At 34.8% G+C, this 143,300-nt stretch overlaps 1 protein-coding gene across 2 annotated transcripts; it reads left to right on the plus strand.

The window, feature by feature from the left end:
• The first annotated feature begins 20,573 nt into the window (after window positions 1–20,573).
• LOC120634594 lies at window positions 20,574–113,933 on the plus strand. Of its 2 annotated transcripts, XM_039905321.1 has the most exons (6): window positions 20,574–20,736; window positions 90,688–90,892; window positions 91,501–91,648; window positions 96,074–96,123; window positions 97,018–97,067; window positions 113,715–113,933. In XM_039905321.1, the coding sequence occupies exons 2-4, from the start codon at window positions 90,752–90,754 to the stop codon at window positions 96,082–96,084; spliced, it is 300 nt and encodes a 99-aa protein (XP_039761255.1). In that variant the 5' UTR covers window positions 20,574–20,736; window positions 90,688–90,751; the 3' UTR covers window positions 96,085–96,123; window positions 97,018–97,067; window positions 113,715–113,933. The 2 variants fall into 2 exon arrangements, with proteins under 2 accessions (XP_039761255.1, XP_039761254.1); XM_039905320.1 differs by lacking the exons at window positions 96,074–96,123; window positions 97,018–97,067; window positions 113,715–113,933 and having other exon boundaries at window positions 91,501–92,300.
• The last annotated feature ends 29,367 nt before the right edge of the window (window positions 113,934–143,300 follow it).

Raw genomic sequence — 143,300 nt, forward strand, 5'->3', positions numbered from 1 at the left:
TTATTAACTCAAACCTGCATCAAGAACTCGGGGCGGTCTGCCTATCGGGCCCTATGGTGTGTCCAATCTAAGGATTGAACTTGGACTCTTTCGCTCTTACTTACGTACAAGATGGTCTCAGTAGCTACGGTCGTACTTATAAAACTTATCTCAATAACATACTAACATAGCTTACAGTTAAGAATTTTAAAAACTATTGTCTGCCATTCCATTAAATCTAAATACGATGGTAATGATCTAGGGCTTTTTAATTATTGTTAAACATAACCTGTTCAGGAACAGTTTAAATATACTTTATTGAAAGATGAGTTAACGAGCCAATGCGAGCTGAGCCAACCGCATGCACATTAGGCGCGAACAATGCATACGGTGAGCGAACGACCGCCTTTTTGGTTCCGCGATTCATGAACGAACTACCTTCAACGTTGATCCAAAATGTAAATATTAAAAACATTAAGCGTAAACTCAAAGAATACTTTTTAGCGAAGTTAGTTGGCTGACTCTTTTGTATCTCGTATAGTTTATATTCATTTATTTTGGTACTTACTACTAAAAACAATTAAAATTTACAGCCTTACTTAGTGCCTATCGTTCTAAAATGTAGCAGTATGTTTTTCCCACAGCTGGTTTTATTCTTCTAATTAACACCTTAGGATTACCTAAGGTGCAGATAGGCACCAAGGACAAACCTCTGCGGTTTTTTCGGTGCTTAGCTTAGTATAACTAACCATTTTATTGTAATTGTTTTATTTGATAAAAAACACTTCTCGTTTATAAAGAGTAATGTTTTGTAATTGCAAATCAATTATGCAAAAAATTGCACCAAGTTAAACGGTCAAGCCATGTGGAGGTGCCAAATGCAAAGTCAAATATTTCTTTATTTAAATAGGCACATATATGGCAATTTTTATGCGTTGATTACATACAATACGTGTACATAGTATTGAGTAGAAGCACCTTTTTTAAATCCTACAAAAATCCCCCTTCTACTACTATAGTTTTTCGGGATAAATATCATTCGAGGATGCCAAAATTTCATCAAGAGTCGAAATTTGGGAACGAACAAACAGACGAACTATCGTTATCTAAAACTAATTTAAATTATTAGTATGCAATCATCATATAAACCAAAATACATTATGTCGAACTCTCAGGCATGCAGGTTTCCTCACGATGTTTACCTTAACCGGTAAACCTTCAACGGCCGGCTGGCGCAGTGGGCAGCGACCCTGCTTTCTGAGTCCGAGGCTGGTGGTCGAGGAGGTGTTCGATCCCTACAACTGGAAAATGTTTGTGTGATGAACGTGAATGTTTTTCAGTGTCTGGGTGTTTATCTCTATATTATAAGTATTTATGTGTATTATATTCATAAAAATATTCATCAGCTATCTTAGTACCCATAACACAAGCTACGCTTACTTTGGGGCTACATGGCGATGTGTGTATTGTCGTAGTATATTAACCGTTGACACAAGTGCCTCTTACTGTATAACTATAACTATGTTCCTCATAAGAAGGCTCAGAGTTACTCAGCGTGCGATGAAGAGAGCTATGCTCGGAGTTTTTCTGCGTGATCAGATCAGAAATGTGGAGATCCGTAGAGGAGCCAGAGTTACCGACGTAGCTCACCGAGTCGAGAAGCTGAAGGGCAATGGGCACATAGCTCAGAGAACGTAAGAACGTTTGGGTCCCAAGGGGCTGGAATGGCAGCCCCGCACTGGCAAGCGCAGCGTTAGTCGACCCCAACGAGGTGGACAGATGACATTGAGTGCGCCGCAGGGCACCGTTGGACCCTACAAAAGACCTATGTCTAGCAGTAGATTTCCATCAGTTGACCTTCCTGATGATGATATTACTGCCCTATTCCCTAACAGGTTGGCTCGGTGAGCTACCATCATCCATCATATCTTCACTTACCACCAGGTGAGATTGCAGTCAAGAGCTAACTTGTAGTGGTATTAAAAAAAATGGAATTGAATTAATAAAGTGCAATTTTTTTTTTGGTTTAATCACCGCCATAAGATAAAAGTTATGCATTAAAAAGATTTGAATCAAGTTAAAAGTTGACGCATACGCCAATTAAAAACACGCAATTTTAATTTAATAACGTATCTGAGGGTTTGCGTGTAAAAACCGATGTTCACACCTTCGAATAAGTGGCATCTAATTACGCATTGCATGCACAGATTGCATGTTGCGGTAATTATATAAAAATACTTGGTGTTTGATAATGGAATACATAAACATTCATGTTTGTTTTGAGAGGGTGGCTAGAAATAATTGTTTGCTAATATTTTATCTACGACTAGCTGTAGCCCGCGACTTCATCTGCGTTTGATTTAGTTTTTTCATGTGTCATTAAATTTAGTTGCAGTTCTAAGAAAAATTAAGTATTCAGTATCGCTAAGCCTTAAATGAGGGGTTTGCTGCTTTCCGCTGAAGAGTTCTGTTATATAACTCCAACCGTACTGTTCAAGTTTGGGCAAAATTAAACACATATTCTAACCTCTATAGTACGAAAATAATTATTTAAATCTGTTATAATTTGTCGGAGTTATGTCATATCTCAAAGCACTTTCTTCCCCTTTCCCAAAGGAATCGAGCTTAATGTCGGGATAAAAAGTATCCTATATTACTTCTAACACTTCCAAAAATATGTGTACAAAGTTTCATGAGGATCGGTTTTGTAGTTTTTGCGTGAAAGCGTAACAAACAAACTTACATTGACATTTATAATATTAGTAGGGATAGGGATAGGGATGTATGGCTTTTAGGGTGGCTTTGTACTAGAGCTGTGAAGTTTAAAGTCTATTTTCGACCGACTTAAAAATAAGGAGGTTCTTAATTCGATTGTATGATTTTAATTCCGCTACAAGTTAGCCCTTGACTGCAATCTCACCGGGCTGTAAGTGTTGATGCAGTCTAAGATGGTAGCGGGCTAACCTGTTAGGGAGAACGATAGTCATAGCCCTAGTCGGTTTCTACGCGACATCGCACCGGAACACTAAATCGCTTAGCGACACGTCTTTGTCGGTAGGGTGGTAACTAGCCACAGCCGCCCACCAGACCAGTACAGAGAAAATTCAGAAAAGCAGAGAACCCAGGACCCACTTAAAACCACCGCTTGCAGGTTTTTGTCTCCACCGAAGCGAGTGATATTTAATTACTTAAAACACTCATAACCCCGTGCTTGCTGGATCGAACTCGGTCCCGCCGAAAGGAAAGCTGAAGCCTTAAACGTTGGACTATCCCCGCTTATGCTGCTCAGATTATAAACAAACAAACATAATATATAAAGGTGTGGTCTGCGGATTTAAGTTAGAGATACAGAGATCGTAATTTGAAAATTTATAATTTAAATAAATAAATAAATATACTACGACAATACACACATCGCTATCTAGCCCCAAAGTAAGCGTAGCTTGTGTTATGGGTGATAGCTGATGAATATCTATATCTATATATTTTTTATGAATATAATACACATAAATACTTATAATATACAGATAAACACCCAGACACCGAAAAACATTCATGTTCATCACACAAACACTCTCCAGTTGTGGGAATCGAACTCACGGCTTTGGACTCAGAAAGCAGGGTCGCTGCCCACTGCCCCACTCGGCAGTCAATTTCTGAATTTTCTCTGGTCTGGTCTGATGGGAGTCTTCTGGCTCGGCTAGTTACTCCCCTACCGACAAAGACGTGCCGCTAGGCAATTTCCCGAACCAGTACAGAAACCAATTAGGGTTTTAATATAAAACTGCTCTACCCCAAACGTGTTAGCCCGTTACCATCTTAGACTGCATCATCACTTACCAGCAAGTGAGATTGCAGTTAAGGGCTAACTTGTAGTGGAATAAAGAAAAAAACGAAAAATACAAAGAATGTTAAAAACATTACCCTTCCAGTGGGGTGATAAAGTACAAGGAATATCTGTAAATGTCATAATAACTGTGCAAAAAAAAAAAAAAAACTTCACTACATGTAGTTTATTGTAGTAATAATGTCGCCATGCTTCATCCGGTTAGAGTATCGGGGTTAATTAACTGAGCGTCATGTATGAGCGATGCATCATAGTGCAAGAGACGGCGGCGAGTTTTCCGGGGTGCGTGTACACTTGAGTTCAGTGCAGTGCCAAAAACTGAGAAGACGCCCCAAGCTCGTCTCTTCTTTTCTTCTTTCTTTCATTTCTCACTCGCGGAATGTTGGTAGCACACAAACTTTTTCCATTTTCCTCATTTTATGGTAAATGTTTAGAACATTAGAGGTAAATTAATTACTGTCAAGTACTAAATGAACGAGATAACGAACCGCTTGTTGGAGAAACACCTGTAAAGTGGAGTGGTTTTTGATTTTTCCTCGACGACCTCCCAGGCGCAACGGTGAGCGTTCTGAAGTAGGAGGTCCCGGGTTCGATTCCCGACAGTGGCAATTAGGGAATTTATAATTTCTGAATTTTCTCTGGACTGGTCTGGTGGGACGCTTTAGGTGGCTAGTTACCACCATACCGACAAAAATGTGCCGCTAAGCGATTTAGTGTTCCGATGCGATGTCGCGTAGAAACCGATTAGCGGTATGACTACCATACTTCCTAATAGGTTAGCCCGCTACCATCTTAGACTGCATTATCACTTATCACCAGGTGAGATTGCAGTCAAGGATAGAGGAATAAAAAAAAAGGATACGGTTTCTGTATGTTCTTAATTCTGTGGTTACAAATAAATATTTTCCACCAACATTTCGCACCATTTCAAATGTATTATGTTTACGCTCTTTCGTTAATTTCACAACTGTCTCCTGTACTATAAAGTAAGCAGCAATGTAAACAGTCAACATTATTATATTCAATTCATGTCAAAGAGTAATAAAGAGTAAAGCGGTGATAGCCCAGTGGGTAGGAGATCGACTTCACTTTCGAGGAGTTCGAAACCCGGCACGCACCTCTAACTTTTTTAGATTATGTGCGTTTTTACCAATTAAAATATCACTTGCTTCAACGGTGAAGGAAAACATCGTGATGAAACTTACATACCTGAGAGTTCTCCATAATGTTCTCAAAGGTGTGTGAAGTCCACCAATCCGCACTGGGCCAGCGTGGTGGGTTACGGCCTTTTCTCATTGTGGGAGGAGCCCGTGCCCTGTTGTGAGCCAGTAATGGGTTGATATGATGATGTTGATGACAAAGAGTAGTCTTGCTAAATCTTATCTTTACTATTTTACTACTGGATGACATCGTGTAAATATCTCTAAATAAGTACACGAACATAAAACCTTAGTTTACATTAAATCTCTATAACATAATTAAGGATTACATAAGTAATAAAAAAGCTTTGGTGTGTTGTTCTAGACAGTTAATAAATACTAAGCACATATAAAAATATATTACGACAATACAGACATCGCGATCTGTTCGCTGATAATATACATATAAACACCCAGCACTGAAAAATGTTTATCTCACTAACATTTTCCAGTTGTGGTAATCAAACACTGAGCCTTGGTCTCCAAAAGCAGGGGCACTGCCCACTGTGCCAATCAGCCATCAACTAAGTGACATTTTGAGTTGGTGATATCAAGAAAATATACGCCCGTCTATGTTTCTTTTGCCCTTTTTAGAGCAGGGCGCGATTAGAACCCTCGCAATGGGCAGCTACTCTCTGAGTCTAACAAAGGCTGTGGGTTCGATTCCCACAACTGAAGAATGTTTGTTTGATGAATGCAAATGTCTTCCAGTGGTTCGGTGTTTATGTTTATATTGTAAACATTAATGTGTATTATATTCATAAAAAAATATTCATCAGCTGTCTTAGTACCCATAACACATGCTACGCTTACTTTGGGGCTTGATGGCGATGTGTGTATTGTCGTAGTATATTTATTCATATTTATTTATTTATCTATATATTTAAATAAATATATTATGTGTGTATTGTCATAATAAATTTATTTATTAACAACAATACAAGTATATATTTATTAGATTGTTAAACTTGTTATTGTAACATTGATATGTGTTAGGACTTCTGCGCCTCTTTCACCGATTTCAATCCTGAACCACAAACTTTACAGAGTTTGTTTCCGTTTTCAATTTCAGCAATAAAGCTACCTAATATAATAAAGTCTGAAGTCCACCAATCCGCAATTAGCCAGCGTGGTGGACTACGGCCTTCATTATTTTCATTCTGCGAATAGACCCGTGCCGTTTTGCACTTAATCATCATCAATTTAAGAAAAGATCCTGAAAATATAATAAAACTTGCATATAACTACGGACATACCTTTGACCCACTTCGCTACTTGAGGGGAGGGCAGACCTTTTTTAAGTTAAACATTGAATTAAATAAATTATTAATAGAAGATGTTTAAAAGTCGTTGAACACTGTTCCGGTCATCGACCTAACAGAACCATGGCCGTTGGCAGCCCTAATTATACCTACTCCACGAAATATATCTCCGCGTCACACATATTTCATTTAAAATGGTCATTTCATTTTACAAACCTATAAAATTCCCGTTTAACCACTCAATGTGGAATGGCCCTAAAAAGTTAAGTGTGTTGCGCCCTAAGTCCGGTTTTTCTTTTAAATAATCGTCAGCGACATCTAGCGGAATCCGCTGCACTAACTCCCCCCTCCTCCCCTCTATCAATCAGTAGTGGAGCGCAAATGTGAAAAATAAAAAAAAGGTTCATGAAAAAATCTAGAGTTGAACTTATGAGTGCGTGTTCCGTAGAGTATTCAAAAACAAACAAAGTGAACAAGTGGTTGTGAGTGTAAAACAGTATTTTTTTTAATAAAATTTTATTTATTTATTTTTCTTCAAAAAGCGCATTATTTTATTTTGCATATTAAATATAATGGTGTGTATTGCTAACTCAAAATCTTTCTCTTCTTTCTCGTCAGCGTTAGCAAAGAATGTCGAAAACAGCATAATAAAGAAAACTGCAAATCACTTCGGGTGAATGCTCCAGATAATGTAATGTACCAACCACTAAGTGGCACAAGGTCTTCCACAGGAGAGCTTAGACACTACATGCTACTCGAATTCGTAATGGCAACCTTTAATTATTATCAAGACAGTCTTTTGTTAACAAACGGTCTTGAGTGTCTTCGGAGAATTTCCTTACTCCACTTTGGAACTTAGAATTCCTTGACGAAAGCTACTACTAACTCTCCCAGAATAAATCTTGTACCAGTTTTACCATTTTATCTATACATATAAAAGAAAGTTGTGTTAGTTACACCATTTATAACTCAAGAACGGCTGGACCAATTTTAATGATATTTGATTTTTTGGATTCCTCTAAAACCGGAATAGGATAATAAGTATTAAAATATAACATTCATTAAAAAAAAATGATCCGCGGTACGAAGTTCGCCAGGACAGCTGGTTAAAAATAAAAAAAGATGAAAAAAACTGAAGATTTTTAATATTTACGGAATTCTTTGATCGAGTAAACCAACGCTTATGAAACTATCATAATATCTTTACTCGACGTTTTCATTATAATCCCACGGAACGCTAAGAAGCTCGCGATAGCGGCACAGACTGGTCAGAGCGGGACGCAACATTAAAGAACCAAAAGAGTAAGTGAGTAATAAGATGATCGTCTAAATTATTGTATTATACATTATAATATTTGGGAAGGATTTTCGTACATGCAAAATATTTAGATACCCAATTTTTTCATAAAGTAAAATATTTTTAAACGAGTTCAACATCCTATTTGTATTCATACTGTATGTATAAAAAAAATACAGACACTTCAGTAATCTACTTGACAAATCTTAAAAAAAAAATTGTACGATACCTAATTTCTGTATATATAAAAGGCAAAGGTGACAGATTGACTGACTGACTGACTGATCTATAAACGCACAGCTCTAACCACTTGACGGATTGGGCTGAAATTTTGCACAAAGATAGTTATTACATATTTGTAGGCATCCGCTAATAAAGAATTTTTGAAAATTCCAGAAGGTGAAATGGGGGATGAAATTTAACTTAACGTGAGCGGAGCTCCGGGCAAAAGCTAGTAATATAATATTACTGTCACTTTGATATTGATTTGTCTTAGATAAGGTTGTCATAAGTAAACACTTAGAATGTTTCTAATTCGTTTGTATGGAAAAATAATTATGCTTCTTTTGATTTAATATTTTTACAGGGTGCTTCCTTTTGTAATATACCTCTGCATTCTTCAACAGTATTTCGTAATTCAGTAACAAGTTGCATAAATACATGCTGTGTAATCACTAATGATTAAGGAAACAAATTCTGATCTAATAGAACAACATCTAATCTTTTCCCACATACTACCCTACTATAATCGTATTGTCTCCATTTTCTTAGAGGACGTTCCGACCGAGCCCGCCACACACCCCTCAGACTACCATCCCTATACACAAAAACCAACCCTAACTTCAAGTGTATAAAATCTAAAATCCGGTAATAATATCCGGTACATATGACGTGTTACAATAGAGTGTCCCGAGACCCGACGGCGCGGGTAGTTGAACGAATCTCACTTAATTTGAGGCTGAGATATTATTCACCCGGTTTCTTGGTTGATTCAAGGTCAAATCGCGGCCAGATGACGTTTTGACAGACCCCGTTAAGGGCATACACGAGTGATACCAATTTTAGAATTACCCCTTTTTTTGATTACGTCCTCCATAAAAACCTTTTACACCACAAAAGCCCACAATAGTCCACTGCTGGAATAATATCCTCTCCCAAGGGGGAGAGTATTATTCCAGCAGGTCTCAAGCTATCCCCGGGACTATAACATAAAATTTTCAACTCATATCCTTGAAAAAACTTTATCCTATGGCTGTATCTAGGATGCAAACCGTCTCTAAGAGGTAAACTTCTCCTATGCCTTTTTCCTGTGCTTTACCAGGTGATCACGTTAATTATATCCCTTGTCAGAGGATGTAATAGGGGGATACAATTATAAGACGGACATAGGGATCCGAGATAAATACTCTTTGTGAGTCTATGTCTAGATAATACTACATGTGTCTCAAATTTCATCAAGAGCGGCTCAACGGTTGAGCAGAATATAGTTAAAAATAAAACAAACAGTCACACTTTCGCATATAAATGAGTAGTATCTATTAAAAAATAATCATTAGAAAAGGTGCAAAAATAGGGGCACTAATTGTGTTAACTAGGTCAGGTGAAATATTGTTTTAAAGAGCTACATTTGTTTATCTAAAAGAGGTTTATGCTTAGTTATTAGTTCATCTGGGGTTTGAAACTCCGACAGTTAGACAGTTTATGGGTTATTAATGGGCTCAGGTTTCATTTGTAAGTGATAGTTCTACTTTTCAAATTAACAAATAACATACCGGAGCTATGTTAATCTGGAAAAATTCATATAGAATCGTATTAATCTAAGCCTACAAAGATACCATGGCTGGGCACAGCCCTTCATATCTCATCGCAGTGGTGGAATTCGAGCATAGAACCTCCACGCTGGTCCTTTCGGGTTTGGTAGGTTTTAACGCTCATTGTAACATGCTTGTAATAATTACCAGAAACTACAGTTTCATACGTTTTCCGAGATAGACTGGTACGTACTGATTATTTAATATGTTATCTGTAGATCCGAAAATCAAACCCAGGGCTTCTTGAACCGTAGTCAAAGACGCTTACAACTGATCTCAACAAAGTTCATCCTTTTAAGGCATTTTGCAAACGTGGACACTTTTCGTTGCAATATGGGAAACTACAAACAAATTTAACTGACGCTTGTGTGAAGATATTTTTTATCTCACCCTATTACAGTAAATTACGGATAGATACAGCAATGACAGTCTAGTGAATCAGATGCGGAACCGAGGACGACACCTGGTACCGAACTGAACCGCTAACATTTCGGAGCTACGTGCGTCACTGAGGTGTGCACTGGCGGTCTTATCGCTAATCTCTTCCAGACTTTTCAAGACCTTTTTATGTAAACAGTTTGTTTCCTAGGATAAAATGTAGCCTATTTTACTTTCCGTCTTTTTAACTCTATGCTTTAGTAAGTGTGTGAAGGAGAGGAGAAAAAAGTGACAAATTAACACACTTTCAAATATGTAATATTAGTAAGGATTAGTAAAAATGCTAATCAATTTAATAAAATATATGGCCCATATCGAGTTTTATATAAGTTTAACTTCGTGCTTAAAAAAAATACTTTATTATATATAAATTAGTATTAAGGTTACTACACGATTGATGAATTCCTTAACGACAAGGCTGCTTGGAAGCAGGCAACTCCGTTCTCATCTCTCACAAAACTAGATAGTTAAACTATAAAATGATGTTGGAAAAGAGCAAACTGCTGAGTTTCTTGTCGGATCTTCTCAGTGGAATCTGCCTTCCGAACGGGTGGTAGAGTCACTACAAACAGACTGACTTGACGTTTCAAAAGTGCTTATAAACTAGGCCTAATTGTAATAAATGAATTTTGATTTTTTTCAAGTACCGTCTACGTTTGCGAATTGCCTAAACAGTTCACTCAGGTCATTATATCCTTCTTATTATAGTTCTTATAACGTAATTTGACTGCGATCCAAAAAGTAAATGCATTTTTTTAAATTGCACTTCAATAAACATTGCTAGTTAACTCTAATCCGCCATTTTTATTGCCCTGACACAGTTAACTATACAGTGAAGTATTACCGAGTTACAGAGCGGCTTATTACGTAATATATTATTACGAAGTTGATTTAGAAGGTAGTTTTTTTAGTCTTTCACATGTTTTGTAGTTTTGCCCTATGTCTCTGCTATGATATTAATACACAATACTGTGATAAATTAAATTTTTATATTCATTCATTTATTTATTCATCCGCAGCCTATTAACGCTCCACAGCTGGGAACAGGCCTCGTCTCACATAGTTTTAGAGCATGGACCCACCAAGCTACTCCAATATGGGTTGATGGGCTTATAATACTTTTACTAAAGCAGGCTCGTTTTCGCAGGGTGGTTGCCACCGCAAATTTTCTTACTCTGGGCTGGTACTGCAAAGTCCTTAACAACCGAAAATTCGGACCCAGAACCTCCCAGAAATACGTGAGCCGTAATTGGATATGCCAACCACTCAGTGGCGTGCATAAATGTATGTACAGGGTATGCAGACTATATAAAATGAAGAAAATCCCCAGAGAGACTCATGAACACTTCAGGGTAGGCTTTTTATAACTCTTACAATGAATATTCATAAGTTTTATATCATCTGCATACCCTGTGCATACAATCTATGCACGCCACTGCAACCATAAGACCAATAAGGCAGTTAGGAGGTTCATTATATTCGGGATAGAAAGCTTATATAAAAATTTCACTTCGATCTATTTACGCCCAAAATTAATACCAATGTAATCTCCAAAATCTTCAGAAAACAGATAAAATTAAATAGCTGCATTCCTTTACTACACAATTCCGTGCATTACGATTCGATTGATTGATCAGTAGAAGTGTGCTCTTTGTCACTGTGTCAGAGCTCATTCAGGGAAATTCGACTCTGTTGCCAGCAGTGGCGTATATAGAGGGTATGCAGATGATATAAAATGAAGAAAATCTCCAGTACGAGGCTTTGTAAAAGTTATAAACAGTATTATAACTCGCTCTGAAGATTTTCTTCGTTTTAAATGATCTGCATACCCTTTATGCACGCCACTGGCTGCCGCCAAGTAGCATTTCTGCGTTCTGGTCCGGGCGTGGTCGCAGTGTCATTACAGACACGAAAGGCTAACACCTAAGCCTAGTTGACCTCAATTATTACAAAAAAAAAATGGATTTCTAGATAGCGCCTTCCATATAGGGTTATCCTACTTCCTACTAATATTATAAATGTCGATGTAAGTTTGTTTGTTACGCTTTCACGCAAAAACTACTTAACCGATCCTCATGAAACTTTGTACACTTATTCTTGGAAGTATTAGAAGTAATATTGGATACTTTTTATCCCGATGTTAAGCTTGGTTCCTTTGGGAGAGGGGATGAGTGTTTGACGATTTTACACCATAACTCCGACAAATTGTAACCGATTTAAATAATTATTTTTGTACTGTAGAGGTTATAATATGTGTTTAATTTTGCCAAAACTGTGGTTGGAGATAGGAGACAGAACTCCTCAGTGGGCAGCAGCAAACTCATTTAAGACTTAGCGATACTGAATACTTTATTTTTTTTTAGATCTACTGCTACATTTAATGCCACATCAAAAAACAAAATCAAACGCAGACGAAGTCGCGGGCAGCAGCTAGTAATATTATAAAAGTTTGTTACTCAATGACGCAAAAACGGCTGTATGTAGCCTTTGACATGGAAAAGAACATGGGCTACCTTTTATGCCGATTCCTTACGTAGTTCCCGAGGGAAAATTGAAAATTGTTTACGAGCTAAGCCACGGGCAGACATTGATATTTGGTATCCATGTCACCTATGCTATGGAAATGGACATGCACTTTCTATACCAATCTCTCAAATAGTTCCCGTGGTAAAAATTGTTAACGAGCGCAGCTTTAGACCCAATTCAACAAAGTCTCGGGCAAAAGCTTGTATTTTAAGTAAATATAATAATAAATAAAAATACTACGACAATACACACATCGCGATCTAACTCCAAAGTAAGCGTAGCTTGTGTTATGGGTACTAAGATAACTGATGAATAATATACATAAATACTTATAATATATAGATAAACACCCAGACACAGAAAAACATTCACGTTCAACACAAAAATAAGTTCCAGTTGTGGGTATCGAACCTTGAGCTCGGAAAGCAGGGTCGCTCGCTAGTTTTTTTTTATTTATCGCGTGTCAATGTGTCAATTATTGATATCAACTATTCATTGTAAAGTCAACATCACCTGAGGATGCACCGGTATCGGAGCGAAACGTGCGTAGAGAGTACATTGCCCAACATCTGTTTGGTGTGGATAGAGATATTATGAAAATAAGCTTAATTCGCTGTATTCCGCGAAAAGCAGGAGAATCTGTGTGGTGTAATTTTAAATTACTTCAATCTTTGTGATTGAAGTAATTCACAAAGATTGAAGTAATTTTAAATTACTCCACACAGATTCTCCTGCTTTTTGCGGAATAGAACGAATTCAGGTTAATTTTCATAATATCTCTTTTTTGTATTACAATACTGTTTTACATCTTAATAATCTTTTGACATCTTAATGGAAATTTAACTGAATAAGTGTATTCATAAAATTAGTATTTTTTTTTACTTCGTCAATAAAATTACATTTTAAATGTTTAACAATACATGTGAAATAGTTCTTATTGATTCGTAAACTATTATTTTTTTTAACGTAAACTATAATTTTTTTTTTATTGTTTATGTTATGCAATAGCGTAACAATACTTTTCAAACATTAAATTTGAAATTTAATTCAAATGTAGCCATAATTTTTAAAAATAAATATGATAAGTAGTTCTTATTTATTATCTTACTGCGCGAGGTGTAAGTTCAGGGCAAAACAGTGGGATAACAAGTGGGGCAAGCATACAGACTGACACACTGGCGTTATGTAAAACAAGGTATTAACCGCCCGAGGAGCGCATTTCTCCGGAACTCTGCTTGGATTTTCCTACAACTACAATATGTACAATTTTAAACAGAAGTGTTTCGTTAGATTTATTTTTTAATCCACTACTACTTAGCCCTTGACTGCAATCTCACCTGGTGGTAAGTGATGATGCACTCTAAGATGATAGCGGGCTAACCTGTTAGGGAGTACGGTAGTCATACGCGGCATCTCACCGGAACACTTAATCGCTTAGCGGCACGTCTTTGTTGGTAGGGTGGTAACTAGCCACGGCCAAAACCTCCCATCAGACCAGACCAGAGAAAATACAGAAATTATAAATTCCTAAATTGCCCTTGCCCGGAATCGAACCCGTGACTTCCTACTTCAATTCATAGCGCTCACCGTTGCGCCAGGGAGGTTGCCAAAATTACAACGATTCTTAAGAACTTTCACTTCAATAAAGTCTTATTTAATAATAATAATAAAGTTTTTTATTAAAGGCATATAAATCCGAATATCAGCTTTTATACAGAGACAATTCAAAGAAATCTACAATTAAATGTACACATTAAATATTGACGGTCGATTGGCGCAGTGGGCAGTGACCCTTCTTTCTGAGTCCAAGGCCGTGGGTTCGATTCCCACAACTGGAAAATGTTTGTGTGAAGAACATGAATTTTGTTCAGTGTCTGGGTGTTTATATGTATATTATAAGTATTTATGTATATTATTCATAAAAATATTCATCAGTTATCTTAGTACCCATAACACAAGCTACGCTTACTTTGGGACTAGATGGCGGTGTGTTATTGTCGTAGTATATTTATTTATTTATTAAAACTTACATAAACTTTTTTCAGATGTCATCTTGTCAGGATCTTAGTTTATTATGGTTAATCTTAGATTAATAAAATAAAGCACTTATGTACATGACAGTACGTGTCGGGGCACCAACAGAGTGGATGCACAAAATATAATGTAACGACTCCCTTCAAATGAATTATGATTTTATGCCAATCTCACCACATGTTCTCGACTCTATCGCGACCTTATAAAGTTCAATTTCGGATTATACCCAGTTTTTAGTAACACGCAGATTATGGAGAAAAGTAGACGGAAAAAGGGCTAGCAATAAATGAAATAATCTCCAAAACGAGAGAACACACTAAGTCCTATTTATTAATTTATTTTTATTGTTATTAGGTACACAAAACAGGTAATAACTAAAGGTAGATCTAAATATAAATTAAAACAAGTTTTGTTCTAAGCTAAAACCCAAGGAATGTGTACACAACTTGGAATTAAATTAAACAAAAAGTAAAAATAAAATTAAAGTCGAAACAAAAACTAAGCTCTTAAAAAAAATATATATATATATTATAATATATACGTATATATATTCTCTAATTAATAATTTTTCATCCCTACAGTTACATGGAATAGTGGTTAAATAATTTGATTTTTCAAAATATTTATCTTTTTGTTAAAAATGTCAATATTACGATTACTTGATAGTAACAATCATTATAAAGGCGTCACATGCGAACGATAGGATTGTTAACTTCCAGTATGTAATATTTTCGTAGTTCTGCCTCCCATAAAAACCTAGAAACAAGATACAAACATGGTTTGTAAACGTATTTTAAATCCGAGTGACTGTATTCGATGACCGAAGTTTTTGTATATGTTAAGATTTCTATTGTCCTATTAAAGAAGATATAAAAATAACTTAAAGTTATCATGATTTTAAAAGATTATTCTAGAGCAATACTACACTACCTTTTGATATTAAATCACTGATCTATCAATATTTATCCCTGGTGGAACCACAGTATATATCTTGTATGTCACTATTATCATGTTCTGCCTATAAATATCCCACCTGAGTAGCGACTTAGATTCTAAAATAGCAAACGCTGGCTTCCCTATGGATGGATATCGTCTATTATTTTGCTTTGGTCTACGGGTGTAGGATTTAATCTGATAAAATATTTGTACCAGAAATGCAGAAGAAATTATTTACATGCGTATAACTGCAATAATTTTTTATTGGTAACTAGAACAATTGTAGTTTTCGGACATTTCTGGTTATTTCAAGACGGGCTGGTTTTAGCCATTATGCGACATTTTACTTATATATCTATATGGTGGGAACAGCAAGACCAAATTCAAATATATTCATTTATTGATACTGTGAGATGGTGATAACAAAACGTTATATATAAACTTTAAACATATTAAGAATCGAATAAAATCGAGAAATTATATTCGATAGGTGCAGACGTGGAACCGAGAATTACAAATAAATTAACAAACAGACATACTTTCGCATTTGTAATATTTTTTTTTAAATTTGGTCTCAATGCCTATAACGCTCTATTCGTTAAGGAGCTACGATGACACATTTATAGACAGACAAGTAAAGTGGTTAAAAATCGCATCCACGCGCGTTTTGCGATTGGGTTAAATAGAAATACACTGTTTTAAAACGTAGCATATGCTACGTCGTAGATTCAGCTACGAGACGTAGTAAGGTAAAGAATCCTACAGTGGACAATTCGTAGCTCATGCAAGAATTTATTTTTTAAACCAATACATCCATATTCTGCAACTGAATATTTTTAATGTGACCGTTGAGGTCTAGTGCTTAGGATGTTCAACATCGGATTACGAGGTCTTTGGTTTCGATTCTCGGGTCGATTTGACGCATTCATGTTTATAACTGGTATACCTATCATATGTTTTTAGGGTTATACCAGAAGAGCTGCAACGAGACTCCATTAATTACCCTACTGTCCATCCGTCCGTCCGACTGTTTGCCTTTTAACGGGTAGATTCTCATATACGGTGTCGAGAATGAACTTCTCAGAACATAGCATAAAAATTCTACTTGCAACAAAAATAAGTGATATTCTACTACTGACTTCTACTAATAAAAAACAATTGTTATTTAATATTGTAAGTAAAATGATTATATTCCAAATTTACGAGTGTTTCCTATGATATTGTGTATTATCTTATTTTGCAGTAGTGAAACGTGAATAAGTCGGGAGTGTAGAGGCTATGTCTGGTGAAACGCGAGCCAAGACGGTCGCCGCCACAAAATGTCTCTCAGAAATGATATTCATGAAATGAAGATAGTATAGGCAAAGGTGCTCAAGCTTAGGCTATGTTATTACCACCATCGCCTTTGGTCATATATCAAAAACAACGCGTCAAAGTTATGGCAAACTACTTCTAAAATTTAATTTCACTTTATCATCATCATCATATCAACCAATTGACGTCCACTGCTGGACATAGGTGTTTTTAGGTAGTTCCAAATATCACGGACTATAATATATTCACACTTGACTCCAGCGGCTCCCTGCGACTTGTTTGATGTCATCTGTCCACCTTGTCGGGAATATTTCTACTTCGTTAACCGGTGCCAGGTCGCCCTTCCAGCACCTCGGGACCCCAACGTCCATCGGTTATCCGAGCTATGTGAACTTTAGCTGTCTGTAACTCAGGTTCATAAATCTACTCATTTCTGATTTGACCAAGTAGAGATACTCCCGCCCGCTGAGTGACTCTGAGCCTTCTTATGATACCCATACGTTTCGGAGCCATAAGTCAAACCAATTTCACTTACCACAGTTTAATTATTTAAAAAAGGGTTTATTGTTTATGTTACATCCCTGATTCCCGACTTATTATCGAACGCCATTCTTAGGCTTAGGAATCCCAAAGCACTGCCTTGCCTAGGTTTAAATAACGCTACTGGTAAAAGTATAGAAGCCAAACTCCAGTTAAATCCGCGATATAGTATTCTTCACAAGTCAGTGCAATCATACCATGGCATCACCATGCCATCTAAAATGGTAGCCGGCTAGCCTGTTAGAGAGTCATCAACATATTAACCCATTATCGGCCCACTACGACACACGGGTCTCCTCCCACAAAAAGGAGGGGTTTAAATCTGTAATCCACCACGCCACCACCAAGGTCGGATTCGTGGACTCCACGCACCTTTGAGAACAATATGAAGATCTCTCAGGCATGCAGGTTTCCTCACGATTTTTTCCTTCACAGTTGAAGCAAGTGATATTTTTATTGCCTAAAACGCACATAACTTAGAAAAATTAGAGGCCCACTAAACTGAAGTCGCAGTCCTACCAACTGGGCTCTCGCCGCTTCCTATATACTGGAAGGAGTAAAGGATGGCAGTTATGTTAACCTGGTGGTATTTGATGATGCAGTATAAGATGGTAACTGTCTTACCAGTTACTCCCTAAGGTATACTTCTAAACGGTTTTTATGCGACTTGGCACCAGAACACTAAATCGCTTAGCGGCACCTCTTTGCCGGTAGCGGGGTGACTAACACGGAAAATTTAGAAATTATAAATTCTCAAATTGGCCCTGGCGGACATCGAACCCGGAACCTCCTACTTAAATTCACAGTGCTCACCGTTGCGTCAGGGAGTTCGTCATACCCCTAATCGGTTTCTACGCGACAGTAATAGAAACTATAGCATTAGTATTATTTACAGTGGAAACGTATTCCACATCAGACGAGACGGCTGACATAACGGGCAACGTCTCGTCGACAAACCAACATAATTTACATCTTAACGAACCATCTGTATTCATGGTCATGCAGCGCCGCTTCTAAAAAATACAACGTCTTTTTTACGTAAAAAATTACTTCGCAAGTTATTGATTAGAACAAGAATAAAAAAATATCTAAGAGTTATTCGGATAATTAAAAAAATAATTTAATTATTCAAATATTCCAAGGCATTTATTTCAATGTGTACTCTATAAGCACTTTTTAAAAGTCATGTCTGTCTGTTTTAGTGACTCCACCACCGATTCGGACGGCAAATTCTACCACGAAGAAGCCGGCAAGAAACTCAGCAGTTCTTCCTATCCAACATCAACTATTTACAATTTAACATTCATTATTTTGTCTTGTGAGAGATATTGGATAGAGCGATACGTGCGTAGAGGGTAAATTTCCGAGGATCTGTTACCATTACCAGCCTACTACAGAAAGGTTTAGGCCGTTGCCCACCACGGTGGCGAGTTATGTAGAATTACAGGTTTCTACATAACTCGCCACCGCCATTTATTTGTTAGCTTTTCAAGGGAAACAGCCGAAACGGTGACGGCCGGCTGAGTCCAAGGCCGTGGGTTCGATTCCCACAACTGGAAAATGTTTTTGTGATGAGCATGAATGTTTTTCAATATCTGGGTGTTTATATGTATATTCTAAGTATTTATGTATAAAGTTCATAAAAATATTTATCAGTCATCTTGGTACCCATAACAAAAGCTACGCCTAGTTAGCGATGATGACGGCTAGATGGCGATGTGTGCGTTGTCGTAATATATTTATTTTATTTTTATAATGAGTTTCCACAACTTAGTAATACATAAACGATAACATTAAGCACAAATTGCTTGGGGATTAAAGCGAAAATTACACTAAAATTTAAAAGAAATCAAAAACTTTAAAACGCCATAATTATTTACATAAAAAACCATAATTATTTACCTAAAAGTGATTTTTATGTGAAAAATGTCCGTTATGCTATTGAAAGTATTGCACGCACGAGATAAAAAGTTATTTGCCACTATTAAATAAAGTGATATTTTGATTGACTTTAACAGCATCGGATCACTATAATTTGAAAAATTGTGACGTATGAAAAGAAGAAATAAAGTTTAGATTTGATTTGAGATTTACGTGAGAGGTAAGACAGGTAAGAAGGTTTTTTTCCTTGAAAATTTTAACTAAGGGTTAAACCAATAGTGGCTGCTGCCCGCGACTTAGTACTTAGTAATGAACTTCAACTTATTCGTGTAGTACGAATATTTTTAACATCTATAATTTCACATGTTTTTTTGCAAATAAATGAATATGAATATGAATGAATATTATTATTTGTACTTCAATCGTGTAGTACGAAACTTTTATGTATAATCAATAGGTTTCTAATTAATTTCTAATAATGAATTTTATAGGCAAAATCTAGCTACACTATCGCAATATTCTTAAGGATTTCAGATTTTTTCGTAAAAAGTTATAGCCTAAGTTATTACGTGATAATCTAGCTTTCTATTGGAAAAAAGTGGTTAAAATAAATAAATAAATATACCACGACAATACACACATCGCAATCTAGCCCCAAAGTAAGCGTAGCTTGTGTTATGGATACTAAGATAGTTGATGAATATTTTTTTAGCATATAATACACATAAATCCTTATAATATACAGATAAATAAATAAGTACTATAGCTTTAAAGTTTTTGTTTTTTATTTTTGTTTTAATTACATTATTATTATTTTTTCTTTTTTTTGTATAATAATTGCTTGCTAGGCACTTACTCCCAAGCAATTGTGGTTAATGTTATCGTGTTATATGTATAACCAAGTTGTGGAAACTTCATTGGTCTGTGTGATACAAAAATACGGCATTACTTTTATGTATAATTATACTGTTTGTTTCCCTTAAAAAGATAATAAATAAATAAATAAATAAACACCCAGACACTGAAAAACATTCATGTTTATCACGCAAACATTTTTTTCCAGTTGTGGGAATTGAATCCACGGCCTTAAAAGCAGAAAGCGCTGACCTCTACGCCAACCGGCTGTCTAAAATAAATCTTTAAATAAATCTTTCTAATAGTTTTGGATCCTATTGGGTACTTACAAAAAAATACATAATTTATCTTTTTAATATTAGTATAGACTATATGGTGATCGATAAACAGGCAACCGATTAAAGTGTACGCCTTTACAGAACTTATAGGGTAAAGTTTGGGGACATTGCATCTCAGGCGGGTTCAAGGAACCGGGCAATGAGGACTCACGCAATTATCGCCTGAATCATGGCCAAAAAAGACTATGCGGCGTTCCGATTGCAGCCCTGTGTTGTATTTTCTCCCGATTATCAGGGAGCGTTTGAAGGATGCAGCTAGGGGGGGAGTTTAGGGGGCTGTGGCCGCGCGGGGCCTCAGTCTGCTCGCAACCGCCGCGCTGAGCGCAGTCATGCCGTGACAGTATTCAAATGACTCCACACAATTCGCGATTGAAATCCAGTAGAGTTCCATTACCCCCGAGTTTACGTTGATTGTTCAGTGTTAAACACCAGCAACTATATACAAGAACTATAGGACTGTTCCCGGATTTGTGTTATATGTGAGTTGAGATCTTGCAGCGTCTGAATATCACGTGCCCTACATTTTCGGGTGTCGTCGGTGGACCACGAAAACTACATTTTTTACACACTCTATTCAGTATTACACTTATTTTACACAGTCTTCTGTAGATCATAGAACTGTTCGCCCCATTTAAGATCCATACGTTTCTTGTAAGAGCAATAATCTTTACGTTTGTCTAGATTATATGACTGCATGCGATTTTGCAAACGAATTTTTTGTATTTCATTATTTCTTCCATGTGTGTAGTTATTTATATCAACCATAATATGTAATCTTTGTATCTATAAATCATGCCATGTACGAGTAATAACCTAAAAATCTATAGCGGTTTTAACGTAACCGCATAGAGTCCACATTCGCGCGGAATGTACATTTATTTTTACTGTGCATGCATTTTTGGACTTTATTTTCGCGTTGTGAGGGTTTCTTTCGAAAAGGCCGTACGCGAGTAACATTAAACCCGAATGTCTGTAAATTTACTATCTTATTTCTCCATTTTAGTTAGCTCCTCTGCAATGCTTCGAACGTGGCTACTATATTTTATATAGATGTAGGAAAGTACTTTTGGGTCTAGACTTTTCTCAGCTACATCGTATATCTAAAGTCCATTTCACGAGCTGACAGTGGAATATCTGTACCACAGAACGTTTTGTGTTGTCCTGATTTTTTTCTTCGGCAAAGTATCGATAAATATAATTTTTTTTTACATCTAGTTAATAATTTCTTATATAGTTTCGCTTTCATCTCTCACAAGATATATCACTATTGGTAAATTTTAAAATTGTTACAATAGAGCAACTGCTGAGTTTCTTTCAGGCTTCTTCTCGGTTGAATCCGCCTTCGAAACCGGTGGTAGAGTCACTATAAACAGACAGATCTGACGTTTTAAAGGTTATAAAGTAGGCCTAGATGAAAGTAATGAATTTTATGTAGTGACATCCTTACTTTTATTGCCCGCGACTTCGTCCGTTTTTAATATATTTTACAAATCCCGCGGGAACCATTAGTTTTACCGGGATAAAAAGTAGCCTAAGTGATATTCCAAAATTGCAGAAACCAGATCTATCCAGGTAGAAGTGATTTAGTAACAAACATCCAAACATCCAAACATCCATACATCCAAACATCCATACATCCAAACATCCAAACATCCATACATCCATACATCCATACATCCATACATCCATACATCCGCACACACTTTCACGTTTAATATTAGCATAATTAGCGTGAGACCTAATTTTTGTCACCTTTTTATATTTATATTTATATGATAACTGTGAGAGTTTGTATGTTTGGATGCATGTTACTCCATAACGCCGCAAGACTAAACCGATTTGTATGAAATTTGAAGACAAGAAAGCCGATTCTCTGAATCAACAGTATTTCTCAGTAGTCAGATTGGAAGTTACATTTGACTGACTAAAGTATATTATGTATTGTGACATATTTATTTATAATTGCAATATATATGCGTCCGGGTCTCCACGGAAGACCAGCGTTATGGCTTTGGTCCTCACAAAGTCGTAGTATATGCTGAGTGGAGACCAATTTGGGTCCACAAACATTTATGCGGGAAATTCTAGAACACCCGCAGGAATTCCATATATTTCTTATTCCATAGTAGCGAGCATAATATATTGATATAGCAACAGTGACCAATATACATACATTTTAATATAGTATGACGTGAGACCTTATAGCGATTGTTCGTAGTAACGACATAGTAATTTTTTACATTAACTAAAGTCACGTCCACGTCAGCATCGATCAGTAATTTTGTATGTTAAGTCAACATTTTCTGAAACCATACATTTTGGCAGATTTCCTTCACTTTAAATTGACAGATTTACTTTCTTGCCTTGATATAATTAGATCAGGGGCATAGAGCATATCTCCTATGACGTCAAAACGTCAGACGTCTCTATGAGCTATCGTGGAATAGTATTTAATTCTTAACAAATATCTGACATTGATAAGTAATTAGTGTCAGCCACGACATTAATCTAAAACCGTAAATTAAAATAATTGGATATAAATTGAAACATAAAACCGACTTCATATCAGCAATGCAATCTATTCGTCTACGGGTACAAATCAAAATAAGCAATTTCGTTTTCTTGGATGATTGCTTTCCAGTTATTTTCATTTTAAATTTCAATGTGGCAATTCAAATGAAATTTAAATATATAATATCATGCTTTCAAATAGAAAAATCATTCTGAATTGTTTTTTAAACTCCAGAAAGGCTAAGCATATATTCAGTAGTCTTTCCCATACAAAAAGGGGATATAAGAAGTATCGCAACGTATTTTTTATGTGGAAAAGTCTTACGGACCTTTTGAGATAGGACTTTGGCAGGAGTTTTCTACTACTTTATGAAATAAAGTAATATTTTTAACATCAACATTATCAACCCATTACAGTTCAAGTATAGGGTTCGGGTCTCCTCCCCGAATATAATATATATATAAATATGTAATATATATGTAAATATAAATATATCTTTATATATACATTTCTTGTGTGCGTGTGTATGTCACTGAACTCCTTTTAGACGGCTGGACCGATTTGAATGAATTTTTTGGTATACATTTGGGTGGCATCCTGAATGGTTTAGATTTACAAATTAGCCCGACAGATGGCGCTGGGGTCCGCTAGTATGATATATTATTGAAAACTCTCAGGAATGCAGGTTCCACGATGTTACCGTTAAAGCAAATTATATTAATTGATTAAAAACTCACATAACTTAGAAAAATTAAACGTGCGTGCCGGGGCTCGAGCTCGACACTACCTTTTATGAGAGGAGGTGTTCCCAGCTGTGAGACGTTAATAGGCTGTTAATGTAAATGAAATTTAGTATACCATATATCGCGTTAAAAAACAACCACAAATGGACCATATATTGGTCGGTTAGAGTATATTTCGTTGTTTTTTAAACAGGTGTTGGGCTAAACGGCGTTGACGCTAAAGTTTTTAACCGACTGAAAGAAAGGAGGAATTTTTATTTCGTTTTATTTATAGGACTAGGTAAGATTAGAGTCAAGGGCTAACAGATGGTAGAATAAAAAAAACTCTCTAGTTGGTTAGCGATTGATTAGTTGATTAATTAATAGTAGTAATAGTTGAATAATAACAATATTATTAGATCATTATGATACTAGTGGGCTTACGAATGAACATGAGCAAGACGATTTTATCTAACGCTCGTGTTCCGTTCCAGCCAGTCATCGTTGAGGGCACTGCACTCGTGAGTGTCGAAGAATACGTAAACCAATCAAGTTAGCAAATCTAACTCGAATGAGCAGCATCTGGAAACTCCGGGCCATCAGTGGCGTGCATAGTGGGTATGCAGATGATATAAAATGAAGAAAATCCCCAGTATGAGTTATAAATACTTTTTATAACTCTTACAATGCCTATCCTTAAGTATTTTATGGCTCTTACTGGATATTTTCTTCATTTTATATCATTTGCATACCCTGTGCATACCTTCTATGCACGCCACTGATGGCACGGAGTTTCCAGATGCTGCTCATTCGAGTTAGATTTGCTAACTTGATTGGTTTACGTATTCTTCGACACTTACGAGTGCAGTGCCCTCAACGATGACAGGCTGGCTGGCTGCCATATGTTCTTTTAAAATACCTCAGTGCCTGAAGAACCAAATCTTAGAACAGTGCGTGGTTCCAGTGCCTATGGCTCTGAAACGTGGTCGCTAACAATGTGCCTCATAAGAAGGCTCAGTGTCACTCAGCGGGCGATAGAGAGAGCTGTGTTCGGAGTATCGCTACGTGATCAAATCAGGAATGAGGAGATCCGTAAAAGAACCAGAGCTACCGACATATCTCAAAGTTCCGAATCTAAAGTGACAATGGGTGGGTTACATAGCTCGGAGAACTGAAAGACATTGGGATCCCAAGGTGGCCTCGCACCGGTAGACGAAGGTTGGTATATCCCCCAAACCTATTTGTACGACGTTGTATGCGCTACGTTGCAGCTAAAAACTGGATCTTTCTTACTCTAAATAAATATAAAACTCACAAGTGATTTATGCGGAGTGCGTTTATGCGGTAAAGCTTGTGCTAAAAGTAAGTAACAATGAAAACCAGAGATCGCAATTTTACTCTTTTTGTCTGCCGTAAACCTTTTATATGATGCTTTATAACCTATTATGATCTACTAGCTTCTGCCCGAGACTGCGTGGACTTCAGATTTGAGAAATCGGTATAGAAAGTACATGCTCTTTTCCTTAGCATAGGTGACATGCATATAAAATTTCAAAGCTGTCTGCCTTTGGCTCGTAAACAATTTGTAATTTTCCCTCAGGAACTACTTGAGGAATCGGTATAAAATGTTCTTTTGCATGCCAAATTTCATCAAAATCCGTTCAGTCCTTTTTGCGTGATTGAGTAACATACCACATCCACATTTTCACATTTATAATACTAGTAGGATAGCCTATGAACATGGCTAATGCGTTTTTTAATTTAAATTTCCAGTTGTATTGAGTTACAACTCATATAATTCAAATGACTTTAATCAGTCACTAAAACTATAATTACGTGATCTTACAACATAGTAAAATCACGTAATTATAGTTCAAACACTATTTTTGCTCACTTCACTTCACTAGCTCAAAAAGTTTAGTCTTTTCAGCATTCTAATTAGATATTTGCTATCAAGAAGCTTTAACGGCTGACTGGCGCAGTGTGCAGCGACCCTGCTTTCTGAGTCCATAGCCGTGGGTTCGATTCCCACAACTGGAAAGTGTTTATGTGATGAACATGAATGTTTTTCAGTGTCTGCGTGTTTATCTGTATATTATAAGTATATTTGTATATTATTTATAGAAATATTCATCTGTCATCTTAGTACCCATACCACAAGCTACGCTTACTTTGGGGCTAGATGGCGATGTGTGTATTGTCGTAGTATATTTATTGTTATTATTATTAATAATGTTTAATATGTTTATGAAGTCTGTGCTGATGAGCGTTATTTTATTTGAAACCAACATCTCAAATTCAATTCCATTCCTTCAACTATTACGCTTATATGACTATAACTACTCATAACGATGTAAGTTAATTTGATTAACGATCACCGTTTAAGAAACCGGGGTAAATAACCTACATGTAACAAATGAATTGATGGTTATTAAGGGGTTTATTATGATGTACGGAAGGGCGGGATCCACGTGGTCTACCTTAAGGTAAATAATTGCTGCCACGTGGCTGCGGATACAAATTAACCACCCCTATTGGGGAGCGCGCTTCCGACCGTAAACCCCTTACAGCTGTTATGAGCTCTACCGTCATTTCAAGTTGAACAGCGTATTGATTTACGAGTTACAGTTTAACTAACATTAGTTAATAGTTTCAACTTAAAAAAACCAAACAAATTTATCCTCACTTTAATTAATAATATACTTAAGTTTAATTACATTTACTATAGAAATTAGGTTATCATATGTTATCATCATCATCATCATATCAACCGATTTTAACATCACTTCTGTACATAGTCTAGTCTTTCGTATACCAGCGGCTACCTGCGATTTAATTGATGTCATCTGTCCACCTTATTCACCTTAGTCTACACACGCTGCGGTTACCGTACGAGGTCACCATTCCAGCATCTTAGGACCCCAACCCCGGTTGTCCGAGTTATGTAGGGCCCATTTCACCTTCAGCTTCGTAACTAGTTGGGCTATATCCGTAACTCTGGTTCTTCGACGGATCTCCTAATTCCACGTAGAGATACTCCGAGCGTAGCACTCTTTCTAACCCCGCTGTGTGACTCTTAGCCTACTTATGAGACCCGAAAAATGGTCTCTGACTATGGTCAGTGACCATGTTTCGGAGCCATAGTTCATCATCAAAAGTACTTATTTCGCTAAGTTCATTTTCTAAAGTGCATTATAGTACAATAATATCATTATCAAAAATTGCTATTTTTCTACCTAAAATCATGGACTTTGTTTGAAAGAGTAATCCAATTAGAATTATGTACTTCAAAAACATTAATCATAACCTTCTTAGTGATCAGTATCAGAAATTGTTATTACATTCACTTAAATCGTAGCTCTTTCTCGGCACAGTGCACAAATTATGATTGTCAATTTTAAATGAGATAAATTTTATTGAAAAAAAATCTAATCTCGCGATTAAGTACCGTGCAGTATCCAAGATCTAAGCTAGCAATCTTTTTAGTATGAGAACAGAGCTCTTTGCCAATTAGATAACAGGATGGGACGTTAAGTCAATGAACCATTCTTCATCACGTTATCATTATCAGAAATTGCTACTTCTTTCGCTTAACTCATCCAAAGCCACTTTTAGTCCCAGCACTTAGTCATCAAAACACTGAGAACAGCAGGTACAGCTGAGGGTGATGAAATAGTTATAGATTATCATTATCAGAAATCGCTAATACTTATACTAAACTAATTCTATAAAAGAGAAGGTCAGTTCCCAGTAGGTATTTGTACATTAATAGTCTTAAGAAGATGAATCAATAATAGGTTATCAGTGTCTGAAATCGCTAGTTCCTTCGCTGGTATCATAGCCGCCGGGCAAAGCATTCAGATATGCCGATGACTGTCAATTTTGAACTCGACAGACTTAATATTCCGGCTAGATCATTTGGCAGTACACATTAGATGAGAGGGCCGATGTGTGCGTGAGGGGGGGGCGTGCGCGGGGCAGGGGGCGATCGATCCCGCGCGTCGGCCGCCTTATCATTTGCGTGCCGTCGCGCGGGGGTGCCCCCCCCTTCCCGGCGGCGAATGTAGGCAACATAGGCACTGACACTTCGGGAAGACTGGCTTGTTTGGGAGGCGTGCGATACACATGGCGTAGGGTTATGTAACGCATTTGTTGGATTTTGGTTATATATTTAATAGGTTCTATTACAATTATGACCTGTGATATTGATGACCTATGGTTCCGAAACTGTGCGCCTCATAAGAGTCACTCAGCGGGCGATGGAAATCAAATCAGAAATGAGGAGATCCGTAGTTACCGACATAGCTCAACGAGTCACAAAGCTGAAGTGGCACACACAGCCCTGAGAAAGGATGGACGTTGGTGACCCAAGGTGCTGGGATAGCGGTCCCGCACTAGCGTTGGTCAACCACCAACGAAGTTGACAAACGACATCTGACGGGCAAAATTTGACTACCTACTGCAGTTCGTGAAATACCGACAAAAATAACACGAAAGCGGGTAGTCAGATTCTGCCTGTGACATCCAATTTGACATCTTGTACCTACGCAGTCCCGTCGTGACCTCGATCCATGCAACTGGGTCGAAATATTGACAAATCCAAAAATATTATCGTGGTATGTACCCGTTGAACTGTATTTAAGAAACAAAGGCCTCTTCTTGCGGGAGGGTTTGTCTATAATCACATGGGCAGACGGGTTCGTGAACGCAGTAGATGGTTGTAGTAGCACAAAGGACGCTGCTGCCCGCTCTCCGTTATATTGCCTTAATCGGTAAAGACGGACCAGGCGTACAACCATTCAGTCAGAAATATGGTTCACAGTAACGTATGCTTTTGAAGTAAAACTTCTGTAGGCGCGACTGGGGAGTAACTCAGATTTTTTCTGACGGAAGTAACGCTTACGTCAGACGTCTGTGTAGTTTCCGCTCAACTAGGGTTATTTATTTCCAACATTTTCAAACGCATCAATTGTGACAAGCAAAGTGAATAAAAATTCAACAGATTTAAAAAAAATATTACAAATTGCAAAGTTTTTTTAAAATCTCTAAATATACTTGTTTATTTATTACTTTTGTAATATATAAATTTTTTGACAATTGCGACATTCTATAATATTCAATGACAATATTGACATTTTCTGATCTAACCTTCAATTAGCCACTCTCGATTATTCTATTTAACAAATGAAAATATTTATAAAATGTGAAAGTGATATTAATGAATTTTAAATGAAATGGCGGAGTCCCAGTAACATTTTACTCTTTCATAAATAAATAATAATAAAAGTTTTGCTTCGATCGCGCGTAAAGGTTACACGCACACACTTTTTCGTTTGGTATTTTTACATGACCGGAAGTTACTGCCATTGAAAACACAAACTCATAAACTCACTTTCGCAGTAGGTTTCTGGGGATTAAAAATAACCTGTGTGTTATTTCGAGATGCTTAAAACCATTAATCATTAGAAACCTTTCAGTTATAGCTTTTTTTAGATTGTAAAAGCATTATGTTTTAGATTTATCGTTCAGAGAACTGTGAATATATCCGAAATAGAATGAAAGGAAGGCACACTAACTTTCGCGTTTATCTTATTACAGCGCGACCCGCGGTGTTACCCACTGTGAATAAGTCTGTGAAGGGATTCATTTCCAGGATCGGCTAGTGGTATTATATTAAACCCATATACCCTTTATTTGTTTCCACACGATATCGGACCGGAACGCTAAATCACTAAGCGGCACATCTTAGTTAGAATGCCACGGCCAAAGTTTCCCACCATACCAGACAAGAGAAAAATCTGCAATTATGAATTACCATATTTTCACAGTCAGCAATCAAACCCTTGGACCTCCCACTTAAACCACAGCACTCACCACTTCGCTAGGCAGGTCTTCAAAAACCTTAAGCCTTAGTGGATCTAAATAACCTTACTCGAAATGGATATAAAGGAGTCACATCTGCATATCGTTTGCGAAATGTACAGAAGTCATTTGTGGGATTCAGTATAAGCTAAACTAATATGATTCCCAAGGTAATTTTAGACCAACCAATTAGTCTAAACAATGTGTTAAAATACATTCAATAAATCGTGCTGATTTAACGAATTTCTTAACGACAAGGTTTTTCGGAAGCCGGCTCAACTCTCATTTATCGCAAAATAGAAAATTGTAAAACGATGGTGAAAAAGAGCAATCTGCGGAGTTTCTTGTCGGCTCTTCCCGATGAAATCTGCCTTCCAAACCGGTGGTAGAGCCACTACAAACCGACTGACTTGACGTTTCAAAAGTGCTTCTAAACTGGTTCTACTTGAAATAAATGAATTTTGTTTTTTTTTAATTTTATGTCAAACTTAGCACAAGGCATTTAAAGCTGTCTTTGTGCAAAATTTCGTCAAAATTAGTGCAGTGGTTAAGCTAAACATGTGTAACTAGTTAATGGATACACAAACATTCGAATTTATAGTATCAGTAATGACTGACACGTCAAAGATAAAAAAGCGCGAATAATTTCCTACTCTATCACCCCTTTTAGCACCTCTACCTTATTACCTTTAATGACATCGTATTTCCGGACGGAGGCTCTGTAATTTGGGGGGAAAACCGGAAGTTATTACTATCTCCGTTACTTTGGGAAGAAAGAAACAAACATTTATTTAGTACTCGGAATTCGTGCTTTGGGGTGCTAGTGAATGAGGACAACGTTATAGGCAAAGTATTAAACAGGCTATTATGCTCTGTTCATTTGGGTTTTTGAATACCTCCCTGGCGAAATGTTGAGTGTTGTGGTCTTAAAAGTTGAGGTTCCGGGTTCGATTCCCAACGGTGGAAATAATATCAGTTTTTTCTCTGGTGTTGTCTTGTGTTGGCTAAGGCTATTTAACACTATACTGACGAAGATGTGCCAACAAGCTATTTGGCATTTGGGTTTAAGGTAGCCGCCATACCTCTGACAGGTTTTCCCGCCATTAGTCTTATGCCAGTTTTCACTCAGCCGAGGACGCGCTTAAATGATTAGGGTGATGCAGTACAGAAAAAAAACAACGTGTGTGTAGTTTTTTACACTCGTTAGAAATTTTACTTCTTTGGCGTTACAAAATTTTATATATTTATATAAAATCGACACTAACAATAGAAATAAGGTATTTAAAACATTGAAAGTTTTATTATAACGCATTATCTAGTTATCCCATAATCGGACAACCAAGTTTCACTCAAAAGTAAAATTTGAGATTTTTGTACACTTGAATTAATTAAAACATCAGACTTTGACATTTAAAATTGTACACTATCAAACCTTTTTATGTAAAATATAAATTTTGACTATAGCTAACTTCAGGGTGTTGGTTTTTTATGACGGTGTGCGCGCGCATCGTAACAATTTGCTCTCATAATAATTCCCTAACACGCCAAAAAAAGTATAACTTCAAAAAACGTTCCACCAACACAAACGAATAATGACGCGCCATCTAAAGTTATGAGACCGATTCGGCATAATGTTATGGAAACTCTCAAACTGGCACTTGATAGATGAAAACAATATAAATCCGGGTTTTTAATAACCTTGAATCCATACAAAAACGACAAAAATTTTATAAAACAAATATAAAATACCTCATCTTGTGACAAAGATCGGGGACAATTTAGGTTTTATAAACAGAGTTTACGTGATTATAAAAGTAGGAAAACAATTAAGTAAGTAGGTCTATTAATTGTTCAACTTCTGGTTATTTTAAGTAAATCCCGATTCAACTATGAGCCAGCAACATGACGTACGAGCATACAGCTCGCCCCACTTTACCCAAACGTAAAGATTTATCCGCCATCATAAACATAAATTATACCGCATTGCAAAAATGGGCGAAATGCATGCAATCGCGAACGTCTCTGCATATTTTCATCCGATGCATATAATTTAGGGGCCCGCGTGGCGTGCGGTGACTAACTACCGATGCTCCAAATTGGGCTTTTAGGTGAATTGCGCTTGGGGTTTCAAGGGGGAATAACCAGGGATATTAAAAACTAATAAGTAGTCGTTGTCCCATGGGAAATGGGGAAATCCATTTTCTCTGGTCTGGTCCCGTGGCAGACTTCCACCGTGGCTAGTTACCACCCTATTGACTAGAGATTTAGCGTCCGGGTACGATGTCGCGTAGAAACCGACTACTCCCTAAAAGGTTAGCCCGCTACTATCTTAGATTTACTACCATGTGAGATTGCAATCATTTTGACGGCCGGATTTATTATTTTGACGGCCGTTTGGCGCAGTTTGCAGCGTCCCTGCTTTCTAAGTCCAAGGCCGTGGGTTCGATTCCCACTACTGGAAAATTTTCTGTGATGATCATGAATGTTTTTCAGTGGCTGGGTGTGCATATGTATATTCTACGTATTTATGTATATTATTCATAAAAATATACAACAGTCCTCTAAGTACCCATAACACAAGCTACGCTTACTCTGGGGCTAGATGGCGATGTGTATATGGTCGTAGTATAATTATAAAAAAAAAAATGTAACTGCAATACCCCTAGCACGTTAGCCCGTTACCATCTTAGACTGCGTCATCACTCAGGTACTAGGTGAGGGCAATGTATATAATGTAGCGGAGTAAAAAAAATCCTCTGTCGTTCTCTTCTTTGCATTCATCTATGCTCAATTGCTGAGTGAAATTAGGACAAACTAACATACACACCTCCACGTTTTATTACGTAGTAGATAGTCATTAAAAGCATTAATTATGTAGTCATTTGATTTGTACATGATACATGTACGTTACCAGTTTTTCAAATAAAAGGTGAGATAGCAGTCATGGGCTAATTTCTAGTGGAATCAAATAAATAATAGTTTAAAAAAAAAAACTAAAAACACGCTTTTTACAGAGAACCGCACTAAAAATAGAAAATAAATTTTAATAAATTTAAATTTAGAATAGTGGTTAAAATTTCAATAAATATAAATTAATAATAGTGTGAATAAAAAAAAAAATATTTTATTGTAAAAAAAGGGGTGCATATAGTTATAAATATTTTATTGACAGCCATTTGTAGAGTGATTATCATTTTGATAATATCTTAAAAAGCACTTATCTTAAAAGTCGGTTACAAACATACAAACATACATACAAACATACAGGTGAAGCTAATAAAAGCGTGTTAAAAAAAACAGAAAGGTCATTGTTTTTTATACTGGCAATCGACAGACCATTGTTTTTTTACTGGCAATAGATCGCCTGATGGTTAGCGAAAAACAATCGCCTATAAACAGTAACACTTCTCCGGGCGAGCATGCGTAGATGCTAAACCTTATGTACCTGTAATCACACCGTCAAGCTTTTCAAACCGGAACACAGCAGTAATGGTTGGAGGCAGAAATAAGCATGGCAGTAGTGATTCCCCGGACGAGCTACTACTTCCACGTACGAAGCTATTTGCTACTACGTTGCTAGAACCGAAAGGACCTAGAATGCTGGCTTCCGTTCGGTAGAATATGACTCACCTCAACCAAATTTAAGTTTACGAATGTGGTTATCGCCATCATCTCACTACCGTGTAATTCTTATGTACGCATCAAAAGTGCCACCTATGGGCCTACTTGAATAAAGATATTTTTGACTTTGACTTTATTGACGTCCACTGCTGGACATAGCTCTTTTGTAGAAAGTTCCACAATACACGGTCCTGGGCCGCTCGCCTCCAGCGGCTCCGAGCTACTCGCCAGATGTCATCTATCCACCTCGTTTGGTCGCCATTCCAGCACCTTAAGACCCCAACGTCCATCGGTTCTCCGAGCTATGTGCCCCGCCATTTGCCACTTCAGCTTCACTGAGCTATTTCAATAACTCTAGTTCTTCTACGGATCTTCCCATTTCTGATTTGATCACCTAGACATACTCCTAGCATAGCGCTCTCCATCGCCCGCTGAGTGACTCTGAGCCTTCTTATGAGGCCCATGGAATACAGTTGTCACCACACCTCCTCATTCCGCTGATGTCGTGATGATGACTGAAGGAATATAACTACTACCATCTAATGCGTTCACCAACCCGTCTTCTCATGGTTGTGATTATGAGCAAACCCTCCCGTTGGGAGAGGCCTTAGAGGGGTTTAGTCCAGCAGTGGACTATTATATATATATGGTATATATATGTAATCATCACCTATTCAATGGTAGGTCCACTGCTGGAATATGCTGCATGCCCTTGGGAAAGTTCTAGACTGCAAACTCACCTGGTGTAAGTAATGATGCTGTCTAAGATTTTAGCGGGCCAACCTGTTCTCCTTAATTTCGTTCCCACAAAACATCAAAAACAGTACAGTTGTTTAGGTGGATGACAAAAACGCGTAGATAAGAATAAAATATATTTTTCGTTTTTAGTATTTTTCTCACCGTTGAAACCTTCCCCGGGCCTCCACGAATATTTCATGACCTAAATTAGTTAACTCGGTTCAGCTATTCCCGAGTTTTAGTGAGACTAACGAACAGAAATTCATTTTTATATATATAGATAATGTATGGAGATTGTGCGCCGCGACATTCAAGTCGTGAAACTAACGCGTGGAAGTAACGACTGTTGCGTGACTGTTGAGCGACACTTTTACGACACTTACGACGAGTTGACGGTTAGCGGACGATGGGAAAAGCTATTTGTTTAGTGCAGCACACTGCACATATCAACCGTATTACGAATCACTCTGTCAAAGTCAAAAACATCTTTATACAAGACTAGGCTCCGTAACTATATTCGTAAAATTAAAACTAAAGCTACCGTACCAAATGCGCCGGCTTAGGGCATCTGAGTGTTTATCTGTATGTTATAAGTATTAATGTATATTATTCATAATAAACATAAATACTTATAATAAACATCTTAGTACCCATTACACAAGCTACACTTACTTTGGGGCTAGATGGCGATGTGTGTATTGTCGTAGTATATTTATTTATTTATTTTATTAAAGGGCACGGGTTTTCTGTCAGAATGAGAAGGGTTTAGTGTCAGATGCGGTTTGGTACACCCATAACACCTTCGAGAACATTATAGAAAACCCTCAGGCATGCAGGTTTTCTTACGATGTATCAAAAGTGTTTTCTAAAAGCCTATAGAAAGAAATGTTTAAATGAATTATGAAAATTAAGCTTAATTTTCATAATATACTAGCTGTTGCCCGCGACTTCGTCTGCGTTTGATTTTGTTTTTTAAGTATTCAGTATCGCTAAGCCTTAAATGAGTATAGTAGTATATATATATATATATATATATTTATAACATGTGACTGTCAATTAATTATTGACAAATAATTGCAACTATAAAGATCTAAGCTATCCTATCTCTTAAGTTGGACCAGACTGCTCACGGTGTGCCAATTTAATTTAAAATCGGTTAAGTAGTTTAGGCGTCCATCGCGGACAAACATCGTGACAGGAGATTTATATATATTAAGATTATGGATTTCCGCAAAGTAGCGCCTGTTTCAATCCAATGTTTAAATGTGATTAAAATTCAAGCAGGGATTTATTTTGTCTGGTGGGAGGCTTTGGCCGTGGCTAGTTATCACCCTACGGAAATGACGTGCCGCTAAGCGATTAAGCGATTAATGGTAGCGGGTACCCGCTACCATCTTAGACTGCAACGTAACTTCCTACCATGTGAGATTGCAATCAAGGGCTAACTTGTAGCTTAAAAAAGGGATGTTTTAGACAGAAAAACTCAAAGATTATTTTTGGTCGGAACCGGAAATAAAGCCCGGGTTCATGCTATCAAGTAGATGGACGACGGTAGAGTATAGTAAGGTATATCAAAAGGTAATCGCGGCCGCCTTAGTAAGCCACACACGCCATTATTTCACCGCCAAGATAAGTAAGGGCCCGTATCGTGATTTATTCATATAGTTGAATTGATAAGTTATGACGAAGGGCGCGACCTTGTCTAAGCGGCAGTATTCACACTCAGATACGGGTAGGAAGGCTTTAACTCTTATTATTAAGGGACCGATGTCTTAACGTGCTACAAAATAAATATACTACGAAAATACACACATCGCCATCTAGCCCCAAAGTAAGCGTAGCTTCTGTTATGTGTACTAAGATGACTGATGAATATTTTTTAATAATAATGTACATTATTATTTATAATATACAAATAAATACACAGACACTGAAAAACTTTCATGTGCATCACGCAAACATTTTCCAGTTGTGGGAATCGTACCGGCCTTGCACAGTCGGCCGTCATCTATATACGTGTGCAGGAATTTTATCCATGATCCGTAGTCGCACATGCTCGGGACAAACACGCCAGATAGTCAGATAGCCTCGTTTCTAATTTGCACCGCAAAGATCAGGAAAGCTCTTCCAGCTTCCATTTTACTCAGCACCTATAATATGAGTACCGACCAATCAAAAGTGAATAAGCATCTTCTAGGCAAGCGCGGTCCACTTTAAGCTGCATCTGCATTTTATTTACATAATATGAGAGATAAATTTAAAGATTTTAAAATAATGACAGTGTGTAGTCAGTACATATTTGAAAATTTAATGTACGTTCATAAAAACATTTCTAAATTTAAGAAAAAATGTGACTGCAATAATTTAAACATTAGAAGTAAGAATAAACTTACAGTGCAATATACTAGGTTACATAAAATTCATAATTCGTTTAAAGGAAATTGCATACAATTCTACAATTAACTACCAATTGACATCTTGGAGATGTCTCTTAAAAAGTTCAAAGTTTGTATTAAACGTAAGCTTATATCCTATTACAGTACAAAGGACTACGTAAAAAAGCTTGGCTGTAAATTATTGCTCTAACCAGGTTGCTCTTCTAATAATTTAAAATGACATTGTGAGATGGTGATAACAAAAAAAAAACACCCGGCTAAGTTTGTTGAGGGCTTCTTCTTAGACCAGGACGCGTTTGGAACCCTCGTAGCTTTAGTTTTAAGTTTACGAATGTGGTTATCGCCATCATCTCACTACCGTGTAATTCTTATGTACGCATCAAAAGTGCCTATATGGCCTACTTGAATAAAGATATTTTTGACTTTGACTTTGACTTTGACTTAAAAAAGATATTATAATTGAAAATAAAAAATCTTTAACTAAGTATAGGAAGCGGTGATAGCCTATCGGTTATGACTTCAGCTTTACTTTCGGTAGAGCAAAACATAATGAAAAAACCAGCATGTTTGAGTACTCACCATTATACTTGCAAGGGCAATCGTCTAACAATTCGCACTTTGCCAAAGTGGTGGACTCCGGCCTAAACTCCTCTCCTAACCCGTGCTCTTTTGTGGGCCCGTAATGGGTTCACAATGATGTAGTATAGTAGTATTCTAAATTAAAAACTTAAAACGCCTCAGAATTTCAATATAGTGTAAATCAATGACTAGGTAGATTGGAAGCAGCCAGCCTCGCTCTCATCTCCCGCAAGATAGTAAAATGATTGTAAATGTTGATGTTGGAAAAGAGCAACTACTGAGTTTCTTGCCGGCTCTTCTCGGTAGAATCTGCTTTCCGAACCGTTGGTAGAGTCACTACAAACATACTTGACGTTTCAAAAGTGCTTATATTAGGCCTACATGAAATTAATGAATTTTGAATTTGAATAACCTTACCTTTTCTTTGATAAGGGCAACGATGGGCATCTCCTTGATTTGTTCAAACATATTGGATATGAATTGACCTGATTGGACGCGCCATTCCTTCAGTTGTGCAACTACTATGCGAGTAACGTCTGTAAAGAGAGACAAACATACATACTTGACGTTTCAAAAGTGCTTATAAAGTAGGCCTACTTGAAATAAATGAATTTGAATTTGAATTTTTGAATTCATACTCATATAGAGGGATTTTTGAAAAAAAAACCATCTTGGATGGTGGCGGCCATCTTGGATGAAATTGTCAAAGTATAGGGCTTGTCTAGTATTCTACTTTTCCCTTTTAAGCCCTTTCATTTAATACACAAATTGTGGGAGTTGTCAACAAAAATCAAAATAGGTTCCCATTGGGGAAATACGATGCTACAGACACAGACACACAGCAATAAAACCTTAGCTAGAGTAACGAGAGTTCCAAGTACGCCATTGTTTAAGAATAAGCCCACAAATTTTGTCAGCTAATCTTTTTGTTACCACCATCTCACACTATCTAAAATTTATTTTCAAATTAACATGGTCAGAGCAATAACTCATACTGAAGCTAGGTTTTCATCCTTTATACAGTAATAGGAATTTTCTATAAGCTAAAGTTTAATACCGTCACTTACATCAAACGGTTATTGTTGCCCGCGTTTATTTCGGATTTTTCGAAATACCTTGGGAACCATTTGTTTGCCTGGGGTTGTAAGTAGCTAATGTCACTCTCCCTCCTTTCGACAAACTCTGTGGCTTAAATCAAGTTAATTGGTTGCGTAGTTATTGCGCTAAGAAGCACCAACAAACACATATCACATTTATTACTAGGAAGGATTGTATAAAATTTATTTTAAAAGAATTCTTACTCACAGACTTACTGTAGCGGCATTAAAAACTTTATAAAGCCTTATCTCATTTAGCTCAGGCCAAGGCCCCTCCGGCGATTGGTGCGCGTGCCAAAGACGTACTATTGACGTGTGACCTTCAGCGGCATCGATGCGCATAGCCCACATGTGGTTTAACCGACATTACTGATAAATTTGGCTGAACCAATGCTTCACGTCGACTGTGGTATGCTACTTGAATAATAAGAGCGAAACTTATTAGAAGCAGTAGAACTTTTTGTCACAGAGCTCATCTGGAGGATAAACCACAATGATTATTTCTGATTATTTCTGTGTTCCGGTCTGAAAGCCGGTGAAATTACAGGCACAAAGTTACAAAAGGTACAAAGTTTCATTATGATCGGTTAAGTAGATTTTGCGTGAAAGCGTAACAAATAAAATTACATTGTCATTTATAATATTAGTATTCATAGTACAGAATTCCACAAAGTAACGCCTGCTTCTATCAAATATTCTATTTATAGCTTTTTCAGCGCTTTGAATTCTTGATTTTTATACGATTTTTTTTTTTAATTTTCATTCCACTACTGACTGCAATCTCACCTGGTGATAAGTGACTATGCAGTCTAAAATGGTAGCGGGCTACCCATGGAACCTGTCTGTTAGGAAGTATGGTAGCCAGACCCCTAATCGGTTTGTACGCGACTTCGCACCGGAAAACTAAATCGCTTAGCGGCACGTCTTTGTCGGTAGAGTAGTAACTAGCCACGGCCAAGGGCCCCTGACCAGACCAGAGAAAATTCAGAAATTATAAATTCCCCAATGGCGGCCGGGAATCAAACCCGGGACTTCAATTCACAGCGCTCACCGGGAAGGAAACCACAAACATCAAAGATTAAAATGCCGTGACATGTTATTCACTATTTTATTTGTAAACCTAAACAAAAAACTTGTCTTGTCTTGTTTCTTGTGCCATATGTCGTCCGGAAAAATACTACAACCATGCTTGTTTCTGCCACCAAGCAAGATTGCTGTGCGACTTTACTATAAAATTTCATCTCCTATTTATCTCGGTATAAACGGTCTACACAAGAATTGAGCTATCGAATGCAAAAAATATTTCATTCGGACAAATAGTCCCGGAGATAAGAGCATTCCAACAAACAAACCAAAAAACATACTCTTCAGCTTTATTATTAGTACCTATAGATTTGATTACCAACCTCGAGTGCGATCTAAGTTAGATAAACTCAGTTTTCTCCGTGACCCCGTTTGAGCTCATCTGTATGGAATCTTAAGCAAGTAGCTGTCATAACCTCGTGTGCTTCCGTCTCTTACTTCATTTTACTTTAAGTTATTGTGGCTTTTGGATAGCTTATTCCACTTCTTATTTACTTAAAACTATTCTTTAAGTGGTGACTTTTAAATTCGTTTATTTAAAAACTGGCTATTGCCCTCGTTCTTTGTCCGCTTTACGTTTAGTTACAAATCCCGCGGGAACCGTTTGTATTCGTGGGATAAAAAGCCTATGTCACTCGCCATTCTTTCAACTAACTCTATGCTAAATACCAAGTCGATTAATTGGTTAGTTAGGGCGTAAAGTATGGAAAATCAAACACATGTACGTTACACACAAATAAACACTTTCGCATTATTAATATTGGTATACATCATGTAAATGAAAACCGAAAAAAAACTTCAGAGGCTTTAGAGGTACATTATTTTACCGTCTGTAAAACTTAATTCAAAAAATTCAAAATTCATTTATTTCAAGTAGGCCTAATATAAGCACTTTTGAAACGTCAAGTCTGTCTGTTTGTAGTGATTCTACCACCGGTTCGGAAGGCAGATTCTACCGAGAAGAAGCCGGCAAGAAACTCAGCAGTTGCTCTTTTCCAACATCAACAATTTACATTTTGCATTTTAACATTCATTTTTCTATCTTGTGAGAGCTGAAAGCGGAGCCGGATGCTTCCAAGCAACCTTATCATTAAAAAATTCATCAATTGTATAGTAACCTCGCTGTAATAAATGTGTTTTAACAAATTCTTTTAACTTGAGCATTGGCAGGTCCAAAATCACCTTAGGAATCATATTATAAAAACTTATGACCATTTCTTGTAAGTCGACTGTTTATGTCCACTTTTTGTTTATTAAGACTAATATGTTGTCTTACAAATACTATATTGTTATAAATATATTGTGAAGCTACAGCTACTAAGCTTATCTATGAAACCTAGACGTTTATAGTTTTTGAGTAAACCATTGCTTTAGTTTTTATTGAAAGAAATCAAATATAGCCCTAACGTCTCCTAAGACTCCTTCCACTTAATTAGTTACGCGTCGCGTAGCGTTGGTGCTATGCACGTGTAGGTCTTTTATATTCAATAGGGTTGTCCTAAGTTTGAATTAGTTTGTATGGAAGAAAAATATGCTTCTTTTGATGAAGTATACTTACACGTTACACGTTGTTTAAGCGGTGATAACAGAGTGGGTAGGACTTCACTTTCGAGGGGGCGAGTTTGAATCCCAGCACGCTACCGGAGTCATAACAAAATAAAACAATTAATAAACATATATTAGTTTTGGTTTAGGTGCCTTACCTTCTAAGCTTAGTACAGAGATATTGATTGAAATAAAAAGCTCAGTTTGCTGGCCCAGGATCGAATTGAATGCGTCGTGATCCGTCGTCAAAAAGTCCCCCGAGGAAGGCTAAACGAAATGAGCTAGGCAAAGTTGTGACCGCGGGGTCACCTCTTTGACATTGGTTTTTTGCTCGCCTCCAATCCAGATACCCGTTTTACGAGAGTCTTAGCAAAAAGCAATCTTCTATTTCACTAAATACACAAATGGTTTACAGAAAAACAGTTTTTATTGCCTCACATGCAATACCGATGTGTTGTTTATGACTTTTCTTAATTAGCCTTTATATTAAGTTTTTACAAGCGACTCGCCCGCCGCCGCAACTTGCAACGTGTGTAAGGTGGGGAATTTGGAGTGATTAATAATACAAATCCGTAGTACATTAAGTTAATCTATCTCGTGACATTTAGCCAGCGCACTAAAATATGTTTGTTACGACATCATATTAAAAATATTTAACTTTATTTTCTCCTATAATATACATGTTTCTTATATATATAAAAATTCATCCTAAATACTCTATCTATTGCTAAAAACTGCATTATAATCTGTTCATATAAACCCATTACCGACCCACTACAGGGCACGGGTTTCCTCCCACAATGAGAAGGGGTAAAGGCCGTAGTATGGAATGCTGGACTCCACACAACATACGAACATTACGGAGAACTCTTTAGGCATGCAGGTTTCCTCACGATGTTTTCCTTCACCGTTGGAGCAAGTGACTTATTAATTAGTTAAAATGCACATAACTTAGAAAAGTTAGAGGTGCGTGATCTATTCGAACTCGGCTGCCTGAAAGTGAAGTTGAGCTCCTATTACCGCTTAAAGTATAACCGTGGTGTAAAAGATATAAATATAATATAAATATGTGTATTATATTCATAAAACAACACCCAGACACTTAAAAACATCCATGTTCACATAAACATTTCCCAGTTGTGGGAATCGAACCCACGGCCTCGAGCTCAGAAAGCAGGGTATCGCACTGCGCCAACCGGCTGTCAAATATTGAACTTATCTATGGAAACTGTTGGTTTTCCAATTAAAGTAAATTAAAATAATTAGATCAAAATGCTTTTAAAATCTGTAAATACGGCTTACTTTATTAAAGTAGAGCACTAAGGCACAACCAATATTAACCCAAGTAAGCAATGAAGTAAACCTAGTATCCAGTTGCAATAACATATGGGAGGTGCAATAAAACTGGTTTTAAATCAAATTAATGTGACCGCGCGGCATTAGAAACTAGGTAGGTATGACTTATTTAATTAAAACCCTGCGTGGCCTAGTTACGACGGTGCAAATAGTCATTTGGTTCTGATAAGGCTTATGTAGCGACTGGTGCTTCTACTTTAGATATCAACCGATTGACCGCTTGTGCTGGACATAGGTCCTTTGTAGTTAGCTCCACAATCCGCGGTCCGGGACTGTGGAATGTGGAGCTAGCTCTCAAGTTCTCGTTTGTACTGTTGACTAAAGCGGTGATAACTGGTGCCAATACAGCACCCTGGGACCCCGACTTCCCTCGGTTCTCCGTGCTATGTGCCCTGCTCATTGCCACTTCAGCTTCGCGACTCTTTGAGATATAAATAATAATAATACATAATAAATGCTTTTAATTCAAGCCAAATACCCATATGACAAAAATTAAAACAAAAATACAAAAAATACTGTGAAAATAATAAAAAAAAATTAAAAACAATAGTAAAATTTAAAATTTAAATAAACATCCAACTACTACTACTATAACTTTAATTTCTTTCAAACGCTTTTAGCAGCACTTAATGAAAAGAACGCAATATTTTTCTGACTTACCAATTAACTGTTTGCAATCCTCCTTCCAAAGAGATAAAGAAAGAAATAGGTAAATATGTATTTCCCAAAAATTATCATCACACCATTACAATGAGAAGGGGTAAGGCCGTAGTCCACCACGCTGGCGGACCACACACCTTTGAGAACATTATGTAGAACTCTCAGTCATGCAGGTTTCCTCACGATGTTTTCCTTCACCGTCTAAGCAAGTGATATTTTAATTACTTAAAACGCACATAACTTAGAAAAGTTAGAGCTGGGATTCGAACTCGCCCCCTCGAAAGGGAAGTTGAGCTCGAACTTAAAGCGCTATCACCGCTTCGATAAACTCGATAGGTATTCCCAATTACCATCCTTCGATATATAAATAAACCAAACCAATTATTATGATTCAGCTATATGACGTCACGAGAAATCCAAGATGGCGGGCATGATAAAACACTTGACCATAACTTACGCTGACAATATGGCTAGCTGGATGGCTAGTAAAGGTTAAAGCAGTCTAGCCGACTACAATAGTCGTATTGGATGTAGCACGGACATAGCCGGTTTGTTCGGAGGCCATTAAATTCACAATGATAATGCACAACTGCATGGCGAAGGCTTAACGGCTTATCATGGCCCCCGCTGTAGGGTTGGCACGCACAAAAAAATATAAATTGAAATTATATATTATACAGTTTCACACTGATTGGAAACAAAATATTTGCTATTTTCCTTTATTGTGAACAAGCTGTTGGTGTTCCTTTAATAAATAAATATATATGTGTCGTGAACACCCTTTTGTTTTAATTAAATAATACATATCAATGCTATAAAAAGCGGTGATAGTGTAGTGGTTAACACTTCGGCCTTTCTTTTGAGTGAACAGAGTTCAATTTCCGGCACACAAACTTTAAACTTTTCGTAGTTATATTTAACTTGTTTCAATAGTAAAGGAAAACTTCGTGATACCTGCATGCCTGAGAGTTCTCCATAATGTTCTTATAGGCGTTCGGGGTAGATCAACTCGCACTTGGCCAGCGTGGTGGACTACGACTTAAATTCTACTATTTCTGAGCACTAGTGATGTGTTGTGAACCGATAATGAGTCGATAACGATGATGATGAATATTAGAAATGCTCGGTGAACCGATGGACGTTGGGATCTTAAGCCTAGGTCAGCCCCCAACGAGGTGGACCCTGTGTCCATCGACCGTTGGCGTAGTGTCAGGCTTCATTCACACCAACAACCACGCTCCTCAGACCAAAACATGACGGCAGAAATAAGAATGGCGGCAGTGTTGCTCCAGGCGAGCTGTTTTAGAAAAAGCTGTACTACTAACAGAAACTTCTCTACCATCGGTTCGGAATGATATTCAGATTTTACCTAATAGAAGCCGACAAAAAACTTTATATAACGATAAAAAATAAAAATAAACATAGCCTTTATTTCTAGAAACATGCGATAGAACAATGCAAATTAAAATTATTTAAGTTCATAAAAACATTTACAATACATACATTACATTATCATTATTAGAATAATAAAAAAATATAATTAAGTAACTATATAATATCAAAATAGATTAAATTATGTTGCATGTTTCAGAAAGGCCTCCTCTAGCTCCCGCCACTGTATTCTATCGTGCGCAACTCTACGCCAGTTTGGTCCCACGGTTCTATTTTATTTCGTCTTCCCATCTTGTTTATGGTCTTCCTCTGTTTCTGTTTCCGTCGCGCGGATACCAATTTGTGACTATTTTACTCCACATTTCTTGACGATCTCTTTGCGAATGACCTGCCCATCTCCATTTTTGTGCGTCTATCCTGCTCAAACATCGATTTCTTTTGTTTGTTTACGAATATCCTGACTGTTGCATCGGTCCGTAAGCTTAGCTCCTATCATACTTCTTTCCATTGCTCTCTGACATTTTCGAAGTTTCGATCTGTGATTTATATTTATATATAACGATAATACCGAACGATAATACGAGAACTTCGGGGGGCCGAGTTTGAATCCCAGCACGCACCTCTAAGTTATGTGCGTTTTAAGCAATTAAATTACCACTAGCTTCAACGGTGAAAAACATCTTGAGGAAACCTGCATGTCTAAAAGTTCTCCATAATGTTTTCAAAAGTTATGTGGAGTCCACAAATCCGCACTGGGCCAGCGTGGTGGACTAACCTTAACCTTCTCATTGTGGGAGGAGACCCGTGGCCTGCAGTGAGCCGGTAATAGGTTGATATGATGATGGTGATGATGATAAAAAAAACCTACATTCAGTAGTGCTTGATGTTCGAAAAGACCTTGACTTGACTCTCTTACTTTACCGTACTTTTATTGTTCACGCGTTATTATGAGAGGGTAAAACGTTTTGACGGTTTGTGAGTAGACAAAAGTTATGAATAGGAAATGTAGGCACTAATTTAATCATTCATTTGTATTTTACCAGATGTCCACACTTATTACGGTTTATTTTCCTGGGATACAATGTAGCCTATGTTACTTTCCCTACTCTCTCCGTGAATCAAGTTAATTGGTTGCTTGGTTAGTGCGCGAAGGAATGCCTAACAAACAAACAAATACACTTTCACGCACTAAACACTAGCTGACCCGCGCAACTTCGTCTGCACCAAATCAGTTGTTACAGGTTTTAATATCTTAAAAAAACCTAGAATATAATTCACCGTCACCTACCAGTTTAGTCACCGTCCAGTTTTATTTCCAAACTATATTAAACGCGGCCGGGCGGCCCGCGGCATTTTTCTTGCTTTTAGCATTTCTATGACCGTCGCACCTTCTATGTGACAGGGCACATTGCCCGACTCATATGTGCCGATTGCATCTGAGTTTATCAGTTTTCTCAAAACCATAGATAAAACAACAGTTGTGTTTTTTTGGCTACCTAGGTACGTTGGATCTCTGCGACCATGCTTTGACCTTGAATATTTCCATTCGGTGTCCATCAGCTGAGGCCAAGATGTTAAGCTTCATGTGTCTGTTAGTACTCCGGCAACCAAGCCCTTCAGACCGAAACACAGCATTGCAACAATGCTACTTAGCGGCAGAAATAAACGTATTTCTAGTAGGTACATCCTCCTACGAGCTCTGTCAATCTCTCTACTACTCTAGTAATGGTGAATGATATTCACGCATTATTATCAGGCCAACTGCGATATTTGCGGTACGATGGATTATGTCCAGCATTTACTGGTGGAATGTAGCAGATACAATTTGGTGCTCTAACGAGCCTTCTCTCTCAACCGACCACAGAAGGTTTCAGGTCTGTTGTTGAGATATTTGTGCATAGGCAGCAATAACAGATTGTATCTGTTACATTACCCTTATATTAATATAATTAATAGGTTTTTTGTTTCCTAGTTACTTAAGGGATGATGGGGCTGGCATATCCGTGTTGGATAAAAGTCCCAAATAAATAAAGATTAAAAATAAAAATTATTATCAGAAGGTAAAACGTTTTTGACGTTTTGTGAGTAGACAGGCAATTTTTTTTTTTGTTAATTTTTATTTAAAGAGCTTTGTCATCAATGCTACCATGCCGATGTTAAAGCCTCTAAATTATACTTAAATTACCGCTACTTTATATAAAGCAATAAAATTTTTTTAATGACTTGGATGATATTTTTCCTTAAACTATATTTATACCGCCAGTAAATTTGTTTATACAATTTGTATAATTTAATTAAATAAATTATTATTAAATTTCTATTCTATTGGAGATAGCGCATTGGGTAGGCGCTCGACTTCACTTTTGGGGGGCCGAGATCAAATCCCAGCACGCACCTCTTTTCTAAGTTATGCGCGTTTTTAGTAATTAAAATATCGTCCATCGGTTCTCGGAGCTATTTGCCCCGCCCACTTTAGCTTTGCGACTCGCTGAGCTATGTCGGCAACTTTGGTTCTCATGCGGATCTCCTCATTTCTGTCATTCTTTAACAGGGCATATCACTTGCTTTAAAGGTGAAAGAATACATAGTCAGAGAACCTGCATGCCTGAGAGTTCTAGATAATGTTCTCAAAGGTGTGTGGAGTCCGAACTGTGCCAACGTGGTGGACTACGACCTTAACTCGTCCTCATTATGGGAGACCCGTGCTTTGAAGCGGGCCAGTAAAAGATTTATCAGTACCCCTTTAAAATTTCTGAAATAACTTCGGTAGAGCAGCATCTTTAAAAGTTGACTTATACGTTGACGAAATCGCAAGGACCTGCTAGTCAAAGACAAAGTCAAAGTCAAAAATATCTTTATTCACGGTGGTGAGATGATGGCGATAACCATATTCGTAAACTTAAAACTAAAGCTACGAAGTTTCCAAACGAGTCCTGGTCTAAGAAGAAGACCACAACCAACTTAGCCAGGTGTTTTTTTTTTGTTATCACCATCTCACATTGTAATTTAAAATAATTCGAAGATTAACGAAAAGAAAAGTAATAATATACACCCAAGCAATATGGTAGTCTATAATAAGACTATTATTTTAATGCAAACTTTGAACTATTATTATATACAAGTATAAAGTATCTAGAGCCGCAATAAAATTTTAACAGTAATTACAATACTATTTGGAAATAAACTTTAAGAATAAACTTGACACGTTAATGCCGCCTTTGATATAGTAAGTCAATTTGCATTTTTATACCGTTACGTACCATTCCAAATAAACTGTACTTACGCTAGTTATTTATGGTTGCAGTATCTAAAATCTGATGCCAAAATGGCTTAGTGGCGATAAATAAGTTAAATGGAACCATGGGGTACATGTTAATTTAAGAAAAATCTAAATTGCACTGGAACTATTGCAATTTGAAACCGTTTAAAAAGGCAAAACGGGGTAAGGAAAATCGAGATTTTACTGAAACAAACGAAGGTCGGTGAACTAACGCTTTACATGCTTGCCACTGATCTCGCATTAGATCGAAATTTCTTTTAGATATTGGTGTTTTTATGGTAATAATTGACAGAAGTGGTGATGGCACATTGGGAAGGAGCTCGACTTCCTTTTCAAGGGGCCGAGTTCGAATCCCAGCACGCAGTTCTAACTTTTCTAACCTATGTGCGTTTAAAGTAATTAAAATGATTATTATTGTTTAACTTTTTATTTGCACATCACTATGAAGTTAGGAAAATAAAAGAAAAATAGAAATACGAAGACGGAATTAGAAAACAAAAGGCGGCCTCATCGCTTAGTAGCGATCTCTGCCAGGCAGCCTTAAGATATCACTTGCTTCAACGGTGAAGGATAACATCGTGACGAAACCTGCATGCCGGAGAGTTCTAGATAATTTTTCTCAAAGGTGTGTGGAGTCCACCAATCGGCACTAGGCCAGCGTGGTGGACCACGGCCTTAACCCTTTCTCATTGTAGGAGGAGACCCGTGCTCTGTAGTGGGCGGACTATAGAGCACGGGTCTCCGATTGGAGTGTGGGGTTAAGGACGTAGGTATACTTGCATGGAGAGCATTATGGTGAACTCTCAGCCATGTAGGTTCTCTGACTATGCATTCTTTCACCGTTAAAGCAATTGATATGCCCTGTTAAAGAATGACAGAAATGAGATCTGCAGAAGAACCAAAGTTACCGACATAGCTCGGCTAGTCGCAAAGCTGTAGTGGAAATGGGCGGGGCACATAAATTGGAGAACAGATGGACATTGGGGTTCCAAGTTGCTGGAATCGTGACCCCGGACAGGTAAACGCAGCGTTGGTCGGCCCCCAACGAGGTGCACAGACGACATCAAACGAGTCGCTAGGAGCCGCTGGAAACAAGCGGCCCGTGACCGTGGATTTTGGAACTCCCTACAAAAAACCTATGTCCAGCAGTGGGTTGAAGTCCACTTGCTCAAATCAGGAATGAGAAGATCCGTAAAAGAACCAGAGTTACCGACATAGCTCGGCTAGTCGCAAAGCTGAAGTGGAAATGGGCGGTTCACATAGCTCGGAGAACTGATGGACGTTGGGGTTCAAAAGTGCTATAATGGAAGTGATGATGATGACATTTTAACATAAAAAGAATTTCAAGTAGAAATAAAATTACTATTTAACAAGATTTTCAAGTTAAATAAGAATCTTACATAAAAGGAGATACGGAAAAATATTCCACCATGGCACTTTTTGTGCATTTTACAATTATATTAGTCTTGTAAGACGGTTATTACATTTGGTCATTATCCAAATAGCATTTTTATGAACTCCAATCCCTTAAAGTGTAGTTGTTACAGGCTGAATTAGCTTTGCGTATTACATTTCATGATATTACATGAACTTGTGCTATTATTAATTGCTGTAGAAAATTGTCTTGCGGGAAAAATCATGCGATCAATCAATCAATAATGTCTTTTTGTGATTTTGAAACTGCTGCCTCTCATTAAACTGTTTGAATTGGCAAATAATTGAAAAGTCTTTAACCGCGACTTTACTTTGAATTTTGTAAATCTGGGATGCAGGTAGGAAAATTGTATTTTATGAATGGTATATAAGTCCTTTGTTTTTGAAGTCGCAGCATAAAAATCTGCAGTTAGATAACATAGAATTAAATATAAACACTTAAGCCGGACTTAGATTTTTATATAAGTGTCTTTATGCATAGTTGTTTTTTTTTTTACTAAAACATAAACCAAATGTTCAAATACAGTTGTAGCGATGTGTGTGACAAGTTGATGTAATCACCCTAAAGCTATTTCCCGCTTTGGGGTGATTACGCATACGAACATGTTTTGGGCTTCTAAATTGGCAAGGAGTCGGAAGCAACATCAATAGCAAGTACATCACTGAACTTCGGTTTGCCGAATATGTAGAAGTGATAGGAGAGAATCTGGGAGACCTAAGTAAAGTGCTCAGTAAAATTTCTCAAAAGGTTGGCCGACGAATGAACATGAGCAAGACGATGATACCGGTAAGTTGAATGTCGAGGAAAAGGTTAAACGCCAAATCCATTTCGGGTGGGCAGCATTAGGAAAACAAGGTGACATATTTTCATTTAAAATTCCTAAGTGACTTGTAACACACTTACCATTAAATAAGGTTATTCAGCGGATTAAAGATCTGTAGAAGAAACGAAGTAACCGTCATGCGAGTAGCTCAACGGATTGTAAAGCTAAAGTGGCAATGGGTGGCACATAGCTCGTAGAACCGTTCCGTCATAGATTTCCGTATTGATAGCACAAGACTAAATAACCTTAATTTGGTTTAGGGTATCGTTCAAGTTTATCAAAAATGAGCAGATCAGTAAAAAAACGTCATAGCTCAGAGTTATCGTCATAGCTCAACGAATCGCAAAACTAAAGTAAAAGTAAATGGCGACCTCGCGCTGGTACCTAAACGTATGCAGTTGGTAAAACCCCGACGAGGTGGACGAATGACATCAAGCGAGTCGCAAGGAGCTGCTAGACCCAAGCGACACCAGACAGTGGTACGTATTTGGCACCCCCTTTAAATGACCTATGAATTTTATCAGTATAGTGTTTTTAACTAGCTCGAGTAAAATATTTTCCGGGTCTAAAAGGTGTGCCAAATTGCATTCACATCCGTTCAACCGTCACGTTTGTACGTGATTGAATAATTAACTTCCACGTCACGTCTTCAAAGATTCCACTTTTATGATACTATGAAATAATATTGTGATAGTTAAAAGGATATTGTAGAAGCTATAATAGTTTAAGTCTTCTGGCTTTGAGCACCTCTCTACAGCCGGAAGGGAGATCAAGAGACTCAACAAATTCGTTCAGGTGCCATTCAACAGGAACTCCTCTTACTAGACCCATTCGAGTTATATTAAACGTAGGGATGTATGCCTTAAATTCTGCATTTTCTAAAATAGGGTTAGTAAGAAAGCTATTAGCTGCTTCCCCACACTTAAATTCCACAGAGATCTTATTTCTACCTACGCTCTTAGCACCGTCATTAATAGCTATAATATCATCACCATCTCAGGAAAGTAGAAAAAATTACCTTTCAATCAAAACCGAATAGGCATCTTCTAGATATGATTGTTTAGAAGGTATTCATTCTCTCCATCGTTATTTATTACATACCAGTTGTCATTGCAGGCAAGCACTTCTTTATAATAATATACAAACATATAAATAAATATACTACGACTATACAAACATCGCCATCTAGTCCCAAAGCAAGCGTAGCTTCTGTTATGGGTACTAAGATAACTAATAAATTATTTTTATGAATAATATGCATAATATACCGATAAACATCCACACACTGAAAAACGTTTATGTTCATTACACAAACATTTTCCAGCATGTTAATCGACACTGCGCCAGTCGGCTGTCAAATAGCTGCAGCGGCTACAGGGGGCCTATCTTAAAACATGTTTTAGAATCAGCTGCACTTAAGTAATAAACAAAACTGATCAAAAATTGTTAGGATCTTTTTAAGCAAAACCGTTAAATATTTAAAAAAAAAAATTCAAGCTTCCAGGCCTTTTGCCGTAAACATAGTCGTATCTAAGAGCCTAACCAGAATAGATGAATACGTAATGCAGTAAACCCCTTCAAATCGGTCACAGACAGACGAGTGTATGTCAGTGTACTTATCTGTTGAAACACTAAACGGTCAAACTTAAAATACTCATGTATTTGCGTCGAGGTCTAATCCGAGGTCTATTTTTGCGAAAGTGTGTTTTGTTTGTTTTGCTTACACGCAGCAACGGAGAAACAGATTCTTGTCTTTTCTTTCATAGAAATAGTTTATCAGGCCGTGTGACATTGCCTACTTTTGAATACAACGAAATTTGAATAATAAAAGTACATGTGTGTAAGTGAGCTTTTTTGTTCCAGCATAAAAAAAAACGAAATTAAAAAAAAAGGTTTGGATGTTTGTGGTTGGAATCCTTAAATCTGAAAGGTTGTAAATCTAAGAATTTAGACGACCGCCCAAGCTTAGTGGTGATTGTATACGCAGTTGTATGAGAGAAGGATCCGGGTTTGACAATTTCGAAATTGAAAATTATGAATTATCTCTGGTCTGGTCTGGTATCGCCGTGGCTACCAGCGTACCGATAATTAGATAGCATCAAATAATTTAGCGTTCCGTCACGATGCATTGTAGAAACCGATTACAGTTATGGGTACAATATACTCGTAACTGCTACACCCCTAACAAGTTAGCCCGCTACCATCTTAGACTGCATCGGTCACCTCCAGAAAGGCAGTCGAAGCCTAACTTGTAGGAGTCTAATAAAAAAATTTATCCCTATACATTTTATGATCGGGAAAGCACGAAATTTCGCCATAAGGAGCGTCCCAAGACTCAATGATATCTGGGGAAGGGAGAACGGCGAACCGTCCCAAAAAGCCAAGTCCGTAACGGTTGGACTTGGTTGGGCTTTTGGATTAATGGCTTAATACGAATGCCCGCCTGACCGTGGTTAGGACCCACGTCCGGGTGATGTCAGAAATCGGGGCCCTCATCTATGTCGCAGCCGTAAAGCACCGTGTTGAGCAAGAGCATATCGAGGTTATCGGTGATGCGAAGTTTCCAAAAAAACATCATGACTAAAAGTCATTTGGAACAGCTAAAGAAGTTTTCAATTCAAAAATTAAAAATGCATGTTTTGTGACAACCCTATCGCGAAGTGCGTCTGTGTGGGTACATTCAATGGTAGTACTTGTAGTATCGCCCCCCCACCCCCTTGGCAAGGACTCAGATGTATATACCATGGGGCTGTGTTCGTTTATTTTTACCAAAAACTTTAAGCGAGTTGACCGATTTGGCATAATGTTGGGTGCTGAGTGGCGTTTGATTTATTATTGTACGCATTTTTTATTGCGGCTACGTCGTTATGGGGTAACTATGGCCTTGCTTATGGTACAGGGCTTAGCCTTTAACTGCTTCGTTGGTCTGGTATCAAGGACTACGTCAACAATAAAAAAGCTTGGGTGTAAATTATTCCTCCACCCAGTTTATTATAATTATGGAGGCCGACTAGCGCAATGGGCAGCGACCATGTTTTCCGAGTCCAAGCCCGTGGGTTCGATTCCCACAACTGCAAATGTTTTACAGTAACTTGGTTTTAAATGTATACTCAGAAGAGTATTTATGTAGATTATGCATAAAAATATTCATCAGTTATCTTAGTACCCATAACACATGCTACGCTTACTTTGGGGCTAGATGGTGATGTGTGTATTGTCGAAGTATATTTATTTATTTTATTTTTATTTTTTCAAATAATACTTTTTAGAGGATTGTTCCTATACCACAACAAGTTAAGAACGGAATCAAAAATAACCAACAAAATAAGTTAAACAGATGAAGTGGTCGAAGTTTGGGATACCGGAAGGTTCGGGGATCGACCTCACGGGAGACCTAATCTCTAACCACTAGTTATATCACCGCTAATTTTCTTTTTTTTTACCTACAATAAAAGTAAACATTGGACTTCTTCTTCTTGACTCATTTAACCGAGTCAATGTTGTACGATATGAAAGTCCCCTTGCAAACGCTAAAAAGCCATCAAAACATTTACGCATGCAGGCACATGTCAGACTAAGCCGATTGGCTTTTCTTCTAACGCTTGAATGACTAGGTTGATTGGGGGTCTGATCCAAGAGTTTAGGGCTTCTGGGTTGTATTACAGGACATATTATCACTTGTTTATGTGCCTAACATTATCTTGCCACTGTCACTTATCAATCAATAGGCTATAACCATCCACTGAGAGTCCACTAAAGGCCTCTCACAACGAGAGGGTTGGTCCATAATCACCACGATGAACTGACGGGTAAAGTAGATGATTGCATCAGCACAGTGGACGCTGCTACACGTTCTCAATTATTCTCTTAGTCGCCTCATACGAAACCCGCAGGTAGAAGGTCAACGACCATCTTTCAATATAATTCAAAGTTTCTTGGCTCAGTTAAGTCATAGAATCATACCTTAGTCACAACTATTTGTATGTAGAAATTGAAGTCAAAATTACTCATTATCCATTTAAATTTTAGGTAATAGTTGAAAGCATCTGTATGATGCTTTCAACATGATCATAATAATCTCAACCACTGGAAGTATGTGAAGTACACACTGGAAGTAGAATACAAAAGGCGGCCTTATCGCTTAGTAGCGATCTATGCCAGATAACCTTAGGATTATGTGCGTTATGTGCGTTCTAAGCGATTAAATATTACTTGCTTCAATAACAAGCTGAACATTCACATACCCAGCAGGTTTTCACAACGTTTGCAAATAATTTCAAAATAAATTACATTTTAAATACAACTGCATTACATAATAAATGTCTAAAAATATTTTACTAATTAATAATATAATGTTAAAAAATAAAATAGATTCAAAATAAGATTACAAAGAAATATAAATTAAATAAAAAAAATTTAAACATCAAAGTCCAAAGTTTAAACTTATTAATATAATATAATACTACTTATAATCTTACCATATAACTACATCCGTTAACATAAAACTACAGCTACACAAGTGTCCCAAACATGACTGTGTCGAAGAATAAGACCCAAACATATCTAGCCGGATTTTCTACTGTCTCACATACAGAATACATTCAAAATTAATTAGCTTTGAAATAAGAGCTAGCTTGGAAATAATAGGATTTCTTTAAAATTATATTAGGATTTTTGAGTAAGCTTAAGTTTATTCGCAATCCAAGATGTCATTCGGAATCCTGATAAGTAATTCCACGTAAAAGGAGTCACAGCAAGTAAGCAAGTTGTAAATATTTTGTTTAAGTTTATTTTAATGTTCTTGCTGAATGCAAATAATTATAATGGACTATTTACACAAATCAGTGTCAGGTGTTCGTCAGATGTTCGATCCGGAATAAAAATCAACGTCAGGGCTATACAGTCAGTAAAGTGTTTTCACACATATCAGAGACTAGATCATCAGATTTCCCATTTATATCGCCTGTAACTAAAAATGGCTACGTCAGGAACACTAAAACTTCGAGGATCAAGTTAATAAATGATGATGCAGTCTTGGATGATAGCGAGCTAAACTGTTACGGGTATGGATATTATCTCTCATATTTCTAAAATATGAGCTCACTAACCAATCGTTTTCTACGCGACATCGTAACGGAACGCTTAATCGCTTTACGGCACGTCTTTGTCGATGGTAATTAGCTATGGCTGAAACCTGCACCAAACTTTAGACCATTATAAATCTTTAATTTGGCCCTGCCAGGATTCTTGCAAGGGCCTTCGCATATAGATCAACAAAATCTATACCTATATAAGTTCTATATTCCAGGCGAAACACTGACAGGGTCCTGAACCTGTTATATCTCGATAGACCTTTAAGTTGTTGTCTTCCTTGCGAATAATGAAATTCATTGTTCTGACCTACATTTTTGTTTGTGTTGTATAAAAACGATAAAATTTTGAATATACAAATGAAATGCAGATTCTTGTTAATAAACTTTCGAAATTTTATTTTTAAATGATATTTCTTTACGCGGATAAATTGTGCTGAATATGATGAAATACTAATTGAATATAGTTGAATATTTTATTACTGCTGCTTACTTCCTGCCTGACGCACTAGTGCGCAATGTGGTAATATAAGAGGCTTTCCGGTTTTCCAGGATCGATTTATGGCAGGGTAAATAGTTTCAAGAATTTTCTTAGCTCTGGTCAGATTTCAATCTCACCAGCAAAGTTGTGACAAGCGATTTAGCGTTTCGGTACGATGTCGTGCTTTTCATCGATTTAGTAGAGAGTTTTCTGGTTCGGGATACATCAGTTTTATATAACTCATACCCTTAATTGGTTATCTCGCTAGTCGCTACCATCTTATACTGCATTATCGCATAATACCAAGTAAAAATGCAGTTGTAGAGTTGGTGATTGCAGTAGATTCTAGTAGCACAGAAGATAATGCTAATGCCTGCATATAGTATGACTGCCGTTTTACCTGGTACGAGGATAACAATTTGAAGAGCTCTTTACATCAAGAGGCAGTAAGTAATTATAAATATAAAATCTACGACAGTACCCACAAAAACACCCCAAATCTTTTTTTTTTTTTTTAAATATATAGACAAGTGCTTGACTGCAATCACACCTGATGGTAAGTGATGATGCAGCCTAAGATGAAGCGTGCTTGCCTAGAAGATGCCTATCCAGATTATAGGTATCGGGGAAGACGGAAGATGGGAGGGCATTCCAGGCCTTTGCGGTGCGGATCAGAAAGGAAGAAGCAAAACGCGTCGTACGTGTTGATGGTATTTCAACCACGTAACGGTGCAGATTCTAGCCCCAAAATAAGCGTAGCTTGTGTTTTGGGTACTAAGATGACTGATTAATATTTTTGGGAATAATATACATTTACATAAACACTTATAATATACAGATATACACCCAGACACCGAAAAGCACACATGTTTATCACACAAACATTTTCCAGCTGTGGGAGTCGAACCCACGGCCTTGGACTCAGAAAGTTCAAAGTTTTCTATAAAACGTAAGCTTACAGAAAAATCCTAATATAACTTTAAGGATTACTTAAACGACACAAAAGCTTGGGTGTGAATTGCTTTTACTTCATAGCTTAATATAAATGTACTGTGAGATGGTGATAACAAAAAAAAATTACCTGGCTGAGTTTGTTGTGGGCTCTTCTTAGACCAGGGCGCGTTTGGAACCCTCGTAGCTTTAGGTTTAAGTTGGCGAATGAAGTTATCACCATCCCCGTACAATTATGTAAACATATTATATGTATGAACGCTTCATAAGTGCCTGTGATAGGCCTACATGAATAAAGAAATTTTTAATTTGAATTTGAATTTCAAAGCAGGGTCGCTGCCCACTGCGCCAGTCGGCCGTCATTGTCAAATAAACAACGCAACAATGTTTTAGCCGCCATGTTATTTGTTAACACTGTTTGGATCTTTCTAAACGGTTAGAGTACGCGGAAGCACGTGCCAACGTACACAATGACGCAATGGACACGGGTAATTACGCGGGGCGGGCAACAATGCAGGTTTTTGGGGCGTCTTCAGACCAAGCACTTAGAGGATACTACTGAATGTGACGTAACATTTCTGAAAGTATTTTACACTCTGTATGCCGCGTGATGTCTAGATGACCTACTTTATGTTTACCCTATGATCAGTGGCGTGCATAGAAGGTATGCACAGGGTATGCAGATGATATAAAATGAAGAAAACTTCCAATTAGAATTAATAAATTGACGGCCGATTGGCGCAGTGGACAGCGACCCTGCTTTCTGTGGCCAAGGCCGTGGGTTCGATTTCCACAACTGGCAAATGTTTGTGTGATAAACAGGAATATTTCTTAGTGTCTGTGTGTTTATTTGTATATTATAAGTATTTATGAATATTATTCATAATACAATTCATCAGTTATCTTAGTACATATAACACAAGCTACGCTTACTTTGGAGCTACATGGCGATGTCGCAGTATATTTATTATTAATAATATTAAGGATTACAAGAATGATAAAAAAGCTTGGGTATGAATTGCTCGAATTTAATAACTAAATGTGAATTCAACTGTGAGATGGTGATAACATAAAAAACCCGGCTAAGTTTGTTGTGGAATCTTCTTAGGGAGCGTTTATTTCAGTTCACGAATGTAGTTATCACCATCATCAGTTATATGTATGAACGCTTTGTAAGTGTCTCTGATAAGGTGTACATGAATAAAACATATTTGAATTTACTTCAGAAAAACATCATCATCATATAAACCCATTGCCAGCCCACTACAGGGCACGGGTCTCCTCCCACAATGAGAAGGGGTTAAAGCCGTAGTCCACCACACTAGCCCAGTGCAGATTGGTGGACTCCACACACCTTTGAGAACATTATGTAGAACTCTCAGGAATGCAGGTTTCCTCACGATGTTTTTCTTCACCGTTGAAGCAAGTGATATTTTAATTACTTAAAACGCACATAAATTAGAAAAGCTAGGTATTATGAAAAATTATGAAAATTAAGCTTACTTTGCTACACTCCGCGAGAAGCAGGAGAATCTTTATGTTGTAATTTATAATTTATTAAATCCATATACTCCACACCAAACAGATGTACCCTCTACGCAATTTCGCTCCAAAACATCCCCTAGTGATGTTGACTTTACAATAAATAATTGTTAAAACAAAGTAACGCCTGCTTCTATCCAATATTTAAAGGTAGAGATGCGTGCTGGGATTCGAACTCGGCCCCACGACAGTGAAGTCGAGCTCCTACCCACTGGGCTATCACAGCGTGTTTAATAAAAACCCGAATCGCGCTTAAAGTCGCGACTGAGATAGTAATACATATCGCCAATATTGTCGCGATGATGCTTTTTTGATCCCTCATCATTACGTTCGCAGTAACTGTACCGATAAATAAAAATATCGTAAAACGGGCCGTAAATACGCTCGCGACCGTAAACTTAGTTACGGGGATGAAACTGGAGTTATTTTCTGGGGCGTGTTTATTATTTATCGATACCGACTCCCGCGAGTTAGGGGGTTGCTTTAGCTTTTAGGGGTACGGTTAAATGCCTAGTGTTTTGGTAAATTTTATAGTTTTCGTACAGCGACATGCCGGGTGTAATGCTGAGCGCTGTGGTTTTATAAATGGGATGTTCCCGGTTCGATTCCTGAGGGGAATTTATAATTTATGATTGTTGCCGGCTTGGCCGTGGCTAGTTAAGGCCGCAGTCCACCACGCTGGCCCAGTGCGGATTGTTAGACTTCACGCATTGAGAACATTATGGAGAACTCTCGGAGTTATGATGTTAGCAAGCATGTCAGCTTAGAACATACATTACTTAGAAAGTTAGAGGTGCGTGCTGGGATTCGAACTCAGCTCCGTGAAAGTGAAGTTGAAGTCCTACCCACTGGAATATCACTGGTATAAAATAAAGAAAATTTATTAAATATTTTTTCATTGTAAACTGTAAAATGATGTTGAAAAACAGCAATCTGCTGAGTTTCTTGCCGGCTCTTCTCGGTGGAATCTGCCTTCCGAACCCTTGGTCGATTCACTACCACCGGTTGACTACAGACTAACTTGACGTTATAAAAGTGCTTATAAACTGGGCCTACTTGAAATAAATGAATTTTGAATTTGTAAATGTGTGTGGTTCACTTTACATTTTAATTTTGAACAAATTGATGTATTGAGTTTGTATTAAATTCAAAATGAAATTCGAAGTTGACATAAAATCCAGATAAAATCGCAAATGAGATCCAGTCACCTTAGTGACAAAGTTTAACCTACCCTTTATAGCACACCACAGCACCCGAGCTTTTATAGTGTGACCAAGTAAATGTTATTCGAGCACCACCTCATTGTACAGCATTAGCTCGACAGTAATAGGTTCATCAAATGATTCATTACCACCAGCAGACAGCGGCCTTAGTACGAGTTTTCTCGCAATCGAGGAGTCGCTTATGAGTATAGAAATACTAGATTACGAAAATTAAGCTTAATATGCTACACTCCGCGAACAGCATTAGAATCTGTATGGTGTAATTTACAATCTCTTCAATTCTTATACTCCACACCAAACAGATCTTCGGCAATGTATCCTCTCCGTAACCGAAGCATCCTCAGGAGATGTTGACTTTACAATGAATAATTATTAGAATTAATTAACTTAAAATAATTGTTATATATGTTGTTGTTGTAGGAATAATTGTTAACTAGAACACCGTTGCAACCATGCTTATTTTTGCCGCTAAGCAGCATTGTTGAAATTCTGTTTCCGGTCTGAAGGGTGTGGTTGCCGCTGTAATTACAGCCCCACCTATTCCTCAAGTTGATGGACACAGCGCAGCACGTTGCAGAATGTGTCCCTTGTCCTACAAACTGTTGCTGTTTATAGGCGATTTTCTCTTCTCTTGCTTTGGGCCGTCAGCTTGGACCGTCAATTATAACTAAAAATTAAAAAAAAAACGTCAGAGTAAAATGAATCTTATGAGCATTATGTTAAAGCTCAATCTTGTTCGGGCTTTTTACACAACCATTGTAAAACAAAAATGTAGTACAGGATTTGGGACTACTTTACTTTTTACTTTGACGATACAGAGTTTAATACTCGAAAACGACTCCACGATTGCGAGCGAGCGAATCTCGTACTAAAGCTACTGTACATTAACTGGGCCAACAGTCTCGCCGCGGGCACTACAAAAGTTGCCTAATCCAGCCAGTATAACCTATTTCAGGATCACTCAACCTTTGGCACTAATTTAGTCAAATATTTAAACAGCATTAAACAAGGTCATTTGGAAAGGTGGTGCACACACAACTTTAAAAGTGTCGCTATTACTCGGTTTCTAGAAGGACCGAATACGATCCAATCACATACACCCTCTCTTGTAGGGTTTTAAAGCATACACCCAGCAAAGGTACTGGATTTGACACCGCTAGTTCCTTAATACAGGGCTGGTACTGAAAATAATCTTACAGAATAAACAATAACGAATAACTTTTGTCCCAACCTGGGAATCCCGGGGACCGCTATTCGAAGTTAAACAGGCTATACCAACGTGGCATTGATTTCAGTTTAGCTAATTTAAAGGCTATCCCACTATTTACCGGTTAAACAATAACGAACAACTTTTGTCCCAACCTGGGATTCCAATCCCGGAGCTCGATATTCGAAGTTGAACAACCACAACAATGGTCCAATTCAGGTCAGTTGGCTTCAAGGATGGCTTAAAGTGCGCTCCGAGGTACTGGATTTGACACCGCCAGTTCCTTAACTCCGGGCTGTTACTGAAAATAATCTTACAGAATAAACAATAACGAATAACTTTTGTCCCAACCTGGGAATCCCGGGGACCGCTATTCGAAGTTAAACAGGCTATACTAACGTGGCATTTATTTCAGTTTAGCTAATTTAAAGGCTATCCCACTATTTACCGGTTACCAGAGATTCGTTTGTCAACGGCTAGATGAGTTTAGCTCTTAGAGCGATGAGAAGCACTCCCTGACGCTCCATTACTTTATAATATTAGTATGTCTGATATATAACTAAAAGATTTTTATTAATCACGAGCCAACAGTTCGCGATCCCTGACCCAGATCTGGGTTAGCCATATTGTTCTGCGAAGCGCGCTCCTTTAAAAAATATTTTGTGCGTCGAAAACGTTTACTTAACAAATCCTTTGTAATATGCAGACAGTCAAGTAAGCAATTTATTCTATGGAAAAAACATTCATTTACTTGAATGTTATAACTCTTTAAATGCTTGCCAATTTCGCAAAAAAGGAACGATGATCTAGAGCTTTCTTTTAGTTTTTGATATTATATACCTACATCTTTGTATAATACTTTTATTAGTGTTTTTACCTACACTTGAAGGAATTATCAATTTTTAGATTTAAAATGCATAAAAAAAATTTCGGAACCGACAGGATTTGAACTTGCGACTCTCTGGCAATCGCGGTCTGAGCGCTTTCTCCAATTAAGCTACGGCTCTCCTACCGTCGATGCTGAAATTGGAATATGCCTTTCACAGTCTTATAGCGACTGTAGCTGATCCTGACGGTTCCGAAATTTTTTATATGCATTTTAAATTTATGAAATTTTACCCTATAAATATTTAAAGAAGTTCTATGAATAATCCTACTAATATTGTAAATGTCAAAGTGTGGATGTTTGTTACTTAATCACGCAAAAAAGGCTGAACGGATTTGGATAAAATTTGGCCAGCATGTAGCCTTTGGTATGAAATAGAACATAAGCTACCTTTTATCCCGATCCATTTTGTAGTTCCCAGTAGTTACCGAGGGCAAATTGAAAATTGTTTATGAGCTAAGCGGGCAGACAGCTTTGAAATTTGGTATGCATGTCACCTATGCTATGGAAAAGGACATGTACTTTACCGTTACCGTTCTCAAATAGTTACAGTGGTAAGATTAAAAGTTGTTACGCTGTTACGCAGTGTTTGTCACTCTTGTCACTGATAGCACGACGACCAACGACGTGAATTTACGTTGGAAGTCCCGGGTTTGATTCCCGGAAATGAAAAACTCTTAAATTGCCCCAATTTGAGAGTTTTTCATTTCTGAATTTTCTCTGGTAGATCTGGTGGGTCTTGGCCGTGGCTAGTTACCACCCTACCGAAAACATCTACCATCAAGTGCGATTGCAATCAAGTGCTAGTATATGTATTAAAAAAAAACAATTCACAATATAAGCCAGCACGGCTAACATGGGCAGGAGACAATTTTCTCCCACAGCTTTATCAACTCTCAGAGCACTTGCGCACAAGTGGAAATAATACAACAAACATTTCTCAAACATTGACATCTTCATTCTGTATGAAGGTAGCTACAAATGAAGTTTTAAAAAAATTTCTTAAAGCTAATTGAAATATTCGTATTTTTGCCGAGTACTAAAATCAATATTAATTAATATTTTTTAATAATATTTTCTCCGATTTGTCATTTAGTCTTCTAAGTTAAATGTGTGTTCTCTTTCTTTCTTTTCTTTTATATCAATCAATCAATGAGTTTTTCTATTCCTTTGTTGTTTTATTTTTGTTTTTGTTTTGTATCTTTTTTAGTAGCACTAGAGATTTTGTGCATTAAGTTAATGCTTAAAGCTATGGCAGCTAATTTTGAGTTTTGATTAGTTACTTTAGGTATTTACAATAAATATTATCTGTTACTTGTGTTACTTGTATCTACATCGTATCGCCCTACTGCTCCTTACCATATTATGTGGATGGTATTGTGGATTACATATTAACACCAATTTTTTCTTTTTATTAAATTTAAGCGCTATTGTTGTAATATGTAATTGTTTTCTGTCCCAAATAAATAAAAAATAAAATATCCAAATAATACATGTGTAAATTCCTATACCTACTAATATTATAAATGTGAATGGTAGTTTGTTTGGTACGCTTTCACGCAGAAACTACTAAACCGATCATCATGAAAATTTGTACAAATATTCCTGAAGGTATTAGAAGTAATATAGGATGTTTTTTATCCCGAAATTAAGCTCAGTTCTTTCGGGAGGGGACGAAAATGTTTGACGATTTTACACCATAGCGCCGTCAAATGATAACCGATTTAAATAATTACTTACTTACTTTTTTAACTAACTAAAGTTAAAAAATTCAATAGAATTACACATAAATTGCTACATGTCTTTCGAAAAACAAATGCAGACGAAGTTGCAGGCAACAGCTAGTGTGTAATAAATAAACGAGGGTAAACTTCTCCTATTTCCAGTTTCCGTGCTTTAGCAGGTGAAGACGTTAATTATATCCCCTGTCCGGGGATTTTTGTCTCCTGCCTGTTGCCCTACTGGCAGTAGATGTCTAGAGGTAGAGACAACGAAGATAGGTTTAGAGTATAACCTTGATAATTTCTTAAATATAGTTCAACGGGTACATACCACGATAATATTTTGGATTTGTCGATATTTCGACCCACTTGCATGCATCGTGGTCACGACGGGACTCGTGTGTTACACCCGTTGAACTATATTTAAGAAATGTTGATAAACCACGAAAATATTAGTTTAAAATCTTTAACCTTGATACAGATCCCACATAATATGATTACCACAGGTAGAATATATTATTCTTTATGTTGGTGTGAGTAAGTCTCATCGAGACAAAGTGCTGAAACTTTTACACTCAAACAAAAAGTCTGCAAGAACTTCAGCCCTAGATTTTATCTTAACGAGACTTCTAGACAATTACCACTGGCTACTTATTGTACTTACGACAGTGTGCTATTCTACTTATGAAATTATTAAAAATCTGACTTAATAACTGAACAAATTACATAGAACGCTATAAGACTGATGTGAAAGGCATATACTAATTTCGGCATCGACGGTACGGAGAGCCGTAGCTTAATTGGGGACAGCGCTCAGGTCGCGATTGCCAGAGAGTCGCATGTTCAAATCCTGTCGGTGCCGAAATTTTTTATATGCATTTTAAATTTATAAACTTATATAGGTTTTTTCGGTATTCTCCCCCGGAGTTAGGAAATTGGTGTCACCATGTACCTCAGAGATCAACTAACTTTGTTATTATATCACTACAAGTTAGCCAATGATTGCAGTGTACTTGGTGGTAACGAGACAGTGAAAAGTAGAAGCGAGCTAATCTATTAGAGTTATGGCAATTATTTTGCATGAAAGTTACCAGACCAGAAAATTCATAAATTCAAATTGACTTTATTCAATTACAAGTTTTAGCCTTTGACTGCCATCTGGAGGTAAGTGATGATGCAATCTAAGTTGGTAGCGGGCTAAACTGTTAGGGAGCATGGTAGTCATACCCCTAATTGGTTTCTACCTTATATAGCACCGGAACACTAAATCGCTTAGCGGTACGTCTTTGTCGGTAGGGTGGTCACTAGCCAAACTAGAAAATTCAAAATTATAAATTCCCATATTGCCCCTGCCAGAGGTCGAACCTAGAACCTCCTACTTAGTTTCTGTGTTTGAGGTCGTCAAAACACGTATATTTTTTGGATATTATATCCACACGTGCGCCAATGCTTGGAGAATTGATGAACTAAAAAAAAAAGAAAATTCATATCACTTGGTAAGCACAACTGTGGGTTTGAACCCGGGACCTCCCATTCATAATAATGGCTAGAGAGTTGATGAAGCAAAAAAGAAAACTGGGTGAAAATCATTTTTCCCTTCCCCCGGGGAGAAAAATGTCTCCTGCCCGTTCTAGCCGTGCTATAAATCGCTTGGTTAGCACAACTGTGGTTTTGAACCCGGGACCTTCTTCTTGTGCTCACCACTGCACCAAGAAGGTCGCCAAACTGATAATCCTTAAAGCCATGATATAAATAACAAATAATAGAAATATACTACGACAATACACACATCACTATCTAGCTATTTATAATACACATAAATACTTATAATACATAAACACCCAGATACTGAAAAACTTTCATGTTCATCACACAAACATTTTTCAGTTCTGGGAATCGAACCCACGCCACTCAGAGAGCAAGGTCGCTGCCAACTGCGCCAATCGGCCGTCGGTATGAGGACGTGATGAGTGATAAAATTCACTTACACGAGCGAAAGGCTTGAGATAAAACGCGTCCAGTCCTTAACCTCAGGCGCTAGACAGCCTTGACTGGCGCCGCCCGGGCTGGGGATGGGGGCGCGTGTTTGGGTTAGTCGGATGTGCGCTGTATGGCTGGACCAAGATCTTGCTGTGGGTACTGACCAAAGTTAAATTTTTTATTTGGTCAATTTTAACTACAAAGTTTTAAAAAAAGGTCTTGCTGCTAATAGAAAAATATGACGTATAAAACGCATTTATAGACAACTAGCTGTTGCCCGCGACTTCGTCTGCGTTTGTTTTTGTTTTTTCAGAAACATGGACATTCAATTTAGGTGCAGTTGTACTGAAATTTTTAAGTTGTGTATTCTTATAAAGAAAAATAAAATCTATTCTCATAAAAAATATATGAAAAGAACCGTCTGACCAGTCTCAGCTCCTATCACTTACAAAAAATAGTAATCGTTATAGGACGAATCGAAATCGCATTGTTAGTTGATTTATATGCTAAAGGTTAACTTTCTATCATTTTTTATATATTCCTTGTGTAAAATCGTCAAAATTTTGCATCACCTCTCCCAAAAGAACTGACCATAATTTTCCGAATAAAAAGTATTCTATATTACTTCTATTGCCTCCAAGAATATGTTTCCAAAGTTTCATGATGATCGGTTCAGTAGTTTTTGCGTGAAAGCGTAACAAACAACCTTACATTCACATTTATAATATTAGTGGGGATAGGTATAGGGATATTATGCAAGCAACTGGGTGAGCTTACGCGTGAGCAAGCTTCGTAGCAATGCCTATGCGAGATGCAGTTTTCTTTCTTGAGACTTGTTTACAGTCAGTGCAAAACATACTTTAAGGGGGCACTGCAATCGTTTGAATTAAAACGGAAGATCGTTCGGAAAAATAAATTGATAAATGAAGGATTTTATACAAACTTTCATGCCCCATTTAACCCTCTTAGGGTTGGAATTTTCAAAAATCCTTTCCTAGCGGATGCCTACGTTGTAAAAACTATCTGTGTGCAAAATTTTAGCCCGATCCGTCAAGTGGTTAGTGCTGTGCGTTGATAGATCAGTCAGTCAGTCAGCTTTGCCTTTTATATATATAGATTACCAAATATTCAGCTTCAAATATTTAGGTCTTAGCTTGTCCCCATCCTATAACCATGTTATAAACTAGACCCGGCTACGCAGCTACATATCCATTTGAAAAATAAGTTTTTTTATATCAAGAACTACTTTTTTGTCTTAAATATAAAAGTTAGACATTTTTTTTTATTCCACTAAAAGTTAACCCTTGACTGCAATCTCTCTTGGTGGTAAGTGATGATGCAGTCTAAGATGGTAGCGGGGTAACCTGTTAGGGAGTATGGTAGGCTTCTACGCGATATCGCACCGGAACACTAAATCGCTTCGCTAAGCGATTTACAGACGCCCCACCGACAAAGACGTGTCGCTACATGTCTTTGTCGGTAGGGTGGTAACTAGCCACGGCCAAAGCCGCCCACGAGACAAGTCCAGAGAAAATTTAGAAATTATAAATTCCCAAATGGCCCCTGCTGGGAATCGAACGCCGGACCTCCTACTTAAATTCACAGCGCTCACCATTGCGCCAGGGAGGTCGTCAAAAAATGCTGTCGCTAACTGTTTTGTAGGCGTTATAAAGCTCCACAACTTTTTTCTAGAACTCAATAATATATCTCTCATCGTAAGACAGGTTCGCCAATTTTCTTTCGACTTAGTTTGCAAACCTGACTACCACTAAAGTCTTTTCATTTTTCGGGGTTATATACAACCTATTATGTGATATAACACAAAAAATTGTAGTTTTTCTATTAATGTATGACGACCTCCCTAGCACAATTTGAGAACTTATAACTTCTGGTGGCTTCGGCAGTGGCTAGTTGCCGCTTTACCGACAAATTCCTGCCACAATGCGTTCTGGTATGATGTCGCGTAGAAACCAATAAAACGTTTAGGTTAAATTTATATATTCCTTAGTCCGAAATAATCATACTACGGTATAGAAAGGTTTCGACAAATTGAAATGTTACAATGGTTAAATAATAGGTTTTCAGTATGCAATCATTTCTGCACCCTTATACCGAAATAAGAACTTTATGTTATAATAATATTTATTGACATGTCTTTACCTTTAATGGGTAGTGATAGCCTAGTGGTTTGGATATCTGCTTCACTTTTAAAAGAGGGCGAGTTCGAAACCCAGCACGCACCTCCATCTTTTTTAAGTTATACATACCTTTGCATTTTAAGCAATTAAATATTCCTTGTTTAACAGTGAAGGAAAACATCGTAGGAAAGCCTGCTTGCCCGACATAAATTTCGACGGCCAATAGGCGCAGTGGCCAGCGACCCTGTTTGCTGAGCTCAAAGCCGTGGGTTCGATTCCCACGACTGGAAAATGTTTATATGTATATTATAAGTTTTTATGTATATTATTCATAATAATATTCGTCAGTTATCTTAGTACCCATAACACAAGCTACGCTTACTTTGGGACTAGATGGCGGTGTTTGTATTGTAAAAAATAAAGGTGCGTGAAGTCCACCAATCCGCACTTGGCCTGCTAGGTAGCCTCACAATATATTTATAACAATATAGTATTTGTAACACAACACATTAGTCTTTATAAACAAAAAGTTGATATAAACAGTCGACTTACAAGAAATGGTCATAAACTAGTGACATATCGTCTGCGAAAGGTGCAGAAGTCATTGGTGGGATTGAGTATACGCTTTTATAATATGACTCCTAAGGTAATAATATTCGACCTACCAATGCATTAGTTTAAAGAATGTTTTAAAACATATTTATTATAGCGAGGTTATTACACAATTGATGAATTTCTTAATGACAAGGTTGCTTGGAAGCATCCGGCTCCGCTTTCAACTGTCACAAGATAGAAAAATGATTTTTAAAATGTAAATTGTTGATGTTGGAAAAGAGCAACTGCTGAGTTGCCGGCTTGTTATCGGTAGAATCTGCCTTCCGAACCGGTGGTAGAGTCACTATACACAGACAGACTTGACGTTTCAAAAGTGCTTATATTAGGCCTACTTGAAATAAATGAATTTTGAATATTGATTTTTTTTAATTGTATTAAAAAAAAAGTTGATAACTTCATATTAAATTTTCTTTTAGTTATAATTTATTTGATGCCGTTTAAAAATCAATTACCTATCGTTGGACATTATAAAAGTGTTTTCGTTACATAAAAGGGAGTTTATGTGTAAGAAGTTTACTTTCTTTACAAAGTCCCTACACGCTCCGATACCCTTATAAATAATGTGCGACAATCGTAAACCGATGCAATACGTCATTTAGACCTTGAACTGTCTGAAAGAAAACTTTTTCTCCCACAGCCTGGTCGTAGGGACAAATCTGATGGAATGAAAGCATGGGGAGTTCATAATAAAATACAAGATCTGTTAAAAGCGTTCCTCGACGAACAAATGGATCTATTCAGTTGTTCACTGCGCGTGTTTATAAAGGCCACAATGTATTTATTAAGTTATGGTAATATAATTAAGGTAGAAGTTCCTAGTTATTAGTTCCAATTCACGATAGCCAGAGTGCGGATTGTTAGACTCACACGCCTTTGAGAACAATTATAGTGAACTCTCAGGCACGTTTCCCTTCACCGTTCAAGCATGTGATATTTTCAATGTTTGAATAAAACAATAACTTTAATATGTTAGATGTGCTTGCCGGGGATCGAACTAGGTTCATCCAAAAAGGAGGCTGAAGCTTAGGCTATAAGCGTTTTTACTAGTGCTGTAAAATTTGGCCGTTTAAACCGGCCATAAAATTTAACCAGGTTAATTAGTTCAGCAGCCAACTAATTAACTTAAACTAACCGGTTAAATTAATTCAAATTCAAATTCAAATTCAAAATTCATTTATTTCAAGTAGGCCTAATATAAGCACTTTTGAAACGTCAAGTCGGAAGGCAGATTCTACCGAGAAGAAGCCGGCAAGAAACTCAGCAGTTGCTCTTTTCCAACATCAACAATTTACATTTTGCATTTTAACATTCATTTTTCTATCTTGTGATAGCTGAAAGCGGAGCCGGATGCTTCCAAGCAACCTTGTCATTAAAAAATTCATCAATTGTATAGTAACCTCGCTGTAATAAATGTGTTTTAACAAATTCTTTAAACTTGTAATGCACAAGTTTAAAGAATTTGTTGGCAGGTCCAAAATCACCTTAGGAATCATATTATAAAAGCGTATACTCAATCCCACAAATGATCCCTGTACCTTACGCAGACGATATGCAGATGACACTAATTTATGACCATTTCTTGTAAGTCGACTGTTTATGTCCACTTTTTGTTTATAAAGACTAATATGTTGTCTTACAAATACTATATTGTTATAAATATATTGTGAAGCTACAGTAAGTATGCCTATTTCTTTAAACTTCTCACGGAGGGATTCGCGTGATTTAAGTTTATATATTGACCGTACAGCTCTTTTCTGCAATATAAATATAGTTTCGATATCAGCTGCTTTACCCCATAACAAGATTCCATAGGACATAACACTATGAAAGTACGCAAAATAAACTAGCCTAGCTATTTCAACGTCAGTAATCTGTCTAATTTTTCTGACTGCGTAGGCAGCCGAGCTTAGTTTACCCGCTAGTGAATCTATATGGGCACCCCACTGTAGCTTATTATCCAAGGTCGGGCCCAGAAAAACTGTGGAAGTCTCTATTTTTAGTGATTCACCATTTATCATTATATTTTTATCAATTTTCTTTACATTTGGTAATTAACTAGTTAACCGGTTAAATTAGTTAACTAGTTAACCGGATAACTGATTAACCGGTTAAACGGTTAATCGGTTAAAAAGAAGTTGCTAATCTTCGCAATAAGCAGACTTCTTGATATTTCTGTATCAAAATCGCGAAATTTCTTGTAAATATAATTAAAACATTTTCTAATTTTATAATTATATGATTTGTTAACAAATAACGACAGAGGATTTGTTTATAATTATCATTAAATGATTTGTTAATATTTAATAAATAAACACCAGATTTATTTAATAATAACGAATCATTTTGAATATTAACAAATCATTTGTTTTTGATGTTTAAAAATGGTCTCGAATAAATTATTTATTTACTATTAACAAATGTTTTGCAAATTAATCATTCTGGGTAACAATTTTCAATATATTAGTGAGAAAATTTGTTTTTTTTTAACCGATTAACCGTTTAACCGGTTAATCAGTTAACCGGTTAACTAGTTAACTGATTGAACCGGTTAACTAGTTAATTAATTGAAAGTTTAAGTTATTTACTTGGCTGCTGAACTAATTAACCTGGTTAAATTTTATGGCCGGTTTAAACGGCCAAATTGTACAGCACTAGTTTTTACTTTAACAGTTTAACATATAAATAAATATTAGGTAAGGGAGTGCACTTTCATCTAGACATTCCAAATGCCAGGAAATTTCACTGGGCCAGCGTGGTGGACTACGGCCCAAACCTTTCTCATTTTGGGAGGAGAACCTCTAGTGGGCCGGTAGTGGGTTGGTATGCAAGCTCTACTCCTACCAAAATACTAGTAGGCACAACTGATTCTACTCGTATATCGTTTCTTGGATTAAAAATTAAAAGGCAAATGCGCGAACCACGCCTGCTTGTTAACTGCCTCATAACGAATGGACAATCAAATCGATACGAGTTTTATATTTAGAAAACAGAACTCACTGGCATACTTAATGATATACAAACTCGCATGGAAAGCAAAGGTTGCTTTGTTGGCAAAGGGGATTGTTGCTTGTTTTTATAGTAATAATTGATGGGTCAAGCCTCCTAATCGTAAGAGAACACCCATTGCTTAAAACAGAGTAATAATTAACAGGGCATGCACAGACCGGAACAGAGCATTGCAAAAATGCTGAAATAAGCATGGCGTTAGTAGTTTCCGGACGAGTTATGTCACAATAATTTCTACTATTATTAAGGGATTTTCGAAAACCCATGCTAGGCAATGTACATTACTTCCTTAATCTTGTCGAACTAAAAAGGCTTTAAATAAATAAATATACTACGACAATAACATATTTTCGTCTAAAATCCCTCTGTGCCTGAAGACCAACTCTCCCCCTCTGTGTCTTCGAACAGTGCGTGTTGCCAGTGATCATTTACGGATCTGAGACGTGGTCGTTAACTATGGGCCTCATAGGAAGGCTCAGAGTCACTCAGCCAGCGATGGAAAGAGCCGTAGAAGAACTCGAGTTACCGACATAGCTCAACGAGTCGCGAAGCTGAAGTGGCAATGGGCGGGGCACATTGTTCGGAGAACCGACGGACGTTGGGATTCCAAGGTGTTAGAGTAGCAACCCCGCACTGGGAAACGCAGCGTGGTTCCCCCCAAAACAGGTGGACAGACGACATCAAACGAGTCGCGGGGAGCCGCTGGATACAAGCGGCCCAGAATCGTGGAGTTTGGAACGCCCTACAAAAGACCTATGTCCAGCAGTGGACGTCAGTCGTTTGATTACGACATTTGACTACGACAATGCACACATCGCTATCTAGTCCCAAAGTAAGCGTAGCTTGTGTCATGGGCACTAAGATGCCTGTTGGATATTTTTATTAATAATATAAATAAATACTTATAATATACAGATAAACGCCCTGCCACTGAAAACATTCATGTTCATCACACAAACATTTTCCAGTTGTGGGAATCGAACCAACGACGTTTGACTCAGAAAGCAGGGTTGCTGCCCACTGCGCCAATCGGCCGTTTTGACTTGACTGGCTGACTGACAACCTACATTCCAAACTAGTGGAAATACTTGGAGAAAATTTCTCTAAGCATCCTAGAGTTGCACTAAGAAAGGAATTTGTTTTTTTAATTCTGAAAGGAACGGGGGATAAATTTTGTAAGAAAGTTTGACTATATGCATGTAACGTGTGTACGCCTTTTGTATTGTACTTTCTCAGTTTCCTCTTGTTGTGTCCATTGTTTTTTTTTCTTATGGTGTACAATTAAAGTGTTTAAATAAAAAATAAATAAAGTATTTGGTATTTTGGTGAGAAAAAGAGAAACACGTGTTTCATAGTTATAAAAACCAATTAATTTTGTAATTTATTCTTCAAGTTACATCCTTGACATTAAACTTTGATTTTAGGTTTTCGATTAAAAATAAAGAAACACGTGTTTCACAAATTTACGAGTAAATCATCAAATAGGGGATGAGAATTCGCATGAAAGGTTCTGATTGTTTAAGTAATTTACGTTCATATTTTTCTATTAGCAGCAAGACTTTTATTTAAACCTTTGTAGTTAAAATTTACCATATCAAAAATTTAACTAAACGTGAGCGAAGCCGCGCGCTAAAAGCTAGTATTTTAATATGAAACACAGAAGCACGGAATTAGGAACATATAGACTAATAATGGCTGAGTTAGGATTCTGTATGTTCAGTAGTGAAGTGACTAGGTCTAATGAGGTTACGGTTTGGTTCCCGGAAAGGGCAATTTGAGAATTAAAAATTTCTAAATTGCCTCTGATGGATGGAAGGCTTTGGTAGTGGATATTTACCACCTTACCCATAGAGACGTGCTGCCAAGCGATTTAGCAAAAAACAAATAAGGATATGGGTACCTTCACTACGATCTCAGACTTCATCATTCCACCCTGAGAAGTGGCAGTCAAGTTACTTGGCGGAAATCCATGATATATTATGAAAATTAAGCTTAATTTGCTATACTCCGCGAAAAGCAGGAGAATCTGTATGGTTTCATTTATAATTTCTTCAATCCTTATACTCCACACCAGACAGATCTTCGGCAATGTACCCTCTATGCACGTTTCGCTCCGAGCGTCCTCAGGAGATGTTGACTTTACAATGAATAATTGTTAACAATTATTCATATATATTTATTCATAAATATAGCAAATTAAGCTTAATTTTCATAATATGTAATGTGTATTTGGTAAATATCCGCACAGGTCTTTAACCTACAAACAGCCCTTAATCAAATTGTAAGATATTTAAACTGAAAAAGAAATAAATTCGTTATTTGAACCCCTTGTCCCGTTTGGGAATAATTTATTAGAGGCCATTCAAACAGTCTAGACTTGCGAATGAGTTAAACCGTTCCTACTGCTTAAACGTTTATTGCCTGTGTTTAAATGTCAGACTTTGGACAGTATGCGAATATCTTAATCTAATCTAGGAAATAAAACTATGTAAAAATAACTCTATAGGTAAAAAATAGATCTGTGAACACTATTTGTTTTATGCACTACCAGTTAGCCCTTTACTGCATTCTCCAATTAATACCGCACATAGCTCCGAAGAGTAGAGGCCATCTTGGGATCGAACCCTTTCCCCCCGAAAGGGAAGTCGAGACATAAACTAGTAGTTTACCTATCAAGCTATATATGTACCAAATTTCTAGATCATGCAGCGGTTGATTGAAATATAGATGAAACATACAAAACTATCAAATAAACAAACAAACACTCTTTCGCATTTATAATATCAGCATACAGATGTATATATAGCGATGCAACTTTTCCAATAGATTTCAAACATCCACTGCGTATGCGTATATATTACACCTATTAAAGCGTCCATCGACTATATCATTCGAAACCTTCAATCACGTTGGCAAACATTGACAATCGAAAATGATCTTTTAAAGTTTCAGCTTATCTAAATGAATGGATTGGTTGACTCAGACCGAATGGTAGAAGGAGAATTTCTCTAACCAAACTAAATATTCGTTGAACTCCGAAGTTAAAATCGCTTAGTTGACTCGTTTGCGGAAGGTTAAACAAGAAAATACCTACTGTCAAGTGAAAGTAGCAAGTACATATCTTTATATATATAATTCCACTGTACGTGTGTATGTCACTGAACTCCTCCTAAACGGCTGGACCGAAGTGAATGAATTTATGTATGCGTTCGGGTGGCACCCTGGATGGTTTAGATTCACAATTACTTAAACTAAACGGCTGATTTATTCAGGTGCGAGCCTGATTTGAAATATTCTTTCAAATGCTGAATGAGGAATCTGTATATATTTTTTTTCTATGCGCAGACCATTGCGCCAGAGAGTCCGTCAAAAAAACTAAATCTGACGTAGTTTATGTCAGTGCAGTAATGTCTGGAAACATCACAAGGCCCGCCAATGTCGGCAGCAAACTTCTATCCTATACTTCGCACATAAGAATCGCACAAAAACTAATACCAAAAGATAAACAACGTCTGGTAACTTTCAGTTTTAATGGCGGCGCGTTTGTGTATCGTATTACGGGAAAATTGCGGGAAATTGCAAAGTTTCCTCCCGACTAGACCTCGAACATGCTTTGTTGTTTATCGATGGCCTTCATGCTTAGAGAGCCTACCTTTCAAGGGATATGTTATTTACTAGATGAAGACTAGAAATGCCTTGCTGAACATCGAGTTTCCAAATGTTCTGGATCTGAATGAATCCAGGTCAAGTTCCATGTCAGACCTGAGATTTTTATTCTGAGTCTTTCTGTAAAAATCTCAGTAATTAACCCTTAGTTGCAAAATTGTCTGTGTCACTTCAATTGAGTGTGCCTTCCAAAGTACAATCGCGTTTTTCCCGATCAATAAAATAATATATATCAAATAAATAACTAAATATACTACGACAATACACACATCGCCATCTAGCCTCAAAGTAAGCGTAGCTTGGGGTTATGGGTACTGATGAATAATATACCTACATAAATACTTATAATGTACAGATACAAAAAAAACACCTGTGTTTATATACCTACACTGATTTTTGCACAGTCATAATCATTAATACATATATATACGCGGTACGCGGGCCGCTGTCTTAAAAGTTGTAAGTTCCGCAGTATCTAGAAGAATCTAAAAGAAAATTGTAAAAGTTAAAGTATTTGCACTTTGTGGAACAAGTTACAGACCGCACTAACATTACACCGAAAACAAAGGTGACCTCACCAAATTGATGTAACTTTGAACCAAAACATCATTACCGTCAATTCATTACCAGTCCACCAGAGGGCACGGAATGAAGCTTGAGGCTGCTGTCCACCATAAGGTATATTATTTTAGTAGCGGACCCTCGCGACTTCGTCCGCGTATGAGTCCATCGAGAAGCTAGAAAAGATCTTATGGTAATATCATGATCATCGTGGCAATTATTTTACGTGGTATACAGAGTTAGTAAGTTGTCATTATTTTAGTTTATACATACATCCATCCACACAAATCCTTTCGCATTTATAATATTAGTAGAATGGTACGCATGCATTCGATCGTTGTCGCATACGCCTTGCAACTTGCTGTTATTTGTACAGAGTTATGTCCTTTATCTCTGACAATATTTATCAGATCCTTATTAAAATAAGACAATACATGCTTGATAGTATAGATTTTCAAATAAAAAAGAATTTAAAAAAACGGTTCGAATTTAACGGAGATATGCAGTTAAATTGATAAAATTTGTCATCCCATTTCCCGGAGAAAACTTATTGTTTATCTTATATGTTGACCCGGAATATCAGCTACAACTATACCAAATTTTATTTAAATCCGTTCTAATAGTTTCACGTGATGCCGCGACAGACAGACAGACAGACAAAAATTAAATAAAAATCTGTTTTGGACTCAGTATCGATTATAAAGCATCCCCCGGTCGAAATTTTCAAAATATATTAAATGTACAGAAATCTTCCAGTTACAGATTTATTATAAGTATAGATTTCTGAGTGAAATCTCTGACATGGCTTTAAATAAGGTCAAAGTTTATATAAAACGTAAGTTTACAGAATAAACCTATTATAATGTTAAGGATTCTGCTTCTTCTTAGTCGTAACACACTGGTCGTGGTTGTCATCTGGGTATTGTGGCTCGCTTTACAATCCGTCGCCACTATTCTCTCACGTTTGCCTTCTTGCGCATTCGTAAGGGTTAAGGAGGTATATGACAACAACAGCCAGTCGACCTCAACTGTCAACCTCACCTGCTCGCGGTTTGCCCTGCTAGATAACTGATGAGGCTCTGGCGACCGAACAATGGCGGTATATCCATACACCCATCCGGACAACTGGGTGAAGAGGCTTCAGCGGCCTTGGGGTTCAAAGTCAAAGTCAAAGTTAAAGTCAAAGTCAAAGTCAAAGTCAAAGTCAAAGTCAAAGTCAAAGTCAAAGTCAAAGTCAAAAATATCTTTATTCAAGTAGGCCCACAGGTGGCACTTTTGATGCGTACATAAGAACCACACGGTAGTGAGATGATGGCGATAACCACATTCGTAAACTTAAAACTAAAGCTACGAGGGTTCCAAACGCGTCCTGGTCTAAGAAGAAGCCCACAACAAACTTAGCCGGGTGTTTTTTTTTTTTTGTTATCACCATCTCACAATGTCGTTTTAAATTATTAGAAGAACAACCTGGTTAGAGCAATAATTAGTTAAATATGTCTTCCTTCAAATAGGCACATAGATAGCACTTTTGATGCAACATCACATGTCAAATATGACATAGAAGTGAGTTGATGTATATGATAATAATAATAATAATAAGGTGGGTTTTTGTGACGGTGTGCGCATGCGCGTGCATCGTAAATATTTACTCTCACCATTTTTCCCTAACGCGCCAAAAGAAGTATAACATCAAAAAATATACCTGTTTATTTTAGATAAAAGTACATTAATGTTTACATCTCGATTACAATCTTAATTATGGAAGTTATTGCGCTCGACAGGGTTGCATTAGCTTGGTAACATTTAAAGTAACGAAAAATAAAGAAGTTTCTGGCGTATGTGTTTAAACTTATGTGCCTGTAATAACACCGGCAGCCACGCCCTTCAGACCAGAACACAGCATTGCAACGATGCTGTTTAACGGCAGAAATAAGCATGGTGATAGTATTCATTCATGCATGGTACTTCTCCGGACGAGCTCCTTCACAAAAACCTCTCCTACTACTAAAATAAAGGTTCGAAATGAACTTTAATTAATAACAACTAAAAACATTTAAATGATCTCCCACTACTTATTAGGAAGATTCCCTTAGGAGATTATTTTAGCTTTTACTGTAAGAGGCTGTAAATGTTGATGATGACGATGATTCTCAGCTTATTAAAGAACCTATTTGGACATGCCAATGCATAAGTTTAAGGAATTTGTTAAAACACATTTATTACAGCGAGGTTACTATACAATTGATGAATTTCTTAATGACAAGGTTGCATGGAAGCAACCGGCTCCGCTTTCAGCTCTCACAAGATAGAAAAATGAATGTTAAAATGTAAAATGTAAATTGTTGATGTTGGAAAAGAGCAACTGCTGAGTTTCTTGCCGGCTTCTTCTCGGTAGAATCTGCCTTCCGAACCGGTGGTAGAGTCAATACAAACAGACAGTCTTGACGTTTCCAAAGTGCTTATATTACTACTAGGCCTACTTGAAATAAATTAATATTGAATTTTTGAATTTTATAACGGTTAAAAGTGTTTTTGCCTAAAACTGTTAAAGAAAGAAGAAATTTAAACTATTCAAATTAATTACACGGCTCGCCATCTGTCGTAATTTCAATTCGTTCTTAAGGTGACAAGGAGGCATTTCTCAGCGAAGATCGTGCGTGGGCGTTACATTCAGGTTAAGGCTGGCTTCCCATGGGGCTTGATATCGCGATTTATTCAGGTCTATAACGCATGCAAACTTGGTACGAGAACCAGCATATTATTGTTCTATGCTGTAAAAAATATAGTCTTAAACTAGGAACAGGTTATACTTGTTCAATGTTGTTTTGGATTGTTTTTTGATATTATAGTAATAAATGATGTACCAAGAATGGTCGTAATGGCGAAATCGTAAATTTTATTTACTTCCTCAAAAATTAAACTAAGAATTGCATAGTCCAAATTCCAACGTGCATTCCATTTTATAATAGAATCTCAGTTGTGTCTTTGTGTTACTTGTGTCCAAATTGCATGGCGAGTTGCAGAACAAAACATGTTAAAACAATAATGTCCTAATGTTCACAAACGCTCAAACTGCAGAGCCCTTTTTTAAATAGTCGAATTATCAGTTACAACCGGTCCTCATTTCTCATATGTTTATCCTTTATTTTTTGGGGATAAAAATAATATGCGATGCCTATGTGTGACAGCGTTGCTGAGTGAAAGAATGATGGATATTTAAAATAGCACATATTTATTAAAGCAGGTACTGTGAGAACCCACCTTAAATTATCGTAAATTTCTCCTTCGAGATCTAGGTCTTAAACTTAATGTTTCAACATCTCTGAACTTTGAGATGAAATAATTAGAGAATAAATTTGTCTGTAATATCCGAGAAGTATAAAGATCCTGAATTTTTATTAGTGACAGATAGGACAAATCACAGAGGCTGTGAAAAAGTAGATACTTGGCAACTTCTAAAAACGGTTACGCTGCTAAAGGGATATCCCAACAGGAGGATTTGCCCATAATCACAAAGCTGGGGAGATGGATTGGTGATCGCAGTAGGTTTTAATGGCAGTTCAGGGGACGTTGCTGCCCGTTCTCCGCTAGATTCCCTTAATCGCCTCGTACGACACCCGCGGGAAGAGGAGGGGTGGTGACAACTTTATTCTGATCTTCCGTCACCACATTGCTGCTGTTTATGTAATTATCAATAACTATTAAAGCATTTATCGTTACTGATCGACTGACAGCTCAAACAGCTGCGAATCTGATATTTATAAGAAATATCCCCAACAATGGGAATTCTAGCTTTCGTTTAAAAATAATGAGGTCATGTCGGTTTTTTAAATTCTATCCTCAAAGGGAATTATACATTACTAGTTGTACCCTACCACGCTTCGCTGTGGCACATTGTGATTAAATGGTTGAGAAAAATAGATAAAAACAATCCTTGATGCGTATTATACATCATGTTAAAATTTCAGCCCGATCATTGCAGAACTTTTTGAGTTTTTTAAGCGTACACAAACCAACATAACATTTTTATATATGTAGATATGTGTTTTAGCACTAAAGATGTCCCTCCTACTTCCAGAGGCAACCAGTATTATTTGGAAATTATAGATAGTTCCAATCATTGACTGCAAATCTTACATAGACTCTTCCGCACTTAAAGTTTAAGTAGTAGTACGCCCCCGCTATACGATATATTATATACACTTTGGAGATTTACCACCTATAAAAAGTTAGCCTATTCATTAAGTCAATGTATCCTCTACATAGATGTAAAATTTCAATTCAATCGGATGTATATTTTAATAGTTTTAACGGAACAACCGTAAAAAAACTCTTTAGATTTATATGTTAGTATAGATTGCAGTCTTATTTTTGAGTAGAGTAAGTTACTAAAAAGTATGCTGACCGCTCTATGCCATATTTAAATCTCTTTGCATTACAAGCAACCTTTGACCTTAATAACTGGCTCCCACGCAGCTTTTCCTTACAATAGAGACTTAGAACAAAAGTGAACAAGGCGTTATTTTATAGGTTCGTTAGAAGATGTCTGGTAGCATTATAATTAGATCCAATAGCTCCTAAAGTCGCACTCCTCATGTCTGAAGGTCGTGACCCCTACCCATGAAGTTTATCGCATAAAACCTCAATTACCAACAAATCTGAAACCCCCCAACCCCCGGAAATTTCGCAAAAAATGTATGATCTCTCTTCAAAAATAAATGACCTAAAAAATCTTCCTTGCCCAAGACCAGAAGATAGTTCTATACCATGTACTGATTTTTTTGTATACTTTGTATACAAAAAAGTCTATCGACGTTTACATTACTTATATGAAATCGCCTACAGAAACTGGTGGCTCATTAAAGCCTAATGAAAGACCAATCATCATCAGCATCATCAAATCAACCGTCCACTGCTGGAGGTCTTATTTAGGAAGTGCCACATTTCACAGTCTTTTACCGCTTGCGTCCAGCTATTTCTGACTGGGATCCTAAAGTTTACTATTTCTCTGAGCTACTCGTATCTGCCAATCCCTTGTTACTTTAATCTCGGAATACGTTAAGATACGTCATAACACTGTTTTTTCTCCGCACTTACTCATTTCTTATAAGTTCATGTAGATATACTCTCTCCATCGCCCTTTTAGAGACTGTGAGCATTTTTATCCTTCTTCTTTAAATTAAGAGCTAAGCTGTTGTCGGTGTAGCCTTTTCCAACCTTCTCTATCCATGGCCCTCTCTTTTACCTCGTACCCCCATTTCATCTACTCTTCCTTCTATTATCCTATAGTCCAAAAAAAAACAAATATTAAAAACAATAGAGGTAGTTACTAAGTAGGTAAGTTTAAAAAAAAGAACAGCCAAGTCAAGCTAAAAAAAGTAGTGACGCACGTAATATATTATCTCAATTTACAATGCAATACATTTTGACCGTTGAAAGTTGGGTCATTATTCACAAAGTGGCAAGTTTGTTCTGAACTGGGCCAATGGGGAACCGTTGCAATGCGAGACAAAAACAAATTAAATAAAAAACTACTTTTATATTGTACATTCGCTATTGCCCGCGTTTGTTTCGGTTTTTTAAGAATCTTTCTTTTCTCGGGATAAGAAGTTCCTATGTCTGATCTATACAAAGTTTAATCAAGGTCGGTTTAGTTGCAAAGCCGTATATATAGGTAAATACAACGTGTAACGGAATTACAAAGTACTGTTGAGAGGTGTATATATTCATAAGGACCCTGTAACAATATGAAATCAACAGTAGCATATTTATTATTCCATACAAATAAATTCAAAACATTTTAAGTGTTTACTTGTGACAACCCTATTGAAGATAAAAGACCGACACGCGTATAGTACTTAAACTCCGCGACGCATCCCTACTAATATTATAAATGTCACCGACATTAAGAGATAGAGGACAGAACTCCTCAGCGCTAAAATGTTAAAAATGTTCTTCGTAAACCTTTAGCATATGAATCAACTAACAATTCGATTTCGATTCTTCCTTTATCGATTACTATTATTTGTATGTGATAGAAGGAGCTAAGACTGATCGGACAGTTCGAATTTTTTAGAACTTCTAAATCAACTAACTAAATCAAAATCAAAAACGCAGACGAAGTCGCGGGCAACGGCTAGTACCTAATAAAGTGACAGGAGTCACTTGATTTCGCTTTTGCATGAGCTGTTAGGGCTGCATCTGATTTATTTCAGTAAAATGGTTTAGATAGTAAATAATGTACCTCTAAGGCATGTCAAGTTTTATTTCAGTTTTCATTTACACCTTGTAGAGAATAGAATAGAAAAACTTTATTGCAACAAAAGACAATAGGAAAAACAAAAGAAAAACAGTAATGGTACGAAGTCTTAGGTCGCAAAGGCGACCTTTATTACTAAAAGTGATCTTTTAAAGGCAACCTGAGCGTGCGAAGCGAAAGTAAAAATTATACTAAAAAATATATACTTACATGAACATCCATACTTCATTTACGTTTTAACTACAAAAATACTAGTATAAACTTATATATATTAGAAATTTATGATATATATATTTCGTATTATTGTTAAACAATTATTAATTGTACAGTCACCAGTAGTGTACCAGAATGCTCTCGGCCATGTGGTTCCTATCATTAAAACTTACAACCTATGTACTACACCTGTCAAACTTCCAAAGACGGGAATCCATCCATTTACTCACTTGGGTCAAAGTTGCTTACCCCGCGCCATCGTCTAATATGTAAGTGCTACTATTAATTCACATATTATTAATTCACTCATTTGCTTCAGGGAATTTAAAAATGTTTAAATAACGGTATTTTAAACTAACTCTATGCCAATAGTCAGTTAGATATGACGGTCGATTGGCGCAGTTTGCAGCGACCCTGCTTTCTGAGTCCAAGGCCGTGGGTTCGATTCCCACTACTGGAAAATGTTTGTGTGATGAGCATAAATGTTTTTCAGTGTCTGGGTGTTTATATGTATATTGCTATTTATTTATGTATGCTCGCATCACAAGCTACGTTTACTTTGGGGCTAGGTGGCGATTTGTGGATTGTCTTAGTATATTAATTTAATTAGATGGGTTGCTTAGTTAGGTCGTAAAGTAAGAACAAATAAAACAACAAACTTTCGCATTTATAATATTAATATGGATTTATTTCTCAAACTAAGTATACACGTATCATCACAAAAGTTCACTTTGACAAGATTCTGCTGAGCATTTTCAAAGGATTATAGATATATCATAAAAGCCTTTTTATTAATAGGTACGTAATAACTAACAAGCTTCGCCCACGGCTTTGAGCAAACACTGCTATAGGTTCTACTAGATGGCTCCCGAGCGCACTTCCCTTATGTACCATAAAACAATATCATAAGTATTGGAATATAATAATTAATAAAAAGTAATAATTATAAAGGAAAAAACTTGTATCCCTTTTTACGATAACTGTGCGGACGGAGAAAAATGAAATTTTCTACCCTTATAGATTATATAGAGAACGAATGCTAATATTTTTTTAAAAATACTAGCAAAATAAATATTATCAATAAAATAACAATACACAAACTACTATAGATTTGACACACGCATGCATATATACTCTTTTTGTACATATGTATTTGTATTATAATTTGTTGAAAAAATAAGCAAATTAACATAGTAACCTAGGCTAAATATAAATATAACTTAAAAATAACTCATAAATTAAATTAAATTATGGTTGATTTTCGACCATTGGGCGACCACTAGTAAAATTTAATAGGCGAAATCTATAACTACTTCAATCTTTTTAAACCACGCAAACTAGATATTTCAAAATATAAAATAATAAAACTATATCTAGTATATCTTAGTCCTATTTAATATTATTTTAACAAAGATTTAAAAAAATCAAATAAATAAGCTGTGCTAAATGAGTCCCTAAGTAGGGGCTTTTCAACATCTTTTTAAGAACTACTTCACATACCTTATCATCTAGGCAAGTCAATTTTATTAAAGATTTTAGGCGCAGTGCATTGATTTTGAAGTTCGATCGATGTGCAACCCTAGGTTCTTTTAATAGTCTAATTACCATAGCTGCTGGCACACACACGAGACCTGAGACCTATGCAGGCAGTCGTAACTTTGACAGACTAAAGTTATTATGTGTGTGTGTGTTTATAAATGTAATCTATACGCAGGTTTCGCCCTGACACCAACCTTACCCAGTTTGTTAGGCTGCTAAGCATCTTAGCGTGAGGCTAGCCTATAACCTTCCTCTAAAATTGCCTCCTGTCTCATAGGAAAAAATGTTTTAAAGCATCGACCCACTACGCTGAGAACGAGGGCATAACTTGCTATTACAGGCAAGAAGACACCGTAATTGATAACGCAGTTTTTATAGTACACACATGTGTACAGATGGCTTACCCGATGCCTTTAAACAGAGCAACAACTTCATGGTATGCGAGGGACACGTCCTGCAAAGTGCCATCAATTAATCTGAGGTGTAGGTGTAACGCTTCATGTGCCTGTCATCAAACCGGCAACCACTACCTTCAGACCGTAACCCAGCAATTCTGCGTGGTAGCGAAAATAAGTTTTTTTTTTCACATTTTTTATTTTTATTTTATTGGTCAACTTAAGAGTAAAACAAATAACGACAACTAGGTCACTCACCTCATCTCAAATCACACAGAGTTTATGTGACAAGGTATAGCAGTAAGTATTTTTTTTTTCTTTTCACTTTTGTATTTTTTATTTTATTGGTCAACTTAAGAGTAAAACAATTAACGACAACTAGGTCACTCACCTCATCTCAAACCACACAAAGTTTATGTGACAAGGTATCGCAGTAAGTATTTTTTTTTTCTTTTCACTTTTGTATTTTTTATTTTATTGGTCAACTTAAGAGTAAAACAATTAACGACAACTAGGTCACTCACCTCATCTCAAACCACACAGAGTTTATGTGACAAGGTATAGCAGTAAGTATTTTTTTTTTCTTTTCACTTTTGTATTTTTTATTTTATTGGTCAACTTAAGAGTAAAACAAATAACGACAACTAGGTCACTCACCTCATCTCAAACCACACAGAGTTTATGTGACAGGGTATAGCAGTATTTTTTTTCTTTTCACTTTTGTATTTTTTATTTTATTGGTCAACTTAAGAGTAAAACAATCAACGACAACTAGGTCACTCACCTCATCTCAAACCACACAGAGTTTATGTGACAAGGTATAGCAGTAAGTATTTTTTTTTTCTTTTCACTTTTGTATTTTTTATTTTATTGGTCAACTTAAGAGTAAAACAAATAACGACAACTAGGTCACTCACCTCATCTCAAACCACACAGAGTTTATGTGACAGGGTATAGCAGTATTTTTTTTTCTTTTCACTTTTGAATTTTTTATTTTATTGGTCAACTTAAGAGTAAAACAATTAACGACAACTAGGTCACTCACCTCATCTCAAACCACACAGAGTTTATGTGACAAGGTATAGATTAATGAAATACAATTTTTTTTTTTTTTTTTTAATTAAGTCGCAATCACAACCTTACCAGTAGTCAGTACACAACATCGCAAGTTTGTGATTACAACTTGTACATAGATGAGCTCTGTCACGAAAAGCTTTCCTAGAACTTATTTACAATAATGCCACTTCCATGCTCTCTACATCGGTGAAAGTTCAGAAATCGGTGCTATCATTTCAGTTATCAATAAATGGGTATATATTCAGTGTGTGGGCTGGGGCCGGTATATAACGGAAGATCGCCATCGCATCTCCCAGTCGTTATCTTCCGTTACATCTGGATTGACACCTGTTAACACTAACAGTTGTTATTTTAGTGCGATTTCGTGTTCCGTATTTCGTTCATTCGTAACTTGTGTTAAGTGTAATTTGAAGAGAAAAACGAAGAGTAAAGTAGATATTGATTAGACGAAAGGTGAGTTGAAACGAGTATTTAAAAAATCTAGCTGCAAAAGCTTTAAAATTGGTCGTAAAACTTGACATAGTTATAAAATTGCAATAAAATAATGCTTTATCATCAGCAAAGTGATGACCAGTTATTTTAGCTCGGAGTTAACTGCATGTCTCAGAAATACGGGGCAATCATTAATATCCCATCATCAAATCAACCGATTGGCGTCCACAGCTGGACATAGGTCTTTTGTAGGGCGTTCCAAACACCACGATTCTGGGCCGCTTGTATCCAGCGGGTCCCCACGAGTTGTTTGATGTCATCTGTCAACATGGTCTGGGATTGACCAACGCTGTGCTTACTGGTGTGGGGTTGCCACTCCAACACTTTAATTACCCGGCTAAGTTTCTTGTGGGCTCTTACTAGACCAGGGCGCGTTTGGAACTCTCTTAGCTTTAGGTTTAAGTTGGCGTACGAAGTTATCACCATCCCCTTACAATTATGTAAACATATATGTATGAACGCTTCTTAAGTGCCTGTTATAGGCCTATATGCCTAAAGAAATTTTGAATTTGAATTTGACACCTTGAAACACCATCGTACAACGGTTCTTCGAGCTTTGTGCCCCGCCCATAGCCACTTCAGCTTCGCGACTCGTTGAGCTATGTCGGTAACTCTAGTTCTTCTAGGGATGTCCACATTTATGATTTGATCACTTCGAGAGATACTTCTAACATAGCTGTTTCCATCTCGCTGAGTGACTTTGAGCTTTCTCATGAGGCCCATAGTTATGATGATGATGATAAATGTGAAGTTACTCGGATTCTACCTCGTTGGACTAGATTAATCTTAGACTCAAAAGAGCTAGGCATAATATGACTGCAGCTTAGTTTATACAGCGCTTAGGCTGCGATTGTGAGAGTCGCAGGTTCAAATCCTGTCGGTAACGAAATTCTTGTATGTATTCTAAATTTATAAATTCGTGACATTTTTACATTTGTATTTATTTGTTGTCCAAATGTTTTATTCTTGGCAGCACTGCTTGATGATGAAAGCACCGCAGTCCACTTGACATACGAAAGGAGCAGAGAAAACGACGAATAAACTTTTAACAACTATGATATCTAGAAAAGCTACAAAATATGCTATCAATATTTTATGATTTGACCCATATTGCATGTGTGTGTATACACACTAGTAGTACAAGTTCCGTATGAAATTTAAGCATTTGTTTTAAATTTTGGGTGTTTCAAATTTTTTTTATATATGTTCGGGCACAGCTACGTCCTATCTACAACGTGTAAATGAAAACCGAAATAATACTTCGCAGATCTGTGAAGCCACTGCGTTAATTATATACAAAATGTGTACAAAGCAGTTAGTAGTAATGGCGAATACGACATTCGTAAACTTAAAACTAACTTCACTCACTTCGCCACTTATTTAACATATCATAAAGGTACGCGTCGCGCAGCTGAGGTACTATGCGCGTGTTGGTCTTTTATCTCAAAGGGGTTGTCGTAAGTAAAGAGTTATAATGTTTTGAATTAGTTTTTATGGAAAAAATATGCTTTTTTTGATTTAATATTTGGTTTACTCAAAAACTATTAGGTTTCACCGATAAGTCTCGGAGACAGTACAAAACGCACCTCAAAAGCCTGTGAAGTCTTATTTCGGTTTTTATTTACACGTTATATAATAATTATATAAAAACAGCCGATTACAGCCAAGTGTTCATTAGACAGGTGGGTAACTCCCCTCGGCAGCCCGCGATGATTTACACGCAGAGCCGTGAACCATGGCGAAAGTTCACGTGACAATAAAAACACAATCGATTTACGTGTAGTCAAGTTATAAGTGAAAGCGTTATTCATAAGCACAGGTGACGTCACACGTTATATGATTTATTGCACGACCAAATAGGTTTTTTTTAATCCATTATAGCCCCTGACAATGGATATAATTATCGGGTCCACCTGCTAAATCATTGGAACATGGAATAGAAGAAGTTTATCCTAGTTTATTAATTCACATATATTATTTGGATATTATTTCCACTTCGGCGCCAGTGCTCTGAGAGTTTATAAAGCTTTGGGAGAAAATACATTTTTATCCTTTCCCCGGAGGGATAATTGTCTCCTGCCCATGCTAGCCGTGCTGGAGCCAAAAATATATCCCTCAATAATATCCCTTAAATAATATAACATAATATCCCGATTTTTTTTTTCTTTAGACAGCTTGAGCTTCTAACTTGGGCCATACGAAACAATTCAGGGGTTAACTTTTACCCTTAAATGCCGTAATAATGAAATGCGTTTTTATTGTAAAAAATAAGGAACCTTTTGCTTTTGACCTAGAGCTTTTTATAGTTATTTTGCCTTCGAATGCAATCCTAAGGTCTTAAACATTAGAAACCAATCTATTGGTTGGTTTCTAATGTTTAAGACTTCAAGTCTTTAAGGTTGACTAGAAGTATGACTACAATTTTAAGTTTTTTAATCTGTTGTCTTAGGCAATGGTGCCCTGTGCCCTAAAGTTATAATACGATGGTTATATTTTGTCATCCCTAGTGCAGTAATGAATTGTAGTAGGGTAGATAAGTAGCAGGTTCCAGTTTTAATCTGGGCAGGTACTATTTAGGAATTTATGATTCATGAATTTTCTCTAGCCTAGTACGATGGGAGGTTTTGGCCATGGCTAGAAACTACCCAACCAACAAAGACGTGCCGCCAAGGAAGCCAACTAGGCGTTTAATATAACTTGCCATACTCCTAAAAAGTCACTACCATCTTGACTTCTTCATAAATTACCATCAAGTAAAGTTAGCTTGGGTGTGAATTATTGCTCTAACCAGGTTGCTCTTCTAATAATTTTAAATCACAAGGTGAGATGGTGATAACAAAAAAAACACCAGGCTAAGTTTGTTGTGGGCTTCTTCTTAGACCAGGATGCGTTTGGAACCCTCGTAGCTTTCTTTTTAAGTTTACGAATATGGTTATCTCACTACCGTGTAATTCTCATGTACGCATCAAAAGTGCCACCTATGGGCCTACTTGAATGAAGATATTTTTGACTTTGACTTTGTTATAGTGTAGGGGCAAATTGTAGTGAAATAAAAAAAATTAATAACATGCTAACTTCTATGTAATATAACTTTAACCTTAAGTTTTATTTTAGAGGTAACTAATAGACTTAACAAAATTTAACTAATGTACAAATGGGCGCTGTGATCGTGTTTCTATTTTACCTATTGGAAAATTCAATTCATTTATTTATTGCTTTCACGAATATAATAATAGCACACAATACTGTACACATTATTGAGTAGTAAGGCATAATATGAACATAAAGCTGCGTCAGGGCATTGCAATATGGTTTTAATTATGGTGGAAATTACTTTAAACAGTTTCTTCTAACATAATTATTAAATTTATGTTGTGTGGGACGAAAAAAACCAGTTAAATTTGTAATCATGTTTAGATTAGGTTAAAATAATTTCAATTTACAATTTTGAATTTTGTCACGAATATTATTACTAATACAGTAATTAAATGTCAGTTTATCATAAAAATGTCAGAGTGTTTATTAGGAGCGTTCATTAAGATTATTGAAGTATACAGCTCCAAAAATCTTAACTTAAAACGCTCTGTATTGGAGCTGGTAGTTTTCCATTCTAAGTAATCATTCATGGAATAATAACATGTGTTTATTAAGTCGAACTATTAAAAATAAAATTTTTAAATGTTGGTATTACTTGAAAAACTATTGTTCTGATTTTGATGTAGTTTAAGAATCTGTTTTTTTGTGTATAAAGGGTGTTTTATTATAGCAAAAGGCTAAACCTGCCATTTTATCAGTCGGTAAAATAACAGAAGCTATCTAAGCCCGTAAACCAGCGGACTACTAATCTCGGGAAACTTAAAAAGAATCGTTAAGAAGTTAACAGATGGGGTCGGGGGGCAACGAGGGGAGGGGGCGAGTCATAAATTCTAAAGTTTTCAATTACCCTGATGAGACCACGTAATACTTCCGACCCAGTTGTGAGTTTACGATCACAATAAATTGGCTTTTATTCTATAAAAAATACATAGATATGTATATCAATGTTTGTGCTTACAATGTTGCGTTTTACAACTTATTTGCTTACACTGCAATCTATTTCGTTATCTGTGTAATAGGACCTTCCATTATACAGATTGTATATTACTTTTATGTACGGTTTCACAGAAAGACACACGAAAACATTTTTATATACTTCGGTATGGACATAGAGGTCAAAATGACATGAATTTTAGCAAAGTATAGAAATGCAAACTTTTTTGGAGAAAATTAATAAACTAAGCAGATGGTCGACCTAATGGCAGTGGAACACCATCACCTATGAAGAGAGCAACACTTCACAATGAATGCAAGAAACGTGTCCTACTGAGTGCCGTCCTGTGTCTCGCGATCAACCTGAGGCGTGTGAGAAATTAAAAAATTTATAGGTGTTGATTTATGTAAAACTAAATTTTCCTTATGTGCCCGTTATAACACATACAGCATTATATACCATATAACCAATAACCATCGTCTTTAAAAAAAAAATCAAGTAGGTCTAAAATAAGCACTTTTGAAAAGTCGAGTTGTCAAACAGATTGTTTGTAGTGACTCTACCGGTTCGGCAAGAAACTCAGCAGTTACTCTTTTCCAACATCATTTTACAATTCTACAACCATTATTTTATCTTGTATGAGATGAAAACGGAGCGGCTATTATTATTTAGTAAGACTTTTAACCCCTATTTCACCCCCATTGAAATATATTCCATATCTCCGAAGTTATAGTAGTTTATGTTACTCATTATGTTCCTCTAACTTTCTTTAAAATTCATGAGGAAATCAGAAGAAACAGTCAGACAGACGAAGTTTTTTAGTATAAAATTATTTTGAAATTCAAAAATAATTCAAAATCAAAAATTCATTTATTCAAGAAAGCTTTATAAGCACTTTTAAAAAGTAAAGACGGTTTGTTTGTAGTGACTCTACCATCAGTTCGGAAGGCAAATTCTACCGAGCATTTTTACAATTATTATTCTTACCGCGAGAGAGATGAAAGTGTACCGTTATATAAGCATATACTTTATTACTATACAAGCTGTAATGTTTAATTTTTTTATTGGTATGAATAATTAAATAATTCCTATATGAATTATAAATAAAATTTATGAATTTTTAAAATGCATATAATAATTTATATTTCCTCCAAGTGTAGGTAACACAGTAAAAAAAAGCAATGTGTCATCTCTTGCTTCCAAGCATTGTAGTAATATGGACCTTTGAATAGTAGATCGAAACTGCAATGTTTCCTACTAGATGGCGTTACAGTCGCTATGGACCGATGAATAGGGTATATATTAATTTTGTAACTGGTTTAATGAGAGCCACAGCTTAGTTGTAAATCGCTCAGGCCGCGATTGTCAGAAAGTGGCAGGTTCAATTCCTGCCGGTTCCGAAATTTTAATATGCATTTTAAAAATTTATAAAATTCATATTTTATCTAAGTGTAGGCAAAAGTATTATAAAATTCTTGGATTATAAATAAGAGTAACTTCGACCAATAACGTAACTGCGGATTAAAAATTATTGTGGATTGCTCGCGATTTTCTCGAACGAGATTTGAACATGCTATGCTCTGCGAAAATTTTAGAGTATCGTCATCATTCACCATTACCGTACTGTAGCCTTAATACAAGATTTTCTCGCTTGCAATAGAGCAGTAGTTTTCGAGTATTAAACTCTGTAGCGTCAACTTAAAATAGATTTATTTCACTTGTCTTAGTCGCAAATCATATTTTGATGTGAAACATCTGAATCATCTAGGCGAAGGGTAAACCAGATTTTTGGCGTGGCGACGCGTCGCTATATGATAGAATTTTTGTATTTCGTATGTAACAGTAAAAATGAATATTAATTTTGCAATAAAATAGTCATTATTAATCGACTTACAAAAAGGAGTGGTTATCCATTTGGTTGTATTTTCTTTTAATTTGTGGAACAAATTTGTAATGCTTTATCTTTTCATTATGCAGTATCTGCAATAACTTACAGAAAACAATTTCGATGTTTCACATCTGCCAGGCGTCCCGTGACGGCACACATTTCATTAACAAATGTTCTGTCAATCCAAGTCCACTATTGCCAGTGTTTGCGCGGCTAAGCGCCTGTGGCTCGACACGACGCGCAACTAACTCCCGGCGTTGCTGTTTCTAAGCGCATTAGGCTCAGGCGCCGCAAGTCCACTATTGCCAGTGGTTGCGCGGCTAAGCGCCTGAGCCAGGTACGGCGCAGTACTCACCCCCGGCGTTGCAGGCGCGGCTATGTGTCTCGGGCGCGGTGCCGATGGCGCGGGCTGAGCGGCCGCGGCTAGGCGCCCATGCGCGCCTGGCTCCTGCTGTGTGCGGCGCTCGCGCTCGCGCCGAGCCGGCCGCGCGCCGCCGCCGCCTCGCACAGGTCCCGCGCCGAGCCGCTCGAGCCGGCGCGCCTCGAGCACATCAAGACACAAATACTAGCCAAGGTGAGCCTTAACATCGCGGTACGAGCCGCAGGGTGAACACATATCTCGCGATCTTTGCTGTCAAACGTCACTTTTTAACCCCTGACGCATAAACAAAATGTGCTAAACTTTGACGTGTCTGTTTGTGTGTCTATCTTTGGCATTGTATTTTCCGAACGTATTTTTTGTTTGAAAGGTGAATGTCGCTAATAATGGATTGCATATTTTTTCATAACTCCCACAATAAGGTTATCAAATGAAGACCTCCCTGGCGCAACGGTGAGTACTGTAAATTTAAGAAGGAGGCCCCAGGTTTGATTTTGGATAGGGGCAATTGGGAAATTTATAATCCCTGTGTACTTGTAGTGGCATAAAAAGAATAAAAAAATGGAGACTTGATTAGTAGAACAATTTACACTATAACAAAAGTCGGGGGCGAGATGAACGCCTTCCGCAAGACTGATGTGAAATATGTTATCACCCTGGGGATTCTATATCAGCATATTGTGACGTGTGCAATTCGCTATAATTTTTTTATTATTTCCTAACTCCGGAGTGGTACTTAGAGTTTGGAACAGTAGTGAGTTATATCTTTAACTGAATATTGAGTATGTGTGTGTTGTCCACAGCTGGGGCTCACGTCGCGGCCGACGCCGCTCGGGGCGCCGCCTCGTGACGTCGTGCGTCAGATCCTGGCGCGAGCGGCCGACCCCCGGCCCGAGCGCCGCCCGGACACAGAGCAAAGCATGAGAGAAATCATAGCGATAGCACACAGAGGTACCCGACACACAAACGGTGGCAGGCACGACAGCGTCAGTGATGTCGCGTCACTGACGCTATCGCACACTCCCGATCGTGGCGTCAAGCGTCACCCACATACGACAAAGACATATTTAAAGCCTATTATTTTACTTTCGATGAAGTAAAAGGTAATTTCTTACTATAATACTATTTGCTAAGTTTCTTGATAGATATTTCGGAATGAGATCTGCATTTCGAGTCGGATTTATAGTCACAACACAGAGATAAAACATTAAGTAAAGAATAACATCTGCATTTAAAGCTGGGAAATTAATCGAATGGTTTTACCATTCGATTAATTTCCCCAAAAGCCTCCCAAACTTTTAACTCACTTTAAATATAACTTAACTAATTACACAAGCAATGCTCAAATGGAATGATGCCAAGAGTGCAGGCTGCAATTATGTACTTAACAGGTTGATACTTTGCGCGGAAGATGAGCCCTTCTAGATAAGCCTATCACATAATTTTTTAATAAAAATTTACCACGATCCATGTGTACAAAGTTTCATACCTGGGACTTAGTACCAAGTTAAGTTTTATAATTAAGATAACGATAAGCACTTTGAAATGCTAAGCCTACCTAATTAAGAAAGAAAGAAAGAAAAGTATCTTTAATAATAAAATTTTATAGTGACAATAAATATAAATTATTATAATTATAACTGTTTGTAGTGACTCTACCCCCAGTTCGGAAGGCAAAGTTTACAGAAGAGAAGCCTTAATTTTTTCTCCAATGTAAAATTCAAATTTCATTCGTTTGTTGACGTGACACTCATGGAAGTTGAGACGCAGTGGCTAAAGGTGTCAGTCGCGTGTCACTATTTGCTTGACAAAATGATCTGGAGTGTACCTATCTTAAAACAAGGCTCGGAATTGAGTTTAATTTACTGGTAAATCTTGGCTATTAAAACACTATGTTTAACCGGTTAAACATTGTGTCTGGACGATATCTAAAGTACTGAAACGATTCATAACGTTGAAGCAATCTCGATCCCTGGAAAAGCTCGATTTGCGTTAAAGAAAGCAAACTGAGCGAAATCGAATTAGAAACGGTTTATCTATTTGACCGGTATATTATTACCGATTTCCAAGTACCTAAAGCATTTTTTTTAAATTATATAATACTTGGTCAAAAGTTTTACAGTAATTAAGTCTAAACATAAATTAACATTTTCGTAAAAATAGTAAGTAAGAATATCGTAGAAGATTTAGTTTTAGATTTATAAGTCTCGACAGAAGCACCAAAAATAAAAAGAAGCACTAAACTAATACATAGTTAAATTTTTGTTTAGCAACACTGTTTTTTGTTTCGTATAGATATAGTTTACAAAATTCGTTTGTAAACTATACCTATAGAAGTAAAGTAACTATAAATTAGAAGTCTGTATTCGATAGCTTTAAATTTCAGGCAAATTATCGCCACCAAAATGTAGCTAATATGTTAAACTAACCTTTCGGTGCCGCCGTCCTCTCCTGTCGCTTGAATTCAGCCTTTGGCTTTTCGTGGTTGAGGCACCCACTATTTTATTTATTTATTAAAAGCATTAACAACATGCATATTACACTTTTTTAAACAAAGCACACGCACAAACACATGGATATATATGCACGTCAATGACAAGTGCACACAGGATCGACAAAGCATCATGTAAACTTAATTTGACACAAAATTTAACTCACCGATAAGTGTTCGGTGAGTTTTTTTCTAAAAGCTGTGGGTGAGTCATGGAAGATATGGATGCCAGGTATCTTTTTAGACAACTTATAACAACGTTGTATTATACTATTGTAACCAGTGTGTACTAGGTAACTGCCAAAAAATATTGTTTTTATTTTCGGAAGTACGAGCGTATCGGTTCCCGCTTCGCGAATCTTCCACTTTCAATTCGAATATTACTCACTTTAGTGGTGAAGGTAATAACCTAACCTAACCTGCATGTCTGAGAGTTCTCCATTATGTTTTCGACGTGGTGTAAAGCCTACCACTCCTCACTTGTCCAGTGTTGTGGACTATTTATGGCCTTAACCCTTCCCATTCTGACAAGGAGCTAGTGGGCCCGGACCTGGGTTGACATGATGGTGACATTGTTTTTGATCTATTCATTAAAATATAAATACCAAATAAAATATAGTCTATTACTTTTTTACTATCCAACATATGTTTTGTCGCCGAATGCTTAAAATCTTCTAAACCGTTTTCTTCTAAAAAATTTATATAGAGATAAATTGTATGATAATGGTATTACAATGTATGTAATCTTATTTCATTATGATATAAACGAGCAAGAAATGATTGGAGTGTTTATTGTTTACGACTTCTTATCTGTCAAACCGAAAGTAATAAACATGGGCATCATCCATTATGGAATGTTTGCCAGTAATTGTTTTACTTGACAATAAATAATATTGAAATGTCAGTTTGGATTATGAAACAAAGCCTGTTAATAAGCGAATTATTATTTGAACACACAATACAAAATCTTCAGTATATATGTACCTTCAGTCTCCTACACGAGACGCTATGTATGTGCAACAAAAATAGATAGAGATTAATGAAAAATTATCCTGAAAAATCTCCTTTTTCATAACCCAAATTGGGTGATGAAATATATCAGTCAAACGTATTCACCGGGCACATCGACCTTATTGGCGGGACGTCTAGTTCTTTTGGCATATGATCTGCCTAATCATATGAAAATAAACTAAGAACATGTATGTATGGTTCGAGTTCAGTAAAATTCTTTTTGTCAAGTCATTGTCTATGATCGTTGCCATGTAGACTATACATGGCAACGATATGACTATTATCACCACTAGACTAACGAGGCAGATGGTTAAATGGTGGGTACGGGTGACTGCAGATCACAAGGTACTGGTTTGATAAATAATTGACGTTCTTAACAATTATTCATTGTAAAGTCAACATCTCCTGAGGATGCTTCGGTTTCAGAGCGAAACGTACGCAGAGGGTACATTGCCGAAGATCTGTTTGGTGTGGAGTATAAGGATTCAAAAAATTATAAATTACACCATACAGATTCTCCTGCTTTTCGCGTAGTATAGCAAATTAAACTTAATTTTCATAAGGTTCGATTACCGTGTAGCCAATGACAGCCGATTGCCGCAGTGGGCAGCAACCCTGCTCTCTGAGTCCGTGGATACGATTCCCATAACTGGAAAATGTTTGTGTGATGAATATGAATGTTTTTCAGTGTCTGGGTGTTTATATGTATATTATAAGTATTTATGTATATAATTCATTAAAAAAAAATCATCAGTCGTCTCAGCACCCAAAACACAAGCTACGCTTACTTTGGGGCTAGATGGCGATGTGTGTATATTTATTTATAACAAAAAAAAAGAATTGTATTCGATTTTTTTATATACAAATTCTTAGTGCCAGCCCGGAATTGGAAAATGGCGGTAATACGCCCCCGTGCCTCTGAGAGCACGGAAAACTGTCTGATCTCTTTCCGGTCGTGTCAGAGCTACCGTATTAACAGGCGATGATAGTGAGGTAATAGAAAGATATCCTGTGTTAGCACACGTGCTTGTGTTCAATTATATTTCCCGCGTAGTAGAAATTCCCCTGGAGATTGACCGTGGCAGAAATCGATGATGTATGGGTCTGCTGAACCCAGGTTCCTCTCTCAAAGCAGAGAAGGTTTTAAAGCATAAATCCACCAAGCTATTTTAATTAAGGTCTGCGGGTTTGTTTATTTTAGCAGTGATATTGGATAGACTATCTGGGGTACTGAAGGGAAATTAAAAAAAATCTCACATTTATTACTTTGCTTACCTTTTAACCTTATTTTGGTGCCCTTTAAATTATTGGCTGTTAATTTATTGGGTATCACATTTAGGTGTTTTAATATATTATAAGCACATCTTAACAAAGAGCAAACTAAAATTAAATCTTCTACTATTTTCTTATTGCTTCACCATTTTTTATTTAGCTGAACACAAATCTCTGAACTCTAAACTAAATTGAAAAAAGTAGTATTGTTAAATTGTCCAAGTTCCCTGCATAAAGCATTTTACTGTGTTTTATTTTAATTATTTATAGGTTCAATATAGTACCTATTTAAAATCACACAGTTTAATAGGGCATTTTAGTGTTTAACCAAGAATTCAGTTTAAGTTTAGAGATTAGTCTAAAAAGTTAATTTAGGCACTACACAAATCCAAAACTAACATGACAGTACCATAGGTCCATTTTTTTGACCGTGATCCGTTTTGTATTTTTAGTGCTGTCAGTTTAGTTTACTAAATCTATATTTAGCTTAGTTTTAGAATTTTAATTCATAAATTATGAAATGGCTCATCATTAAATTGTTACATTTATTTAAAGGCTATGTAAGGAATTGTGAGATATGTTTTCTAAACTTTTGTGTCTAGTATTTTTCTAGGTAATCAATTAGTAGTGCAAGACTGGATGGTGAGATTGTGTAAGTATACTTTTATTCTATTCATCAGTAGTCTATGACAGTCGCCTGTCGGCCTAAAGGCCTCTCCCAACGGGAGGGTGTCGTATGTGGCGACTATGGGAGTATAACGAAGAATGGGCATCAGCTCCTCTGTACTGCTACTACCATTTACTATGATCATCAACCCGTCTGCCCAGCTCTACCCGTCTCCCGTTGGGAGAGACCCTTAATTATAATACTTGATAATTAAATTAGGTACTGCTTTAATATCCATAGTAAAATTATGATTTATTATAATTAACCAACGTTTCAGCTTGAGATTTCTTCGCCTTCGACCTTCGACCTACTTCGTCGCATCGCCCAGGGATCGAAACATGAAACTTCCCTTAAAAATTGAGCTATCAATTATAGGGATGGTTATATAGTACAATTGGAATCCAAATAAAAAAGTTACTAAGCGCGTTCATACGAACGAAATAAGTAAGATAGTGATAACAAAAAGATTACCAGCTGTTAAAGATTTTAGGCTTATTCATATCAGTACAAATTTAAATATTTAGTAGTTTTTACTGTAGTTAAAAAACGTTTATAGTGGAAAAGGCCTCGGTTTCCGTTTCGAAAGTACGGAATTTGATCTCCATCACGCACTTTTAGTTTTCGGAGCTGTGTGCGTTTTTAATTTAAACAATTAAACATCGATTGTTTTAAGGTTGAACGTATAAAATCGTGAGGAAATCTGTATGCCTGCTTGCCCCATTATGTTCTCAAAAGCATGTGAGGTCTACCGATTCACTCTCGGCCAGCGTGGTAAATAACAGCCTAAATACTTCTCAATTTAAGAGGAGACCTATAATGAGCCAGTATTGAGATGATAATGATCATTTTTTTTGTAGTAATATAAATAAATATTTTCAGGTACCTTGGAATAGTTTACCTCCTGGGAGATACGAGGGATTAATATTATTGTAAGTTACTATTGTTAAAAATAATCGTTTAGGAGTAGTCAAAGTTGAAATCCAAAGTTTCCAATTTAGGGAAGATTTTACTATGTATGAGTTAGACACAAACCTACACTAGTTTATTTTTATTTGGCTTCAAAGAGTCATAGACGACGATTAGATTCATATCGCTGGGCTTACTTATCTCTAAATGTCAGTATTATATGACATATCTTGACGTCCCGAAAATAAGGGAAATTATACTGGTAACTTTGTCTGGTGGGAGGCATCGGCTTTGCCTAGTTACTTACCGACTAAAACGTGTCGCTTAACGATTTAGTGTTCTGGTACGATGTCGCTTGAAAACCAAATTAAGGGTATTAAGGGCAGTTATGTTAAACTAACATAACTGCCAGGTAAAACAGCCCGCTACCATTTATTTTAGACTGAATCACCAGGTGTGATTGTAGTAAAAAAATACTGCTAAATGTTTCCAGGAGTTTACATTTACCCCCACGAATAAAGTTAAGGGTTAAGCTGATAATAATAATGATATTCCGATACCACAGACATACATACAACTTAACATTATTAATCTGTATGGATTAGACAGTTAAATTCATATATATATATGTATGCTTACTCTTATTTCGAATTGAAACAGTGTGAACAATGATAAATGAAAATGAATAAATAATAATAGTTTTTGAAACTGGTGCAATAAATGGGACTGTGAAAATTTAAAACATAAGTTTTAGTTTTAACACATTCACGCGACGGTTTTAATACTCAGTTAAGTGACGATTCATGCACAACTTTATTTATACACATACAACTTTTCAGTAACGCAAATTGTGTACTTTAATAAAATTGTTTAGTTATGTATGGCATCAAAATGTATGTGGTTACCCGTTAAATAACTCGCGAAAAGTTATATTTTATGAACGCAAGTTTTGTATAAAAATGTTATTGACATAAGGACTTGTTTTTACCATTAAAGAAACATACAAAGTTAACATTAACTATCGGTATAACCATCTAGAAGCTGTGATAGCCCAGTGGGTAGGACTTCGACTTCACTTTCGAGCAGGCGAGTTTGAAGTTATGTGCGTTTTAAGTATTTAACAATTCATTGTGAAGTCAAGATCTACTGAGGATGCTCCGGTTTCGGGGCGAAACGTGCGTAGAAGTACCTATTGCCGAAGATCTGTTTGGTGTGGCGTATAAGGATTGAAGATATTATAAATTACACCATACAGATTCTCCTCTTCCTTATAGCAAATAAAGTTTAATTTTCATAATTAAAACTAGCTGACCCGTGCAACTTCGTCTGCACTAAATCGGTTACTACCGGAAAGCAAAAATAAAATGTCATTTTCTAAAAATGAATCCTAGCTAGATAGATTTATCGCCCCCGGGGGATACTAAATTTCATGAAAAACGTTGGAGCCGATTCCGAGATTCCAATTATATATATACATGAATTGCTCGTTTGAAGATAGGCTTGTTTATTTTAGTTATTTTCACAGCATTATGTCCTATGGCATTTTATTATGGGGTAATGCTGCTGATATAGATTCTATTTTCGTCCTGCAGAAAAGGGCTGTTCGTGCGATATATAAAATGGGCCCAAGAGAGTCATTAAGGGATAAATTTAAAGAAGTTAAAATAATGACGGTGCATACATACATATATGAAAATTTAATTTATGTCCATAAAAATATATCAAAATTTAAAAAGAAAATGCACTGTAACAATATTAATATTAGAAGCAAAAATAAACTCGTTGTGCAGTTTACTAGGCTACACAAAATTGCAAATTCATTCAAGGGCAATTGTATATTATTTTATAACAAATTACCAAATGAAATCTTTGAGTTGTCTCTCAATAAGTTCAAAGTTTATATAAAACGTAAGCTTACAGAAAAATCCTATTATAACATTAAGGATTATTTAAACGATAAAAAAGCTTGGGTGTGAATTGCTCTAGCTTCATGGCTTAATTTAAATTTACTGGAAGATGGTGATAACAAAAAAATAAATTTACCCGGCTAAGTTTGTTGTGGGCTCTTCTTAGACCAGGGCGCGTTTGGAACCCTCGTAACTTTAGATTTAAATTGGCGAACGAAGTTATCACCATCCCGTTACAATTATGTAAACAAATATGTATGAACGCTTCATAAGTGCCTGTGATAGGCCTACATGAATGAAGAAATTTTGAATTTGAATTTGATATAAGATATCACTTGCTTCAATGGTGAAGGAAGATATCGTGAGGAAACCTGCGTACCGGAGCGTTATAAATAATGTTCTCAAAGGTGTGTGAAGTCCGAAGCGCGCTGGGCGATCCAGCGTGGTGCATAACGGTCTTAACCCCTTCTCAATGTGCTAGGAGACCCCGTGCCCTGTAGTGGGCCCGTAATGGGTTGATATTATGATGATGATATCGTCTGCGTAAGGTACAGGGATCATTTGTGGGATTGAGTATACGCTTTTATAATATGATTCCTAAGGTGATTTTGGACCTGCCAATGCACAAGTTTAAAGAATTTGTTAAAACACATTTATTACAGCGAGGTTACTATACAATTGATGAATTTTTTAATGACAAGGTTGCTTGGAAGCATCCGGCTCCGCTTTCAGCTCTCACAAGATAGAAAAATGAATGTTAAAATGCAAAATGTAAATTGTTGATGTTGGAAAAGAGCAACTGCTGAGTTTCTTGCCGGCTTCTTCTCGGTAGAATCTGCCTTCCGAACCGGTGGTAGAATCACTACAAACAGACAGACTTGACGTTTCAAAAGTGCTTATATTAGGCCTACTTGAAATAAATGAATTTTGAATTTTGAATTTTTTGAATTTTGATAACCATCTGTCTTAAAAGGATAAAATCATTGGTTGCCTGGAAATCGCTATGTAGCGATAAGGCCATCAAATTGTACTCTCTTGATACTCGTATGTATTTATATCTCTGTAACTACTTTTTTTAATAACAGAAATGTTATTTTAACAAATAATGATCCCACAAACGCCATTTTATTTATTTGGGAACATCGCTAACCACCTTTTACTTAATACGAATTTGAAGACCTTTTAGGACTAAGTAGGACCTACTTTAAGACAAATTTCAGATTCCTCATTCTGCTCCGATCGTGACTTTATGATACTAATATTTGTTACTGATAAAGAAAATCCTCGTTCGCGTCGGCAGAAACTGCACATAAACGTTTTATTATCACAACTCCCCCCATCCCCCCCCAGAATTGCAACATAAAACCATTATATGCGAAACAAAAAACGGCAATAAAACCCACTGGCCATGCCAACTATATTATTATTTTAGAAAAAACATTAAATCGCAAAACTTCGGAACAAACCAAAAATAGACAGTTTAGGGTTGTCACTCCTAGATACTAGTTTCTTTACAATTTCTTGACTTAGCTATTTACCTACTGGCCGATTATTTTTATAAATAACGAGTGTAGCTATAATAGGTATTTTCTGTCCAGTTGATTAAAAGGCAAATTGCTAGTTAAAAATGGACATATTTTAGTATGGTGGGAGGCTTTGGCCGTGGCTAGTTACCACCCTGCCGACAAACACATGCCGCTAAGCGATTTATTGTTCCGGTGCAATGTCGCGTTATAACCGATTAGGGGTATGGCTACGATAGTCCCTAACAGGTTAGCCCGCTTCCATCTTAGACTGCATCATCACTTACTACCAGGTGAGATTGCAGTTGGGGGCTTATTTGTAGTGGAATAAAAAAATCATACTAACCTTTACGATGAATTCTGGAGAAACGCTAAATAATTTGATGGTAAAATGTAGTGACGGTGGCGTTGTCACACGAGCTCGATTCTCCGCTCGCTCAGACATAAATAAATATACTACGACAATACACACCTCGCCATCTAGCCCCAAAGTAAGCATAGCTTGTGTTATGGGAACTAAGATAGCTGTTGAATATTTTTATGAATATAATACACATAAATACTAATAATACACAGATAAACACTCATGTTTATCACACAAACATTTTCCAGTTGTGGGAATCGAACCCACGGCCTAGGACTCAGAAAGCAGCGTCAATGCCCACTGCGCCAGTCGGCCGTCAAAATTTATGCTATATGCAAAAATTGAGCCAACCCTGTTGTCACTATGCTATTTCGGATATTCACGTAACATATTGTACAAACACTAACTTTATGATAGCACCTTTCCTCGGGCAATAAACAGGATGTCCCACGTAAAAATTACAGTTCAAAGAGAACTGATAGTTTCTGATATTAACTTAATTGAAACATAGGTTACATTTTATCCCTTTAAAAAAAAGTGTTCTCACTGGATTGGCACAGAGGTTCAGAGCATCAGAGGTTGGCAACCTTTTTGGCTAAAAGAAATTCATTAACGTATTTCTGTAGTGCTTTTATGTTAATAAATATACTAACTACTTTTTCACGCAAAAACACCAGCCCGATATTGATAAAATTTTACAGAAAAATGTAGCTATTTGCTTTTACATAGATATCTTTTATTTTACATATCAGATAGATGCAGGCGTTACATTGCGGTACTCCATGATGTACCATGAACATTATTTTAGAAGCGGTTACGGAGGATTATAAAAGACATTCCGTCTTCCCTTCACGTCCTTACCAAAGTAAGTTAAAGTAACCAAACTACGGTCTGTTAGAGGTCTCAGCCCTTGCCAAGCCCGCACTTGGCTTCACGTTCTAATCGTCATAATTATTGGCTATTTGACAGCGTAGTGGGCAGGGATCCTGGTACTCGTATCTGAGACTAAGGCTGTGAGTTCGATTCCCACAACTGGAAATTGGTTGTGCGATGAAAATGAATGTTAATGTTTATGTATATTATTTATAAATTTTCATCAGTTATCTTAGTACCCATAACACAAGCTACGCTTACTTCGGGGCTTGGCGATGCGTGTATTTTCTTGATATATTCGGAGAGTAACGTAGGGTTATTTTTATCCCATGAAAACCAACAGACGACCCAGACGTTGGCAACACCTAGTACTTCCTCATATTTTTGTGTCTTCTCCTATCAGAGGTTGGCGACCTTTTTGGCTAAAAGAACTTCAGTTACGTATTTCTTTAGCGCTTTTATGTTAATATATATACTAACTAAATATTAGTTCGATAAATCAGAAAATATGTCTTTTTCACACAAAAACACCAGCCCGATATTGATAAAATTTTACTACTTCATACTTATATTAGTATGGATATCTTTTATTTTAAATATTGGATAGATGCATGCGTTCTTTGCGGTATTCTATGAAGTTTTCGCAGGATTAAAAAAAAACATTCCGTCTTCATGTCCCTTCACGTCCTAACCAAAGTAAGAAGAACAAGAAGAAGAAACACTTTATTGCACGTATAACATACAGGGCAAGAAAAAGTCAGGAGTACACAGTAAACAATGTAGACATGTAAAGGCGGCCTTATTGCTGCAAGCAAAATCTTACAGGCAACCTTTGTAGATAGGACTTACAGCAAAAGAACGGGATAGTGCCAAGAGACCGACAGACAATAGACAATACATACATAAATACCAAAATGTATAGATACAAAAAACATAGATAATTGAAATAAATCTACTTAATAAATAAATATGTAACATACAAAATATATAAAAGTAGATTTTAATACATAATTTATAAACAATAATAAAGCAACAACTTCGAATGCCATCACTCAAAGAGAGGTAGTAGTCCTTCAGACGACTCCTAAATATAGGACGGGAATAACTTACCACGGATAAAGTTAAAGTAACCAAACTACGTTCTGTTGGAGGTCTCAGCCCTTGCCTCGCCCGCACTTGGCTTCACAGAGATGATCATTCTGAATGTATGTGTACAGTTAAACAGTAATTTAAGTTGGCGATGCAACGTCGCTTGGCCGGCTTCCAGGCTCAATCGGCCCGGTCCACTACTGACTAGGTTTTTTCTAGATCTTTATAAAATTCCGAAGTGTCTGTCCCTAATTTTCCTCCTAAGCTTGAGAGAATGATAAGCAAATAAAATCGGCGTAGTGGCGTAGTGGCGTGATCTTTGTGGTTATAAGCACTATTGTGTTTCCTGCCACATATAATTTGGGTACCTTCAAGGCTAGAGTGAATAGGCTTCTTCTAGGCAAGCGTGCTCCAACCTAGACCTCATCATTGCTTTCTAACGGGCATGATTGTCGTCAAGCGCTGGCCTATAGTTAATAAAAAAAAAAGTGGGAGGTCTCGGGTTCGTTTCCTGGGAATCTATACTTTCTGAAATTTATCTAGTCTGGTCTGGAGGTTTCGGCCGTGGCTGGTTACCGATAAAGACGTTCCACTAAGCGATTTAGTTTTCTGGTGCGATGTCCCGTAGAAACCGATAAGGGGTATGACTACCATACTCCCTAACAGGTTATCCCGCTAACATCTTAGACTGCATCATCACTCACCACCAGGTGCGATTGCAGTCAAGAGCTAACCTGTAGAGGAATAACAATTTAAAAAAAAATTACACCGCAAACATGTTCTTTATTTCCATACTCTAGTGTTAATACAAGTTCTTATCTAAGTAATTACAACTTTATAATTTGACAATACAGAAAATGGCCGCAAACTCGGCCTTATTGGCAAAAATGCAACTGACCAAATAACCGCATCGCCCGTTGCATTATTTTTATAATTAAAAAGTTAGAAATCTTATTTAAAAAAAGAACAAATAATTACATTAGATATTACGCACGCCATTATATATTTAAAAGAAAAAAGATGTAGAAGTAACTGTAGAAAAAAATATATAATAATAAATATACTACGACAATACACACATCACCGTCTAGCCCCAAAGTAAGCGTAGCTTCTGTTATGGGTACTAAAGAAAATCTGATTAATATTTTTTTATGAATATAATACAGACTAGCTGACCCGCGCAACTTCGTCTACATCAAATCTATAATAAAATATCTATACCCATAGTAACGTCTAAACGATAGGTCCAATTTAAATAATTTAAAGAGAAATTATTATTTATTTGGTTCTGATAGGAACGTCACCATCTTAAGATTGTACCCGTGTTTTGATTGACAAATTATAACAAAAAGCGGTTATTGTGTCCTAACAACTGGGCATTTAGCCTCCCAGACTTTTGTAGGTAATAATGATTACTTTTAACATGTCAATCCATTCATACATACATCCATCCATCCATACATCCATCCATCCATCCATACAGCCTTACTCACAAACTTTCGCATTTATAATATAAGTAGGATGGTACGCATGCATTCGATCGCTGTCCCATATGCTTTGCGACTCGCTGTTATCTGTGAATAGTTATGTCCTTTATCTCCGACAATATTTATCCGATCTTCATTAAAATAAAACAATACATGCTTGATAGTATACACTTTCAGATAAAAAAAGAATTATTAAAAGGTTCAAATTTAACGGAGATATGAAGTAAAATTGATAAAAATTTTCATCTCATTTCCCGGGAGAAGCTTATTGTTTATCGAGATAAAAAGTAGTTTATATGTTGACCCGGAATATCAGCTATACCAAATTTTATTTGAATCCGTTCAGTAGTTAGTTACAGACAGACAGACAGACAGCACCAGACAGACGGACAAAAATTAGATAAAAATCTGCTTTGGACTCAGTATCGATTATAAAGCTACCCCCGTTCAAAATTTTCTAAATATATTAAATGTACAGAAATTTTCCAGTTACAGTTTTATTATAAGTATAGATAATGTTTATAATATACAGATACCCAGAGACTAAAACACATTCATGTTCATCACACAAAGGTTCTCCAGTTTTGGAATATTTCGCTGCCCACTGCGCCAATCGGCTGTAAATTAAAAAAACTAAACAACATATATACATAAATTAAAAAACTGAATTGTCAGACAGTGTCTTTGTCGTGTATCCCAAAACCCAACTGATAAAAAAACCTCTCCAAAGAAAATCGCTGCACCAAAGAGGTCGCTAGGTGTATATATCCTACTTGGCAATGAGCTGCGTGTTTATTACAATATCTCATAAACTGTGACATTTTTTTCTACATTAATCCTCGCGAAACGCCAAGACGTATCTTCTTGAATTTAAAATCCACTCGCGAAATGTTCTTCCGTACGACAATGTGCTGAGCCGAGGAATTTACTGTTTATAGCCTGACTAATGACTGGGTTCAATGAACTTGAGATGTAGTTCATAAATTTTTAAAAGGCATGTAAAAATTTTGGAACCTATAGGATCTGAACCTGCGATAACTATCTGGCAAACGGCTGAGTGCTTTACGACTAAGCTACGACTCGCTACGATTGTTGATCGGCGCAGTGGGCAGCGACCCTGCTTTCTGAGTCCAAGGCTGTGGGTTCGATTCCCACAACTGTAAAACGGTTGTGAATGATGACCATGAATGTTTTTAGTGTGTTTTTGGGGTCTGTAATATACAGATAAACACCCAGACGCACAGATGAGTCTTTTTGTGTTTATTCATAAAAATGTGCATCAGTTATCTTAGTACCCATAACACAAGCTACGCTTACTTTGGGGCTAGATGGCGATGTGTGTATTGTCGTAGTAAATTTATCCATTTATAAAAAAAGAGTAAAGCTACGCAGGACATGAAGGTGTGCGTCCTACTAACTGATGTCCAGTGTCCAACAACCTGAGATGTAGGTATAAAACCTCATGCGTTTCTTAAATATAGTGCAACAAGTACCAGCCACGATAATATTTTGGGATTTGTTGTTATTTCGATCCAGTTGCATGGATCGTGGTACAACGAAACTGTGGACGTACGAGATGTAAAGTTGGATGTCACCGGCAGAATCTGACTACCCGCTTTCGTGACCACGAATCATGCAACTGGGTCGAAATATCGACACATCCCGAAGTATTATCGTGATATGTACCCGTTGAAATATGTTTAAAAACCTCATGCATCTGTAATTACACCGGAAACCATTCCCTTTAGATCGGAACACAGTAAAACTGCGTGGAAGCTGAATCATGGTATTAGTACTTCCCCGATCAAGCTCTGTCACAAAAGGTTCTACTGTTTATACCACAGTATTTAAATGTCAGTTTAGACAGACCGGAAAAATGCCCAAATAATATGATTTGTTTTTCTTCCTTTTTTTATAGTTAATAATTTATGGAATAAGCAGCGTGATGGTAAATTGCCGTAAATGGTAATTTGACGGGCGATTGGCGCAGTTTGCAGCGACCATGCTTTCTGAGCCCAAGGCCGTGGGTTCGATTCCCACTTCTTGAAAATGTTTGTGTGATAAGCATGAATGTTTTGCAGTGTCCGGGTGTCTATAAGTTTATATGTATATATTCTAAGTATTTATGTATATTATTCATCAGTCATCTTAGTAACCATAACACAAACTACGCTTACTTTGGTGCTAGACGGTGATGTGTGTATTGTAGTATATTTATTTATTAAAAAAAATTGAAAACCATTGCTCATAAACAGAGCAACACGTCACAGGACAAGATAGGACCACATCCTGCAAAGTACTGCCCTGGGTCCATCAAGCTGATTTAGAAGCGAATGGAGAAGAGCTGGTGTAGATGTGAAGGCTCATGTGCGTGTAACTACAGCGGCACCCCTTCAGACCGGAACACAGCATTGCAACAATGCTGCTTAACGGCAGAAATAAGGTAGTACTTCCCCGGACGGGCTCTGTCACCAAAAGCTATAATGCTACTACTTAAAATAGGTACGTATTAGCGGTAAGCGCTTCAGTTTCACTCCACTTAGATAACGGACGAATAGACGGCCGATTGGCGCAGTGACCCTGCTTTCTGAGTCCAAGGTCGTGGGTTCGATTCCCACAACTGGACAATAGTGTGATGAACATGAATGTTTCTCAGTGTCCGGGTGTTTATCTATCTTATCTTAATATATATAAATCTCCTGTCACGATGTTTGTCCGCGATGGACTCCTAAACTACTGAACCGATTTTAAATTAAATTGGCACACCGTAAGCAGTCTGGTCCAACTTAAGAGATAGGATAGCTTAGATCTTTAAGTAAAGTCACAATTTTATTTTATTGCAAATTATTTGTCTATAATTAATTGACAGTCACATGTTATATGTATATACAACTATACTCATTTAAGGCTTAGCGATACTGAATACTTTAAAAACAAAATCAAACGCAGACGAAGTCGCGGGCAACAGCTAGTAATATATATAAATCTCTTGTCACGATGTTTGTCCGCGATGGACTCTTAAACTACTTAACCGATTTTAAATTATATTGGCACACCGTGAGCAGTCTGTTCCAACTTAAGAGATAGGATGGTTTTGATTTTTAATTATAGTCGCAATTTTATTTTATTGCAAATTATTTTTCTATAATTAATTGACAGTCACATGTTATATATATATAATACTACTATACTAATTTAAGGCTTAGCGATACTGAATGCTTTAAAAACAAAATCAAACGCAGACGAAGTCGCGGGCAACAGCTAGTATATTATAAGTATTTATGTATATTATTCATAAAATTATTCATCAGTTATCTTAGTACCCATAACACAAGCTACGCTTACTTTGGGGACTAGATGGCGATGTGTGTATTGTCGTAGTATATTTATTTATTTATTTATTATAAGTGATTTTAATTTTATATGCTGTCGTAGTTGCCGAGTTGTGACGGCTAATCGGATTACAGTTGTCACCTCTGCTCTTCCCGAGTGTACCGTTGAGTTACGGGATATAACGAAGAACTCGTAGCAGCGTCCTCTGTGGTACTAATAGCATTTACTGCAATCATCAACCCGACCGCCCAGCGTGGTGATCAGTGGCGTGCACTTCATACATGCGCAAAAGCACTGCCTACCCTAAATTGATATAAAGCTCGTAAAGTAGGAGGATTTTTGGCATTTTATGCAATTTTCCTGATGTATGCATACCTTGGTAAAAAACCCAGTGCACGCCAGTGGTGGTGATGATGGGCAAACCCTCCCGAATACTAGTCATAATAATTAACATCAGCCTATTATCGCAAGTTTAGACGGAAAGGATAAATTGTCGCACAGGTTCGAGCCTTCTCTGACTACAATTCACGGAGAGAGCGACTGATGCGAGAGCATGCGTGAGCAGACTGGTTTGATATTCATAAAATTTTCTACTCTATGGTAATTTTCATCATCACATCAACCCTGGGCCTCTGCAGGGCACGGGTCTCCACGCACAAACGGAAGGGTTGAGTCTGGAGTGTCTAGCCAGCTTTGCTCGGTGGAATCTGCCTTCCACAAAAATACTGACTTGACGTTTCAAAAGTGCTTATACTCTTGAAAGAAATGAATTTTGGATTCTTAATTTTGGTTTAGGCCGTAGTCACGCTGGTCGTGTGCGGATTGGTGGATTTCACATGCCTTTGAGAGCATTCAGGTTCCCTCAGGACGTTTTCCTTCACCCTTGAAGCAAGTGATATTGTAACTTAACTAGAAAATTTTGGTATTTTTTTTATATTTTTTATTTGGTTTGGTTATTTGGTATCGAGCCCGGCCCGCCGAAGTCCTAGCCATTGAGCTATCATCACTACCTTTACATAAGCATACCCAAATACGAGTTTTTTTTTATTTTATTATAATTGGGTTTTCCCAAGGATACCCCCCTCCCACGCACGCAGTCGTATATCAATGTTATGCCGCTCGCAGACAATAAAATTTTAAAGTAAAATTTTCCGGGAGGCGATTTTAAAACTGCACAATGCATTATTACTGGCGGGGTTGCGAGCATTAATGTGGACACATAACGACCGCTCGGGCCCGGATTAAACGCATAAATCAGGGGATGGATTACGTTAACGTATAGTTTTAAGTGTAGGGGGATAGCCTTTACTAACTTTATTTTGACTGCCGGCTGGCGCAGTGGGCAGCGTGTCTGGTTTGTAAGTCCAAGGCCGTGGGTACGATTCCCGAAGTTGGAAAATGTCTGGGTGTTTATCTGTATATTATAAGTATTTCATCATCATCACATAAACCCATTACTAGTCTACAACAAAGCCTCCCCCCACAATGAGAAGGGGTTAAGGCCGTAGTCCGTCACGCTGGCCCAGTGCAGATTGGTGGACAGGTTCATGGAAACAGGGCGGCACGTTTCCGGACATGGTACCGACATGCCATAAGCTTAATTTTCATTGTGTATACGGAATTCCGCACACCCTTACCCCACCGGTCATCGAAGTGGCATCAAAACCGACTCTCATTACAAACTATTTTGCAACAAAAAACGCTACCAACATTTTATTGCATATGAAAATGCCCATAACGAAGTAGGGGGGATAAAACACTCATGTTGTACTATTAAAAAGTTTATAGTAACTCACAGTCGGGCTTGTTTCTTCCACGTTCCCCTTTTCCACTTCCCTAACTAAGCAGCCAATCAACTTCATTTTTGGCATAGAGAGTAAGCATAGAGTTAGTCGAAAGCACGGAGAGCAACATATGCTACTTTATATCCCAAAATAATAAATAGTTCGCACGAGATTTGCAAAAAGACCCTAATAAACGCGGATAACAGCTAATCTATCTTCGATATAATATATAAAAGAGAAAGTGTGTGGGTATGTTCCGTATAGGCTCCAAAACGGCTGGACCGATTTCAATGAAACTTTCAGGGAATGTTTGGATTGACTTGGCGAGTAATCCTGTGAAGTTTGGTGACGATCGGAGCACTCCTATTTTTGAACTGTCAAACTGTCAAATACAGCTTTTATTTACTATGACGATATTCTTTTGTTGGGTGTACATGGGTGTAGATAATGATCTTCACCCGCTCGAGAAGAATCTCGAGAAGCGAATAGAAGAGAATGAATACGGAGAGAAATAAATGATTTAATATATTATGAGACTTAAATTAAAAATTTAATGATGTAAGTTTATTGTTTAATAATAAAATAAAGCAAAATCTAGCCCGGCGAAGCGGGCTGGGTACGCTAGTAAATTATAAACACAAATGTTTCAAGTTAAATGAACAAACTCACAGACAAACCATTAGGCATTAATATTATTAGTAAGGATAATAGAACCCTTATGAAGTACAGGATTTCAAGTAGTGAGAAAACATAAAGGTACCGACAGCAAAATAGAAAAACAAATTTATAACGGAAACCAAAAAAACACTGCACTGCATACAACGAATGCGACCGACAAAATCGTAAATTGGTAACTGTAAATACCCACCCCGGAGAAGATGCTCCCGGATTTTAGCGGCAGTAAATATCACCAAGAGAAAAGGGGAATGTCGAATGCGCTATAAAGTCTGTGTTGACTGTGGGTCTGTGTTGACTGTACTTTTATGTTTAGGCATACAATAAATAACACTAACTTTAGATATTAGGTTTTTAGGGTTAACTTTTTATTGTGTACTGCGACGGCCGATTGGCGCAGTGGGCAGCTACCCTGAGTCCAGAACCGTGGGTTCGATTCCCACAATGGAAAAATGATTCTTGCGATGAACATGAATATTTTTCAGTGCTGGGTGTTTATCTGTATGTTATAAGTAATTATGAATATTATTCATAAAATTATTCATCAGTCAACTTAGTACCCATTCTTCGTCTTCTTCGTACATAGTCTTACTTCGGTGCAAGATGGCGATGTGTGTATTGTCGCGGTATATTTATTATTTATTTACTATTAGAATGTACTGTCGACAGGAACTCTTATAGATTGACATCGTTTGTGCATCTGTCCGTTCGCAGCTTTGCTCAAATACTCTTATTACTAGAAAGCTGTAATTTGGTATCGGTATGCACAGTGGCGTGCACTTCTTATATGCGCAAAAGCACTGCCTACCCTAAAATTGATGTATAACTCGTATGAGAAAGGGATTTTTTCTATTTTATTAAATTTTCCTGATGTATGCATGCTCTGGTAAGTAACCACTGGGTTACTTACCAGGGCATGCATACACGCCATATAGGAACAGCACGCCACAGGATATGTATACCAAGCTCGCTAATAAAGTGGTAGAAGCTTGATAAAATATGTGTTTAGCAAGCAAAGTTTTTTATGTGAGCTATGTTGGATAGATCTTTAAAACCTTTGTGGGTGTGTGGAAATCTTTTCGAAATAGAACGCTTACACTGTGCGAAATATACAACGTGTAACAGAACTACGAAATAATATTTCCCTGTCCCTGACGAAATATTAAATCAAAAGAAGCATATTCTTCGATAAAGACGAATTCAAACATTCTAAGTGTTTACTTATGACAACCCTATTGAAGATAAAAGACCGAAACACGCATAGTACCTACGCTACGCGACGCATACCTAATAAAGTCACAGGCGTCACAGAATTTTGCATGTGATGTTAGGGCTGTATCTGGTTTATTTCGGTAATTATGGCAGGTGTTTACTCAAAAACTATTAGGTATTCGGTTTTACAAATAAGTCTCAGAAACAGTACATAATTTACTTCTAAAGCCTGTGAAGTACTATTTCGGTTTTTATTTACACAATCTTTCATCAATGATTTGGTTTTCATCAAAGATTTAATTTCCTTACACACCTGCCCAAAAAGGAGTGCAATGACATGGAGTGAGTTCATATTGTATCTGTGTGAGTTTATTTATTACAACATGGATTCTTTTTTTCTGAACAGATTAAGATGAATGCGGTATATAATACCGAAAAAAAACTGGTTATAAAAAAAACAAACATTTTACTATTTGTTTTAACTGCACTTTAAAAAAAAATATTAAATAATTTTACCTCCCCGCTGACATTATTTAGAGAGGTGATAAGTATTTTATCTCATAGGAAATACGGCTGGAATTGCAATGACACGCATAACTTTCCTGCTCTAGCGAATGTAAATGGAGTTTTGTGGATTTGAATTACAAAGAAAGCTTTTCCGAGCTATTTAAAATTATGAAAATAAAGAAAGATGATATTTACATATTACTCAAAAACTGCTAAGACAGACGGACAAACAGAGACAAAAAACCTCTAACAATAAGCTTATAAACTGTATTCGTATACATCGTGAGAGAATATAAAAAAAATAAAGCATAGATTTGTTTTGTTGACGCTACCTTTTAACATTGATTTATACAGAAACGATTTTCCAACGTTTGTTCGGAGTTGCGAAAAAATTCGAAGTAATTGAATATGTTTTGTTGACTGTATTTTTTTGGGTTGATTTATTTTGTATCTGTTTATCTTTCGTCTAGATTTCTTTGTATTACACTCAAATATAAGGGCATCGATATATATATAAGTCCCTATGTTCAAGAGTTATATTTGATATTAAAAACATTTAAACAAAGAAAACTTCAATATGTTTTATTAATTCAGTATGATACATTAATTTATGTTAAAACATAACTTTTTATAACTATTATTATTTAGCTATATACCTATTGTACAAATGTGGGTAGTTCGAGTATAATGTGAGACTTCATAGTATGCGGAAGTAAAAAGTTAGTTTCTTATCTTTGCGTCTTAAACCGTACTAATATTATAAATGCGAAAGTGTATCTAATTGTTTATTTGTTAGTTTGTTCGTTTGTTTGCTTTAATTCAGTAATGGAGTTATTTTAAACCCAAACACCTTATTGGTTTTGACAGGACATCATACCGGAAGAATAAAACGCTTAGCCGCACGTCTCAATCGGTTGGGCGATTACAACCGACTGCTAAAGCCTTCTATCAGAGTGGAACAGACAAAATAAAGAAATTTTAAATACCTAAAAGCCTCCTCCTACTTATTCAAAATTCAAATTTAAAATTCAAAATTCAAATTCAAAATTCAAATTCAATATTTAAATTCAAAATTCTAATATTTTATTATGTAGACCTTATAACGGGCACTTATATTTATAGATTTAACATGTTAACACTAATGTTAGTGATGGTGATAAATGCATTCGTTAAATTAAAACTAAAGCATAAAAGTAAAGGAGGGTTCCTAACGCGCCCTGGTCTAAGAACAGCCCACAACAAACTTAGCCAGGTTTTTTTTGTTATCACCATGTTAGAGCAATTCATTACCAAGCTTTTTTATCATACAGGTAATCCTTAACTTAAAACCACAGCTGCCCAACGCTGCGCCAGGAAGGTCGTCAAGTCAAAGCTTTTATAATATGAATCACATGGTGATTTTGGACCTGCCAATGCATAAGTAAGGAATTTGTTAAAACACATTTATTACAGCGAGGTTACTATACAATTGATGAATTTCTTAATGACAAGGTTGCTTGGAAGCATCCGGCTCCGCTTTCAGCTCTCACAAGATAGAAAAATGAATGTTATAATGTAAAATGTAAATTGTTGATGTTGGAAAAGAGCAACTGCTGAGTTTCTTGCCGGCTTCTTCTCGTTAGAATCTACCTTCCGAACCGGTGGTAGAGTCAATACAAACTGACAGACTTGACGTTTCAAAAGTGCCTATATTAGGCCTACTTGAAATAAATGAATTTTGAATTTGAATTTGAATTTAAAGTTATATAAAGTACAAGTGGACCCCAGCGCCATCTGTCGGGTTGATTTGTGAATCTAAACCATCCAGGGTGCCACCCAAACGCATACCAAGAAATTCATTCAAATCGGTCCAGCGTTTAGGAGGAGTTCAGTGACATCACAGGCTTAGTTTAATCACATTATTTTATTATTTCCAGGGATGGTGAAAAAATGCAGCACTTCCAGCTACGCTTGCTATCCCGGCAAAGAAGATGAAAAGAAGAGAAGAGCAAAAAGAACTTAGTTAATAGTATATCAAATCTCCTATTGCTATTAATATGTTTAAAAGCTATTATTTGCTTAAAAGTTATCCATAAGTCTTGACAAGTAATGTTCGACGTAACTTTTGATAGGAAAACTGACCATTTTAAGTTATATTTTACTGTGTAAAGAATAATAATAAGAATTATTATAAGAATTTTAATAAAGTAATTTCTAATTTTTATTATGTTGTGTGTTCTGAATTAGAGTATCGTTTATTAACCTTAAATGAAATCAAAGAGAATTCAAACACTACCTCCTAAATGACTTTAATACTAACATATTCATAGTGTTTATATTGGTGGTAATTCTATTTTATTAAAATCCATAATCCAACTATTCACAATTCGAATCCCAGCAAGAACCTCTAACTTTTCTTAGATTTGTGCGTTTTAAGAAATTGAAATATCTACAACGGTGAAGGAAAACATACGTGAGGAAAGGAAACCTGCATGCCTGAGAGTTCAACATAATGTTTTCAAAGGTGTGTCGAGTCCACCAATCCGCAATGGGTCAGCGTGATGGACTACGGCCTTAACCCCTAACCATTGTGGAAGGAGCCCAGTGCTCTGTATTTGGCCAGTAATGGGTTGATATTATGATGATGATGTATTAGTAATGTTTTCTACTTTTAGATCTCAATTTCAAGTCAATTTGGTTTAGTTTTGAGATTGGGGTAAAACGAAATTGGCACCAATATCATCTTTGATCTCTGAATTGGCATATATTATATCCTCTATGATACCTTTTTTAAAACCTACTAGCGCCATCTATCCGAGGTTGTTTGAAGTGAAGTAGGTAAGTTTGCAGAAATGTAGAACTAGATGGCGCTCTATCCGCTTTTCTTAACTTCTTGAGTTGTGACAATATTTTCACAACCACAGAATTCAGAGAATTGTAAGGAAATCCTCTAACCCCGTTTTATAACTTAGGTATCCCTAGAACATGTAAACCGTATTTTTAATGAACTACTTTTTAGTGTAATGCGTGTTTTAAAAATACAATAACAAACAAAATTATCAAAATAATTTAAAAAAAGTTAAATGAAAAGAGATTCTCGTTATAAATGCCTTTATTAATTATTTTTAAAACTTACTTAACACTACGACTTTCCAACGTTTGTTCGGAGAGCGGTGGTTGAAAAGATTTTTACGTAATTAGACAATTAAATAAAGTTGGAGTATATAGAGACGTTGCCCGATATTACATTTCGCGTATACGTAGTGTCTGTGCGTAGATTTTTATTATTCCACTACAAGTTAGCCCTTAAATGTAACCTCAGGCGGTAGCCTCAAATCTTATATGTGATATTGCAGTCTAAGATGGTAGTGGTCTAGTCGGTTTCAACGCTGCATCGTAACGGAACGCTTAAAATCTTGGCGGTGGTAGAGTCACTATAAGACAGACTTCACGTTTCAAAAGTGCTTATAGGCCTACTTGAAATATATATATATATATATTTTGTTACATCTTAACTAGCGAACGCCTACGCTTCCCATTAGATCAGGCCATGAAAAATAAAAATCAGAAAAGTCAGGAATCGTATCCGGGACTCTCTCACTTATAACACTACAGCGCTTGCCACTGGTAGTTGTCAAAATAAAAGAATACTAGATTTGAATTCCAAAGTCAAATATTTCTTCGATTAAAAGACACATTTTTAAGAATAAAATGTAGACATAATATATTGTACTCAAAACATTAAGGAACATAGAAATGAAAATTCCTAAATATATATTATGAACCCTATAGGACATGGATCTCCCCTCAGAATCAGAAGAATTTAGGCCGTAGTCTACCACGGCCCAGTGCAGATTGGTACAATTTACACGCCTTTGAGAACATTACGGAGAACGCTCAGGAAAGAAGAAGAAGAAACACTTTATTGCACGTATAACATACATATAGGAAAAGAAACATTAATGAACCAGTAAACAATGTAGACATGCAAAGGCGGCCTTATTGCTGCAAGCAAGCTCTTACAGGCAACCTTTGTAGAAAGGACTTAGAGCAAGAGAACGGGATAGTGCGAAGAATGTTATTTATTCATTTATTTATATTCTTATTCTAACACTATCATTACAGAATACTTAAACCTAATGCGATAGTGTAGCTTTTTTTTTACATAATCATTATAATATTTAATTACCTAGTTGTAATATATACATAAATGTACTACTGTAACTAATACGTAGATAATTTAAATAAATATACGTAATATACAAGTATAAAATATACATAATATATATAAATATGTAATATACATCTATCTCTATATATATGCGCGATTGGAACCCTCGTAGTTTTAGTTTTAAGTTTACGATTGTATAGTTATCGCCATCACTGCTCACTGCTATGTACACATTTTGTATACAATAACGCATCAAAAGTGCCATCTATGTGCCTATTTGAATAAAGGAATATTTGACTTTTGACTTTTGACTTTTATATATAAAAGAGAAAGTGTGTGGGTATGTTCCGTATAGGCTCCGAAACGGCTGGACCGATTTCAATGAAACTTTCAGGGAATCTCCGGCGATGCTGACCTGGCGAGCAATCCTATAAAGTTTGGTGACGATCGGAGCACTCCTATTTTTGAACTGTCAAACTGTCAAATACAGCTTTTATTTACTATGATGATATTCTTTTGTTGGGTGTACATGGGTATATATAATGTTCTTCACCCGATCGAGAAGAGTATAGAAGAGAATAAATACGGAGAGAAATAATTGATTTAATATATTATGAGACTTAAACTAAAAATTTAATGAAGTAAGTTTATTGTTTAAATGAAATAAAGCAAAATCTAGCCCGGCGAAGCGGGCTGGGTACGCTAGTAATATATAAAAAAAAAAGAAAAAGACGGCATCCCTCCTGACAAGGTTGCGGTCGAGCTCAAACAGTATCCTGAATATGTTAGCGGGAAAGTTTGATTCACCTATCTTGCAACACTTCATGTCGGTGCTTGTACGGTGAAGCAAATTGTATTGAATTTATCCTATAATATAATATAATTAATTAATACTAACATTGTCGTTTAAGTTGTATTACTAACAAAGGTGGACCTTAGTTGTCTTAATAAGGAGATTATTATTATTATTATAAAACTAGATTTTAATACATAATTTACAGATATAAAGCAACAACTTCAAATCCCATTACTCAAAGATAAGTAGTAGTTTAAGAGTCGTCCTTCAGACGACTCTTAAATATAAAAAGGGAACTACTTCCACGGATTTCAGGAGCTGTTTTCCTCACGATATTTTCTTTCACAGTTAAAGAAAGAGATATTCCAATTGCTTAAATTAAAGCGGACTTAAACACTAGCGGACCCGCGCGACTTAGTCCGCGAATGAGCCGGCATCAAAAAATATTCGTATGTTGTCGTGGACTGTTTTATAGGAGTTTAAAGAAACAACAATTCCGCCAATTCCGATATACTTACACGTTTGGCGTAACGTTAACCGTTCACGCATCGCACGCATCAGAATCTTTCAGCGAGGATATTTTTTGCAGTTTTTGCCCGAGATTCCAATATAAATGAATCCTAGCTAGATCGATTCATCGCCCCCGAAACCCCCTGTATACTACATTTCATGAAAATCGTTGGAGCCGATTCCGAGATTCCAATTATATATATACCAGAATTGCTCGTTTAAAGATATAACATATATCAAGTAGTAGTAGAACCTTTTGTGACAGAGCTCGTCCGGGGTAGCACTATCGCAATGCTTCTGCCGCTAAGCAGCATTGTTGCAATGCTGTGTTCCGGTCTGAAGGGTGTGGTTGCCGGTGTAGTTACAGGCACACGAGGCTGTACACCTACTCCTCAAGTTGACACAAGGCGGCAAAACGCAGGACGTGTTCCTTGCATGCCCTGTGAAGTATTACTCTGTTAAGCTTTGGTTTACCACTTATCATCAGATGGGCTATGTGCTGGGTCAGTCAATTAATACTTAAAAAAAAAAAATTTGATGGATATGGTTTTTGTATGGAGTTCGAAATTCTATTTCGTTCCGTTTGCGTTGGCTCCCTGCGACGCGCTTGATGTCGTCTGTCCATCTACTCCGGGATCGGTACGGTGTTGCCATGACAGCATCTAGTGACCATCCATCGGTTCTATATAATATCTATATCCAAGCAGAAGCAAAAATAAACTCGTTGTGCAGTTTACTAGGCTACACAAAATTGCAAATTCATTCTAGGGCAATTGTTTATTATTTTATAACAAACTAGCTGTTGCCCGCGTCTTCGTCTACGTTTGATTTTGTTTTTTGATCAGGCATTAAATTTAGTTGTAGTTCTAAAAATATTTCAAGTATTCAGTATCGAATCTAAGCCCTTAATGAGGGTTGCTGTCCGCTGAGGAGTTCTGTACTTTATCTCCAACCACAGTTTGGGCAAAATGAAACACATATTATAACCTCTAGAGTACAAAAATAATTATTTAAATTGGTTATAATTTGTCGGAGTTATGGTGTAAAATCGTCAAACACTTTCATCCCGTCTTCCAAAGGAACCGAGCTTAATGTCGGGATCCTATATTACTTCTAACACTTCCAAAAATATGTGTACAAAGTTTCATGAGGATCGGTTTAGTAGTTTTTGCATGAAAGCGTAACAAACAAACTTACATTGACATTTATATTATTAAAGTAAAATAGGGAAGTAGGGATAGGGATTACCAAATGAAATCTTTGAGATGTCTCTACATAAGTTCAAGTTTATATAAAACGTAAGCTTACAGAAAAATCCTATTATAATATTAAGGATTACTTAAATGATAAAAAAGCTTGGGTGTGAATTGCTCTAGCTTCATAGCTTAATATAAATAAACTGTGAGATGGCGATAACAAAAAAAAAAATACCCGGCTAAGTTTGTTGTGGGCTCTTCTTAGACCAGGGCGCGTTTGGAACCCTCGTAGCTTTAGATTTAAGTTGGCGAACGAAGTTATCACCATCCCGTTACAATTATGTAAACATTTATGTTTGAACGCTTCATAATTGCCTGTGATAGGCCTACATGAATAAAGAAATTTTGAATTAATTATTTATCTGATTATCTCTAAAATATAATTTTTATTAATACATAACTATAACCTAAAATAAACTATTTAAAAACTAAATAAAATCTAAAACGTCCTCGAAACCACCGCAGCGAGGCACAGTTCCTAAGATGCTGGCAGCATTGCCCCTCTGGATGGCCAAACTAATTCGTTGGCCAAGGTAACTGCCCGCTCTAGGATCACCGGTAGACTCGATAACCCTTTTCGATAATTCTTTGAAAAGGGCTCTTGCCTCCGGACCCCACGGTCCCAAAGTCTCTACTCCAAAAGGCACAAAAATGAAGCTGCTATCCAGGTTTTCATATTTACGCCTCTTGGCCTGCTCGGCACTGGAAGCAGCCGCACCTACCATTGACGAAGTGGCCTGGATGTGTGATGCAGCTAGGGTATCAACACAAGTTGCATCCCACAGAAGTGACCTTCCAAGCCTCCAAGGTATGAGCGTCATACCATCAGGTCTCTTGCCATCGCTCCGCGCCAAACCAATAGGTTCTAATACAGCTGGATTTTTAATTTGAATATATATAAATAAACGCCCACAGACTGCTCATTACATTATCCTTGGCTTGGTTCTTGGTGGGTGGTTATAAGAGGACTTTTGCACCACTGAAGGGGGTAGGGTTATCAGCACAACCTTTAATGGAAATCATTGAAGATAAGTAGGTACGTACTAGGGACAGTGCAGTATACAGAGTGTTCGAATAAGTCAGGCAAGAAGGCAAATTATACAAAACGGAAAAATACAGCACACGCGATTAAGTCGTGGTTCGCACGTTTTAACAAAAGTAACATTAGAGAGTAGAGAAGCGGTGATAGCCGAGTGGGTAGGACTACGACTTCACTTTCGGGGAGGGGGGGGGGGCGACTTCGAATTCCAGCTTGCACTTCTATCTTTTCTAAGTTATGTGCGTTTTAAGCAATTAAAATATCACTTTCTTCAATTTACACGGTTTGTGAAGTCCACCAATCCGCACTGGGCCAGCGTGGTGGACTACGGCCTTAACCCCTTCTCATTGTGGGTGGAGACCCGTGCTCTGTAGTAGGCCGGTAATGGGTGGATACGATGAGCATAAAATACTTAGCCATATACCACAAGAAGCGCAACCCTACACGGTAACTACTAATTATTGTAAAGATCCGGTGGCCACACATGATCTCCATCATCAGTTCCACCTGACCATATGGTGCTTTCAGATCCTCGGCAATGTACCCTCTACGCACGTTTCGCTCCGAAACCGGAGAATCCTCAGGAGATTTTGACTTTACAATGCATCATGCTCCGGTTTCGGAGCAAAACGTGCGTAGAGGGTGTGGAGTATAAGGATTGAAGAAATCCTCAGAAGAATCTGTGTGGTGTAATTTAATACCACACAGATTCTCCTGCTTACTTTGTTATCGGGTCTTCTTAGACCAGGACACGTTTGGAACGTTCCTAGCTTCGTTATAAGTTAATGATTGCAGTTATCGTTCAGAAGCGTTCATATATTTAACATGTAACACTAATGTTAGGTACCTAATCTAACATTAGTGCTACATGTTAAATATATGAACCCTCCTTAAGTGACGTGTCGTGTGAAGGTCTACATGAATAAAACATTTTTGAAATAGAATTTGAATTTGAACACTCTGTATAAGCTACTGGAGAGGTACATTTGAGTACAAAGAAGCTTACACTGCCCTCGGTAGGACAGTGATAACGAGTGAGTGATTACGTTATTGTGTTTATTTAACAATAAGATAACGGTGGAGGGTGAGAACGAGAATATTATGTAGGAGGTATCCTTATGTACAACGCAAGTTGATATCTGTGCCGAAGGTTTATAATATTATCTATTTTTTTATTCCACTACAAGATAGCCCTTGCATGCAATCTCACCTGGTGGTAAGTGATGATGCAGTCTAAGATGGATGCGGACTGACCTGTTAGGGGGTATGGTACTCATATCCCTAATCAGTTTCCACGCGACATCGCACCGGAACACTAAATCGCTAAGCTTTGTCGGTAGGATGGTTAGCCATGGCCAAAGCCTTGATGCAGTCTAAGATGGTAGCGGCCTAACAAAAGTCAAAGTCAAAGTCAAAAATATCTTTATTCAAGTAGGCCCATAGGTGGCACTTTCGATGCGTACATTAAATGATAATTACACGGTAGTGAGATGACGATAAACATATTCGTTAACTTAAAACTAAAGCAACGAGGGTTCCAAACGCGTCCTGGTCTAAGAACCTGTTAGGAGTATGGTAATCATACCCCTAATCGGTTTCTACGCGACATCGCAGCAGAACACTAAATCGCTTAGCGACACGTCTTCGTCAGTAGAGTGGTAACTAGCCATGGCCAAAGCCTTGATCCAGTCAAACATGGTAGCGGGCTAACCTGTTAGGGAGTATGGTAGTCATACCCCTAATAGGTTTCTACGCCACATCGTACTGGAACACCAATCGCTGAGCGGCACATCTTTGTCGGTAGGGTGGTAACTAGCCACGGCCAAAGCCTCCCACCAGAAAAAAATTGGTTGTCTGTAAAGTCGGCTTACTGACGATAGTTGAACGTGACAACGCCGTAAGAAAATACTGATGGAATGGTTGCATTTTGCAAAAGAAAATTTGAATTTTATTTGTTTGATAGATATTATCGTTGCTATAAACAATTGACACCACATTCACTTTTCACTGCACTTCATCCTTGCCGAAAACATGTAAATGTATTATTGTATAGAAGCTATCCACGCGGACGCATCGCTCACTCAAGTAGGAGAGAGAAAGATGTCGAACGCGGAGGCCGACTGTGCCTCTTTGTCGCTCGTTCCGCGCTCTCGCTTGCACTTCAAGCCTTGAATGGAACGCCTCAGAGCGAGGTAACGCCGCATACGTCATGTTTTTTCGTGCGTGCAGTCGGCTCCATCGAATTATAAGACGTTGTCACATCAAAAACTAGTTATTAACAGACAAGCAGTGGCCCAAGGATTGATCTGCTTGCCTTTAAACAGAGCTACACTACGCCCTGCGTCCATCAACCTGAGGTTAAGTTATGTTATGTTAACCCTCATGTGCTCGCAATAACACCGCCAACCACGCCCTTCAGACCGGAACATAGCATTCTAACAATGCTGCTCTGAGACGATGTAATAAAGTAGTTTACCTTTAAAAGTCTATAATATAAAATTTGGCAGTCTTATCTCGATCACGGATCTGGAGCTGGAGCTTCCCTTACGGGGGGCCAAGTTCTTATCCCAGCACGCAACTCTAACTTTTCTATGTTACGTGCGTTTTTTTAATTAAAATATCATTTGCTTCAACGGTGAAGGAAAACATCGTGAGGAAACCTGCATGCCTGAGAGTTCAACATAATTAAAGATTTTAAACTAAGATTTTCGTGGTTAATCAACATTTCTTAAATACAGTTGAACGGGTATTTACCACGATAATATTTTGAATTTGTCGATATTTTGAATTTGTCGATATTGCGACCCATTGCATGGATCTTGGTCACGACCGGACTGCGTAGGTACGAGATGTCAAGTTGGATGGCACGGGCAGAATCTTACTACCTGCTTTCCGACTTAATACATAATTTACTTAAATCAATATATACATAGTAACATTATATACTCATATACATTATACTCTTATTAACATTATTTACTTATATAACTTACTTACATTATATACTTAAATACATTATTCACCTAAATACATAATTAACTTAATTAAATTATATACTTAGTTACATTATTTACTTTAAAACATTATATACTTATTAACATTATTTACTTACGTACATTATTTACTTAAATACATTATTTACTTATTTACATTATATACATACATACGTTATTTACTTAGTAACATTATTCACTTAAATAAATTATTTACTTCTAACCATTATTTTCTTAGTATAAATTATTTACTAAGGTACATTATTTACTTAAATACATTATATACATAGTAACATCATTTACTTAAAAACATAATATACTAATAACATTATATACTGAAATACATTATATACTTAAGAACAATATTTAATTAAATACATTATTTACTTATGTACATTATATAATTAAGTACATTATTTACTTAAGTACTTTATATTCTCAAGAACATTATTATATTAAATACATTATTTACTTTAATACATTATATACTTATTTACATTATATACTGAAGTACATTATTTAATAAAAACAATAATTACTTTTGTACATTAAATACTTAAATACATAATATACTTAAGTACAGTATGTACTTAAGTAAATTATTTACTTCAGTGCATTATATACTTATATTAATTATATACTTACTTACATTATATACTTTAGTACATTATATACTAAAATACATAATATACTTACTTACATTATATATTTAATTACATTATATACTTAGGTACATTATTTACTTAAATACATTATATACTTAAGTACATTATATACTTACTTACATTATATACTTATGTACATTATTTAATTTATTACATTATTTACTTATGTACATTATATACTTAAATACATTATATACTTAAGAACATTATTTACTTAAGTATATTATTTACTTAAATGCATTATATACTTAAATACATTATATACTCATGAACATTATTTACTAAAGTACATTATATACTTAAATACGTTATATACTCAGGTACATTATTTAATTAAATACAATATTTACTTATGTACATTTTATACTTAAAAACATTATATACTTAAGTACATTATTTACTTATTTACATTATATACTGAAATACATTATGTACCTAAGAACATTATTTAACTAAATACATACAGAACATTATATACTTAAGTACATTGTTTACTTAAGTACATCATTTACTAAAGTACATTATATACTTAAGTACATTATTTACTTAAATACATAATAAACTTAAATTCATTATTTACTTATGTACATTATATATTTATTTACATTATATATTTAATAACATTATGTACTTAGGTACATTATTTACTTAAATATATTATAAACTTATTTACATTATATACTTAAATATATTATATACTTAAGTACATTATACACTTAAGTACATTATTTACTTAAGTTTATTATTTACTAATGTACATTATATTCTTAAGTACATTATATACTTACTTACATTATTTACCTACGTACATTATTTACTTGTGTACATGATTTACTTATATACTTTATATACTTAAGTACATTATACACTTAAGTACATTATTTACTTATATACATTGTATACTTAAATACATTATATACCCAAGAACATTATTTACTTAAAAACATAATATACGTAATAACATTATTTAATTACGTACATTATTTACTTATGTACATTATTTACTTAAAAACATTATATACTTAAGTACATTATTTACTTAAGTTCATTATATACTTAAGTTCATTATTTACTTATATACATTGTATACTTAAATACATTATATACTCAAGAACATTATTTACTTTAGTACATTATATACTTAAGTACATAATATACTTAAATACATGATTTACTTTCGAATATTATATACTTACGTACATTATTTACTTTAAAACATTATTTACTTTAGTACATTACATACATTATTTTCTTAAATACATTATATACTTATTATATTATATACTTATTTATATTTTATACTTAAGTACATTATATACTTAAGTACATTATTTACTTAAGTATATTATTTACTTAAATTCATTATATTCTTAAGTAAATTATTTACTTAAGTACATTATATACTTACTTACATTATTTACCTACGTACATTATTAACTCAGGTACATTATATACTTAAGTACATTATTTACTTAAAAACATTATAAACTTAAGTACATTATTTACTTAAGTACATTATTTACTTAAGTACATTATATACTTAAGTACATTATTTACTTATATACATTATTTACTTATGTACATTATATACTTATTTACATTATATACTTAAGTGCATTATTTACTTAAGTATATTATATACTTAAATACATTATTTACTTATGTACATATTATACTTTATTACATTATTTACTTATTTACATTATATACTTAAGCACATTAAATACTTACTTACATTATATAGTTATGTACATTATGTAATTAATTAAATAATGTACATACGTATATAATGTAAATAAGTATATAATACATTATAAACGTAAGTACATTATGTACTTTCGTACATTATATACTTAAGTACATTATTTACTCAAATACATTATATACTTAACTACATTATTTACTTAAATATATTATATACTTAAGTACATTATTTACTTAAATACATTATTTAATTAAATACATTATTTACTTATTTACATTATATACTGAAATACATAACATACTTACTTACATTATATATTTAATTGCATTATATACTTAGGTACATAATTTCCTAAATACATTATATACTTAAGTACATAATATACTTAAATACATTATTTACTTTTGCAGATTTAAATAGGGATTTACGTGTTATTCTGCAGTGGAGTAAAGCACATGGCCTAAATGTGAACCCTAGGAAATCACAGGCAATTATTATAGGCAGCCGAAACCAAATCTCAAAGATTGACTGGGTTTCCCTTCCGCCTATTGAATTCGATGGTGTAACAATTCCTTATTGTGTTAATGTTAAAAATCTAGGTATATATCTAGATCAAACCTTAAGTTGGACACATCATCTGAAAGAGGTCAGTAGAAAAACCTTTGCAGCTTTGAGTTCTTTGCGTCGCCTTCGTTCTTTTCTTCCGATTCCTACCAAAATTATGCTCGCACAAACTCTCCTCCTTCCCATTATTGATTACGCTGACGCAAGCTTTGTTGACTTAACTGAAGACCAGTTAAATAAGCTTGAGAGACTTCAAAATACTAGCATCCGGTTCATATTTGGATTGCGCAAATATGACCATATTTCCCAATTTCGGTCTCTTCTCAAGTGGTTACCAATCCGACTTCGCCGGAATTTGCATATTCTTTCTATTCTGTACTGTATCTTGTTCCATCCTTCTACTCCTGTTTATCTCAAAGAGAAATTTGTATTCACAGGGCCTCCTGAGGATGCTCGCTCTACGAAGAGGTTTATCCTGAAGGTGCCTGGTCATAAGTCCTCTTTTTTTCACAAATCCTTTACGGTTCAGGCCGTTACACTTTGGAACGCCCTGCCGTTAGAGATTCGTGAGGCGCAAACGATCGGCATTTTTAAGAAACAAGTGAAGGATCACTACTTGTCTGTATCGGCCGGGCATTGATGGGAATGATCACTGTATTCATATTTGTTTATTTCGTTTTAAGTTATCTTTGAGGGTTCTTTTATTTTATTATTTTTTTTATTTTACATATATTTTTTTTTTTTTAATTAAGTATTTATAGTAGCGTATTTGTATGTTTATATGTTTGTATATATGCATGGAATATATTTTATATTTTTGTACATATCTCTAATATGTCATAAAACATAGTATATACTAAATATACTATGTTTTATGTTTTTTTTTATGTTAATTTAGTATTAAGTCCTAATATTTAATTTTGTTTGTTGCACCACCTACTTATTTATTATAACATTTTCTTGTATGCCTTTGGTTGCCTGGAAGAGATCGCTATTTAGCGATAAGGCCGCCAAATTGTACGTTCTACCTTATTGTGCTGTTGTATTTGTATCTCTGTAAATATTCTCTGTGGTGTACAATAAAAGTGTATTCATTCATTCTTTCGTACATTATATACTTAAGTACATTATATACTTATTATATACTTCGGTATATTATTTACTTATGTACATTATATTCTAAAGTACATTATTTACTTAAGTACATTATATACTTATGTACATTGTTTATTAAGTACATTATTTACTTATATACATTGTATACTTAAATACATTATATACCCAAGAACATTATTTACTTAAGTACATTATATACTTAAGTACATAATATACTTAAATACATTATTTACTTATGTACATATTATACTTTATTACATTATTTACTTATTTACATTATATACTGAAATACATAATATACTTACTTACATTATATATTTAATTACATAATATACTTAGGTAAATAATTTCCTAAATACATTATATACTTAAGTACATTATTTACTTTAATACATTATATACTTAAGTACATTATTTAATTAAATACATTATTTACTTATGTACACATTATACTAAAATACATAATATACTTACTTACATTATATATTTAAGTACATTATTTACCTACGTACATCATTTACTTGTGTACATTATTTACTTATATACATTATATACTTAAGTACATTATATACTTAAGTACATTATTTACTTATATACAATGTATACTTAAATACATTATATACCCAAGACCATTATTTACTTAAAAACATAATATACGTAATAACATTATTTAATTACGTACATTATTTACTTAAATATATTATATACTTAAGTACATTATTTACTTAAGTACATTATATACTTAAGTCCCTTATTTACTTATATACATTGTATACTAAAATACATTATATACTCAAGAACATTATTTACTTTAGTACATTATATACTTAAGTACATTATTTACTTTAATACATTATTTACTTATTTACATTTTATACTGAAATACATAATATACTTACTTACATTATATATTTAATTACATTATATACTTAGGTACATTATTTTCTTAAATACATTATATACTAATTATATTATATACTTAATTATATTATATACTTAAGTACATTATTTACTTAAGTATATTATTTACTTAAATTCATTATATTCTTAAGTTAATTATTTACTTAAGTACATTATATACTTAAGTACTTTATATACTTATGTACATTATTTAATTAAGTACATTATTTACTTATATACATTGTATACTTAAATACATATTATATACCCAAGAACATTATTTACTTAAGTACATTATATACTGAAATACATAATATACTTACTAACATTATATACTTAGGTACATAATTTCCTAAATACATTATAGACTTAAGTACATAATATACTTAAATACATTATATACTCAAGAACATTATTTACTTTAGTACATAATATACTTAAATACATTATTTACTTAAGTACATTATATACTGAAATACATAATATACTTACTAACATTATATACTTAGGTACATAATTTCCTAAATACATTATATACTTAAGTACATAATATACTTAAATACATTATATACTCAAGAACATTATTTACTTTAGTACATTATATACTTAAGTACATTATTTAATTAATTACATTATTTACTTATGTACATTATATACTTATTTACATTATATATTTAATTGCATTATATACTCAGGTACATTATTTACTTAAATATATTATAAACTTATTTACATTATATACTTATTTATATTTTATACTTAAGTACATTATATACTAAAGTACATTATACACTTACTTACATTATTTACCTACGTACATTATTTACTTATGTACATTATATACTTAAGTACATTATTTACTTAAGTACATTATATACTAAAGTACATTATATACTTAAGTACATTATTTACTTAAATACATTATATACTTCGTTATATTATTTACATATGTACATTATATTCTTAAGTACGTTATTTACTGAAGTACATTATATACTTGCTTACATTATTTACCTACTTACATTATTTACTTATGTACATTATATACTTAAGTACATTATATACTCATGTACATTATTTAATTAAGTACATTATTTACTTATATACATTGTATACTTAAATACATTATATACCCAAGAACATTATTTACTTAAGTACATTATATACTTAAGTACATAATATACTTAAATACATTATTTTCTTATGTATCTATTATACTTTATTACATTATTTACTTATTTACATTATATACTTAGGTACATAATTTCCTAAATACATTATATACTTAAGTACATAATATACTTAAATACATTATATACTCAAGAACATTATTTACTTAAGTACATTATATACTTAAGTACATTATTTACTTTAATACATTATATACTTATATACATTGTATACTTAAATACATTATATACTTAAATACATTATATACTAAGTTACATTGTTTACTTAAAAACGTGTACATTATTTAATTAATTACATTATTTACTTATGTACATTATATACTTATTTACAATATATACTTATTATATTATATACTTATTTATATTTTATACTTACTTACATTATATACTTAAATATATTATATACTTTAGTACATTATACACTTAAGTACATTAAATACTTAAGTACATTATTTACTTATATACATTGTATACTTAAATACATTATATACCCAAGAACATTATTTACTTAAAAACATAATATTCGTAATAACATTATTTAATTACGTACATTATTTACTTATGAATATTATTTACTTAAATATATTATATACTTAAGTACATTATTTTCTTAAGTACATTAAATACTTAAGTACCTTATTTACTTATATACATTGTATACTTAAATACATTATATACTCAAGAACATTATATACTTTAGTACATTATATACTTAAGTACATAATATACTTAAATACATGATTTACTTTTGAATATTATATACTTAAGTACATTATTTACTTATTTACATTTTTAACTGAAATACATAATATACTTACTTACATTATATATTTAATTACATTATATACTTAGGTACGTAATTTTCTTAAATACATTATATACTTATTATATAATATACTTATTTATATTTTATACTTTAGTTCATTATATACTTAAGTACATTATATACTTATTTACATTATATATTTAATTACATTATATACTTAGGTACATAATTTCCTAAATACATTATATACTTAAGTACATTATTTACTTTAATACATTATATACTTAAGTACATTATTTAATTAAATACATTATTTACTTATGTACACATTATACTAAAATACATAATATACTTACTTACATTATATATTTAAGTACATTATTTACTTACTTACATTATTTACCTACGTACATCATTTACTTGTGTACATTATTTACTTATATACATTATATACTTAAGTACATTATATACTTAAGTACATTATTTACTTATATACATTCTATACTTAAATACATTATATACTCAAGAACATTATTTACTTTAGTTCATTATATACTTAAGTACATTATTTACTTTAATACATTACTAGCTTTTGCCCGCGGCTTCGCTCACGTTAAGTTTTATTTTTGATTTGTTAAATTTACTACAAAGGGTTAAAAAAAGGTCTTGCTGCTTATAGAAAAATATGAACGGAAATTACTTAGAAAATCAGAAACTTTCATATAAATTTTGATCCCCTATGAAATACGTATTTCTTTATTATAAATCGAAAACCTAAAATCAAAGTTTAATTGATGTAGCTTGAAAATTAAATTGATAAATAAAGAATTTTTTACAAACTTTCATCCCATATTTAACCCTGATGGAATTTAAAAAAATCCTTTCCTAGCGGACGCCTACGTTGTAATACTTTATATTAATTTTACTTATATTGATATATATTTGACACGTTGCTTGGTTTGATCTCGCTTAGTGATAATAATATCTCTTTTTGTAATTTCTGAACCAACAATTACAGCTGCGCCTTCAGAAGCAACGGGTGCATTTAAGCGTCTTTCATGCTCATTCGAAGGTTTTTTATCTGCTCTAATAATGGCCCTGAAATCATCTGTTGTCGCACCTTCTAATGCAGATTTAAAATCTCTAATCAAACAATTATTTTCATGAAGCATAATCCGTAATTTAGTAATAATTTCCCGGTTAGTTGCCGTACTGAACATGCATCGTCGGTCAATCTCTTTTTCTACGTTGTCCATGAAATAAATTTGCAAAAATTGGAGATTTTCTTCAGGTACTGGGAGAAGTGAACCAATTTGATGGTATACTTGTCCTTGCACTTTAAATGTGGGCATAAAATGATTAGTTTTTACAATATTTGTTGCTCTAAACGATTTGAAAACAGGAGTTGTATTTTCTAATATGCTGAAGAAAATGTTTAGACTCCTTAGTAGTTCCAGATACGTAGGTAAGAAGAGGTTCTGGTGGTTCAACCAGTGGTGGTAAATGAACTTTTCCGTTGGAGCAACACAAACCGGCAGTTTCTTTTTGAAACTTCTTAGCGCGACAATGCGGACATACTACATTCATTGAACCAATGACTACATCGGGATGGATCTTGTAATCATATTTCTTATCGTAATTAAAGGCTGCTTTATTAAGATCGGTTTTAGTTCTTAACTGATTTTGTCTTAATCTTTGATCATCCAAACGTTGAGCTCGTTCGTCAGGTTTTTCGGCAGCTCTTGATGAAGACGCTCTTGATCGTAGGTCTGTAACTCGAACAACACGTTCACTATCTGTTTCATTAGCTCTCAAAGACGAAGCTCGAAGTCTGTTTGATTTTAACCTTTTTTTTTTTTTTGTTGCGGTGTTTCTGTAGTTCTTCTGGTTGCCTGTTGCTTCGTATTTCTCTTTGATCTTCCGATATTTGATTTTTTCCGTGGCATTGTAAATAATATTATTTGTGTAGCACCTGTTTTATCTATTTACATAAATAATTAATTAGTTAATTCTTTTCTATTTACAATTTAAATTAACTATTTATTATTATTAAAGTCTTGAGTATACTTACTAATTAAGAGTATTATTGACTTTCATTAAATTACACTTACAATTAAAATTACAAATCAATTTTTTTAGGACATGATCATGTTATTTTAAAATAATAATTATAAGTTATTTTTTTGCTTTATTTTTATTTTCAATAACAAATGATATATTTGAAGTTAGCTGATTTGCTTTTTAAATAAATTATATTTTTTTGTTTACAAAAGAAGGTTAGTTATTTCTTTTATTTTCTTATTTAATATAAGTTGTAAAATAACTCATTGAATTTAATGAGAAAACATTTTATTGCATTCATTGCCGCATATAAAATTGAGTTACATCAATGGACATAGCATGTTCGTTTTCTCCGTGGAAAAATACATGGTCATACCAATTTTTATGACAATCGGTTGAACGGGGCGGAAGTCGATACTGGACAGCGCCGCCTGGTGGGGAGTTACATCAATGGACATAGCATGTTCGTTTTCTCCGTGGAAAAATACATGGTCGTACCAATTTTTATGACAATCGGTTGAACGGGGCGGAAGTCGATACTTGACAGCGCCGCCTGGTGGGGAGTTACATCAATGGGCGTAGCATATAAACCTTCTCCGTGAAAAAATACATAAGCATACCAATTTTCATAATGATCGGTCAAATAGTTTCTGAGTTTATCGATGACATATATACAAACATCCTCTTTTATATATATAGATTTACTTATTTACATTTTATACTGAAATACATAATATACTTACTTACATTATATATTTAATTACATTATATACTTAGGTACATTATTTTCTTAAATACATTATATACTTATTGTATTATATACTTAATTATATTATATACTTAAGTACATTATTTACTTAAGTATATTATTTACTTAAATTCATTATATTCTTAAGTTAATTATTTACTTAAGTATATTATATACTTAAGTTCATTATTTACTTATATACATTGTATACTTAAATACATTATATACTTAGTTACATTATTTACTTATGTACATTATATTTTTAAGTACATTATTTACTTAAGTACATTATATACTTGCTTACATTATTTACCTACTTACATTATTTACTTATGTACATTATATACTTAATTATATTATATACTTAAGTAAATTATTTACTTAAGTACATTATTTACTTAAGTACATTATATACTTAAGTACATTATTTAATTACATTATATACTTATGTACATTATTTAATTAAGTACATTATTTACTTATATACATTGTATACTTAAATACATATTATATACCCAAGAACATTATTTACTTAAGTACATTATATACTTAAGTACATAATATACTTAAATACATTATTTACTTATTTACATTATATACTGAAATACATAATATACTTACTCACATTATATACTTAGGTACATAATTTCCTAAATACATTATATACTTAAGTACATAATATACTTAAAAACATTATATACTCAAGAACATTATTTACTTTAGTACATTATATACTTAAGTACATTATTTAATTAATTACATTATTTACTTATGTACATTATATACTCATTTACATTATATATTTAATTACATTATATACTCAGGTACATTATTTACTTAAATATATTATAAACTTATTTACATTATATACTTATTTATATTTTATACTTAAGTACATTATATACTAAAGTACATTATACACTTACTTACATTATTTACCTACGTACATTATTTACTTATGTACATTATATACTTAAGTACATTATTTACTTAAGTACATTATATACTAAAGTACATTATATACTTAAGTACATTATTTACTTAAATACATTATATACTTTGTTATATTATTTACATATGTACATTATATTCTTAAGTACGTTATTTACTTAAGTACATAATATACTTGCTTACATTATTCACCTACTTACATTATTTACTTATGTACATTATATACTTAATAATATTATAAACTTAAGTACATTATTTAGTTATGTACATTATATACTTAAGTAAATTATTTACTTACATTATATACTTATGTACATTATTTAATTAAGTACATTATTTACTTATATACATTGTATACTTAAATACATTATATACCCAAGAACATTATTTACTTAAGTACATTATATACTTAAGTACATAATATACTTAAATACATTATATACTTATATACATTGTATACTTAAATACATTATATACTTAAATACATTATATACTAAGTTACATTATTTACTTAAAAACGTGTACATTATTTAATTAATTACATTATTTACTTATGTACATTATATACTTATTTAGATTATATACTTATTATATTATATACTTCTTTATATTTTATACTTACTTACATTATATACTTAAATATATTATATACTTAAGTATTTATACACTTAAGTACATTAAATACTTAAGTACATTATTTACTTATATACATTGTATACTTAAATACATTATATACAAAAGAACATTATTTACTTAAAAACATAATATACGTAAAAACATTATTTAATTACGTACATTATTTACTTATGAATATTATTTACTTAAATATATTATATACTTAAGTACATTATTTTCTTAAGTACATTAAATACTTAAGTACCTTATTTACTTATATACATTGTATACTTAAATACATTATATACTCAAGAACATTATTTACTTTAGTACATTATATACTTAAGAACATAATATACTTAAATACATGATTTACTTTCGAATAACATATACTTAAGTACATTATTTACTTATTTACATTTTTAACTGAAATACATAATATACTTACTTACATTATATATTTAATTACATTATATACTTAGGTACATAATTTTCTTAAATACATTATATACTTATTATATAATATACTTATTTATATTTTATACTTTAGTTCATTATATACTTAAGTATATTATTTACTTAAATACATTATATTCTAAAGTTAATTATTTACTTAAGTACATTATTTACTTATGTACATTATATACTTAAGTACATTATTTACTTAAGTTCATTATATACTAAAGTACATTATATACTTAAGTACATTATTTACTTAAGTATATTATTGACTTAAATACATTATATACTTCGTTATATTATTTACTTATGTACATTATATTCTTAAATACATTATTTACTAAAGTACATAATATACTTGCTTACATTATTTACCTACTTACATTATTTACTAATGTACATTATATACTTAATTATATTATATACTTAAGTACATTATTTACTTAAGTACATTATATACTTAAGTACATTATTTACTTATATACATTGTATACTTAAATACATTATATACCCAAGAACATTATTTACTTAAGTACTTTATATACTTAAGTACATAATATACTTAAATACATTATTTACTTATGTACATATTATACTTTACTACATTATTTACTTATTTACATTATATACTTACTAACATTATATATTTAATTACATTATATACTTAGGTACATCATTTCCTAAATAAATTATATATTTAAGTTCATAATATACTTAAATACATTATATACTCAAGAACATTATTTACTTATGTACACATTATACTGAAATACAAAATATACTTACTTACATTATATATTTAAAAACATTATATACTTATTATATTATATACTTAATTATATTATATACTTAAGTACATTATAACCTTAAGTACATTATTTACTTAAGTACATTATATACTTAAGTACATTATTTACTTATAAACATTGTATACTTAAATACATTATATACTTAAATACATTATATACTTAAATACATTATATACTTAGTTACATTATTTACTTAAAAACATGTACATTATTTAATTAATTACATTATTTACTTATGTACATTATATATTTATTTACATTATATATTTAAGTAGCTATCCCCGCGAATTTCATTTCGCCTTAGTTTATTTCACATCTCAATGTCTTTATAAAGTACAATACATAAAACTCATCTTAAACCGGAACCTCTCTATAGGTCACATCAACAGTTTTACGATTAAATATAGACAACTTGACGTGCGCTGTCAATTGTGTTTTGTTACTAATGAACGGCTAGATAATTGTTTTGATTTTAAATTTAAAAAAAAAATTGTATTTTTATACTTATTCTCCTATTCCGGATTAACAGGAATCAAAGAAATTAAAAATAATGAAAATCGGTCCATCCGTTCTCAAGTTATAAATGGTGTAACTAACACGACTTTGTTTTATAGATGTAGAATATAGATATATATATAAGGACTGTCGAACGGGATAAACAGTATCCTATGTCCGTCTCCTGGCTCTAAGCTACCCACCTACCAATTTTCAGCCATATCTGTACAGCCGTTCTTGAGTTATAAGTAGTGTAACTAACACGACTTTCTTTTATATATATAGATTACATTATATACTTAGGTACATTAAAAACTTAAATATATTATAAACTTATTTACATTATATACTTAAATATATTATATACTTAAGTACATTATACACTTAAGTACATTATTTACTTAAGTATATTATTTACTTATATACATTGTATACTTAAATACATTATATACCCAAGAACATTATTTACTTAAGTACATTATATACTTAAGTACATAATATACTTAAATACATTATTTACTTATGTACATATTATACTTTACTACATTATTTACTTATTTACATTATATACTGAAATACATAATATACTTACTAACATTATATATTTAATTACATTATATACTTAGGTAAATAATTTCCTAAATAAATTATATATTTAAGTACATAATATACTTAAATACATTATATACTCAAGAACATTATTTACTTTAGTACATTATATACTTCAGTACATTATTTACTTAAATACATTATATACTTACTTACATTATATATTTAATTACATTATATACTTAGGTACATTATTTTCTTAAATACATTATATACTTATTATATTATATACTTAATTATATTATATACTTAAGTACATTATTTACTTAAGTATATTATTTACTAATTTACATTATATTTTTAAGTACATTATTTACTTAAGTACATGATATACTTATGTACATTATTTACTTAAATACATTGTATACTTAAATACATTAAATACCCAAGAACATTATTTACTTAAAAACATAATAAACGTAATAACATTATTTAATTACGTTCATTATTTACTTATGTACATTATTTACTTAAATATATTATATACTTAAGTACATTATATACGGAAATACATAATATACTTACTTACATTATATATTTAATTACATTATATACTTAGGTACATTATTTTCTTAAAAACATTATATACTTATTATATTATATACTTAATTATATTTTATACTTAAGTACATTATATTCTTAAGTACATTATTTACTTAAGTACAGTATATACTTGCTTACATTATTTACCTACTTACATTATTTACTTGTGAACATTATATACTTCATTATATTATATACTTAAGGACATTATTTACTTAAGTACATTATATACTTAAGTACATTATTTACTTATAAACATTGTATACTTAAATTCATTATATACTTAAATACATTATATACTTAGTTACATTATTTACTTTAAAACATTATATACTTAAGGACATTATTTACTTAAGTATATTATTTACTTAAATTCATTATATTCTTAAGTTAATTTTTTACTTAAGTACATTATATACTTAAGTACATTATTTACTGATATACATTGCATACTTAAATATATTATATACTTAAATACATTATATACTTAAATACATTATATACTTATTATATTATATACTTAATTATATTATATACTTAAGTACATTATATACTTAAGTACATTATTTACTTAAGTACATTATTTACTTAAGTACATTATTTACTTATATACATAGTATACTTAAATACATTATATACTTTGTTATATTATTTACTTAAAAACATTATATACTTATGTACATTATTTAATTAATTACATTATTTACTTATGTACATTATATATTTATTTACATTATATATTTAAGTAGCTATCCCCGCGAATTTCATTTCGCCTTAGTTTATTTCACATCTCAATGTCTTTATAAAGTACAATACATAAAACTCATCTTAAACCGGAACCTCTCTATAGGTCACATCAACAGTTTTACGATTAAATATAGACAACTTGACGTGCGCTGTCAATTGTGTTTTGTTACTAATGAACGGCTAGATAATTGTTTTGATTTTAAATTTAAAAAAAAAATTGTATTTTTATACTTATTCTCCTATTCCGGATTAACAGGAATCAAAGAAATCAAAAATAATGAAAATCGGTCCATCCGTTCTCAAGTTATAAATGGTGTAACTAACACGACTTTGTTTTATAGATGTAGAATATAGATATATATATAAGGACTGTCGAACGGGATAAACAGTATCCTATGTCCGTCTCCTGGCTCTAAGCTACCCACCTACCAATTTTCAGCCATATCTGTACAGCCGTTCTTGAGTTATAAGTAGTGAAACTAACACGACTTTCTTTTATATATATAGATTACATTATATACTTAGGTACATTAAAAACTTAAATATATTATAAACTTATTTACATTTTATACTTAAATATATTATATACTTAAGTACATTATACACTTAAGTACATTATTTACTTAAGTATATTATTTACTTATATACATTGTATACTTAAATACATTATATACCCAAGAACATTATTTACTTAAGTACATTATATACTTAAGTACATAATATACTTAAATACATTATTTACTTATGTACATATTATACTTTACTACATTATTTACTTATTTACATTATATACTGAAATACATAATATACTTACTAACATTATATATTTAATTACATTATATACTTAGGTACATAATTTCCTAAATAAATTATATATTTAAGTACATAATATACTCAAGAACATTATTTACTTTAGTACATTATATACTTCAGTACATTATTTACTTAAATAAATTATATACTTACTTACATTATATATTTAATTACATTATATACTTAGGTACATTATTTTCTTAAATACATTATATACTTATTATATTATATACTTAATTATATTATATACTTAAGTACATTATTTACTTAAGTATATTATTTACTAATTTACATTATATTTTTAAGTACATTATTTACTTAAGTACATTATATACTTATGTACATTATTTACTTAAATACATTGTATACTTAAATACATTAAATACCCAAGAACATTATTTACTTAAAAACATAATAAACGTAATAACATTATTTAATTACGTACATTATTTACTTATGTACATTATTTACTTAAATATATTATATACTTAAGTACATTATATACTGAAATACATAATATACTTACTTACATTATATATTTAATTACATTATATACTTAGGTACATAATTTCCTAAATACATTATTTACTTAAGTACATTATTTAATTAAATACATTATTTACTTTTGTACACATTATACTGAAATACATAATAAACTTACATTATATATTTAATTACATTATATACTTAGGTACATTATTTTCTTAAATACATTATATACTTATTATATTATATACTTAATTATATTTTATACTTAAGTACATTATATTCTTAAGTACATTATTTACTTAAGTACAGTATATACTTGCTTACATTATTTACCTACTTACATTATTTACTTATGTACATTATATACTTAATTATATTATATACTTAAGGACATTATTTACTTAAGTACATTATATACTTAAGTACATTATTTACTTATAAACATTGTATACTTAAATTCATTATATACTTAAATACATTATATACTTAGTTACATTATTTACTTTAAAACATTATATACTTAAGGACATTATTTACTTAAGTATATTATTTACTTAAATTCATTATATTCTTAAGTTAATTTTTTACTTAAGTACATTATATACTTAAGTACATTATTTACTGATATACATTGCATACTTAAATACATTATATACTTAAATACATTATATACTTAAATACATTATATACTTAGTTACATTATTTACTTAAAAACATTATATACTTAAGTACATTATTTACTTAAGTACATTATATACTTAAGTGCATTATTTACTTATATACATTGTATACTTAAATGCATTATATACCCAAGAACATTATTTACTTAAGTACATTATAAACTTAAGTATATTATTCACTTAAATACATTATGTTCTTTCGTACATTATATACTTAAGTACATTATTTACTTTAGTACATTACATACTTACTTACATTATATACTTAAGTACATTATTTAATTAAATACATTATTTACTTATGTACATATTATACTTTATTACATTATTTACTTATTTACATTATATACTGAAATACAAATATACTTACTTACATTATGTACTTATGTAAATTTTTTAATTAATTACATTATTCACTTATGTACATTATTTACTTAAATACATTATATACTTAAGTACATTATTTACTTAAATACATTATTTACTTAAGTACATTATTTACTTATATACATTCTATACTTAAATACATTATTTACTTATTTACATTTTATACTGAAATACATAATATACTTACTTACATTATATATTTAATTACATTATATACATTATGTACATTATGTACATTATGTAAATTATGTAATTAATTAAATAATGTACATGAGTATATAATGTAAGTAAGTATTTAATGTACTTAAGTATATAATTTAAATAAGTATATAATACATTATAAACGTAAGTACATTATTTACTTAAATACATTATATACTTAAGTACATTATTTACTTAAATACATTATTTACTTATGTACATTATATACATTATATACATTATTTACTTATTATATAATATACTTAAATCTTTATAAACTTACTTACATTATGTACTAACTAAGTACATTATTTAATAAATATATTATTTACTTATGTTCATTAGTGAAATGTTAGGATTTTAAACTAAATTAACATAAAAGACAGTACATATTAAACATAACATATTAAAGATATGTACAAAAATATTAACATACAAATACTATATAATATATGTATGCATGTACTGCGCACCAAAAAAGCATTATAAATCTAAGATTTGTAAAAATAAAGTTTTGATTTTGGCTTTGCTCAGTCAGTCTCAGTCTCAGTCCTCAACAAGGAGCTTTATGTTCGGTAAACATTTAACAAAATTCCATAACAGGGATTAAACGGCGACCAGTGTTTGTCAACATCATACTAACTCTACGTGCATATAATCCCATTAAAACTAAGTACCATGCCCAATGAACGTGATTTATAATAATTACATTATTAAACTAATTAGCTTATTAAGCTACAAATAAGTTTTATTGTAACATTATAATAAAATATTATTATCTTATGATATTATATTCTAATGAAAATATAAACAGAGAAATTATTCGTTATCACTAACCTAACTTGTGAGTATACATGATTGGTTGCAATGGGAAGTCAATGATAATCGGCATATCGTATAAATTAAGTAGAGAAATCCTTCGTGCGGTAAAAGACAAAGGTAACCAAAGTTTATATACCTAATGTATTAATGTATAAAGTAAATTATACATATGAAACAACCAATGAATTCTTAATAACATGGAGATCTCTCAGTCATCCCTCACAGTAATTTTCCCTCACAGTAAAAGCAAGTGTTACTTAATTGCTTAAATAAAAAACGCACATACCTCCGGAAGTTTAGAATTTCGTGCCGGGGATTGAACTCGGTCCTCTCGAAATTGAAGCCGAAACCTTGCTCACCAGACTATCGCCGCTGTAATATTATTTAACGTTTACTATTCGTTGTTAATTAGTAAAGAGACTGCAATTTTTATACTGTATGCCAAATATACCTTTAAATTATTCAAAGTACGTACCCGTCAATTTACTGACTTTACTTAACATCGCTCACCCAGCGAAATCAAATTTTACTTTTTTTATTTTACCTCCTAGGCCATACGTCATAAAACTTTTAGCAAGCATTTGTGTTGTGAAATAACAAGTATTATATACTACTACTATACTGTATATACGACGACAATACACACATCGCCATCTAGCCCCAAAGTCAGCGATGCTTGTGTTATGGGTACTAAGATGACGACTGATGAATATTTTTTTTTTTTTTTATACATAAATACTTAGAAAATACATATAAACACCCAGACATTGTAAAACATTCATGCTCATCATTTTCCAGTAATGGGCATTGGGCTCAGAAAGCAGGGTCGCTGCAAACTGTGCCAATCGGCCGTCTAAATAATGAATAAAGTGAAACCATAGTAGGTCCCCGGGACGGCGATTGACGATGTTGATTGCGAAAGTGTGTGTCTGTATGTTTGTCTGGTAGTTTGTTATTTACTTTTTTGATTGCTTGCAACATGGAGATATAGGGTACTTTGTATCCGAGAAAAGAACAAATGTATCGTTTCCTTATAGTAATTTTTTTTATACAGCTTAACATCAAAGCCGATCTTGAGAAAGGCATCATCATTTTAATTACGGACAAATAAACGGCTACTTAGTAAATAATAATAAAAAATAAATAATGAATATATCTTCTGAACCGCTGGTACAGGCACAACCAGCGGTCACTGTAGTTAGCTCTCTGTTATAACTGGACGTTACCCGGGTTCTTATCTCCAGCGGGGAAAAATTGGGAATTTATAATTTCTGAATTTTCTCTGGTCTGGTCTTTGGCTAGGTAAAGGCCGACAAAGACACGCCACAAATCGATTTAACGTTCCGATACAATACCGCCTAGAAACCAATTACGTATGTGAGCTTAATTTTCTCTGGTCTGGTCTGGTGGGAGAATTTGCCCGTGGCTAGTAAAAGGTCGTCAAGGTCACGCCAAAAACCGATTTAGCGTTCCGATACGATACCGCGTAGAAACCAATTAGGAATATGGGCTCAAAATTAATGCCATACCCCTAACTGGATAGTCAACTACCATTTTAGACTGTGTAATCAGATGCCAAGTGAGAATGCAGTAGAGGGTTAACTTTTTTTTATATAATTAGGAGGGGAACTCCTCATAGATCCTCATAGATATAGTGCCGGACTCCTTAAAACCCCTCCTGCCTAAGCGTTAGTGTACCTACCACTAAAGTCGTAAGTCGTAAGTTCTTTTGTACCTACCCCTCTTTAGTCTCTTTCCTTTGCTCAATTGAAAAAGAAATAGAGCGATAATATTCGCTACATATTTTTTTTTACAGATTCCCATTTCTCTGATGCCTCCAGCATTATGGAGTATAGATTCTTTGTCTTTATTTCACTTCCTATTTCCTTCTACACATTCTCTCTTTCTTTTCTTAAACGTGGGCAGTGAAACAGGATGTGTTCTGCATCATCACATAGGTGTTCACAAGTTGCGGGCTAACCTGTAGTCGATTTAAAGAAAGACATGAATTTATATTCGTAAGTAAATCATTCAAGCAACGACCACGATCGCAAACAAATAATAATTAAAAGAGTTATAACAAATTATTGTATGATATATTAATATAGCTATTATGAATAATATAATAATCAGTAAGTACCTATTCACTGCTATTATCGAGGTTCGTAAACAGAGAGCAAATAACGCAAGTTCAAAGTTTAGTGATAGGATGGGTAAATGATCTGTACAGTTAACTAACTTTTACTCGCTACTTTCGCTGCATGAAATTCCTATAACTTATAGGGCAATCCAGAACCACATCATCAATAGCCTTTGACTGTCCATGCTGGACTAAAGGCCTCTCGCAACGGTAGGGTGTGTCCATAAGCACCACGCTGTGTTGGTGATCAGTGATCGCAGTAGATTCTAGTAGAAGCCCGGAG

The sequence above is a fragment of the Pararge aegeria genome, chromosome 24 (assembly GCF_905163445.1).
Source record: "Pararge aegeria chromosome 24, ilParAegt1.1, whole genome shotgun sequence".
Classification (NCBI taxonomy): domain Eukaryota; kingdom Metazoa; phylum Arthropoda; class Insecta; order Lepidoptera; family Nymphalidae; genus Pararge; species Pararge aegeria.

Coding starts and splice junctions, on each gene's coding strand:
- LOC120634594 (XM_039905320.1), top strand. CDS start 90,752: ATGCGCGCCTGGCTCCTGCTGTGTGCGGCGCTCGCGCTCGCGCCGAGC. Junction 90,893..91,500: donor AGACACAAATACTAGCCAAG/GTGAGCCTTAAC, acceptor TGTTGTCCACAG/CTGGGGCTCACGTCGCGGCC.